The sequence below is a fragment of the Sceloporus occidentalis genome, unplaced genomic scaffold (assembly GCF_023333645.1).
Source record: "Sceloporus occidentalis isolate IW3139 unplaced genomic scaffold, rSceOcc1.0.p SCAF_44, whole genome shotgun sequence".
NCBI classification, from domain to species: Eukaryota; Metazoa; Chordata; class Lepidosauria; order Squamata; family Phrynosomatidae; genus Sceloporus; species Sceloporus occidentalis.
In genome coordinates this window covers 477,147-621,325 of record NW_028317024.1, presented here as the reverse complement: position 1 = coordinate 621,325, position 144,179 = coordinate 477,147, and the positions used below count along the sequence as shown (strand labels likewise).

Here is a 144,179-nt window from a genome sequence, read left to right as displayed (position 1 = left end):
AGTGTGCCCCCCCAATTGACCCGGCTCACCGCCGGGAAACCGGGACATTTCCCGGTGTGCCGGCACATTCTGTTGAAATTGCAGCCGATGCGGCTGACAGTTTCAAAGCGGCTGTAAAACCGAAGCCGTTTTACAGCCGCTTTGAAACTGTCAGCCGCCGGCCGCTTAATGGCTTGCCGGCATGCCGATCATTGAGGCTCTTCGTCCCGCCCCTTTGAAGATGCTCAAGGGGGCGGGCACTTACGGAACAGATGCTGTGACAGGGAGCACGCGGTAGAAGAGCAAGAGAGCAGCGGTGTTGAGGCGGAAAAACGAAGACCTTCAAAAAAGTAATTACCGTATTTGCTCGATTATAAGACGACCCTGATTATAAGACGACCCCCCCAAAATCTGAATATTAACTTAGGAAAAAAGAAAAAGCCTGAATATAAGACGACCCTAAAGGAAAAAAGTTTTACCAGTAAATGTTAATTCATGTAAACTATTTTTTTTAATAAAAGCTATGATTGAGAAAAATATTTTTTTTGTTTTTATTTCTTGTATTTTCCAGCCTGTCCCCCAGTTACGCACATCTGCCCCCAGGCTTGCCACTCCAATATGGCACTGTGGCCCATGATATGCCTTTTAACCCTCTATATGCCACTGTGCCCCATGGTATGCCTTTTGACCCCCTATATGCCACTCTGCCTCCAGAAATGCCTTATACCCCTATATCCCATTCTGGCATTTAGGGGGTTAAAATGCATATTATGGGGCAGAGTGGCATATAGGGAGGTATAAGGCATTTCAGGAGGCAGAGTGCTCTATTAAATGCCCCCTTAATGCCACTCCAGAAATGCCCTATGCCCCCATTTAACTAACACACACACACACACTCTCTCCCCCCCCTCCTCTCTCCCCTCTCAGCCCTCTCTTACCGGTGCTTCCAGCCGGGGCAGCGGGTTGACGTCGCCTTCTGCTGCAGCCGGAAGGAGGTGTGGCTAGCAGCGGGGGTTTGTATGCGTCCGTCGCGTATACTTTCCCCGGCTGTCAGAGATCAGAGATCTCTGACAGTCGGGGAAGGTCTACGCGACGGACGCAGACAACCCCCGCTGCTAGCCACACCTCCTTCCGGCTGCAGCGGACGTTGTCTACGCGGATCGCGTAGACGTCAACCCGCTGCCCCGGCAATACAGCAGGAAGCACCGGTAAGTGTGTATGATATGGGGGGGGGGGTGTGAGACAGGAGGATCCAGGTCCCCTGCAGCGGTGCGGGGGATCTGGATCTTAGTCTCCTAATCAGACTCTATTTGAGGTCTGATTAGAAGACGACCCCGATTAGAAGACGAGGGGTATTTTTCAGAGCATTTGCTCTGAAAAAAACCTCGTCTTATAATCGAGCAAATACGGTATTTAATTAAAAAAAATATTTGATAAGCAGAAGGGTCTTCAAATGTAATGTGTTATTAGAAGTAAGTACACCAGATCTCACTGGAGGAGGCACATTAATAAGGCGGGGGCTGCCTTGGGAAAATTAAATACAAAAAGATGGGGGCTGGCAGGCTGGGGACATAATTACACATCGGGGGGGGGTTAATACACATTTGTATGGGGGCCATTATAATAACCATTACAAGGGGTTGGTGCATCAATACACAAGGGAGGGGGGCAGGCTGGGGGCATCAAATAAATCAATACACAAGGGAGGGGGGCTGGCTGGTGGCATCAAATAAATCAATACACAAGGGAGGGGGGCTGGCAGGGGGCATCACATAAATCAATACACAACGGAGGGGGGCTGGCTGGTGGCATCAAATAAATCAATACACAAGGGAGGGGGGCTGGCTTGGGGCATCAAATAAATCAATACACAAGGGAGGGAGGCTGGCTGGGGGCATCAAATAAATCAATACACAAGGGAGGGGGGCTGGCTGGGGGCATCAAATAAATCAATACACAAGGGAGGGGGGCTGGCTGGTGGCATCAAATAAATCAATACACAAGGGAGGGGGGATGGCTGGGGGCATCAAATAAATCAATACACAAGGGAGGGAGGCTGGCTGGGGGCATCAAATAAATCAATACACAAGGGAGGGGGGCTGGCTGGGGGCATCAAATAAATCAATACACAAGGGAGGGGGGCTGGCTGGGGGCACCAAATAAATCAATACACAAGGGAGGGAGGCTGGCTGGGGGCATCACATAAATCAATACACAAGGGAGGGGGGCTGGCTGGGGGTATCAAATAAATCAATACACAAGGGAGGGGGGCTGGCTGGGGGCATCAAATAAATCAATACACAAGGGAGGGGGCTGGCTGGGGGCATCAGATAAATCAATACACAAGGGTGTATAGCAAAACTGCACAAAGGAGGGGCTGGGGGGGCACAAATACACAAGGGGCAATACACACAAACAATAGAGCAATGTGGAAAGCATTTTTATACTAGTAGTAGTAGTTTATAATTAATAATATTAGTAGGTTATCCCATCCTGAAGTGGGGGTCCATGTGGCAGCAGAGCCTGTCCTGGTGTATGTGTTTGGGTGTCAGTGTGGCAGAGCCTGTCCTGATATGAGTTTGGTCATCTGTTTCCTGGCACTTTACTTGCTGTAGAGGGTTAAATAGAACTTTGTAATTTTTATTTATCCAGATTTTGTGGTCACTTCAGAGGACAAAACTTTCTAGGCCTAGAAATCAGAGGAAAAGTAAAGGTTTTGTGTTATTTCAATCTGAATATATTATTAAAAGTTAGATGTTGGTTCAGAGTTTGTGAAACTCAATTCTTGATTACAGTATACAGGACGCTATTCCCCTTTGGTTTCACAGGCCTTCACAGACCAAGTGGTACTCAGCTTAGTTATATGCAGCTGTATGCATTGTGTTATCTGTGATGAGGTGTTCATTTGGTGACGCAGCGCTAAGATGGTTGTGATGCATTAATGGCTAAAAGTTTTGTTGAAGTTTCCATTATGTATAATCTCCTTAATTTATTTGGGCCTTTTAACTTTTTTTGCTTTCTGGGATTTTCATAATGTGATAAAAAATAATGATTTATAGTTGTTTGGATGTCAAATAGTGTGTCAAATTCTGTTGATCTGTATCTGCTATGTTTCCATACATTATTTATGTATACCTGCAAATACAGGTTTGTTTTTTTTATCTCATTCAGTTGCGTGTGCTGTTTCCATGTGTTGTTTATTTGATCTATACCTGAACTACAGGGTGTAAGTAAAAGAGCGGTATGGTTTAGTGAATGAGGGGACAAAGGGACTCTGGGGATGATTACAGGGGAGAGGACCTCTCAATGTCACGGTGCAGTCAGAAGGAGGGAACACTGCACTGACTCTCACTGTCTTCCCCTGATCTGCAGTCAGTGTGGCATATATATTGGCTGCAGGGGCTAATATTAATATATATCGGAAGCTGGGACTAATATTTATATATATCGGCAGCAGGGGCTAATATTAATATATATTGGCTGCAGGGGCTAATATTTATATATATTGGCTGCAGGGACTAATAATATATATCGGCAGTAGGGGCTAATATTAATATATGTTGGCAGCAGGGTATAATTTCTATGTATATCGGCAGCAGGGTATAATATAAGTATGTATCCGCAGCAGGGGCTAATATTAATATATATCCGCAGCAGGGGTTAATATTAATATATATCGGAAGCAGGGTGTAATATTTCTATATATCGGAAGCAGGGTGTAATATTTATATTTATTGTCAGCAGGGGCTAATATTAAAGAATGAAAAATAACTCACTTTAGCTGTTATTTTGAAATCATATTTTAATCACAGTCTTTACTTCAAAGAGATAAGTGCATATTATGTAGTTAAAAATGCACGTCTAACGTGTGTGTGTGTGTATATATATATATATATATATATATATATATATATATAGTGTATATGTACCGTTTTATAATTGGCCCCCCATGTGCCCCCCCTAAATATGAAAGCTGGAGACGCCACTGGTTCTCATACAAATATTTATTTTCTGTTGTATTAGTATACCATTATATATGTATATGTACATGTATGTGTATGTATGTGTATGCCATTGTCATGAAGGGTTCAAAAATTAACAAACCCTTCAGCCACAAAGGGTTAAAGCTTACATAATATAATATTTTCAGACAGCTGTATATATGTCACAAGTCGGCAGATGACATGCATGGATCAGCAATTGTTATATGACAGGTTTCCCCTCCAAAAGGCACGTGAGACAACATATATTTCTTATGGAGATCTCCAGACAGCCACATTTTAAACCTTTTTTTCTGAGTGCATTGTTTGGTGGAATAATGCCTGAATACTTTTTTCTTCCATTTTCAGCACTATTAACCTATTAAATCCTTCATGGCGTTCCATGTCCTCATGAAAAAAACATGCCTAAAACTATACATGGATAGCGCGGCTCATCATAAATAAAGTAGCGGCGTGCGCCCATGCACACCACTTCCCGACTGTTTCCGGTGCAGGCGGCTGTGTGCTGCTGATCGGTCGGATTCACTAATGACTGATCATCAGCCTCAAAAAGAGAACAAAAAACATTACAGCCTAATGGCAGTAGCCCCACCCCCCACACACCTGCAAAAAATAAATTACAAATAAAAATAAGGAAAAGTAAAAACGTACATTCACATTTTATAAAGCATTTTCATTTTTTTTTTAATTTTAAAAAGGGGGTGATGACTCTCTGGGTTACACTCCCATTACCTTTAGCTAGGCTGATGATAAGGTTGATGGGAGCTGGCATAGAGAAAAGGCATTTTGAGAAAAACAAAAGGCTGGCATACTTGTAAGAATGTATCTTTTTAGGTAAGCTTTTTATATAGTGTATTATGTAATTTAACCTTTTATTTTCTGTGTGTCTGCACTGCCCTATTCTGTATGGTGTTGTGCAGTGAAATGAGTGTGTCATTTAGTCTGCCCTGTAGATTTAAACAATTTTACTTTTGTGGGGGTATTTTGAACTGGTGGGCTGCTAAACAGTCACAAATGAGATATAGGCTACAGAAAATAAAATTGAAAAACTTCAGGTTCAGAAAAGGGAAACAGCATGTTCCTGGTAACTTCCAAAAACCATTAAAAAACCTACATGTGTTGGGTATTTTCAAAATCAGCAGCCTTACATTAATCAATTTATGGTCAACTGAACTGATTTTGGGACAATTACTGTAATGGGTTGCTTAGTTAGGGTTATAGATACCCTATGAATCCTTCGTCTGTCCCTCCAGGATAGTCTGCAGCCTCAAAAGGCTAATAGATGGATCTTTGTCTTAGATCACAAAAGTAGTCACGACCACGATTGTGAAGAACAAATGGAACATTTTATTGTTGTAAAACATAGCCTTATATATCCACATAATTGAATTAACATTAATAAACAGGTACATGTAGACGACCCAACTTTTAATCCCCTTTGGCTACTGAATATCCTCCTGGCAGTAATCCTGTTAATGGGATTTGTTAACACAATGGAGTTCCTGCTTGAGCCATGTTTGTTTGGCAGCCAGGCTGGAGCCATCTCTGTCTACCTTGGGGCCCTGTATGACAGGTCATTCTGTCACAATTACTATGGGCAAATTGTTGACATCTGAGATCCACTGATGATTTGTGAAAACACAAAAATATGTTGGTGAATTTAAATATACTCAGTGAGTTATTGTGACATACCTCATGTTATTTGCATGGTTTTTTTTATTAGTAAACTGGTCACCTCTATGTTTCTTTTAGGTTTATCGTGCAGTTTCAAAATTCTGAAGACGGCTGATACCCTTACTGACAGGCATAGAAAATTGGGAATGGATTTTTTTGAGACAAAACTATATCACATAACCCCAAAAGCGGATTCCTAAGCACTGAACAAAATCCAAATAAAATATACGATTTGATGAAAATACATGATTTTGATCTAAGACTTCTTCAAAATGTCTACATATCCCTGTCAAAATGCCAGGTTCTTATGATTTTAAAGAATGAGACAAAGATAAATAAAATGTCAGAACCTTTTCCACCGTTAATGTGACCTATAACATGAACAATTCAATTGCAGAATAAACCGAAATCTTTGAGGACGGGGGGAAACCTCACAATAACCTGGTTGCATAAGTGTGCACACCCTTAAACCAGGCATGTCCAAACTTTTTTCGAAGAATGCCAGATTTCATGAAGTGAACATGTGCGAGGGCCGACATTCTTTGCCTGACATTCTTTGAACCATTAAAATTAAATGCAAATTAACTATTTTATGCAAAGTTTATTGAAAATGGCATACTTTTCATTTTGTGACTTGGATGACAAATCTAAACCGGTGTTAAATCACTCTGCCTTTAATATAAAAAAAACCAGATCTATATTTGGGCAACTTACCTGTGGACTTATTAGTCCGGAACGCGGGCCGCAATTGGCCCTCGGGCCGGACTGCTGGACATGCTTGCCCTTAAACTAATACTTTGTTGAAGCACCTTTTGGTCTTATTACAGCAATCCGTCTTTTTGGGTAGGAGGCTATTAGCATGGCACATCTTGACGTGGCAATATATGCCCACTCTTCTTTGAAAAAGTGCTCCAAATCTGTCAGATAGCGAGGACATCTCCTGTGCACAGATCTGGGCTCTGGCTGGGCCATTCCAAAACATTAATCTTCTTCTGGTGAAGCCATGCTTTTGTGGACTTGGATATGTGCGTTGTCGTGCTGAAAGCTGAACTTCCTCTTCTTCTTCCTTGAAGATTTTGTGTCAAAATTGTCTGGTATGAGGAACTGTTCAGAATCCCCTCCACCCTGTCTAAGGCCCGGTTCCAGCTGAAGAAAAAACAGCCCCAAAGCAGGATGCTGCCGCCACCATGCTTCACTGTGGGTATGGTGTTCTTTGGATGATGTGCAGTGTTGTTTTTGCGCCAAACATACCTTAAATGTGATTGGTTAATTCTGAACATAGCCCCAGTTATAAGAGGGTGTGTACACTTATGCAACCAGGTTATTGTGAGTTTTTATATCCACTATATATGTATATATAATTTATTCTGTTACAGTGTTGATCTATATGTAAAGTACCCAAAGGATAATACCAGTAATAGTTAAACACTGTGTCCATTTTAGTTGATACTTTCTTATCAATATTTGGATCCTATCCTTCAATTGGCCTTCTGCCACTTACTACATATAATTCATATGGTTTGCACTAGATATAAGTCATATTTGTTGAGTTCAAATATACTCTCTAATTTTACAAAGCATGTGTACCAAATCCCCTGGCATTAAGCATTAATCAGTACCCTTTGTCTACTACAAAACACAAATATCTAATTTAAAGAATAGGCGCAATGGCTTATTAAAAGAGAAGTTGGAATTATTAAAGGGATACATGTTTTAGTTTACAACAGTCAAACTTTTCATAAGGTAGCCATAACTGAATGCACCCTTTACATTAGAATGTGCCTTCAGCACAACCTAGATTTGGTACACTTCCAGTTAGACATTTTTATACAAGCCTAAAATTATTACTGGTCAACCACTAAAATTAGTCCTTAGGCAAGAGGGCTTGGGTGGTAAATAATGGGAAAATGTATAGAAATGTGATGATTAAGCTAATTACAATAAATAAATTATTATCCATATTAGAGAGTTTTAATATATGGGAGTGAATTGTAGTGATAAGGGGACTACACTCATTATTTGATTGGTTTCCTATTATACATTTTTTGATCGCGGTCATAATTATTTGATCAATTTTCTATTGATAAATTGTGTCCCCAGCTAGCTAGGAGTGGGACCAAGCACTGGCAGCGATTTAGAGGATCCCTAAAGTACCATAAGGTCTGGGCAGACACGGTGAAATCATGGTTCCCTCATAACTCCCTCTGGAAAGTTAGGAAGTATTTGCAAATGACCCCCATCAAAATATGGCAGGTGGCACCAGAGCTTCACTGCCTTAGCCATTTTACCAGTTAAAAAAACCTTGTTATTAAGGGTCTACTAAAAAAGAGTTTTAAATACAGTTTTGTATACACTGAAAAGAAACTACAATGGGATCTTATCTTACAAGTCTCATTTCCCATCTCCAACAAAAATAAATGAATGCCCCAATCTGCATGAGGTCAGATCACTGGACTTCACTACCCGCTCAAAATTTACATACCCCCCCCACATTCAACTATGCATCATGCAGGGCCAGTTGGAGTAACTTGACTGGGATGGCGATATATTGTTATATAGTTAATTCATTGATATTAAATGTTTCATCTCCATTTATATTTTGGTTTAATGAACCACAAACCCGGGTCTTTTGTCACTAGCTGTTAAAGAATGTTACATATTTTAGAACACAGAGTCCTTCTAATACCGTTCATACGTGTTGTTAACATGGCCCTAATTACACCGTGTACTGAATGCTAGTGGAAGCCGCAGGTACTCAAACAGTTAAGCCGGGACCTGTTGGCTGAGCTGTCCCGTCTAACGTTCCTACACAACAGCAGCCACAAACACAACAGCAGCCACAAACACAACAACCTCCGCGCCTCCCTTCTAACTCCTTTCAATGACCGACCACTAACGAAAACAACCTCAAGCAGAGGACGAGCACTGCGCGTGCGCAAACACCGAGTTGTTTTTATAATTCCCTGGGCGGCCATTTTTGTTTAGGGCAAATCTGTTATCGAACCTGGCGTCGTGCCTCCTTGTTACTCCTGCAAGCTTTATAATTCTCAGTCCTGACAACCACGTGGTAAGTTACACTTGTCTATTGATTTAATTAAAAAATGCAGACTTTTTTTTTTCTTTCAAAACACCAAATCAGTCAAATCCAGTGCATTGCTGTGCATATATTGCTATATTATTTACTTAGCGCTGTAAAATGCGACTGCTACAAATGTCATTTCAGAATTGTTTATTTTTGGTGTAAGCTCCATTAACCCGTCCAGGGTGTGAAACGGTTTAAACATTATGGAAATTAGCATTTCTAATAACGAGCGTAGTCAGGGGACGGGCATGACGGTTCATTCACAGACTGTTGTGGAAGGAGCAGTCGGACTCAGGACAAATACTTATTGTATGTAGAACATAGAACAGCACCAGTGGGGTTTATTCACTAAAGCCTGGGGTGACAGGGCAGTTGTGGTTGGAAGTCACTGAATTCGCTTTGCATTCTAAATGGACACCTCTGGCAAATATAGGGTTATTACTGTCATAATGACATTGAATTTAAATGTTTAACTCCCACATTAGTGAATAAAGCAATCAGGTTGGTATTTATGCCATCAAATGGATGCCTCAGCCTCTGTGTGGCCTCTTTAGGGTTTTGTGATATCCTCCTTGTAAATGCATGGGGGTATTTTGTATAGAATCCTCCCATATGCATTTGCCCCCTTTCCTTACTTCCAGTCATTGATGGTTGAGTAAACGCTGTGATCTGTGTAGATACAGGAAAGTTTCTTTCCTGTCACTGATTGGCAGCTTAAACTAGCCAATCTGTTTCAAGAATTATTGGTCTATCAAGGTGGAGCTTGCATCTTAGCAAAATGGGAACAGTTATGTCAGGTACATCATCAGCCTTGAAGGGACCTCTGAAAGTGTGTTGTGGTGCATGATGTCATTGTTGGGCATCACATCTAAAACAGTTGACATCACATGTTGAGAAGAGGAATTCCTCTGCTGTGGTATTAACTTCACATTATGTTGTTAGGAACTCCATTTACTACAACATAGAGTCTCAAACGGATTATGTTGCTTTAAATTCATAGCTACTTTTACTTGTAATTCTCCCGGATTACTCAATAGACCGTTATTTAATTATTCAGTAGGTTTAATGAATGCATATTAAAGTACTTACAAAAACTTAAATCATTTAATGGACGTAAAATAGTCCTGTCAGCATCTCTATGTGAACTCACTCTTACAATACAAAACAAACAGTATATCTGAGCCCAAAGCTGGCCAATTAGCTGAAATACACCAAAGAGTAATAATCACTTTTTTTTGTTTCACTGTTCCTTAAAAAAGTGAGCATTCCTGTCCTTTAAGGCTAGGTTTCCACTTGGGTTTTTGTCCTGCGTTATTTTCTTGATGAAAAACGCCAGAGCCAGCTCTGGAGACTGTGAGTATCCGCCTGCTGCAAGGCGAATATGTGGGGGCAGAGAAAATGAATACAGAGGATCTTGAAAACGAAGATATAAAGTGACACTTAGCTGCCATATGCATTAACCCCTTCGCGACCTTTGCCGGTTCAGGACCGTCATAACAAGAAGGTCACTAAATGACCTTTGACGGTCCTGAACCGTCAAAAAATTAAATAAGCTTAGAAAGTGATCAAGGATCACTTTCTTCGCTTAAACGGCCTTGCTGCAATGCCTCGATGTCGAGGCATTCAGCAAGGCCGAGATCGGCATCGGGGGCCATGTCTGGCCCCTCCCCGGGGCGTCAACAGCTGCCATACATTGTATGGCGGCGGACGCCCGTTTTAAAAGCGTTTAGGAGGCGATCAACGATCGCCTCCTAAACTTAAATGGTGTCGCTGGAATGCCTCGATCAGGAGGCATCCAGCGACACCAAACACTTACCTCTGGGTGGGCTGTGACCGCTCCGGAGAGCGGTCACAGCCGCCGCTGCCGGTGATCTTCGCCATCAAGCAAGATGGTGGCGGCCCGGGAAATAAAACAATAAAGACGAAAAAGTTCGCTAGAGGGTCTCCAGACCCTCTAGAGAACTGGCTCCACTTGCAGGTTGAATACAGGTACTGCATTCAACCATGCAAGTCAATGGAGCCCAGCTTTCTAATCACTATGTGATTAGTAAAATATTCAAAAAAAATAAAAATAAATAAAAAATGGAAAAAAAAATTAAAAAAAAATGTGCTAACATTTAAAAATAATTATGCAGTGATGTCACTAGATGAACCATCCAGTACCAGCAAAATGTGTAAAAAAAAATATAAAAAAGTATTAAAAAAATAAAATAAAATTAAAAAATAAAGTTTATTATTTTGAGCAAGTGCTAAAAATTCTCAAAAATCTCAACAAAGAGTTAAAATAAAAGCACTTCAAATACCCAAGGGGTGTCTAATATATAAAAAAAATGGCTGATGGGGTAAATTGGAGTGGCCTAGCTCAAATATAGGGCATAGGTACAGACTGACCAAAATGGAGAAAATAAGCGCACTTCCCAAATGTGGCATTTTAAATCTGAAACAACCCGACAAACCCATGCATGTCGGGTATCACTGCACTCAGGAGATGTTCCTGAACACACATTGGCGTGTTGTTTGACAGTGGCATATACCAGGACCTGTATATCTATAACTAAAGTACAATTTGTGTGGAAAAAAAAATTAAAAAATTACTATTACAAAGTTTGACAAAGTGTAGTTCTATAATTGGTGCATGGAAAGGGTTAAAATAACAGCATTTGGAATACCCTGGGGTGTCTAGTTTTCAAAAATATATGGTTTGAATGGGTTAAATTGAGTTAACCGGCTTCAAAGATATTCCAAAGAGGAGAGGGAGGCACAATGACCAAATGACCACCTGAATTACGCATGCCCCAAAAGTAGCCTTTTACCAGCCAAACAATCTGACAAACCCATGCATGTGGGGTATCGCTGTACTCAGGAGATGTTGCTGAACACACATTGGGGTGTTGTTTGACAGTGACATATACCAGCACCTGTATATCTATAACTAAAGTACAATTTGTGTGGAAAAAAAAATAAAAAAAATTACTATTACAAAGTTTGACAAAGTGTAGTTGTATAGTTGGTGCATGGAAAGGGTTAAAATAACAGCATTTGGAATACCCTGGGGTGTCTAGTTTTCAAAAATATATGGTTTGAATGGGTTAAATTGAGTTAACCTGCTTCAAAGATGTTCCAAAGAGGAGATGGAGGCAGACTGACCAGATTTGTTAAAAAAGATTTGGAAATCATAAAACGCTGCTTGTACTTATTGCCCTATAACTTACAAAAAACAGCAAAAAAACATAAAAACATTGGGTATTTCTAAACTCAGGACAAGTAGTAGAATCTATTTAGCAGGTTTTTTTACTTGCTTTTTTAGGTGAGTAAAAGATTTTTCAAATAAAAGTCATAAAATGTGTTTTTTTTTCAATTTTTCACCATGTTTTTTTTATTTTTTTTATAGTAAATAAGATAATACGATCAAAATAATGGTATCTGAAGAAAGCCCATCTTGTCCTGAAAAAAACAATATATAACTTATGTGGGTACACTAAATGGGTGAGGAGAAAATTACAGCTGAACACAAGCACCACAAAAGTGTCAAAACAGCCTCGGTCCCACAGGGTACAAAACGAAAAATGAGCCCGGTCCTTAAGGGGTTAAAGCAGCATTAATGTTCTGTAATATTATTATTATTATTAAACTTTATTTATAAAGCGCAGACGGATTCATACTTTGTGTCATACCTATAGCTATGGCTATCTGTAACACGGGGCAAAGGGGCAGCTAGGCCCAGGATTACTTTAGTGCCCCATGGCACTACTGATCTCTGTATTTATGGGATTATTCAGACACTGCATACTATTTGATAGCACTTTGGAAAGGAGCGTTCCATGTACTGCATATATGATCAGTGGTTTACAAGCGACAGTGAAAATTCCTTTACAGGGAGGAGTTACACAGGGACGGTGATAGAAAAAGCTTGTTTCTCCAGTAAATCCACATTAACTGACACATCTGGACCGAGGACACCTGTCACAGATCAAGGACCCCGTCACAATTAACAGGTAACAGTTCGTGTGAACACGACGAGGCTGATTCTCACTGCATTTTGAACGGTCCTTGGCAGGGGAGAAGATCCTGAAGTGCATTGTAGTTATAAATTGTTGTCTCTTCCAGTCTCCAGAAGTTTGGATCTATGTATTGAAGGCTGGATAGCCTTATCGTATCATAATACATGGCTAGAAATGAACTTGTGTGCTATTTTTTGGGATTATGGAAATCTGGTTTGCTATTTGTATGCATTAAAAGTAATTCAAATGTCAAATTGCATAAAACATAAAATGAAGCCCAACAGAAATGCCTTTCCCCCCAGGTTGAGTGCAGTAGGTATCCAAGTTGTAAATCTTTGAAAGTGTGTTTTATTGCTTGAGTTCATTTTAGTGCATTTTCCATTTGAAAATACGTATATGAACATTTTTTATTGTAAGTAGGTGTATAATGTATCAATTTGTTCTGCACTCGGATTAATTTAGTACATTAGTCTAACATGCGTAAAACAGAGTAAATGTCCTATTACTAATATTGCATTAGAATGCGTTTCAGATGCATATACTAGAACAGTTGTAGTATTTGCATAATATCATGTTAGCCGCACGTTCGCCCTTTGTATGCGTTCTAGTTTTTTTTCCGTAGGGCTTTCCCTTGAAGACGTGCCCCAGAGCAGTTTTGTAATTTTGTGATTCCTTGTATGCCATCTGAACACTTGCCATTTTATGAATATTTATGAGTTCTCTAAAGATCATTTACTTAAGGCTGGAAAAAAAAATTACTTACTGTGCAATTTCAACTATTAAAAACTTTGTTGAGTGGAATGGCAGTGGAAATGTTTTACATTGTAAACCCCAACAAGCAGGGCCTTGATGGCATCGTATTATTGTTTTCTCCTCACTATTCTTGACCGAAGTTCTCTCCTCTCTTTCCCTGTCAGTGCTTTGATTGCGGTCCCTGCACGCTGTACGTATAGAATGTTGCCATTTTGCCTGTTACGGTAACGACAAAAAAAATATATAGTGATTCAAACTGTGGAGATTTTTTTATATGTTTATCTTTTGCAGGACATGGACGGCTCATCTGAGTCCCAACTAAACACCAGTTCTGGAACAAAGCAAACCAAAATTATGTCTGACAAGGACTGGATACGGAAATGGGAAAAAAAAGAGATTGGATTTCATGAAGAGAAAGTACATAAGTGAGTTCAGATTTTATTTGTTTTTTCTTAGTTTGCCTCACACTAAAGGCAAGTCTGTTCTATACAGTTCCATATCGGTTACATGAAACAGTTTATCTACTAAACACATATTTAGTATAATAACTAATATGCATTTTAAAATGTAAAAAAAACCCAGACTTTTATTCTGCAACTACTTTTCCACCTTCTGCATTTCAACCGCAGTTTCAGCTATAGCTAGGAGGGATTCTGCACAGATTGTTACCTTGAAGAACCTGTTTAATAAATGACCTGTTTCATTCTAATTCAGCAATTACTATGTATAATTAATTGTATGACTCTAAATATATATGAGCTTAATAGACTATAAATCCATCTAGTAACATTTTTTTTAAGTTTCAAGCATTCACTTTGTGTGAAAATACTGCATCTGTTCCGATTATTTTTAAAAGCTATGAGAAAAATGGCTTCTAAAAGGTTCTTACTGTATATGTAGCATTACATTCACTTTATAGATTCACCAAATGCATTTTAAAACCTGTGTCATCTGCCACTTGTCCACCCAACCTCACGTGTCTTCCCATCGTTATCTGAACTAATATTGAGCGTTTGTTTTCTAGATTACTTGCGGAGTTTTTGGAGACCATGCTGCATAACAGAAAACAAATTACCATCTTTTTCCCTCTTTGTGGGAAAGCAGTCGATATGAAATGGTAAACAAATATTTATTAACCTTCCCTTACAGACTATAGATTCACAAAGCTTTGTGTCTCCACTAATTATATTGTGCACATATTGAATACATCCATAAATATTTAACCCTTGCCGATGATTGATTATATAGTAAACATTTCATTGTTGCGAAACAAAACGGCAGCCCTAGAATATAGTATGGGTAGGTATATTTAATGGTGCTTTCTGCTGTCTCATCATGCTGTTGTTAAGGCTTACCTTTAGCTCACTTCTGCTTGTTGAGTAAATCCACGTGCATTGAACCTGCTGGACAGCTGGGAAAGAAAACTGCTGATCTAATGCGACAAAGCAGAATTGAACAGGTCCTGTTGATACAAGTGGAAACTCCTGGCTTTTGCAATAACAATCAGCTAGAATTGTTACATTTAAAACGGGGACGTGATGAATTCTATATAAAATCTATATGTTACCAAGGACTGTCCTATAGCATTCATATGTGCTGCCTTTTAAATACCGTATTTGCTCGATTATAAGACGACCCTGATTATAAGACGACCCCCCAAATCTGAATATTAACTTAGGAAAAAAGAAAAAGCCTGAATATAAGACGACCCTAAAGGAAAAAAGTTTTACCAGTAAATGTTAATTCATGTAAACTATTTTTTTTAATAAAAGCTATGATTGAGAAAAATATTTTTTTTGTTTTTATTTCTTGTATTTTCCAGCCTGTCCCCCAGTTACGCACATCTGCCCCCAGGCTTGCCACACCAATATGGCACTGTGGCCCATGATATGCCTTTTAACCCTCTATATGCCACTGTGCCCCATGGTATGCCTTTTGACCCCCTATATGCCACTCTGCCTCCAGAAATGCCTTATACCCCTATATCCCATTCTGGCATTTAGGGGGTTAAAATGCATATTATGGGGCAGAGTGGCATATAGGGAGGTATAAGGCATTTCAGGAGGCAGAGTGGCATTAAGGGAGTTAAAAGGCATTGTATAGAGCACTCTGCCTCCAGAAATGCCTTATACCCCTATATGCCACTCTGGCATTTAGGGGGTTAAAAGGCATATTATGGGGCAGAGTGGCATATAGGGAGGTATAAGGCATTTCAGGAGGCAGAGTGCTCTATTAAATGCCCCCTTAACGCCACTCCAGAAATGCCCTATGCCCCCATTTAACTAACACACACACACTCTCTCCCCCCCCTCCCCTCCCCTCTCCTCTCCTCTCTCCTCTCTCCCCTCTCTCCCCTCTCAGCCCTCTCTTACCGGTGCTTCCAGCCGGGGCAGCGGGTTGACGTCGCCTTCTGCTGCAGCCGGAAGGAGGTGGAGTTGGCAGCGGGGGTTTGTATGCGTCCGTCGCGTATACTTTCCCCGGCTGTCAGAGATCAGAGATCTCTGACAGTCGGGGAAGGTCTACGCGACGGACGCAGACAACCCCCGCTGCTAGCCACACCTCCTTCCGGCTGCAGCGGACGTTGTCTACGCGGATCGCGTAGACGTCAACCCGCTGCCCCGGCAATACAGCAGGAAGCACCGGTAAGTGTGTATGATGGGGGGGGGGGGGGTGAGACAGGAGGATCCAGGTCCCCTGCAGCGGTGCGGGGGATCTGGATCTTAGTCTCCTAATCAGACTCTATTTGAGGTCTGATTAGAAGACGACCCCGATTAGAAGACGAGGGGTATTTTTCAGAGCATTTGCTCTGAAAAAAACCTCGTCTTATAATCGAGCAAATACGGTAAATAGCCTTAAGTTACCTGTATGAGCTAAATTGATGAATTAATTGAAAAAAAATATTGTGCTGTATTTTTGTACACTGGTAGTGTTTTATGTACTGATTGTTTAAATGTTAAACCACGTTATACTTATAATATTATTTGTTTTACATATTTACCTTTTCAGATTTGTGAATAATAAAAAAAAAATTCCTTTTTTAACTGTGACAGCTGGCAAGTAATCTCTCATGTGCTTTGCAGGTTAGCTGATATGGGACATAACATTGTTGGAGTTGATGTCTGTGAAATGGGTTTAAAGGATTTCTTTAAAGAAAATAATGTTACTTATCTCGAAGAAGCTGTGCCTGCAATTCCCGGAGCTAAAGTGTTTAAGGTTTGTTCAATGTTGCCATATGAATACGTACTCTAAGCTCCATGAGGACACAAGAATCACATATATGGCAAATGGTTCACAGATGTTTCCAAATTGTTTTTAAGCGCATGCATGTCACGCTTAAAAGTCTATAAATGTTTAGAAGCGCTCCATGTTCTTTCAGTGTGATAGGGCAGAGCTGGAGGGCAATGTAATGACATAGGCCCAAAACCATAGCATCCAGTAATACAAGCTATGACCTGTACAATATTTAAAAAACCCTCTCTATATAATATGCTTTTGCCATGGCCTGCAGAAATTAACCTATACCACTTCTGCTGGGATGTTATATATGTTATCTTAACCCCTTAATGACAAAGCCCCTACATGTACGGGCTCAACATGCATTGTTTTCAATGGGTTTAAGGACCGCCCATGGTCCTTAAGGGGTTAAACACTCTAAATCAAGTACAACTTGTTTTCATTACTCAAGAACTTTGACCCTCTACTTCTAGTTTATGACCACAATTCTTACATATCTCCTCCTTATAAATTAATTTTCCTCTTGTACTTTGTGTTTCTATATCTCCCTTCTCTCCTCCAGGTTATACATATTGAGATCTCTTAGCCATTCTTAATGATAGTTATCCTGCAAACATTTCACACTTTTAGTAGCCCTCCTCTCCAGAATCCTTTTGGAGATGAGTTCTCCAGAGCTGTGAGGCTACTCTTGGTGAGGTCTGACCAGAGATCTATCTGTGCTGGCATAACCACCTCCCTCTTTCTGCTGCTTAATGACTCTCTAGAAAACCCAGCACCTTGGGTTTTTTTCTAATGCTTTAAACTGTGTTTGCTCTGCAGAGTACCTCTGGTAACATCTCACTGTACTGCTGCAGTATCTTTGAAATAAATGAGTAAGTATGAATGCTGTCTGGCACACTCATGGCTGTAATGTCAAGCTCTGTTCTACTCTCATCAGTTTGAGAAGCCTTGTTTTGCTTAAATGATAATCTTGCACTTTAACCGCCTTCGTGACAATTGATGATGGCTTCCTTCGCTCAGCCCGTATTGCTGCAATGTCTCAATATTAAGGGGTTTAGCAACATCAAAAAATATGTAGGGGTGCCGTGTGATCGTTCTCTGGGATAATCACATTTACAGCTGCTTGGAACATGCCAACATTCCCATAATCATATTTACAATTATTATTTCAAAAGAAGACCCTACTTGTCCTGCAACAACCAATATATTTTTGTGGGAATGTGGAAAAATGAGATAGTGGGGAATCACAGTTTAATAAAAACTTAGTAAACATTGCTTAAGTTGTTTTTGGAAACATTGCTAAATAAGCCTGGTCCTTAAAGAGTTTATACACTGTTATGGTCCTACCACTACCTTATTTCTTCAAAAAGAAGCTCTATAACTTACACAACTGATTTTGTTGTGTCCAAAATCTGCGACAGAGAGAGGAAGGCAGGGAGAGGCGGGGAGTCTCCTTTCTTCATGGAGAAGCCACAGTCATATGAGAAAAGAAAGCATGTGGGATTAGCACCCTATCCAGGGGTTTCAAGACCCCAAAAACAACACCGCACCTCTTAGCGTAATAAGACTATGTTGCCTGTGGTGAAGTTTTATAACACCTGTGAAAGAGAAGTTTTTCATTTAAGAAGTCAAAACAAAATGTAAATAATGTTCTACATTATATGGTTAAATTTACAGGTGTGGATTTATTGTGTTTACAGCTCAATTATTGGCAGGTTTGATGGAATATGGGATCGAGGAGCTATGGTAGCTGTGAATCCTACTGACAGAGAACGGCAAGTACACTTTGTAAAATGTTGTCAAATAGAAATAGTAAATTCATTGTGCTTGGTGCATGATTTGCAATGATTAACAGAGTGGGTGATCTCCTTTTATTCATTGACTGCCATTGCTTGATTTGAGTGTTGCAATTTCTTACGTGTTTTATGTTAACACTATTCATTGCACCACATTATTCATACACACACATGATTAAGGTACTACAACTGAATTATAAAAAAAAAACATGTACTATCTACAGTTAGCGTTAAAGTGCACAAACAAATTATATTCCATGGAGGAGCATAAGACATAACGGAGGAAAGACATGGCAGGCATGGAGGGATAAAAGACATAAATGGGGAAGAGATGGGAGGCATGGATGAAAATAAGACATATAAGACGGGAAGAGATGGAGGGCCTGGAGGGATAGCAGACAAAAAAGGAGGAAAGAGGTGGCAATCATGGAGGAATATATGACATGAAAGAGATGGCAGGCATCGAGGAATGTAAGACATATAGGGGGAAGAGATGGAAGGCTTGGGGAATATAAGACACAAAAGTGTGAAGGGATGGCAGGCATGGGGAAAAAGATGGCAGGCATGGAGGAATATAAGACTAAAAGGAGGAAAATAAATGGCAGGCTTGGAGAAATATAAGACAAAAAAGGGGAAAAGAGATGACAGGCATGGAGGAATATAACACACAAGGAGAAAAGAGATGACAGGCATGGAGGAATATAACACACAAGGAGAAAAGAGATGACAGGCATGGATGAATATAACACACAAGGAGAAAAGAGATGACAGGCATGGATGAATATAACACACAAGGAGAAAAGAGATGACAGGCATTGAGGAATATAACACACAAGGAGAAAAGAGATGACAGGCATGGAGGAATATAACACACAAGGAGGAAAGAGGTGGCAGGCATAGAGGAATATAATACTGTATTTTATTTATCCATGTCTGTCATCTCTTTTGCTGTTTTTTGTCTTATATTCCTCCATGCCTTCTACCTCTTTAGCCCTTTATGTCTTATGTTGACCTCCACCCCTGTCATCACTTTTGCCAGGTTTTTTTTTCTCCTCCATCAGTTTCTGTTATATTATCTGCAGCATTTTTTACCTTTCCTAGCTGTCTAATTAATATGTGCCACCTTTGCCCCAAGCAGCCTCTCAGTGTCATCCTAACCCCTCAAGCAGCCATCTTTGCTCCAGCTTGTCAGTGTCCCCAAACATCTTATCTGTGCCATCCTTGCCACCAAACAGCTGGTCTGTGCCATCATTGCCTGAAAAACAACTTGTCTATGCCTTTTTGCCTCTTGCTAACATACACTCTGACACACACTTTATGTAAACACGCCAAGACAAATTTACATATGCTAACACTCATACTCTGTAACACACACATACACACTCATTCTAATACAAATGCTCCCTCTCACACCACTTATATACTCATGCACAAACACAACACATACACATCCATGCTGTTGCACAAACACTCATGCTAACACAGACTCCATCTCACATTACTTACACATACACTATCACACACACAAACACATACACATATATGCTCACACACATTCACATCTATGCTAGCACACAACATGCTCACATACACTTATACATAGACATTCATGAACACATACATACAAACATCCATACCCCTTACAACTTTAAAGACAGACCTTAAATATTCTAGATTGTAAAACAGATAAAAAATAAAGGAAACAATTCACAGGGCTTAGGCAACAAACATGTTAATGTTCAATCTTTGGGTAGAATCATAAACTAATGATGACCAAAGTGAACATTAGTACATTTAATTTGGGTCGAGTCATAAACTATGCTCATGGATAGTGCTAATGATATCCATAGTGAACATTAGTACATTTAAATGTTGTGTATTTGTTCATAATTTTCATTTTTCTGTTACAGCTATGCTAGTGTGATACTATCATTAATGGATAAAGATTGTCGTTACCTCCTGGATACATTTGAATATGACCCCAAGTTGCATCCAGGTGAGCAATAATGGCAGTAAATGTGATCTATTTCACTTAGTTTTGTTTGACTTGAATGTTTATTTACAACAGTTTGGTTAGACTAGTCACAAAACTAGTGCCTAGCAAGTAGAACATGTGTTGGTTTGAACTGTATCAGAATAATCACTGCATGTGTGCAGTTGTGTGCTGCATTTTTTATATAATGTTTTTAAGCAGCTATTAACCATTTTTATGTCCTAGCTCTGTTAACTCAGCCCAGTGTACTAGATAAACACCTCTACTGCCTGTGTAGTAAACACAAATAACACATCGAACACCATGACAGAAGGGATATCCCAAGGGCTTGGGCCTTAACACTTAGATTTACTTGCATTGGACCCCCAAAAGCATTTGTACACATGTTAATCTGTCAGGTGTTATCACACAATTGAGACATGCGCATTAGAGTCCACTTTTTAAACTGAGATCTACCCAGCTTGGCTTAACGACGGAAAAGTTTGTTATTGTTTCAAGTTTAAATTTGTTCCTTTTTAGGGCCACCATTTTACATACCAGATGCAGAATTAGAAAAATTGCTTGGTAAGTGAAGTCATTTTGGTGTTTGTTTAATTTGATATACTGTGTATATATATATATATATATATATATATATATATATATATATATATATATATATAATTATAAATCAAAACAATATTTGATGTGACCACCCTTTGCCTTCAACACAGCAAGAGTTCTTCTAGGTACAGTTACACAAAGTCAGGGATTTTGTAGGCATATAGCTAAGTGTATGATTAAACAATTATACCAAACAGGTGCTAATGATCATCAATGTAATATGTAGGCTAAGAAACAGACACAGCTGTGCAGGAGGGATAAGGTTGCTGATCACAGTTTAACGTCAAAAGTCATACACCATGGCAAAAACTGTACTATCCACTTATGTAGAGCTGGTAGAGATTTACCACAAAAGAACCACAGCTCTTTTGCTGTACTGTAAGTATTTACTCATGGAGGTGTGTTGTGAAAAGCTTTAAAAAGAAAACAATTACATATATATATAATTTAGACTGTAAACATAATGTAGATAGGTCAAATGATGCGAATGTGTATATTATAACTGGCATATGTAACCAATTGATCTAATAACAGAATCCGTCTGCTGACATTAATCTTTATTTTCTTGTAATTTACTGGGCTGTTGCTTGTAGAACAATTTTCTGATGGTCCATACACTATGTAGCTATCATTTGGGAGAAACACAGACCTTACACTTTTAGAAAATAAACAAATATATTGTGGTTGATATGTAAAACAAAGAAAAAGAATAGACAAGCAATTGGAATACCATTGTCATTTTATTATGGTTTATTATGCTTTGAGCTACATTACTCACCATTGTCGCTTCCTTTCAGGTTCGCAGTGCAATGTTAAGTGTTTGAAGATAACGGATTCCCTTACTGACAAGCAAAGAGCTTGGGGACTCGATTCTTTTGATGAGAAAATATTTTTAGTCACTTCAAAACTTTCCTAAAAGCTCTGCTGAGTGAAGCAAATCTCTAGGAAAATATACCGTTTTAAAATAAAACTTTTCCCTTGGACCATCTACTTTCTCCTCTTCTTACAATCACAAAGCTCCCTATATCTTTTTATTTCCTCAGCACCTGTGTTTTCCAGTTTTGTACAATGATATTTCAGTATTTAGTACTTGTATTACTTTATTTTTCCCAAAAATGTATTTATTCTTAAAATAAAAAGCAAAAACATTAGGCTATAGCAGCTTCTTGGTTGTATTAAAATGTCTTATGCTTAGTGTCATTTGGGAGTTTGAACTTTTGCACTGCTGCTTTTTTTATACGGTGACTTGGTTACCTCCTCAGCAAAGGTCTAACAAACCTAAATATAAGATTCAAGATAGATTTACTCACACTGCACTAAAATCAAAATGAACTATTTGATAATTAAGAGATCAAAATATATTCATGTGTTTGAGTGACTATTCAATCAAGACCTAGGAAAACAAAATTATATAGGTTATTGAGAAAAAAATAAAAGGGTATAGTTATGAGGAAGGAGGGTCACCATCATACCACCTTGCAACACATCCTAACACCCGTTAGGTACAATACTTTGGCATCTCTTCAAGCTAGAAGGTATCAAGTATTTTGATATTAGTGTCAGCCCACCAGGATGATGGGCATCATTTTTTTCCCTTACTCTTCAAAGACTTAAAAGTTGTTACTGTGGATGGCATTTCCTCCCTTTCTAATAATGATTATAGTTCCAAATGTCCACATAGAATTTGATTCTCTGAACTTTTGAACCTCTCAGAAGTTTTTTTCTTTAAGACTTTCAAGAGCTACCCTCTCCATCAAGGCCTGGATGAGGATGTACTTTACACACTGCAGTTTCTTAAACTGAGAGACCAAAACCTGCGATGCACCTGCTATCAGTCTATCTGTCCTTGCTGCTTCCATTTTCTGCACATACCTTTCTGGCAGCACAAAAGTAGCTCAGTTGCAGCTCAGGAACTTGCAAGTCTATATTTAACTTTTTTTCTGTTGACAGCAACGCTCTTCTGTCCTAATGGTTCAGTTTATTTCAAACTCAACTATCTCGAGCTCTTCCTTTTGAAGCCCGGTCTAAACATTCCACAAGTTAGCCTAACTTCAAACTTGGATGCTCGGCACAGTTAATTTTTGGCATTATTACTAACTTATAAATACCAACTAGCTTCAAAGATAGTGGCCCATTCAATGAATCATGCATGGGAAGCACTCAAAATGATGAAGGCATTAAACATTTAACAGCATATAAATATCAAGGTTTAGATAATAATGACAGCCTAAACCATTGCTGGACTTTTACTCACCCTGCTATTGATCTATTTTCTCCTGTTAACCCTCTTTCCCTCTCTCTTTTTGACTTTTAACCTACTTTTCTTTCTTATTTATTTAAACCTTCTTAACTTTTTGACCTTACTAACCTCTTTTTATGAACCACCATCTTCCCCTAATTCATATTTTCATTTACTAGCCCCTACTAGCTGACTACCTAGAAATAAAGCTATCATGGAGTAAATGAAAGATGCATACACATTTCTCTGATCTATTGGAGGGAGTTTAAGCTCTGTGCCTCCATAGTGAAGCTCTCCTGATGTCCACTGATTACCGTTCCAGGGGACCAAAATATGTTGTCACATCCCAATGCGCTCCTAGTAGGAGGGGGCTACCCTATAGAGGTCTGTGCTGGAAAACACATGGACCTTGCACCATATTTTGATTGTGGCTGGTTGGAAGGGGCATTTCTATCTCCCCAACTGGCCCCACTGCCTGGCCCATTGCATAGTCTAGATGCAGTGCAAATAGGTACAGATAAACAATGACATTAAGACTATAGTAAGTCAAATATAAAAAAACAAACAAACAAGATTTTCCCTTAACAAAGTTTGATATATGAACCTGCATTTCTGTGTAAATCCAATAGGTGGCATTACTTAACAACACATGAGAAAAGGGCCAGTCATGTTAATCCATTTTATAATAGTACTGCTTACAGATTCACGCTGCCTGGTCATGTGACACGTTGCAGCGTGATGAGCTTTCTGCGTTGTTGTTAAGGATTACAGCTATAAGCAATGTCATCCGCAGCATCCAAGGAAATAAGGAACATGAGAGAATTTTTAAATGAAACCGAAATTAACCTACTTGAGTGCAAGGTCTGCTTTGAGAAGTACAGCTGTGAGCAGAGGCACAGGCCCAAAAATCTTCCCTGTGGCCATGTTATATGTCAACAATGTGTTTCGTCTCTCTGTCCTGCTGGAAGTCCAAGACTGGAGTGTCCCTTTTGTCGCAAAACTTGTAGAACATTGGAGACCAGTGTGTGCTTACCTATCCTTCACTTAATGGAGCTCGTAAGTTGTGTGGTTCCTGAACAATCGGAATGTGGGTCTGGAACTAGTCATGAAGTAACCAAGCTAAAATCTGCAAGTTTTAACCTTGGATATTCATTTGGGGGTTGGGGCGTACTATTCAATCCAACTGGGATAGCCGTTTGCAAGACAACAGGTTATTTGGTAGTGGCACATGATGGGAAGAAAAGGATTGGAATATTTTCCATGAATGGAAAGTGTATTCGTCAAATGGGTTCAAAAGTTGATTCATCTAATTCAATTGTTTATCCGAATGATGTGGCGATAACATTGGATGGATTCATTGTTGTGACGGATGCAGGAGACAGATCCTTTAAAGTGTTCACTCAATCAGGGGAAAGTAGGTTGGTCATTAAACAACCATTTTGCTTTCCATGGGGGCTGGGTACTACCCCTCAAAATGAAATAATAGTTTCTGATACAGATACAGGTAACCTAATTGTTGTTGCTGCAGACTTCAAACGAGGTAAAGTCAAGAAGATCGTAAATGTCTATTCTAATTTAGATCACCCAAGAGAAGTCGCTGTGTGTCCATCCAGTGGAGCAGTTGTTGTGGTTGAACACTTGACAATGAGTAGCACGAATTCCAGCAATACACAAATAAAATTGTTCAGCTGTGAGATGAAGCTCATAAGACAAATTAATAACTTTGCCTTAAGCTTGCTTCTCCCTTTACCAGCTCACACAACTGGAGTGACATTTGACAAAGAAGGGAACATCTTAATAGCTGATGCCAATAACAGATGTGTCATATGTATAGACAAAATGGAAGAACGAAATTTCTTAAAGTATGTTGTGGCCAGCGGCCTGTCTTATCCTATAGCATTAACACTTTTAGAGGATAATTCTATTGCTGTATTAGACAGTGGGAATAATTCCGTAATAGTTTATACTCCATAATGAACTTTTGCTGAAGTGTGCAACTTTTTCTGAACATGGCTTAATCTATTAGAAAAGGTTAAATGCAGTGCACAGTTCAGAAAACATAGAATTTGCTGTATTTATTTATTTTGTCCTTCAAAATTTATTGGTCTAGTGCCATTGTGCATGCGCTTTCAGTGAGCATTATACGGGACTCATGCTACAGTAGGACCAACCAGAAAATAACTTTGCGATGATTGCACAAGAAGTTGTTGAGGAGAGAGAGAACACCCCCCCCCTACATTCTTTACAAAGGAGGTAGCGATATGTGCCTTCAACCGCACTCATTTTCTTTGAACTGCGCATGATGTGAGAATGCAAACTACCAGGCAGTGACATCATAGGTCGTTGGATGCTTTAGCTTATGGAAACAGCACTCATTTCACAAGTCCTAATTTTATCTGTGTTTAAGCAATTTAGAAAGCTGATATCATTGCAACATTATTTCAATTATCTGCAACATTTATGTGTAAACATTAACTGTTTGCTTATAGCGCATCAAAAAGTAAACTTTCTCATTTGCCCTTGTATGCCACAAAAAATATTAAGCACTTAAAGGGACACTCCAGTTTTCAAAGCAGCCCTTTAAACAATGCATATTACCATACTTTATTAGTTCTTTAAAAATTCCTTTCACCAGATAAAAATTTGAATAAATTACTCCAGAGCTCCTCGGTGGTTTGACGATTCATGCCACTGATTGGCTGCTTAAAAGGGGCATTGAAGTCACAATACTCGCGAGCCAACACTGACTGGCGGTAAGTATATGACATGTCAGGTGATGTGTTTGGATGACCACCGCTCCTGCACGGCAAATAGTTGGGGTGCGGGGGAAAGGAGCATATGCATATGAGGGAACACAACATAAATTCAAAAGTGCATATGATGGCTGGATTGTCCCGTTAAAGTCACTGCTAGGACAGATATGGTTGTAAAACAGACTTGACTGGATATGTTTTAAAATCTACTAATTGCATTCTCGTATCTAATAAAATTGCTGTTTACCAAAAAACTAAAAAATCAGTTAAGAAGACCACATTTTTTTATTGGACCTGTCACCCTAAAGAGTTGATAAGCTGAACATAGAAAGCTATCTATATGTTAATAAACACACCATATAGTACTTTTACAGATATTTGTAACTGGCACATTCCTTATCTACCTTTTAGCATTTAACAAAATTACTGAATTACAACTTCCTTTAGTTTTGTTGAACAAAGCATTGTTTCGGGTACAAGCAATTTAGAAGTCAACCTCATGGAAGCTGGCGGTGCTGTCCCCTGCGTCTTGCCATAACCCCAACACAGGTATCCCAATTCGAACACAAGAAACACTTGGAGGGTATGTTGATTTAGTTCACAAGTTGTGGCAAAGCTGTGATTTTTTTTATGTAATTTGATTTAGAACAAACCATTAACTTATATGTAAAACTTCAAAGGGGAAGGAAAACAATAATTTCGTAGATGCAAAGACAGAATCACCTGGTACTCTGGCTAGGGATGGTTGAAGTCTGAGGTGTAATCGTTGATCGCAGGAAGGTCCATGCAGTGCTGTCGTGTACACAAGGATATTGGTAAAATTAGGATAGAGAAAACTAGAGCAAAATATTTTTACGCGGAAATGATTAAATGCACTTGTTATGCCATTAAATAAAAGTTCTGTAATATGTATCTTTCATAAGCATGTGATTAAAAATAGCACTTGCCTCCAAAATGAGGTATACTGTCTTGAAAGTAAATATTCACTGTAGTTATCTTTTCTATTTGAACTTTGTAACTCATTCAGAGGAAGCAAGACCAGCCAGACTTGGGTTCCACTCAAGGTGAGGATGGTACAGCATAACTCCCATCAATATATACTGAGCCTGACAGTGGTATACCACAACTCTTATCAACCACAACAATATAACTCCTATCAGACACTAAAATGAACACTGCATAGCTCCCATCAATATATATTAAGCCTGTCACACATGGGACTTGACCCATCACCAGGATTGCATCCTCAGCACTTGCCCAGCACCCAGATTGCACATATAGGACTTGACCACCTATCGCTCCCCTTTATTTCTCCTTCTCAGTATCTCTCCCCTAAATGTTTCTCTTTAGCTCTTATTTGCGTCCAAGAGTTTTCCAGTGGCGTCTCAGTGAACCTGCACCTCTCCTGGAGTCTATGGGCGAAACCCGGAGTGTTTCCATACATGCTGCTGATGTAATATTGTTGTGATCTGCATCAAGCATAGTCACCGTGCAGAAGCAGCGAGAGAGAGGCCTTGCGCTCCAACCACTGCAGTCAGGGGAGAGGGGCACCAAGAAGTCCCCTAAAACTTTTTAACGAATGAACCTTGGACGGCCAAGATGTCCAGCACTTGCACCACCTCCAGCAGCACCCTTCCCACTTATGACCCTACGTACCCCAATTCTGACTGTGCCCCATCCCTCCTCCAATCACACCCCCTTAACAAAAGCAACAAAGTCCTGGAAGATGCTTTCTCCAAACCTCTTGCAAACCTCTTAAGCAAGCGATCCCAAGGTAGAAATTGATCTTCACGGGGGATTTTTAGACAATGTAGTGCCTACATCACAAATATCAGGATACTGCAGCCTTAGAAATAGGTTGCGTACCTGTTAATGACTAAAGCGGATCACACTCATTCCGTTCTAGAGTCTCTATAAGCAGAGCTTGATCCCAACAGCATTCATTACAGGAAACTTAATATGTGTGGTCATGGACGTGGTGGTCCCTTCCTCTTATTCCATTGCTTTAAATCAGTGGTTTAGAACATTATTGCAAAATGTATTTTGAAATATTTTACTTTAGAATTATGTCAAACAAACTCAAATTGGTTTGAGTCTAAGGCAACAGCTGTAAGCAAAAAGGCTGTGGAAATACTCTACCACTTTAGTGTTTTGTCATTTGCTAATATAAGCACTAAGATATTTTTTATCCAGGTACTTTGCTTTATTGTGGCAATTTTACGCAAAATAAATGAGAAAAGAACCCAGAATATATATATATATACCTGGTTATAATTAATTACAGAAGAGTGCTTCTCTAGAAAAAGTTTGTTATCAGTGGAAAAATAGCGGTAATTGAGAAATACTGGTGTAGAGAATATATATAGGGGATCTCTTGACCAACACTAAAATTGCATCAATTTAGTTGGTAAAGAACTACACCTCGCTAGATGCTCAGCTAACCAAGTTGTTACCCAAGTACCCACAACACTGACAACCAGGAGGCCACCTGTTTCCCAACCCTGCATTGGACTGACATTAAAGATACTGTTCTGCTTCCATAAAACATTGATTTCTCTCTCTAGTATGCTGAGCAAATAAACCGAGGCAGATATGGTGCTGTATTCTTTCTTTTGTAGTCATGAACAAACACAGAAACGTTTAAGAAGCTTTTTTTTGGCGTCAATAGCAAGAACTTATCAGTGTGTGCGTTTGTGTCACGCAACAAGTGTTTAGGCAAAAAAAGTCCAAATTCAACACGATTAATGAATTATTTTTGGGCAGTATAATGAGTGATGTTTCTAATATTGCAATTACCGTAGTATAGTTAAATCCAGCAGATTAGGTGGTTTTTAATGAATGTTCAGATAATACTGTGATTTCTTCTATTTATATCACATTTACATATATTTAAAGCTTTATCTCAAGAATAATAGGCACATTTCCCAATGTTGGAAAACTTGAAACATTTGTTTTCCTGTACGTTCTCAACATTTCTAGTAAATAGGAAAATATGTGGGACTTCTGAACTGCTGGGTGCATTGAGTAGCATGTGAATGCATGTTGTTCGCTTGGATACAGATTTATAAATTACTAAACACTTGCTAATTACAGGGCATTATTCATAGCATGAAAGGAACTTGTGGTAGGTTATTTAGAAAAAGGTTGGTGTTTTACACCCACTTTAATATGCAAGCTTTAAAAAGCTGTAACACTTGGTTTAATAGCAGGTGGAGTTAATTACACCTTTCTGGTACGAGATGACAAGAATTCCAATTATTCTAGGAAAACGTAGTTATTGTAGAAAATACATGGCTTCATTAAAACTGGATTATAGGAAAGAAGGTTCAACAAATTCCCAGTATCTTGAAGGACACAAGTTAAATGGGTTTTATTTACTAAATGGAGAGCTCGACAGGAGTGTTGTGCCAACTTCTTAGCTTCACATTATAACGTTTCTTGACCTATTGAACTATGCATTATACAGGGCCAGCTCAGCCATTCTTGCTTGATATGATAGTGTGACACATGTGACATCTGTACTCACTCACAATATACAGTATATGGTGCAAATAAATGCAAAATAAACAAATGAAAAAAACCCATCTTATATATGCCTGTAAATAATTACAGAAGACATTTGAAGTACACCAAGACGTCTTGACGGCCCCTAAGAGCTTGAGGCCCCTGCACTATGTCTCTCCATGCTAGGTTTGAAATAAATCTGGGTTGTATTCCTATTTTTGGAAGAAAAACATTCTACTCTAAACACATGTTCACCTAACAAGCTATTAGGACAGAGGATATCTACGTAACATCTGGAATATCTTACCACCTGAGTCACATCTAAAAGCATCATTTGTAAAATGTAACAAAGACTCCCAGTTACAACTGCTAGTAAGACAATGTTCTGATGTTTAAATATCTCTCTGCTAACACAATCACAGAAGAAAAGGCTGTAAAATGCGGTACACATGGAACTTTTTAATTAGACATATTGTGAATATTATTCAGTGGTGATACAGTTTGTTGGACTACTAGACCATATCTGTAATATATATATATATATATATATACACAGTGTATATATATATATATATATATATATCAGCCATAACATTATGACCTCCTGCCTAATATTGTGTAGGTCCCCCTTTTGCCACCAAAAAAGCCCTGACCCATCGAGGCATGGACTCCACTAGACCTCTGAAGGTGTGCTGTGGTATCTACCACCAAGGCTTTAGCAGCAGATCTTTTAGGTGGGGCCTCCATGGATGCATCCTGGTTCCATGTGTTCTCCAAGTAAGCGACGCACACACCTGACCATTCACGTGATGTAAACGAAAACGTGCTTCATCAGACCAGGCCACTGCTCTGTGGTCCAGTTCTTATGCTCATGTGCCCATTGTAGATGCTTCTGGTAGTGGACAGGGGTCAGCATGGGCAGGGTGCATCGCAGTTTGTTGTGTATGACAAAGACAACAAACTGTGATGCACAGTGTGTTGTGACACCTTTCTATCAGAACAAGCATTAACTTTTTTCAGCAATTTGAGCTACAGTAGCTCGTCTGTTCCATTTGACCACACAGGCCAGCCTTCACCTCCCCTCGTGCATTAACGAGCCTTGGCCACCCATGACCCTGTCACCTGTTTACTTCTTTTCCTTCCTTGGACCACTTTTCATAGGTACCGACCACTGCCGACCGGGACGGGAACACCCCACAAGAACTGCAGTTTTGGAGATGCTCTGACCCAGTAGTCTACCCATCACAATTTGGCCCTTGTCCATTTTTCCTGCTTTTAACACATCAGTTTTGAGGATGAAGTGTTCACTTTATGCCTAATATATCCCACCCACTGACAGGTGCCATGATAACAAGATTATCAGTGTTATTCACTTCACTCGTCAGTGGTCATAATGTTATGGCTGATCAGTTTATATATACATATGTATAATACATGTTTTAATTATAAAATAAGTAGACATTTTGCCTGGACGTGGACCTTTCTGTACAAGTATTTCAAAGGATGATCAAGGTTAGAACAAGAGCCCATAATCTAAAACTAGGGGGTCAGAGGCTTGGATGTAATATGGGATCGGCATAAAGTCTGAGTCTTTACATCAGGAAAATGGACAGACTAGGGCTGGTTCTCATCTGCCATGAAATATTAAGCTTCAATGCATATATTTATGGTTAATAGCTTTCTCCATGTTACAAAGTATCAAGGATGCCTCTTGACATGCTGTGACCAGAAAAGTAACAATTTATTTGCCTTTCACAATAGAAAGTTGCCCCTATGGTAGAATCGCGCTGGAATGCGTATTGTTGGCACGGTACAAAGCCCTCTCGCTGCACATTGTGTCCTGTAGGTGGCATGGGTAATCTAGCTAGGGTCTGAACCACCCTGCATGAGAAAGCGAAGAAGAAGGAGGAGGAGGAGGGGCTGCTGGCCTGGCAGCCCTAGCAATAGGATCAGCTCCTGCCTGTACAGCGCCGATAATGGCGACAGACGCAGGGCTGGGGTTTGTCCTCTGCACATAAGGAGACCCAGCAGAGGGAAGCTGATGTCCAGCAGCGGGCACTGGTTCCTCTTCTAGATCGGGATGGGCATTCTTACCCCCGGGGTGTTCCTTCTTTTGCTCCAGGAACCCAACAAGAGGCATCTGAAACTCCACTTTGGGGATTTAAATAAACACTTGATCTGAAACGGATACTCTGGCCCCGGGGCGGCGGTGGTGGTCGGTGGGGGGCTGGGAATACAGTCGGATTGTCCTCCTGGGAAGCTCATCGGATGTAAAAAAAAAATGTCGGACAGCAAGGTAAAAGTGGCCGTGAGGGTCCGGCCCGTGAACCGGAGAGGTAAGATGCCAGCGCTTTAATCACTTGTGGGAAGAAGAAAGAAACTTCAGTATTATCCTCGTGGGGGCATTAACTCGCCCAGAGGCACATGTCTCCGTGTAGGATGCCCCAGCGGCAGCTGAAGGGTTACAGATATTACCCTTTGCCCCCATGGCACTGTTGGCATGGTAATCTCGTGTCACTGCCTGTTGGTGCAGAGTTCCAATAGTTTGCATTGTCTGCTGCCAAGGCTTGATGGCTCACACAGCCTCATCATAATGCCATTTAAATGTCACCTTAACCCTGGATTAGCCGGGACAATCTTAGGAAAAGGAATGCTGCGTCAGGTTTTCCCTCCAAGCGGGTTGACAGTCGTGGAAATGGTTAACTTGAAATGCATCTCCCTCCTCGCCTCCCAAAAGGATGGCTCTGGTAACCCTTTGACTGCCACATTCTTGAAAGTGCCATGTGTTTAGCTATTGGCAGCTATGCTTTTAACCATTGCATTGCCATGCATTTAGCATGTACTTCATCAAACTGTATGCCATGGGTGACAGCAGTGGAGCAAAAGAAGTGCCAAGGAAGAATCTTATCATGGCAGAAAAATAGCATTTGGGCCCCTTTGTCGCCCAACACAAACCTGATATAGATGTAGTTATGAATTATAAGTAATATCCAATTATACATCTATAGAATATAAGCAAATGTATTCTGCATATCTTACACACATTGTGGGGGCTTCCATTGCATCCCTTGGGGCATTTTCAGGCAGCTACCTGGTATTAAGACTTGCCCTGTGTACTTGCCCCAGGTGGGTGGCATAATAAATCTGGTATGGAACTTGCCCCATGGGAATGAGGTGGCATTGTGAATGCATTGAGGACTTGGGAATGTAACAATATGCCTAATGCCTGTTTGCTTTAGAAATTGATCTGAATACCAAGTGTATTGTGGAGATGGATGGGAATCAGACAATCCTGCAGCCGCCTCCTGCCAATGCCAAGCAAGGAGAGAACAGGTAATTAGTTCATTCATTAATACATTATTTGGCGCTTAATGAGTTACTGGTAGAGGAGTAAAGTACATTGTGAAATTTCTGTATATTTTGATAAAAGAGTTTTGTTTAGCATTTTGCTCAGCAGTGGAAAATAATTTCTTTCATTTTTTTCCGCTTTTAAATGAATGCACTGCAGGCTTTTGGGATTTTCATTAAAAGGGAAGCCAGTCTGCCTCCTGCAGCCATCACAGTAACAGAAAATGATGGTTACCAACATTTGAACAAAGATTTCCAGGGACACTTTGCAGCATAGCTATCGATTACTCACTTGAAAATGCCCCACCCACCTAATTTGCATAATCTACCAAATTCCCACCAACACTACCATACACTTGGCTAATACTTGCCCTTGCAGCCACATGCTTACTGGCCCTAACATATGCACATTTTTCAAAATACAAAAACACTCTCCACTTTCTCATTATCCCTCCCGTTTTTCTTTATCTCCCCCATTCTCCTCATCTCTCTTTTTTCTCATTACTCTTTTTTCTCATTATCCCCTCCCTTTCTCACTGTCTCTATCCCTACTCTTTATCTTCTCCCCATCTCATCCATGCCTGGATGCAGCGCACCCCTCATAAACACCTTAGTGCGGCCCTGCCAATACCTGACATGTCCCGGGACACTGCAGGGACCGGGACAAGCTCCCAAATCCTGGGACTATCCCACGAAAACCTGACATTCGGCAACTATGGTATATTGTATAGTACACATACATCTAATTGAAAGTAACAGTTCCTTGAAGGAATCTTGAAGGAAAAACGGGAATTATAACAAAATGCAGACTAAGAAAATATTGCTTTAATCTCTGTGACGCCATGTAATTTAAAAGCGTATTATTCATGCACATTGAATGAATGAGTGAGAATCCATATTCTACTTGGATAATCGTGCATTGGGTGGACTGCGCTCTTCTTGATCAAAAACAAAACTAAAACAAACTCTACTGTAGCACACAGAAACCAATCCAGGCCCTTACCATGGAATGCCTGAAATACATCAGCCCGGGGTTACATACACATTTTGTCATTAACAGGCTAGTTAATACGTTAATATTCACGAGCAAAAGACTTTGAGATCTCATGGGACCGCATGCACCATGTGTTTGTTTGAACTTAACAGCTGGATGTCTTATTGGTTTTCTTACCCATTTGTAAAGTGGCTAAAAAGCAAGTTACAGGCACCTGGGAAATCTAATGGATAACTGTAGAGAGTCACTTAAAAATTTCGCTGGAAAGCAGCCAAAATACCAGTGCACCAGACTGTAAAAATAGATCACTAGTAGAGGCCATGGAGCCGGGGAAAAGATGCAACTAAAGATGTTTCTTTAGTAACTGCACCAGTATGGATGTTGGTTGTGCGAATCTGTCCACGCAGTATGACAATTTATACTAACACTGAAAGTACCAAAAAAAACGTATTTATTGATACTGCTATATTAGGCCAGACCGTCATCCATAGTTTTAACCTTCTAGTATATTGATGTGATTACAATAAAACCAGTATGTCATTCTTGTGTATATATTTACATCAGCGTATTTACAATGCCAAGATTTACTATTAAGGTAAACAATTCATTATTTGTCTAGTATGAGCAACATAATGTACTGAATGCTCCATATTGCACGGACCCGTTTGTTTAATTTAACCCATTCATTTGTGTTTGCAATAAGCTTTATTACATTTTTATTGGTTTGGATTGAAGGGGATGTTCTGAGATAGATTTGCAGACTGTGATTGTGATACAGCATGTTACCGAAAAGACAGAGACTGATATTATCATGCCCAGTCTGACTGGCACAGTATATCAAAACAACTAGCCATACCTATAGTATCACATACTGTGACGCAGTTACTTATGTATAGATTGCAAACTAGAAAGAGCAGAACCCTCTTCTCCTTCTGTAGGTCATATGATCTGTTTTGTGTATTGCCAGTTTTAATGTTATTGTCAATTTTCACTCTACTGCTGTTGTAATAGTTCTACAGAATCTGCTGATGCTCTAAAAGTATATATATATATATATATATATATAATCTATTACTTTCTTATATATATATATAGATATAGATATTGTATTTACTATTACATCTTCTGTGGAATGTTCAGCAATTTGTAATGCACAGACATGAACTGGTATACATGATTTATATTACAAGTAATTAAAAGGAAGTAGGCACAGAAGAGAGTTGCAAGTAAGGTGTTTGTAATGAGTGTACCAGACTGCGAATAATTAACCACCATAATGATAAAGCTTAATTGGCCATAATGGCATTAGATGCCTCTGTTTCCACGAAGGTCTGCTCTGTTTGCTGCGAGAGAGCTGTATTAAGCAAGACGATTTCATTAAATAGGTTTTGACATAAGGTCAGTTTTAAAAGGAATTTTCAAAACAACATATGGATGGCCAAATATGGTTCATACAAGGTTTCTTATCCTTTGTTTTAAAACATTGCCCATATTTTATTCACGTGCTAGAAATCTAAGATGCATCTAAACGTGACACCTTCTAATGTGGAGAAACGGTATGTGTTACTGTGGAACAAAGCTTATAGACACCATATGTCCTTCATTCTTGCTTGACAGAGCTCAGCCGTCTTAGGTTAGATCTTCCTACATATCCTATATATACCCAAAACATTGTGTTCTTTGGCAAAGTGATGAAAATGTGCAGCTGACAAGCTATTGTTTCCTTAAAATGTGAGTTTCCCTTATGTGAAAGAACAATTTGCAGTTTCCAAGAATATATGTCAGAATTGAATATATTGGAAATCACATAGGATGTTTATAAGCAGATTTTAGGAAGGCGATGGCTTCTTTTCCTGGTTTTATAAAAAGAGTTGTAATTTCAAGTCAGTGATGTAGTCGAATAAATTACCATAGCTGTGATGAAGACACTGTTTGGAAAGAAAACAAATATTCACTAGTTGAACATTTTAAGAAAACTGACATTCATGCCTTTCTAGAAACCCATTTTAAGTTAAATGTGATCACTAGATTTCACTAGATTTCATCATTTTATTGTCCCTTTAATATAAATATAACCCATTCTTCCTTCATTAAATAGACCATGACAAATGATAATTCATTGGCTACTACTTTTCTTTACAAATTACTTCTGCTCCCTGGATCTGGCCAGAAACTGCCGAAGGAGAGAGAGTAGATTTAAAAGCTGGGAACTGAAAAATCCAGGATTGCTTCTTGTTGATGACTACATTGCAAATAACAGGAATGCTGTTTTAACTACAAAGTATTTCACATCTTAGTAAATATAAGTCATTTCATATCTCAGCAGCCACCAGACGGTTGACCTCTGTTCTGAATACTCTTTGTAAACGGAGGCCTTGTTACTTGTTATCAAGAAGGAAGCAGACACACTAGGCATGCAGAACAGAAGGGATTTACTAAAAACCAAATGGGTAAATTATAACATTCTTCATGATAAATTAAACAAAGAAACCAAAAGTTGGTTTAATTGTGTGTAGCTGCAAACCGTATGATTTATGGGGATATGTTACATCTAAAAAGAAAATGCATGAAAGATGTCGCTTAGGCTTTAAAGTTTAAACAGGGAAGGTGGTCCCAAATAAGTAATCTAATACTAAGAGTTCAAAGGTCCAGTTTTGGAATTCTTGTCCTTGTGCTAAACAGCAGGGAGTGTGGAAATTGCCCATTCCTGCTTTAAAATGAAAATTACCATCGTTGATCCACCTGTCTTCCCCTTCGAATGGTAAAATAAAACCTATTGTGTAATGCAAGGGGTAGACGGTCATGTTTCCTACATGACGGATGTTTACATGTGTATACATTTCTAGGAACTAGGAAAATAGCAGGAGGATTTTTAGCAGTTTTAGGAAGCCCCATGGAAGTTTTGTTATTGGATCACATAGTCTGGGAGTGGATGGCGGGCCTTCCAGTAATAACATATGACCATGTACAGCTTGTCTGTAATGCAGCTGCTCAGGCTTTAACGACAAGCAAAACTTACTTTGTCTAAATGTTTTTTTCTTTTAATGGATGTTGTACTTTTGCGGAGTGTTACTGCTCTACTGATTTGTTACTGCAGGTTCAAAGAATGTAGTAATCTTTACAATGTGGCCATTAATGCTGTTTACAAACCCCTTTTTCCCTAAATTCCTGTTTAATAAATCTCTCTGCAGCAGAGATGGAAATGGTACAGAAGATTTGCATTTGTTTTGGGTCTGCAGCTCTATCATCTCAGTAAAAACTGTAGTCTTGAGGCTTGAGGACTCTATTTTTCCCTTTAAGTTAATAAAGTAATAATAATAGTATTACAAATTATAATTTAACTCTGAATCAGCGCATGAGTCAAAGCTTCACTGCACCAAAAGTAGTAATAATTACAGACTGTCATAAAAAAAAGCTTTAATGGAGTCAGCTCTGCCCTTACCTCTTTTTGCATGTAATGCTTCATTGTATGTCCGTTTGTCATTAAATTGTACAGTGGTGCGGAATATATTGACATTTTATAAATAGTAAATAATAGTGATGTTAATGACTGAAGGACTCTGTGAGGAATGGGCATTATAGTAAAGCAACAGAAATGTACGTTTTTAAAAGTGAATCTGATAATACACTTTATGGACAAAAGTATTGGGACACCTGATCATTACCCCAACAGGGACTTTGATGGCATCACTTTCTAAATGCATAGACATTAATATGTATTTGGCCCCCTCTTTACAGCTATAACAGCTTCCACTCTTCTGGGAAGGCTTTCCACAAGATTTTGGAGTGTTTCTTTGAGAATATTTTCCCATTCATCCAGTAGAGCATTTGTGAGGTCAGGCATGGATGCTGAACGAAAGGCCTGGCTTGAAATCTCTGTTTCAGTTCATCCAAAAGGTGTTCAATGGGATTGAGGTCAAGGCTCTGTGCAGGCCAGTCAAGTTGAACACCAAACTTATCCAGGGGGGACCAACTACATATTAATATCTATGTATTTAGAATGCGATGTCATCAAAGTCCTTGTTGGTGTAATGGTCAGGTATCGAAATACTTTTATCCATATAGTGTATGTGTGCCAACGTCATAAGTAGGATGCCATTGGTGTAACTGCCACCAATATTAGTAGCATGCAAGTGCTTATACAAATTATTGTAAGCATATAATTAAACATCTAGTTGTGGTCACACTTTTGGACTGTGCAAAAAGTGTGAAAACCAGTCCCTTCCGTTGCAAGGAGGCAAGCATGACCTGATGGACGTACCTGGCAACTATCCGGGTTTTGCCTGGTGACTCCAGGTGAAGCGCTGCTTCTCCAGTCCTGTGGCTGATGGCATTCAATCTCTGGGTTGTGGGAGTGGGATTTAGGCACGCCTACTCTCACCCCCATACAGATTTAAAGTGTTATCCCTGCCTATGTATGTGTATTCCCCCTCTCACACATGGTCAACCTCGCCCCTTGCAAAGCCAAGGAGGTCTTCAGGTAGCCAGAGCCTGGAAGTTCCAAGGTATGCCAATGGACCATTGATACATTGTCCCTAAAGGCCAGTAGGTGCATACAGACAATCTCAAAAGATGGTTATATTATACAAGATAATAATCCCATGTGATGAACACATTAGCTGTTAGCTTAATATTTTAAAATTAGGGCAGCAAAAGCCCCTTGCCAGTCCTCTCCTGATTATAAAGTAAATTTGCTTTCCTCTTCTGATTTTAATTTTGCTATTTAAAATCAAGTTTAAAGGCCACACCAAAAATCCTATGATGTCAGCTCAGGACTGATCTGCTTCTGCAGCATTAGACGCCTATTGTGTTCTTGGTAATCACATAACAATGAGGGAAGTATTTTAACATGTGTTAACAAGAGGGTACTTAAAGAACAAACAAACACACATTATTTTAAGAGTAGCCTTCATTTCCATGTCAAGGACATGACACATTTAGTTTTCATAGTCTATAATTAATAAGATGAAACTATTTTAGCCCTTGGCTGGTGGCTCAATTCAATCTATTCTGGGTTGCCCCTCTGGTGTCATGCTTCATAGGCAAAATACATTTTGTGTTATTTGTGTTCTATTTACATAAAATATTGTTTGCACTCTCTAGTATGTAAACCTTAGAGGATGAGTCATTTTTTTATTTGCCCCGACAGTTTAATCACATGAAAAAAGCACAGAGTATTTTACAAATTTCGAAGTTTAAAATGCCGCCCCCCCCCATCATTATCTACCCTTCCTCTCCCTGACGCCCCCCCCATTATCTACCCTTCCTCTCCCCCCCCCCCACCGTACTTACCTTTCAGCGGTCCTGCGGTGAGTCTCCCTGCTCGGTCTCGGTGCCGGCTTGTAATGCTGAGCGCCGGAAATGACGTCATCTTCCGGCGCTCAACATTACAAGCCGGCACCGAGACCGAGGTAGAGGGCTCGCAGAAAAGAGAGAGAGGGGAGCCGAGCGGGTACTGACAACTTGGTAAGATAAAACCACTCGGCGCCCTCTCTCTCTCTTCTCGGCTTAAAAAAAAAAGGGCTTGGGGCGCCCCTTCAAAAGTGCCACCTGGAGCGGTTGCCCCACTCGACTCCATTGTCGGGCCGGCCCTGATCCTAATCCAAAAGCATGGCCATTAATATGGAGTTGCCCCCCCCCCCCCCTTTGCAGCTATAACCGCTCTTGGGATGGTTTTCCACAAGATTTTGAACTGTTTTTGTGGGAATTTGTACCCATTTAATGAAAGGAGAATGTGTGAGATCAGGAGGCCTGGCCCGCAGTATGTGTTCCAGTTGTGTTCAATGCGGTTAAGGTTATCGCTCTGTGCGGGCCAGTCAAGTTCCTCAACATCAAACTTGTTAAACCGTGACTTAAAGCATCTTCCTTTGTGCACCGGGGCACAGTCATGCTGAAACAGGAAAGTCCCTTCCTTCAAACGAGTGCCACAGATCTGGAAACATATAATTGTCTAAAATATCTTTGTATGGTGTAGCTGTACAAAGTAATATAACATTACCCCTCACTGGAACTAAGGGGCCTAGCCCAAACCCTGACAAACAGCCCCAGACCATTATCCATCCTCCATCAGACTTTATAATAGGTATCATGCATTGAAGTAGTTATTGTTCTCCTCAGACCTCCAGATAGTGAAGCGTGATTCATCGCTCCAGAGAACATGTTTCCACTGCTCCAGAGTCCAGAGGTGGTGTGCTTTACACTCCAGCTGACGCTTGACATCGCACATAGTGATCTTCGGCTTGTGTGCAGCTGCTCAGCCATGGAAAACCATTTCATGAGGCTCCCAAAAAACAGTGCTTGTGCTGATGCTTCCGAAGGCAGTTTAGAAGTCTAGAGAGTGATGCTACAGAGCAATTTTTAGTCCCTTCTGCATTCAGCAACCCCAGTCTGTGAGTGTACACAGTGTACCGGTGTAAGCAGAAATACGCTTGAATAAGTGGATTTGGTGTAGACCTTTTACTTCCTTGTTTTTTATATATAAAAAGGTCTAATGTTATCAGTCTATTATAAAAAAAAACACTTTTGTTTCCTTTGCTATTTTTTTATTTTGATATATTTGTTATTTACCAAAAATGATTACATTTATGAAAATACTGCAAATATAGGGGTAAAAATAATTATATAAATAATGTAGGTGAAAACATAACTTTAAATCAGGCATCAAGACAAAATTAAAGAATAACACATAATATTTGAACACTATAGAATATTACAAACATGTGAAATTATCAAAGAAATAATGGTCAGCTTTGACCCATTGTAATATTGCGATGCTTATGTAACCAAGCAAGCATTTATTAATATAGGTACCTGGATTTTGTTACAGGAGATACCCTGCTCCATGTAAGGTTTTAGGGGAAAGCCTGATACATTAAGTGGGAGATGATTTTAATGGGATATACCGTATTTGCTCGATTATAAGACGACCCCCCAAAATCTAAATATTAATTTAGGAAAAAAACAAAAAGCTTGAATATAATACCCTATAGGAAAAAAGTTTTACTAGTAAATATTAATTCATGTAAACAATTTTTTCCTATTTAATAAAAGCTATGATTGAGAAAAATATATATTTTTTTATTTCCTTTTATTTGCCAACCTGCCCCCCCAGTTATGCACATCTGCCCCCAGGGTTGCCACTCTGTCCCCAGAAATGCCTTATACCCCCTATTTGCCACTCTGCCCCATGATGTGCCTTTTAACCCTCTATATGCCACTCTGCCTCCAGAAATGTCTTATACCCTCTTATATGCCACTCTGCCCCATGATATGCCTTTTAACCCCCTATATGCCAGAGTGGCATATAGGGAGTTAAAAGGCATATCATGGAGCAGAGTGGCATATAGGGGGTTAAAAGGCATTTCTGTAGGTATATATATATATATATATATACATATATATATATATAAAACTGCTAACAGCAATCACATTCCTATCAAGCCAAGGCAGCCAGTACATGCTGGAACCTGGGGATGATAGGAGTGTGAGTACAGCCTCCCTATGCCATGCTACCACCACCACCCCCCCTACACATCCAAGCTATCACACACACACACACACACACACTCATTCACAAACATTTAAATACTCATTCATTCCATTAATCACACATACTTGCTCAAAAACCCTCCCCCACCCCCTTACCTGAACTGCAGATCTCTCACTCGAAGACTTCTGCAGGGGCCCGGCTGTGCGAGCAACTTCTCTGGCCCCGCCCCCATAGGAAGGAGGGGGGAGGCAGAGTTATGTGACACTCTGCTAGCTTCCTGTTCTCCTGCTGCTAGTAGACGCTAGCTGCTCGCGACCAAAGCACCGGTAAGCTTCCTGGCCCCAGCGGACATTTTTTTTAACGTCTGATTAGAAGACGACCTCGATTATAAGACGAGGGGTATTTTTCAGAGCATTTGCTCTGAAAAAAACCTCATCTTATAATCGAGCAAATACGGTATTAGATGGTGTACTGTTAATGGTTTCAACAAAATCTGTGTGAGGCCATTCCTAGACAGTTTTGGCAGCCTGTAATCAGATACAAGCTGTGATCATGAAACATAAACTTTCATTCTGTCTTTTTATGATGGTCTGTCCCTTTCTTCAAAGCATGAGGCTGTAGAAGGTTAGACCATATGTGGCGTGTGTCTACAGCAGCTAACAGGGGTCATCAGAAGGCAACATGCTAAAAGAAAAGAAACTGCTGTTCAGGCTGCAGGTAGTGTTATTTACCACAGAGCTGGGTCACACTACTAAGCCCCCCAGAGATTCAAGGCAATTTCCCCCTGTAATACATTCATCCCAGTTCATCCAGAGATATAAACAACCCACATTTGAAATAACTATAATGTTTAAAGTTAAACTACTTTAAATGCCAAATGTATTTTCCTATAGACAGTACATTTTTTAAACATCTTCATATTTATAAAAATATTTTGATTCCTGGGTAGAACTAAAAGAGATGCTCTACTGCTCAAACAGCCTCATTGAAGATGAATCCATAAGGCCCCCACTTTTCTCCATGATTCCCACCACTGACAGGCAGGAAAGGAGTGGCAAAGTTTGGCCCAGGGGCAGGAAAAGCTAATTAGCCCCATTGGTCCCTATTCCCACCACCCTTGGTAACATACACACTGGTGCACATTTTACACACTCTCACAGTAGCACATCCACAAATGCTACAAACATATGTACACATAACACACACTTGAACAAATGCTAACATACATTTACACATACACACCCATGCTAACACACACTTACACAAACTTACTGTAACATACATGCATACATACTCACTCCCTTTCTAACTCCCTTATCACCTCTCTCACGCTTCCTCACTCCCTGCCTGCCTGCACTTACTTTCTTACGCTTTCTCTCAGTCCCTCATCCTCTCTCTCTCTCTCCCTTCCTGATACTGTATTGTAACACTGTAGAAATGTTACAATAAATATCTGTTTTACTGATAATATCGGCAGCTAGAAAGTCTGAGTTTTCGTTAAAGTGACATATTTCCTGTGGGAAACAAACTGTTAATTGTCTTCTAGTGACCTTTCTTGACAGTGGTTATTTTCCTGTTTTAGTTAACTTTTCATTTTTTCTGGGATATTAAGGTATGATTATAGTCTGACATTGAGTTTGGTATCGGCATTCTGCTGAAGCTGTCTATGAGTAATTGTGCATATGATGGATATTCATGAAGTTTAGACAAATCATATTAAAATTTGGCCCTACTGCAAGATCTTTACATAAAATGCTGTGAGAAACAGCTTGAGTTGGTATTGTCAGGATAGCAAAAAAGCAGTCATAAGGAATTTGCTGAGAGGGTTTATGTGGTTGTATACTTGAACTCAGGTTACAATAATTTATTTTATTTCTCAAATTAAGTAATTTTCGTATCATTATTATAGCTGAGGAGGCACAGCATTGTATGCAAGATTTCTTGGATGGGTCCTGAACAATGCTGCAAAGTAGACTTGGGCACCAGGGGGCTCTTCGTGTTCGTCTTCGTGCTCGTCTTCGGGGAAAAAAAAATCTTCGTATTCCGCGAATATTCGCCCCGTTCCTGTCTTCTCTTCGGGCGAATATTCGCGGACATTCTTCGTGCTCGTTTAATCTTCGTTTTCCTCCTGGTTGCCTAGCAGGGGTTAATACGGGGTTAATAACACATCACAGCAGCAGCAGCTGCCGTGAAGGTACGTGTGTGCAGCTCTATTGGTCGTTTCGGCAGGGGGCTGGTCTGGCATCAACGAGTGAATTGCAGAACTGCAGAATGCACTTCATTCGTTGATGGCAGGCGAGCCCCCTGCCGAAACGACCAATAGAGTTGCACACACATACCGAGGTGTACTGTCCATAGATGTTTAATAAAAGAATAGGGAATATTTTACATTTTTAAATTGATTTTGGACCACTTTACATGCCTAACATTTGCTACCTATTTACAATGGCATACTTTGCAACAACCCAACTTACTTATTGGACAGGACTGGAAAATAGCAGGACTGTCCACCAAAATCTTGGGTGTGTTGGCAGGTATGCTGATGGAAAAATGTTGGACAAGAACTAAAAAATAGCTTAGGGTTAATGTACGGTTATGTTTAAGATTAGTAGCAGTGCACTGGTTTGGTTAAAGATGGATTATGTCTAAATAATAATAATTTAATTTTAATGTTTTTTTTTAAAAAAAAATAGGGGTTTATTTAAATGTATTTTAAAGTTAGATTTATTATTTAGTACTTGATTATATTTATTAAATGTTTATAGTAGCGTTACCTACCGAGCTATAACTACCTATGTGTATTTGCATTTTGCATACCTAGTTTAGCTAAATTAGATGGGACAGGACTGGAAAAAAGCAGGACTGTCCCTGAAAAAGTTGGGTCTGTTGGCAGGTATGTGGATGGAAAAATGTTATAGGGTGAAGTGTGAGTTATAGTGTTAATGTAATGCTATTAGTGAGTGAAGGCCAGGGCAAATAACAAGGAAAAGGTCCTTGTGTTTTGTGCATTGTAAGTGTGTGTGTATGTGTGTTATGTGTGATGTCACTGTGTGTTATATGTGTTATATGTGTTATTGTGTGTGTTATGTTTGGTTGGTTGTGTATCAGAAGGAAAATAATGAAATGGAAAAGGAAATGGGAAAGGCAAATGAGTGGGCAATTGGCGACCCGCTCACCTGTTTCACCCCAGGGCAAAGCACCCAAACACTGTCAGTCTTAGACGTTTGGCAGCAGACTTCCAGAGCTCAGACACAAGGCCCTAGCGTAAGCTGGCCACTCCGGCGGAGGTAGCAGGCGTTGCCACACCGCAAACAGAGGCAGCCAGGGGGGAGAAACTGCCCTTACCATTAGGGACATTTTGGGCATGACTCTAGCCAGGAAGCGAACTGGCAGAGAAGAGATGCTGGCACCACCACCAGCAGCAGCATTGAAAAGGCGAATGAGTGGGCAATTGGCGACCCACTCACCTGTTTCACCCCAGGGCAAAGCACCCAAACACTGTCAGTCTTAGACGTTTGGCAGCAGACTTCCAGAGCTCAGACACAAGGCCCTAGCGTAAGCTGGCCACTCCGGCGGAGGTAGCAGGCGTTGCCACACCGCAGACAGAGGCAGCCAGGGGGGAGAAACTGCCCTTACAATTAGGGACATTTTGGGCATGACTCTAGCCAGGAAGCGAACTGGCAGAGAAGAGATGCTGGCACCACCACCACCACCACCACCACCAGCAGCATTGAAAAATTGGAAAGGCGAATGAGAGGGCAATTGGCGACCCGCTCACCTGTTTCACCCCAGGGCAAAGCACCCAAACACTGTCAGTCTTAGACGTTTGGCAGCAGACTTCCAGAGCTCAGACACAAGGCCCTAGCGTAAGCTGGCCACTCCGGCGGAGGTAGCAGGCGTTGCCACACCGCAGACAGAGGCAGCCAGGGGGGAGAAACTGCCCTTACAATTAGGGACATTTGAGGCATGACACTAGCCAGGAAGCGAACTGGCAGAGAAGAGATGCTGGCACCACCACCAGCAGCAGCATTGAAAAGGCGAATGAGTGGGCAATTGGCGACCCACTCACCTGTTTCACCCCAGGGCAAAGCACCCAAACACTGTCAGTCTTAGACGTTTGGCAGCAGACTTCCAGAGCTCAGACACAAGGCCCTAGCGTAAGCTGGCCACTCCGGCGGAGGTAGCAGGCGTTGCCACACCGCAGACAGAGGCAGCCAGGGGGGAGAAACTGCCCTTACCATTAGGGACATTTGATTCATGACACTAGCCAGGAAGCGAACTGGCATCGAAGAGACACTGGCACCACCACCAGCAGCAGCAGCAGCAGAATTGGGAAAGGCGAATGAGTGGGCAATTGGCGACCCACTCACCTGTTTCACCCCAGAGCAAAGCATCCAAACACTGTCAGTCCTTGGCGTTTGGGAGCGGACTTCCAGAGCTCAGACACAAGGCCCTAGCGTAAGCTGGCTACATTGGCGGAGGTAGCAGGCGTTGCCACACCGCAGCAAGTGCAACCAGGGGGGAGAAACTGCCCTTACCATAAGGGACATTTGAGGCATGACACTAGCCAGGAAGCGAACTGGCAGAGAAGAGACACTGGCACCACCACCAGCAGCAGCAGCATTGGAAAAGGCGAATGAGTGGGCAATTGACGACCCACTCACCTGTTTCACCCCAGGGCAAAGCATCCAAGCACTGTCAGTCCTTGGCGTTTGGGAGCAGACCTACAGAACTCAGACACAAGGCCCTAGCGTAAGCTGGCTACACCGGCGGAGGTAGCAGGCGTTGCCACACCGCAGCAAGTGCAACCAGGGGGGAGAAACTACCCTTACCATCAGGGACATTCGAGGCATGACACTAGCCAGGAAGCGAACTGGCATTGAAGAGAGACACTGGCACCACCACCAGCAGCAGCAGAATTGGGAAAGGCGAATGAGTGGGCAATTGACGACCCGCTCACCTGTTTCACCCCAGGGCAAAGCATCCAAGCACTGTCAGTCCTTGGCGTTTGGGAGCAGACCTACAGAACTCAGACACAAGGCCCTAGCATAAGCTAGCTACACCGGCGGAGGTAGCAGGCGTTGCCACACCGCAGCAAGTGCAACCAGGGGGGAGAAACTACCCTTTCCATTAGGGACATCTGAGGCATGATTTCAGCCAGGAAGCGAACTGGCAAAAGATACTGGCACCACCACCAGCAGCAGCGTTGGAAACGGAAAAAGGTGAATGAGTGGGCAATTGACGACCCACTCACCTGTTTCACCCCAGGGCAAAGCATCCAAAGACTGTCAGTCCTAGGCGTTTGGGAGCGGACTTACAGAGCTCAGACACTAGGCCCTAGCGTAAATTGGCTACACCAGCGGAGGTAGCAGGCATTGCCACACCGCAGCAAGTGCAACCAGGGGGAGAAACTACCTTAAACATTAGAGAGAAAAAATTTAACTTTCCAAGCTAAGAGCTGGGTAACCCAATTTGGGCAGATTGAATTTAAGAAAGGCAATCTGCTCCATCAGATGAGGTGCCATGCGTGAGCGCTGTGGACTCAGTATGTTTCCAGTCATAGAAAACACGCGCTCACTTTGAACAGTGGTTGGCGGACATGATAGAAGCTGCTGCGCAACCCATGAGAGTGCAGGCCACACACTCTTCTTTTCATCCCAGTAGCTAAGAGGATCAACATTAGGAGCAGAAGGAACTTCACAGAGGTAAAGTTTGACCATTTCAGCAGCACTACTCTCCTTTCTGCTGCTAGCTCTGTCAGATGGTCCAACTATACTGCCAAGTGCCTCTTCCCAAAACGCAGCTGCTCCACTCAGCTGTGTTGTGCTGCTTGTGGCACTGCTGCTGATGCTGCTGCTAGGGGTAGCAGACCACATCATCTCTTCCTCCTCCTGCACCTCACCCTCCTCGGACAGCATTCCCATTTTACGCTGCCAGTCACGCACCTTGTTGACCAATTGCTCCCGGTAGCTACTGAGAACATTGAATTTCAAAGCTAGCTTTCCCTTAATTCTTGGATCACAAAGGCACGCTAGCATCATTTCGGGACTCTCTTCCATTCGCTTGCGAAGGTGTACTTTTAGCAGATCCTTCAGCTTCCTGACTATGGCTGCTACGTCAGGATGTAGAGTGCCACCTTGAACAGCCTCACGGTTTCCAAGGAACACATCCATCTTGCTGCCTAGATGGGAGAACACTGGGATTACCTGGGCCAGACTGGCAGTGTTTGAGCTTAAATTTTCTGTGGCATCCCTGAATGGTTTAAGGACTGCCACTAGCTGGGCGATCACTGTCCAATCCTCCCTATTCAATGGAGAGGTAATCCCAATATTGTGCTCTGAGGCAAGATTATGGATTGCCCTCTGCTGCTCCAAAATCCTCTCTAGCATGTCTAACGTGGAGTTCCACCGTGTACTGACATCCTGACGTAGGCAGTGTACGGGAAGACCTGACCTCTCTTGCTCTTCCCTCAAAAGTTGGCTAGCCTTAACACTATGGTGAAAGTGCCCAGCGATCTTTCTGCAGCGGGACAGAACTACTGCTGCCACATTAGTTCCTTCTGACATTGCTGCCTTCACTACAAGATGGATGATGTGGGCTGCACAGCGCACACCAACAATATGACCATCTCGCAGCGCTTTCACCATATTGGCACCTCCGTCAGTTACCACAAAACCAACTTCAACATTGGTGCCCGCCTCTGCTCCCACCCAAAGGCTAAACATTTTCCTAATCGCATGCAGAATATTTTGGGAAGTGTGCTTTTCATCCATCACTTCTGCATGGAGAAGGAATGATCGGTAGCCTGCTGCAGCAACTTCCTTAGACACACCGGGCTGCCACCAGTGTGCTGTCAAAGAAAGAAAGGCATGCTGGGCGCTAGGTGCACTCCACAAATCTGTAGTGAAATGAACACACTGACCAGCAGCCTTGGAAAGCTCCTCTTTCACTGCTGCAACACAGGACCGATACAGCGAGGGGACAATGTTCCTGCTGAAAGTGGAACGTGACGGAACTGTGTATTGTGGAGCCACAGCCGCCATCAATTGTTTGAAAGGCTCCCCTTCAATCATGGAGAAGGATGCCCCTCCAACAGCAATGAACTGACCAATAAGTCGCGTTACTTTATTGGCCTGCTGTTTGGGCATCGTTCTCTTGGAGTGGAATGCCCCAAATTCTTCCAGGGTGGGCTGGGCATGCAGTGCTCCAACCTGCCTTGGTCTCTGGCTGCCAGCACTAGTTGCTGCTGCTGCTGCTGCTGCTGCTATTGGCTCAGAAGAAGAAGCTGTTGGGGTTTTTCCACGGCCACCAGCTATGCTGCCTGCACTAAGTTTTACCTCTGCATCTTTCCCCAATAGCACAGCGTTGTGTTGAGTGCTGAGGTGATGCTTCATGCTAGCACTGGTAAAATGGCCAGACACTTTCCCTCTGCTTATTAGCTTCCCACAATGTTTGCACTTTCCATAGCGCCCTTCTTCAACATTTTCAAAGTGCTCCCAAATTGGGGCGCGCATAGCCTTGGAGTGTGCCTTGGGTGCTGCTCTTACTGCTCGGGGTGGATGAACAGAGGCAGAACTAGTGGTGGTGGGACTGGTGGTAACAGTACTGGCCATAGTGGGACTGCTAATTGCTTTAGATTTGCTAGGTTTTGCTGCTGCTGCTGGTGGTGGTGATGGTGATGATCGTAGCGGAGAAGGTGGAGGCTCAGGGGAAAATTGTGCACTAGTCATTTGGACACTGCTCCCTGAGGAATCTGATTCCTGACCACTCATCTCCTCTACTTCCTCTGGCTCATAGTCTAGCTCTTCATTAGCCAGATCGAATGGAATTCCTGCTAGGCTGGAGCTAAGACTGATATCGTCGTGAGACTCGTGACTAGTAGTAGTGCGAGCAGGAAGAATAGACTCTGCACTTGGCCTCTCAGTCTCAGGCTCCTCTGCTACCTCGCTAGGTGGAGTTCCACTATGTGTAGCCCTCTCTCTAACTGTCTTTACAAAAATTTTGTAAGGACTTGGTGGCTTGCTAGAGGTACTAGGAGGACATGGCGTGGCGGTACCAGTGGGAACAGTAGGCGCAGCACTAGTGGTGGTAGAGGCGGGGGTGGTGGTGGTGGTGGTTTTCCCTACAAAGGAATGAGATCGCTTTGGTTTGGGACCCCTCTGAGTCTTGCTGCTAATTTGGCTCTGCTTGGTACCTTGCGTGCTGCTGGTGGATGGGGAAGATGCTGCTTGGGGCAAAAGGCACTTCTTTTTAGTCACTGGGCTGGTACTACTTGTGCTACCCTTTAACTTTGAACGTGCTTCTGGTGCTTTAGGCTTTCCGTAAAAAACCATAGAGCTTGTGGGCCTAGCCGCACTACTACTGCCTGCTTTTGGTGCCTTTCCTTTACTTGATGATCCTTCAAGCAATGCTTCCCCAAATGATAAGCGAGAGCTTGGCCTACTTGGCCGACTAGACTGACGCAAAGGCTGCATCTTAGAGCTGGTGGTGGTGCTGGTGGTGGTGGTGGTGGTGGTAGATGGAGCTTGTCCCTCCTTAGTCCCAAAAGGAGGATCCATTTCAAATTTTGTGTTGTGTGTGTAGTGTAGTGTAGTGTAGTGTAGTGTAGTGTTTAAAAAACTATAAAAAAAAAAATAAAAAAAAAAAAATAAAAAAAAGGAAAAACGAATTAAAGACAAAAAAATTAGAGGAAGTTCTCTTCAGTGCTACTGCTTAAAAAGTAAAACTATGCACTACTGCACTGTGCTGTGTGCAATCTGCCAAAATCCTAAAGTTATTGAAATTATTAACTCAAGATTAACTATTTAATAACTAGCAGTATTTTATTTTTAATTTGAATTTACACGGGCCTAAGAGCTTAGCCTACCACTATGCTAGCCTAAAGCTATATTTCCTTACTATAAGTCTACCTCTAGGCAGACGCTCTCAAACCCACTAAGCTAAAGTGAGGTTAAATCAGATTCAGTATATGATTTATTAATTAATATTAAGTTATATAATATTAATAGATTAGAACTAATTTACTTATATATTATGTATTATAGATAGAAGAATATAGATTATGAATTAGAATTTAGAATTAGAATTACTTATATTATAGATTATGAATTAGAATATTATTATTTATAATATATTATAGATTAAGATTAAAGAAGATTAGAATTATTTTAGTACTACAGCTAGTAGCTTGAAGCTTTGCTTAGTACAGGTCGTCACAGTCAATTTTTCTTGAAAAGAATTAGAAATAAAATAAAATGTCACAGCAAAACGGTTATCTTCACTGCTTGCTGCACTCACTAGCCCAACAAGTTCACTTCACTGATGGACTGAGGTGAGCAAAACACTAAGGGTACTTTTAATAAAATTGAAATAAAATGTAAAATAAATGAGAAAATCTTTGCAAAACAGTTAACGTCACTGCTTGCTGATCAAAAAAAACCACAGCACTTATGCGGCTGCACTCACTAGCCCAACAAGTTCACTTCACTGATGGACTGAGGTGAGCAAAACAAATGAAATAAAATGAAAGATTAATTAAGAAAAATTGACTTGGTCTCTTACTGTTGCTAAAACAAAGCACAAACTATAGAGCTGCAGCACCAGTACTAATAAGATTAGCTGAACTATACGCTAGTAGTAATTAATTAATATTATTACTTTTATTTATAGCTAATTTAATTAACTATTAAGATAAGAAAGAATTAGAGAATTATTGATATTACTGATTTTAGATTAGACACTAGTAGATGTTCTGAATGTCTACAGTACACTCTACACTAGTATACTATTACTAACTATAACTGACAAATATATATATAATTTTATAATGAATTCAATTATTAATTATATTAATTAATATTACTGATTTTAAATTAGACACTAGTAGATGAATGTCTACAGTACACTCTACACTAGTATACTATAGTATATATATATATATGACTGACAAATATATATATATATATATAATATTATAATGAACTATTAAATTATAGATTCTATTAAATTGTAATTTATAAATTCTATTTAATTTATTTAAGCAGGACAGGCAATAGGCACTAGTGCCAGCCCAGGGCAAGGGCACCCCAGTGCCACTGAGGCACTGGGTGCACTGTCAACTCAACAGCACTTACACTAAAGTTGATGACAAATTAATTTTAAAAAAATTAAATTAATCAAATTATTATTATTAAATATATTAATTAAGTAGCACTGAAGTGAGGATGAAGTACACAGTGAGAAATGGCAGGCTAAGGCTTACCAGTCTCACACAGAACAGAACAATCTCTCTCTGTAACGCTCGGATGCAGCACAGCAGTGTTGCCAAAGCAGTCACAGCGAAAAATGAATGGATCTCTCAGGCAAGCTCTGGTCTTATAAAGGCGCCTTCAGAATTCAAAAAACAGCAGCACAGGCATTGGACGAGACCCTTAGCGTTACGTCACAAGAGTGAGCTGATTGGACAGACGAGGATCAGCTCACTCCTGTTTGAAATTTTGGCGGTTGCGCGGCAAAAACGAAGACGATCACGAAGAATCTTCGATTCTTCGTGATTGTGAGTCTTCGTCTTCGCCTACGGTTTGCCGGCACTGTATTCTGTTCTACGTTCCTTCGGAACGAACAAAAAAACGGCCTCTTCGTGCTCGTTTTCATGTTCGCCCGAAGACGAATGCACAAGTCTACTGCAAAGCTCACTTTGTCTTGTTTTAAAGTACCCCTCAGTTCCCACACCAGCTTTTGCTACTTGCCTCAATAAATCCTTCTAGGACACATAAGTCGGTTCACATGACCGGTCAAACATTGAAAATATTCACAGCCATGGGTCTTATTAAACTTTTGTTCTATGAATGCTGCTTTCCCAAGCATATGAACGCATTCTGGGTAGTTAAATCTATCTAAAAAATGTTTAGGAAAGAACTTAACCCCTTCGTGACAAAGGCTGATTTTACTTTTTGTACCCTTCGTGACAATGGCCGTTTTAACATTTCTGCGCTGCTCGTGTTTAGCTGTAATTTTCTTCTTTCCCGTTTACTGAACCCACACACATTAGATATTGTTTTTTTCAGGACAAGAAGGGCTTTCTTTAGATGACATTGTTTTGATTGTATCGTATTATTTACTATTAAAAAAAGTATAAAATATGGTGAAAAATTTAGAAAAAAATGACTGTTTCTAACTTTTAGTTGAAAAATCTTTTACTCATCTATAAAAGGTAATAAAAAAACCTGCTAAATAGATTCTACTATTTGTCCTGAGTTTAGAAATACCCAATGTTTTTATGTTTTTTTGCTTTTTTCTGCACGTTATGGAGCAATAAGTACAGGTAGCGTTTTGCTATTTCAAAGCCATTTTTTCCAAATCTGGTAATTCTTCCCCCCATGTGCCATTTCGGGTATCTTTGAAGCCGGCCAATGCAATTTACCCCATCAAGTCATATATTTTTGAAAACTAGACAGCCCAGGGTATTCCAAATGCTGGTATTTTAACCCTTTCCAAGCACTTATTCTACCATCAGCCTTTGTCAAACTTTATGGTAGTAATTTTTTTGCATTTGTTTTTTCACACACATTTTACTTTAGGTATAAATAAACAGGTTCTGGTATATGTCACTATCAAAAAACACCCCAATATGTGTTTAGCAACATCTCCTGAGTACAGCGATACCTCACATGAATGATTTTGCCTGGCTGTTTGGGGGCAAAAGGGCCACATTTGGGGCATGCACATTTTTCAATGTTGCACTTTGGCATTTGGGGATCCACTGCCCATGCCCTATTTGGTACATCTTTGAGCCGGGCCATTTCAGTGTGCCCAATAAAGCTATATATTTTTGAAAACTAGACACCCCAGGGTATTTCAAATGCTAGTATTTTAACTCTTTCCATGCACCATATCTACCACCAGTCTTTGTCAAACTTTGTGATAGTCATTTTTTTCCATTTGTTTTGTCACACACATTTTACTTCAGGTATGAATTAAAAAGTTCTCGTATATGTCACTATCACAAAACACCCCAATATGTGTTCAGCAACATCTCCTGAGCGCAGTGATACCCCACATGAATGATTTTGCCTGGCTGTTCGGGGGCAAAAAAGCCACATTTGGGGCATGCACATTTTTCAATGTTGAACTTTGGCATTTGGGGATCCACTGCCCGTGCCCTATTTGGTACATCTTTGAGCCGGGCCATTTCAGTATGCCCAACAAAACCATATATTTTGAAAACTAGACACCCCAGGGTATTTTAAATGCTGGTATTTTAACTCTTTGCATGCACACATTTTACCACCAGCATTTTTTAAAGTTTGCAGTAGTATTTTTGTGTGTGTATTTTTCCCACACACACCTACTTTATGTATGAATTTACAGCTCCTGGTATATGCCGCTGTCACACGACACCCCAATATGTGTTCAGCAACATCTCCTGAGTACAGTGATACCCCACATGCATGGGTTTGTCATTTTTGGGGGGAACTAAAAGGCCACATTTGGTACGTGTGCATTTTTCTAATTGGAAATTAGATGTGTGGCCATCCTTCCCCCCGTGTTAATTGGGACCTTGTTGAACCCGGCCAATTCAATTTACCCCATCAAATCATACATTTTTTAAAAGTAGACACCCCATGGGCATTTAATATGCCAGTATTTTAACTCTTTCCATGCGAGAATTGTTTTAAGCTAATATGCTAATTTTAGGACTTGCTCACAAAAATATATTTTTTATATATATTTTTTTTTTTTGCCTTTTTTTTTAATTTTTTTAACATTTTTTTTCAACTTGAAGGTTCCCCTGATAGTGACATCAGTGGGAAATTATTTTTACATTTTACTGTTTTTTTACTATTTTTTTTTCTAATTATTATTAATTTTATTTTATTTTTAATTTATTTTTTCTAATCACACTGTGATTAGAAAGCTGAGCTCCATTGACTTGCATGGTTGAATGCAGTACCTATATTCAACCTGCAAGTGGAGCCAGAGTTCTCTAGAGGGTCTGGAGACCGTCTAGCGAACTTTTTAGACTTTATTGTTTCTTTATTGAATTTTCCCGGACCGCCGCCATCTTGCAGATGGCGAAGATCACCGGCAGCTGCGGCTGTGACCGCTCTCCGGAGCGGTCACAGCCCATCCAAAGGTAAGTGTTTGGTGTCGCTGGATGCCTCCTGATCGAGGCATTCCAGCGACACCATTTAAGTTTAGGAGGCGATCGTTGATCGCCTCCTAAACGCTTTTAAAACGGGCGTCCGCCGCCATACAAAGTATGGCGGATGTTGACGCCCCGGGGAGGGGCCAGAGATGGCCCCTTTGTGCCGATAATGGCGTTGCTGAATGCCTTGAGGTCGAGGCATTACAGCAACGCCGTTTCGGTGCAGAAAGCGAAAATAGATCGCTTCCTGCACCCGTTTAATGACGTGCCGGTCCTGGCACGTCATTTGTCGTTATCGACATGAATTTCCGTGACGTGCCCGGACCGGCAATTGTCATCAAGGGGTTAAAGTTATTATTCAGAGTTAAAATAATAATAATAATAATAAAATTACTTATTGGCCTTAGACTGGGCCATTGGTTGAGAAATCAACACTCCACAGCTCCTGAGATAAGGTGCCAATCTAGGCAGCCATGCTGTGCACCTCTAGACTTCTATCTGGCAACTGCTGCCCCAGCGTAGAGTTTAACCTTTAGGAACAGTAGAGTGCCTAACACATGATCCAACCTGGATGACGCTGTTCTTCTCTTTAGCTTCTTTTTCAGGGCAGCAACACAAATGGGCCTCATAAAATAAAAAAAACCCCAACAAACTATTAACAAGATCCCATTTTGCTCCAATAAGATTATACTAGATGAAGGATCTCCTTGTTCTTTTATTACTGATATGAAAGGGTAACTCTAGAACAACATTTGTCTTCAAAGAGCATGGTAAACATGAGAAATCCTCACGGTGCTCTCTGACAAATATATATAGACATTGCTTTGAAGATGCTGCCACGTATGAATCTATAGCCTAGGTTTCTCAATTTGCCCAATGATTGCGAAGTCTAAAGGATACATTTTAAAAAATACCATAATATTTTAGATGACATGCAAATAAATATGTACCTAGAATTATCACAAAATATAGACGGAGTTGAAACGAAGAAAAAAAGACCGGCCAGGAACAAGTCGACACTGTGCCGGGTAGAGAGGCAGGAGAGAATACTAAGATTTTGAATCTCATCCACCTGGCAAAACTCACAAGCACACTGGCTATTCTAATCTGAACTGTTGGAAAGAACCACCACACACCAGAATGGACCTTTCTCGCCAACCTATTGCAATATAATGTCAAAGTTATTTTTCTTGGGTGCAGAGTGTGCTGCATGTGCATTGGAATGCACCCACAATGCCATCTGTTCTGCTACAGAATGAGATGCTTGTGTTCACGGGTATTGATTTCTGTGACACTTCTAGAAGAAGAATAACTTTTAATTTATACATTTGTTAGTTCAGACCTAAGGAAGCTCAGTGTTTAAAAAAACCCTCCACAACAAAGCTCGTAGATGTACGCACCCACAATGCCATGTTGTTAATGGGTTTAAGGACAACCCTTTGTCCTTAAAGGGTTAAATACGTTACTGGTTTTTCCCTGCTTTGTTTTATACCCCCTCAGTAGATGCTGTGGACCATCCTCTTATACTCATAGACCTTGAAATGTTAAAATAGCAGCGATAGATTTAATGCTTGCACAATATAATATAAGTGAAATGAGGAATGGCATCAAGATTATAAAATTCTAATTATTTTGCTTACAGCATTTATCAAATAAGGGTAAATTACTAACTCCAAATAATCTTTTCTAATTTATTAGACAATGAAATCATATTCATTTGTGACTTAATGCTAATTCATGAGATATGGCCAGATTTACACTTGTATGCTTCTTAGATATTCCATCCCTAGAACTGTCAAGGCGCAGTAATGATGATAGTATATGGCACTGTATATTTATTGGCTGGTATTATCATCTGGTCACCCAATATTTTATTATAAGCCTTTTGTAACCAAACGCCATGTGTGAAGGGAAATCCGAATCGTGCTTGGTTTGCAGAATTGGTTATAATATATCCAATACACTCATTACATTAGGAACAATCAATAGCAATCTAGTGTATAACCGTGACATGTTTTCGTATAGTTCTTAACTCTGAAACGTAAAATACGCTGACTAAGAGAATTAGAGGCCATTCCCCATGAGATGAACTATCGGTCGCCTTTAATGTTACTTTAATGTCCTTTAACTTCCAGGGCATTTTCAACGTCTTTGCTATATCTTTTGTATTCACCTAATTAAATTGTATTTTTCAAAGCAGTGCAACATGAATAGAGATTATTGAGGGGTCGTTTTAGACCCTTTTGATCTGTCTTGTAACTATTTGTTTATTTAAGCTTGGTTTTTGTAATTTTCTTGTATTTCGGATATGGAGTATCTTTTCTCCCTCTGTGTTGATCACAAAGTGATCAAGAAGCCTTTTCTTCAACAGACACCCCAGTGGGTCTGTGCAGACCTTGTGGGGTCTCATTCACAGGTCCAATATTTCCTACGATGTCAGCTGTGGAATCATTGGAAAGCCCAAGCTTCCATTAGGACATTGAAACTCTGCCAGTGGAGTGCTATCACTATCGTGTCCCTTAAAGCTGCCAGAAAACAATGCACAGTTACCAGCGCTGCTGCCTGAAGGAGCCACCGTTTGGTCTTTTTTTTAATTTGCCAGGTAACGTTATGGCCCCTGGTCCCAGTATGTTTGCCCTTGTTAGCCCTTTACCAGGAAAATCCCTGAACAACATGTGTGTGTATTTACTGTAGCCCACGATAGTAAGATTGCCATAGGCTTCCTATAACTGCTATAGACTTCAAAGGGATAGGTCTTATTTAGGAAACTATTGTACATCAGTAACTTATTACAGACTAGAGGCCCGTGAGGTTATGTTCCAGTATAGAAGGATTATTGGTAATTAATAGCAGTCTATCCTGCATTACACTATTAAGTGTAGTACTTTTTGGCAGGCTCTGTCCCATACATGGAATCTAGGCCCATTCACATGTGGGAGTTTATCTGTCAGCACCTGCTTGGCGTCTACAGTTTGTCGCATGCAGCTGTCTCCGAGCGCCTCCAGCATTCATCACGATCTCTTGTAAAGTAACTTTCTTATTTATCATAACATTGGACTCACATCTTACAATCTGTTTTTAAATACCACACTTACACGATGGTCTTGGTGTAAATGGGGAAGGGTATTACAACACTTGCACGTATACATGAAAATCATATGGTGTTCACGTTATGTGAATAAATTATTTCCGTCATTAGCATTAAGTACCTGAGATCGTATGCTAACTTTTTCTAGAGGTAGAATATGTATAAATTAATGGAACACTAAAAAATGCTCCACGAACAAGTACAGTATACAATTCTCTCTAAAAACTTGATTTCATTGGAACTGGACTTCAAAGAGAAATAATTGGAGAATAGCTGATGCTTCAGTATCAACTAAATACGGTATATTCACTGGATTAGTAGGCTACTAATAAAACATCTCTATACAATAGACATCCATATTGTTCATTTACTGTAAACTCTAACCACAATGTGATATTTTATCCTCATCTCCGTCTTCTGTTTAGTAATCTGTTACAATTACCTCTGTGTCTGTTCTCTAGAGTGTTCATAAATATCCCAGCCCGTTAAAGCGTAATCCTTTTACTCTGTAGACGCTTAGATCTTCCCTAGCCATAACGCAGGCCTCATAACTCTTGCCTTTATCAAATGTCCGCAGCATAAATTCCAAGCATACAAAAGGTTTTGGCGTTTGGTTAAGATACTTGTCAAATTTCTGAGCTATGTTCCAAAGCAAATGAACAATTTCGTATCAAGAAAGATTTGGAGGACATTTATCTTGCAAATTAAATTTGTGACAGTATGCATTGAACTCCAAGTCCACCTCTGCTACATACATACTGTACATAAAACAATATCATGTATTTTTTGTGTGTATGTACAAATACACAAGTACTACGAGAACGTTCTCACTTAAAGACTTTGTGGATGGGGCATAGTTTTGGTGTATAGAACCATTAGCCTTGCCCATATGGCACCCAAAGTGTCCTTAAACCCATTTCAGCCAAGGAACTAGTGATGGAAATATTATGAAAATGACCAAAATAAATCGATAAAAATACATAAAATGGAAAACACTCTATATTTCACAAAATAAATAAAGTATGCCAAGCTTAAATTGTAAGCTTGGGAGCACGGCCCTTTTTACCTAATGTATCGGTTTGCCAACGAATGTACAATGCATACAATGTTGGCGCTATATGAATTACAGATAATACATATTTTATAACATTTAACCCAGTGCTAGTACAGGACTAGTACTGTGTATAGGGTTTGACAAAGACCAGCAGACAAACCTGAAGCTCAGATCCTGTTAACGTTAATAGGAACACTATAAGCATATGTACCGGAAAGTAGTCTTATGTACAGTTGCTGCTGACAGTAGATACCGGCAGAGGGGAAGACACAAATGAGACCGCAATATGCACTGAAACATAAGAAATCTGGGGGCTAGATCACGGATCTTAATATGTACATAAAGCATTTTTAGATGATGTGCATTTTAGCATTTTGAGGCCATATTCTTAGCTGTAGGTAACAATTACTACAACAGTGGTATTTTATTTCTCTCTAGTATTGATTATTTCCTGTCTGCATCAGCTGCTTTTACTTTGAATTTATCGATGAAATGGATACCTTGCCTTATCTGGTGCTAAAATTAGCAGAATAATGATTCGAGCAGTAGGACTGCAAGTATGGAAAATACTTTAATCCCCTTGATACTGAAATGTAATCTGTAAGGTCTCAAAAGCGATGAAGCAGTGCGTTGCAATGTTATTGTTAACTACAATGATGCCATGGCTCCATTCCGCTTCTCTTGATTTAACTCATGCTTCGAAGGCCTCTTCTTGTCCTTCATCCCTTGATCAGGGCTCACCCATCTTGAGATCACATATACTAAAAGGCAAGCGAACAACTGCTTCATGCTTGCTTTTGAGCTACTGCACTTGCCAAACCTAACACAAGGACACCTGGCTATTGGCTTCCTCTCCCCAATCAACCAGAGAACATCTGTTTGTAGAATGTACATGCAGAAGCTCATGCAGTCCTCTTGGTTAGCATCAAAACGAAAAAACAGTTTATATATATATATAATGCATAACTGTCTTAAAGGGACACTCCAGCCATCATATGAACTTTGAGGGTCCCTTTAACTTTGCATGATGTTCCTTTTGCAAATGCACTTGGGGGGGTTCTAATCACCACTATGCATCAGCCCCTTTTCCCCGTTACCAGCTATTTTACATGCATGAGTTGTGTTTTCTCCACGTATAATAATTATATGGGGATAATTGATAAAAAATACTATTCGGGTGAATTGTTAGGAATTCATATTTAATCGAAAAGTGAGAAGGTGATAAGGCGCTAAATAATATTAATTAAAGATACATTATGTGAAAAGGTTAAATGCTACTCACTTGTTAAGTTATGCATCCTATCAACTTTTAAAAAGAATAATCATATAAGAATGCACAGAGTGCAAATAAATAGTGGTATTTATAAATAAATACATAAAAAAAGTTCAAAATACTTGAACTTGTATAAATGTATATGACTTGACTGGTGATTTTGTCATGTGAATTTATAAGTCTTTTGAACTTTCTTACGCATTTTTTTTTATACATACCACTAATTATTTGTGTTCCTTGCATTCCTATTGGTTTATTCTTAATAATTAATCAACAAAATATTCAGCTTCCATTCATAAAAATAGCATGCATGATATGGAAAACCTTGTGTACAATGCATTACTGTCTGAATTAAGGTGTGATACTCAATTAAATGTTTATTGGATGTATCAAGTAATGATATGGGTGGTACAGGATTTATATAATCGTCTGACATGTATCGCCTGACATGTGTGTGCCTGTTTCTTGGTTTGAATTCCAATAAAGACACTAGTTTAGCTCTCATTGATTCATTTTATATTTTAATTGGTAGTCTGATGGAATTTTTTCTCAAAACTTTATATAGCCATGTTAATGTTAAAACACATCCCTCAATGAGAGCTTATCACCTTTTTAAAACTCATTTTAAATAAATGATTCAAGAAGAATTACTGTGACATGTCCCCCGAAGGAAATTACTTTGAATGTAGTTTATATAACCTTATTTGTGTTCAAGAACGATTTTAAACGGGCAATATAACAGTTTTACAAGACACATTAGCTAAATGTGCCATGTAAGAAAGTAAACTGTCATGAGAGGGACAGAAGTTTACTTTATCAGATCCCTGTGTAAGTCCAATGAATCAATGAGGTCTGGGATTTCATTATTGGGTGTTGGGTGGGATTGGCTTAAATTTGGTGTTCACCACATATCCAGAACTCACTATTAACCAAGAAGCAGCTCAGCTTGGTTGTGTCTATGATTCTTTTCCAACCAGATTGTCATTTCCTGTAAGGTGCAGTGTGTGTGTCGTCGGTCGCATTGTCTCATTGTCTGTGCCATTACCATACTTATGAAGGTTCAGCCAGCAAATAAAAATGACCACATTGACCATGTTTTATGGGACACATGCATTTCTAAGTTTAGACCAGCACAATTAGTTATACATCCCATATGCATTAACCAGTACCGTCAGCAATATGTGAAATTAGAAGTTTTCTCCCTATGTGAGAAAGAGTGGGTTCCTCTGTAGCATCACTCACTACAGATTGGTGGAGTGGTGTAAAGCACGTCGCTGCTGGACTCTAGAGCAGTGGAAACAAGTTCTCTGGAGTAACAAATATCTGGTTTGGCGGATGCCAGAAGAATGCTATGTACGGGGATGCATGGTGCCTACTCTGATGATTGGTGGAGCAAGAATAATAGTCTGCTTTTCAAAGATTGGGATAGACACCTTAGTTCCAGCAAAGGGTAATGTTAGAGAGCATAGAGAGACAATATACAATTGTATGCTTCCAACTTTGTGGGAACAGTTTGGGAAAGGCTCTTTCCTCTTCCAGTATGGCTGTATCACAAAGCGAGGTCTAAATACAACATGGTTGCAATAGTTGATGTGGAGGAAGTCGGGTGGCCCACATAGAGCACTTACCTTGAAATCATTATAAACAATCCCTCATTTTACTGAAATTGTCCTAATTCCTAAGCAGCAACCATCTTTCCAGTACAAGAAAATGTTTTTATAATTCTAGTATTTTAAGTACACCATATTCATCCAGCCAATAAGGCTAGGATGTTTTAAGGATGTCAGAGCTGCACATGCATTTCATCACATTGCAAACTGCATAGCAACTGGAATATACACCATATAAAGCATACGTAAGATCTTTGCAATAGGCGTGTATGGTGAGATCATAGCAGAGATTTGTAACTTCCCCCACCCTGTACAGAAATAATAGGTAAAATGAAATTCTGGTTTCATATATATGTATATATATATATATAAAAAACAGAAAAAAACATGAAGTTTTAATCTAGATGTAGTTTCAATATGAATATCCAATAACGACTTGAGCTCCTTTTGTTGCCACTAAAATTAACACCTCTTACTGTCTGCCCTAGAGATGGTAAGGGCTTGTCCAATAATATATTTGGTTTGCTGCTTGCCTAGCCAAGCGCTACAGGGAACTTTTCACACAAAACAACCTATGGTCCATCGATATAATTAGTCCTGAATGCAGGGCAGGTTAATCCTGAGTCATTAAACTGTAACCTGCTGACTCAGATTGACGAGGGAAGACCTGGCTCCACCGATCTGAATCCCTTAAAGGTACATGACTCATTACTCTGTGCTAACATTGTACAACAAAAAGCACACAGATCTTAATAAACAAGTTGGATCAAGGCAGCCACAGGATTGCAGAGTATGAGAAAGTAGTTCTAAGGGTACCAAAAAAGGAAAAACAAAAAGACATTTTAAGTGTTTAGGTTTTAGTAACAAGCAGTTTAGTACAGTAATATAGTATGTTTTCATAATAGTTCCTGCAATGGCTATTTCAGTATAATATGCATGTATTTTGAAGCCAGTTTAAAAAATACCTAAATAACCCTTTTCATCAGCCATCTCTTGACTGCATTCAACTGAAAGGAAATCAATTACTCAGTTATACATCTCACACACTTCAGGACAACACTTTACCAGTAAAAGTGTGTCCTGGAAAATATGGCAATGTGGTCACCAGGGGAGGGCTGGCACCTTCTGGCCCAGGGGACAGCTAAAGCTACGCAGCCATATCAGGCCCTTGTGTACACCCCCTAAACACATATTTACACCCATTCATACTAACACACACACATACATGCTAACACATAAACACATTCGTGCTCACACACAAACACACATACATATTCATGCTAACATACCTCTCTGACTCACTTTTACTAGTTACCTTGCTGCATTCCCGCTTCTACAGGCCGGTCCAAAATTATTTACAAAGGGCCAGTCAAGCCTGGTCATTTATGAAGAATTTTGGACACATGGAAACAATGTTTACTCAGATTGTCATGTATTATGTTATATGAAACCATTAACATTTGTATTTATTAAGATCATAATTATAATGTATTTACAATATTTTTTACCACTTCCATAGCTAAATGTTAATATTTTCAAAATAATAAGATTTATATATAAAGACAGAATTTTTTTTCAGTATTAAAAACAAAAGTAATGATATTTTATTGCATTCTTACAATAAGGTCATTTATTATTCAGTATCACTAAAACATTTTTTTTCTAGTCACTATATTACTTTACAGACTGTCTTTTTTTTCTCGTGGCCTAACTGTGCCAAAATAACGAAGGTTATTTGTATACTATGTATGGTTGCGGTATTCCAAACATTTTATGGTGGTATGTGCTTGTAATTTCCAGTTTCCTGTAATATCGCTAGAATTCATTGTTGCATTTTAGAATGTTTTTTGTGTCTCTGCGGCAAGTTACCCTTTAACTAGGAAATTGGAATTCCTAGCTAAACTAGTCCAGTGCGTAAGATGATCATTTTATTAGTGATAATATTATTTTACCAGGGAAACTAAAGAGAGGACAAGGAAGAGGGAATATGATAGAAACATTAAAATACCATATTGGCCCAATTATAGGCTGCACTTTCTCTCCCTAATTTAAGTCTTTAAAGGGAGGGGAGCCTATAATCGGGGTTTAGCTATTAAAGCAATGCAGTTCTACCTTTTCTAGTGGATCTGGTGCTCAATCAAAAGATTACAGTAATGCGTTAAAAAGACCTTAAAAAGCCTATTATATTGTAGTCCTACACTTTGTAGCCTTTTTGAGGTACCCCTTAATTAATAGGCAGATATACCGGTATTGGTGGAGAGACAGGGCAGTGAAAGAGATTAAAATTTGTCAAAGGGATGACTTCAGAACATTTGCGAATGTTGTTGATTGTTACAGAGGGGAGAGGATGAGGTTTGTTCCCACCAGCCTCTTTTTAATTTATACTTTCCTAATCTGTTTTAAAAGGAAGGGTTGCCTTTCTAAGATATATGTTCCCTTCTTTTCTTTTCCTGGTCTTATCCCCATCTTTACCTGTCCACTCATTTCCTCTTCTTTACTAAATGGTTTTTCCAAATTCCTGTTTGTATATAACATTTGCTGTCAAAAGCAGGACTAACTGCATAATAGATACCAAAACAGTTTAAATACATGTATTCCTATATTAAATATAAAATACTGTTTTACCATTCCACTAATAAAAGCAAATTTTTCTTAAAAAATATATATTTTTCTTTAAAATAGCACCAAACTATAAGGGTGTGGCCTATAATCGGGTGCGGCCCATAACTGTGCCAATACGGTATATATATATATGAAGCGACAAAGTTCAGAAGAGAAGTGTGTTTCAGAATAGGAGAAATGTTAAGACTAGAGGTGATTATCGAAAACTCGGTCACATTCATGTAATATGAAAAAGACATTGCTTCACCGAGGGTGTGGTAGATATCTGACTTCCCCTTCAGACATAGTTAACAGGTGTCAATACAGAAATTGTACATGTCTAGTATTACAAATGAGTCTATCTAAGTGTAGAAGTAGTTGGCCCCAGAACCAGAAACCATAGCTATGCAATCTCTGGGTTTGACCTAGAGTCTCCGGGTGAGGTGCTACTTTCCCCAAAAAAGAGAGGTCTCCTGGTAGCCTACCTTGGGAAGTTCTCAAGTATGCCAACAGCCCAAAAAAAAGTTTTGGGATTGGCATCAGCTAGAAAAATAGCGGTAATAGATGAGGTAAGCAGGCAGTTAGCGTGTCTAACTTCTTCCTGTCACCAGACACAAGCAAGTTTCACGAATATAAAAAGAAATAATCTCTGGATGATAGAGCTTGAAAGTTTTGAGATTCTATGGGAACAAGACATTTTCCACATGCATGCACGCTTTGTTCTCAGGTCGCAGTAGGATGCATCATGCTGAAGCCATTCATGCCATTAAGGAAACAATTGCCTTTTACTGATAATGGCCCATCCGTTGTGTTTGTTTTGAAGGTGGAACTCCATGGAAATGACAAAGATATTTTTTACTAGACTAAGCACACACATTTCTGAATAGATACAATTCATCTATTCAACCAGCTATGAACAGAAACATTTTGAAAGCAGATTAACAGTTCACTCATCTACTGTAACCATTGTTTGTCCAAGTAGCCTCTGCTGTTCTATGAATCCACCACTTCTGTAATGATTATTTCCTTTTTTATTCCTAATTTCCATACTAATATTAGCTTATGACACCTGTTAAATTGACACCTTTCCTAAAAAAAAAACAAAAAAACATTTGTAATTTGTTATATCCCTTGGCATATTTACCCAGTTCTTTATGTAATACCACTTTTACCTCTTCGTAACACATAAACGTTTAACTTTAACAAAGTTCAAGTTTCAAAAGAGGAAACAGGTTTAAACAAACAATCGTTATCTCAAACTAGGAAGCCAGATGCTTAGATGTAATGTTAGGCTGTTTTACTTTACTGAGAAGGTAGTAGACAAGTGGAACAGTTTTCCAGCAGATGCCCAGTAGAGGATAATATAATGCGGGACCCCTGGAGGTCAAAACACTTCAGAATGATGTCACACTGTAATCATCAATAGTGGATTTCCAGGATGCTATTCACAGGAGGAAAATCAGGAACTAACGCACATCCATGAAAAACTATGTGCCTACCATACCTTGCTAGGTACCCCACTTACAAAACAAATATGTGAAAAAAGAAGTGCAAGTTTCCCTTTAAAGTTTGCATTCGTCTCAATATCTTTACGGCAGCCACGGGGCAGGTGAGACCTAGTTATTGGACACCAAGGTGTAACAGTTCCAGTTCTGTGTAGGCCTCAATGGCAGTTTGTTCAGCTGTAATGGTGATAGGGAGAAAGAGAACTGTAATCTTACATATATATATGAATCTGTATAGTCTTTGCAAATATCTTTTCTCTGTTTACTTCTGGCATATGAGCCTCAGCAGGTAGTGATATTCTACTGCATACTTGTGAGGCACACATTCTTGCTTCTGACATCTCTGGCTTTTTCCCACTGCCTGTTGCTTTTGGGTGTGAATCTCCTTTCAGTGCCACTTTTTCCATTCTGATAATTAGTGTTCTTTCCAGGCACCGCACCCATCTTTGTATTCATTCTAAGTTTCAACCTATTGTTCTTGCTTTACATTTCTTTGGAATTATCTTTTCAACGGATTTATATTCTTGGAAAGAGATCAATATGTACTCAAACCAGAATCCTAAAATTCGTATTTTCCCATGTAGCTTATAAATGTGTATGTTTATATTAATTTACTTATTTTTAATGTTTTTCTAACACCAAGTTTCTGAGTTTCATGTATGCCACTTTTGGACAAATATACTTTTTGTGTTTAAAGTTTAATATGTTGCTGGCAAAAAGCAGTGTTTGGTGCTTTGTGTTGAACAATACAATTCTTTGTAATCTACAGTTATTAGGCTCATCCCACACAGAGACATACCTTGGAACCAAACAACCTGGCCCTGAGTTCCTCCAATAGCCCATGACAAACATTCATTGTAGTGGCTTCATAATTGTGGTCATCCAAGTCATTTTGATGGAAACCATAATTTCTCTACACTTAAAGGGACAGCCATGCCCATGTTTATAAATGATCAGTGATGTAGACTATGTTTCACTTAGCCTGTGCAAAAAGTAGCTCACTAAGAATTACCTTGCCACAGATTGGTACTGAGTATCTGAGCATGAACAGCCACTTGGAGTGCACATTCATGCTCCTTCATTACATTTTACCCTTAATATTAGGTTAGATAACTTTTTTTTTTCAAACTTGTGAAAATAATCAGTATTGTATTTCATGACATATGCATGATATCCATTTCATCATTTGTGTTTGAGAATGGGCCTTTGAAAAGGGTACCAAAAGTGGCTTGGCCAAAACGTTCTGCCAGGTATTCTATTCTTCTTCCTTATTGCCAATATCCCTATTAACAGTTGAAAGAAAATGGACAGGGTTCCTACTTAAAATGCTCTTAATGCAAGTCAGTATCTAGTGGACTAGTAAAAATGAACCTGAATAGATGCACCTCTATCATAGACTACTTTCTATTAACGATCTTATAGATCTGGGAAATTAAAGCTGTTTAAAAGAAAAGTGTTCTTGTACTAGGTACATAAATTCATTTTTTATGCCTAGTACAAGAATATTTTTCTTTTGGCATTCTTCAATAATTTAATGTGATGCATAAATAGATTAATGTGCATTTTGATAATATTTAATGCTGGATTTTTGCCAGCTCTATGCCTTTTCTCCTCGCACAAAGCTCCCTTATCCTCCACTGCAGGATTTTTTCTATTTTCTTTTCTGTGTTTGGGATTAAATCACAAAGTCAGGAACTATGCAACAGTGTCTGAACTATTCGAAGCAGTCTATTTTTTTCTTGATTTGCCAAGAATAAAAATGTACCCCTATGAATACTGCATTTGAAGGAAGTAAAGCCTAATTATGGTGTATTCTTCCTCTGTTCACATATACAACATGGGGTGATACAATGAAGTTGTTGAAATGACATGAAAGACGATCACTGAAGCTATGAGGGAAGCACTGAAGGAAGCACTGTTTGAACTCACAAATTTAGTTAAGACATTCCAACTTTTAAAGATGTACACTATATTGCTAAAATTATATGGACACCCTTCCTAATCATCGAGTTTAGGTGTTCTATCCACACAGATTGGCAGTAGAATGGGTCGTACTGAAGAGCTCAGTGACTTTACACGTGGCATTGTCATTGGATGCCATCTTTGTCACAAGTCAGTTTGTGAAATGTCTGACCTGCTATGGTCCACTGTATGTACCATTATTGTGAATCAACAGAAATTGGTTTTGGTGGAAGCCAAGGAAAACGACCTACTGGAATGCATATTGCCTACTGTTAGGGGGGTAACTCCATATTAATGCCTGTGGTTAGGGAATGGGATGTCCAGCAAGTTCATATTGGTATGATGGTCAGGTGACCAGGAATATACAGCTTATAGCACACCTGTGTTTTATGCCACAGCATGCTTGCTTAGTAATGGGAGTTGTAGCCAGTAGTAACAAGACTAATAGTGGTTACCCACTGCAGGCTACCTGAGCATGTTAGGAGCTATAGTCTGTGGGTCACTATTTTGTCCGGGAGAGGTAGTTCTCTGATCATGACTGTAAGTATAAGACTCCACATGTCAGTAAACGGTTAAAGACACATAGAGCCTGGCAATTAATTCTGACATTTTACATAAGAACTTAGTCCATTTGTTTCCTGATATTTATCTCCTGACTGCATTGCTTGAAGGTCTGAAAATGTCAGTGCAAAGCTGTATATTGTTCCAAATTAATTGAACTCCACAAAGCATTGTTTTCTTCTACTGGCTTTTGACATACTATAAACTTTGGCTTTTACATACTTGGTGTATTTTGGATATCAATGTTTGTAAGTTTATCCTTTCAATGGATGCCGATCTGTTCTTAAAAGTGAATGAAGTAAAAAAAAAGTCATGCAGTGGTGTTTTACAGGAAAGCTGGCATGGTGATTATATTTATATGGAACATTTGCTAAACATGATCTATTCAAGAAAGAATGAATTTTTTCTTCTGGATGTCTACTCAGCTGCATGTCTTGAACGAGAGTTTTTTTTTCCTTTCATGCTGTAACCTCAGAGCTAGAGGTGAGATTTACCAAATGGGGTCAGGGAATGCATGTGACTTGCCTGAGGTGGATTATATTAATTCTGTTGCTTTGCCTAATGTAATCCAGCAAATAGGGTATTTATTTATTTAATTTGTCTGCACTGTTTGACGTGCAGATGATGTGAACCCTTTGTTTTCTGTTGTATCTGCATGAAGAACGGTTCGACTCATTGGCGTATTATGGCCTAGGCAGGACCAGAGGGTGACAGCAAGAGACATATTGGGCAGTCAGGCTCCCTGTTGAATCCCAGGGCCGGTGACTTGAAGATGAAGACCTTTTGGCCACCAACACTCACCAACATTTCTTCGTCCTGTTTCTCCCTGGAGGAAGACCAGTAAAGCCCTGGGGTTGCAGGAGGTATTCAGGAAAGATTCAAGCCTCCTTCCGGACGGGCATGGGCGGAAATGTTTTGTGCTTCTCAGACACTGCTAGCTTGGGGAGCTAAAGGCCCTGCCGTTGTCACAGGCCTTTTGGCCAGAGTTTAGGGGAAAGAAGACCAAGGCTCAGTTCAATATGGCTCGTCAATGCACTTGGTATGAGTCACAGTACTGACACAACTTTTAGTTTACCTCGGAAATGGGAGCACAGAACATCAGTGATGTCAAATCATTTTCTAGTACACATCATATACTATGGAGGACCTGCTCACGGACTGAAATATGAGATATATTATTTTGTTTAAAGCTTATTAGTGTTCATCTTGCAAGGGTTGAGTAAAAGATATTAAAAAATATGTTTCTATTTTTGTATAAGCTACTATCATTATGTAGTCATGAAGGAATTTCCTTACAAAGTTGTCCAGTATAAACATGTAGCTATTGTTCTTGGTAGCCAGGGAAAGGTGAGATAATAGCTACTGTGTTTTTTAGACACTGAAACATATGTTACTTTATTAAACTTACTTTTCGTTTGTTTGGTTTTTTTCATTGGAGGTCGCATAGAGCACCTGTCCCAGTTTTGAAATCAATTGTAGCTATCAGAATCATTTTACATTTGTCTTAGAAATATAATTTATTGAGTATTGAATAATATTTTCTTACTTGATAAATAATATTCCATAAACCTTTCCATGTCATAGTGTTGTCCAGGTAATTTCAGTGGATTACTATGCAATTTGGCACCAGAGGGGTACATTTCCACAACTGAGCTCCTGACATCATTAAACCAGATCTGTCACGAATGTCAAGTCATACATTTGTTGGTAAAAATGAGTCAGACATCCCATTCCATAACAATGGGCATTAATATAGAGTAAATCTCCCGCTTTGTCTCCCCAACTCAACTGGGAAAGCTTTCGACAAGATTTCGGAGTGTGTCTGTGGGAATTTGTACTCGTTCAGCCAAAAGAGAATTTGTGAGGTCAGGCACTGATTTTGGACACCAAGGCCTGGCTTGCAATCCGTGTTTCGATTAATCCCAAAGTGTTTAATAGGGTTAAGGTCAGAGCTCTGTGCAGGCCACTCGAGTTCTTCCACACCAAACTCGTCAAAACCATGTCTTTATTGACCTTGCTTTGTACGTTCAGCAATTGGCAGCTCTGCTCTGAGTGTGCATGGTCTACTGCTTTGTGGCTGAGCTGTTATAAACGCATTCACTTCACAATAACAGCACTCACAGTGGACCAGGGCAGATCTAGCAGGGCAGAAATTTTCACAAACTGACTTATGGCAAAGGTGGCCTCCAGTGACAGTGCCACATTTAAAGTCACTGAGCTCTTCAGTATGATCCATTCTACCATCGATGTTTGTGTATGGAGATGGCTTCCTGTGTGTGCTTCATTTTCTTCACAGCTAGCAATGAGTGTGTCAAAAACACCTAAACTCAATAATTAGGAGATGTGTCCACAAACGTTTTATCATATAGTGTATACTAGTTTGTTTTTCCACCAAGCCATCCATCCAGCAATAAAACATAGCTTGGTGGCCTGGCATGGCTGCCTAAACAACTTACTACTTGTCTTGTGCACCACTGGGTGTTCGAAAATCTGGGGTAATATCTGGATATCAGAGCAGGTGCCAGATCGACACTCATGGAAGCACAGATGTGAGGGGAGATCATAAATTCTGGCAATATGACAGGGGGAAAGATACCAGCATGCTAGTTCAGCCCATTTTCTTTTAGTGGAACCAAAGGGGATCATTTAATAGCATTCTTTGCCATTGTTAAGACGTCGGCTCACTACCCAGGTCCTGCACCCAAGCACTGATGTAAGGAAGTTTCTTATCATTTAGTAGCTATATATAAAATAATGTGTTATAGGGTTTTTGTAACCAGATTTAAGTTTTGTTTCTTGCAGATGTAGTATAGCTCCCTAATTTCAAAGTAGGTAAGCAAATTATGGGAAAATATATTTTAACCTTACCAGTTGTTGTTGATTGGTTCAGGGAACCTTTTTAAAGGAAAGCGAAGAAGAAAGGACAGGAAATTAATCAGACAATACTGGCCCTGCTACTTATTAGACTTGTATCTCCTTTACAGTGAGGTTAATGTTCAAACCAAATGTCTCAACAGCAATTACACTTACAATTACAGTTATATGCTCTTGATAGTTTTAACTAAACCATTTGTGACATTAGCATGTATTATCAAAAGCAAGTGGCCCAAACGACCCTTAGCGTGTAATAGTACATGCCATACAAACGACAGCATAGGGTCTCCTCTGTCAGCTGATGCTAGTATCGCTACACTGAAAGATGAAGCCCTTGGGGGGAGCACTGGTTACTTGGTAAATGCCTGCATTTGGGCATCTTTTGCTGGCGGAAACAGTTTACTTAGAAAGTCTATGCCTTAACTGTTCATTGATCGGGGGATTAATGGAAAGATCTGTCAGGGGCTCAGGAACGAAAGACATTTGCCTCCGTCTCCATGCGTCCTAATTGCTCTGATAGCTGCAGCAGAATTTTAAATCATTCTGATAAAAAGAGACTTGTGAATGTAGAACGATGTATTCACCTCTGTAATGAAGCCATTCTCACAGTGGGATTTAATGGCATGGGTTGGTAGACAAATATAGCATGATGCTTAAAGAGATGAACTCTTTGGCATGAATTGGGTTTGTGGAGCAGTACTGGTCCGTAAATCTATGATGTCCTGCAAGTATTAAAATCTAGGACCATAATAAATAAGCTCTATATGAAAGCAATATGTCCCATCAGTTATGTGCCATCTAAGGTGAAGAGATTGGTTGTGGGAGCTTTTTTTTTGGGGGGGGGTACTATTGTTATACAGAATAACCCCCCACACATACAATTCTCTTCAATGCTCTACTGTTCAAAGAAAATGTTTTCCCCTATGGGATTTCCTCTTGCTTGGATTGTTGTGTTACTCCTGCATTTTTTTCCTGCAGGTTTTGGCATTGTGTGTAAAACAGGATGAGTCGGCTGCCTCTGAATTTGAACCAGAACCGTTATTATACAGACAGTTGTAAACCTGCTCATAAAAATAGGACCTTACATTGTCGTTGGTTGTTGTAATGTGGAATTGCGTTTCTTTATGAAAGGATGCCATGCCATATCCAATTAACATCTTTCTCAAAATCTCATTAGTAACAAAAATTGGATGCGTTTGAATAGTGGTTTTCCTTCTCTTGATGGTTAGATCTGACAAGTGTGGTGCATTCTAGCAGAAAGCAGAAGTCTATTGCCAGTTGTGATCTTTGTAAAAAAAAAAAAAATAATGCTGTCATTCGGGGATGAAAAGGATATAGCGATATAGCTGAGACAGCAATAAGCCATTAGACAATTCTGTCCATTCCTTTCAAATTCAGAGTTGCTTTTATACACCTGGTATACACCTGGTATCAGATTTCCGGGTTGCTGCTACAATAATAATGACCAATTAATAGACAAAACAAAGCAAGAATTCAGCGCATACCCATGAATACTATTCAAAAACCAGCTGTAAATATTGGGGGACTCCTTCACACTATATAGCCATATGTTGCCACCAATGTGTTAGAGTATGCCAAGTTTTGGGAGTCCTATATACATTTTTGTGGCTATATTGCTTACCATGGAGCTGAATCAGTGGGACTGCTTTGCATTTTAACCCAAAAGAGACTCTCAAACAACTTAAAGATTTCTCTTGACCATTAATGAGGCACCTCTTTTGTCTGACTGCTTTGAGGATGAGAGAAAATAACTTTAAAGCACTTTCTGCCTTTTTTTTCCCCCGTCAGCTCTCCTGGGAATGTCACAGTACACTTCCCAATGCCTCTTGTAGACACACCTCTACACCTTCTTTATTCTTCTAACGCCAGTTTATTTGAAAGGCAAAGTAGAAACATTGCACACCTGTGTGATTTCCAAATCTCTTGTGTGTTATTACCACACCCTAAATATTTTACTGACTTTGAAAAACAATTACAAAGGATAAGAGTCTGATTTGGGGCAGACAGTTGTGGGCTTGTGATGATGATGATGACGATGACTTCACCGAGTAATGTTTTGGGACATTAATGATAATTATAGCTTGCCTATAGCGTGTTGACATATTCTACAGTGTTAATCTTGTAACAATGTTGATGAATATAACTGAGGGACAAACAGAAGTATATGCTAATATATATTTCATTATAGACATATTTTCACTTGCATGCTATAGCACTTTAGCGGGGAGTTGTACATAAATGTGTGTTATTTAGAGCAACCACGGCTGTATCGATGAATACAAAGACAAGGCATAACAAGGCATTTGCTCTTCAATGCCACCATAATAGCAATGGGCTAATAAGATTTGTTTTAGGTTTCAGGTCCAGATTAATAAGTATGCATTTTTATAGTGTACGTTTGAAGGTCTAATCCTGAATCATCTCTTTCCCACTTATTCTGAAAGAGTATGTATATCATTTCTAAAACGCAAATCAAGCTCAAAAAGTAATTACAAAAGGCCAGCTGAAAAAGGAACGGTAACAGGAAAGATTGTTTAGTATTTCCAGCGTTGTGAACATTAGTGTATTTAGTTTTTAGAATGCTTGTTTATGTGATACTGATGTTCGCTTTTATATGGCATTTCATCTTCACAGCACTCCCCCTTATTTTCTGACATAAACGCAATAAAATAAAATACAAAAAATAAAAATAAAATAATTATTCTCTATAGTTATTAACCCTCAGCTTAAAATCTAAATGTATAGTTCATAATAATTTTTTCTCAAGTGACATCATCATATACAATCCAGGCAGTGGGGAAATATTAATACACAGCAGATTGGAAAGGATGAAATATTATCTGTAACTTTATGTCTTTTTGGTTTCCATTATTCCATAGCAAGATGTTGGAAAGCCAAGTGAACACATTGAATGTAACACTTGGTAGCCCGATCTGAATTGTTTGCGCGCACTCAGCTACTCTATAAATATGATGTATTGGTTTGGCTGTATTTCCACAAAGACAAGTAATTGTATCATTAGTACTTTTATAATACAAGTCAGATTATAAAAAAAATCATGTACATGACATTCACTATTTTTTTTCTTCTTTTCTCTTTTTCTTCCTATTGTACTTCTAATGGAAACACATGACGGTTTTGATCTTGTATCGTGATCTAGAAAACCACCAAAAGTAAGTTTTTTTTAATACTCTTAAATGTCACAAGTGTATGTATGTTTTTTCATAATAGCTCATCTAGGCTGAGGACATGTATATTTCAATATTCCTGTTAATGTAACAAACATTTTCAGGGGGTAAACATATTGGATGACCAAGTAGTAATTGTATCTATTAATAAATCAAAATTATCATATAGAAGCAGGTAAACCCTATTTTAAGTCATATATTGATGGGAATTAGACATTAGCACCTCCTCAGTTCTGCAGTTAGAACAAGTTCTCACTAGCCCCTTCTGCCTCTAAACCTGTTAGCCGTGCTAAACAAGGGCACTGTATAATCAGATTACACATAATAGGAGCTTGTCAAAGAATCACTGAGTAACCTATTTTACAAGAAGTGGTTTTTGAAGTAATAAACTGGGTTTGTAGCTCAGTAAACATGAGCATGCCATGCAAACACACACACCATACATACACACACACACCAATGCTGCTTTATGCAAAACATCACATATGCCTGTTAGGCTCATGTATTTTAACCCTCAGCAACTAAACTCAGAGCTCTTTCGATCTGACAGTGTTAGGTTTAATTGTTAAATTTAAAATTATAATCATTTATAAAACGCATGTATAAATTTAGCATGATTTCTGCAAGCCCAGAATACAGAATGATCTAAGAATTATTCCATGGTTGATTGCGTGACAAGTTTACCTTAAACCTTTAACAGAAGCAATTAAAATTTCCTTGCCAAAATAAATCATAAATGCTAAAGAAATATGTGGCTTATAGTGCTTCCTATTGAAAGCCAGCATTACATCTTACTTAATCCCCTGTGGAATGGATAATTATGAATCATATTCCTTATCAAATTATACAGTGGGAGTGGAGTGCAAAGCTTCACAGAAATATATTCTGCTCTGCTGATAAATATTTCTCTCCGCAATCATGTGCATGTGTCTATTCTGGCTTTATTTCAAGTATAGCTAGATTCCGTACAATTCATGGATTCAGGATGAAATTGCCTTTATCCCTGGCCCCCGGGGTCAAGCTTTTTAACAGACATGGAGGAAGTGCCACAGAATTGGAAGAAATAGTATTTGTTATAAACATGCCATTCATTCAGTCCCTTTGAGAAAAAGGGGGGTCTGCAGTTCGATGCGGTATAAGGCATTGCAGGATGCCAGCCAATGAATAACTCAACAAAATGTCAGAGGATGACAAGACGAATTTGGTGTACACTGAATAAAATGTTCATTGCTTGACATCTGTTCCCCAAATGCCTGTAAAATGTGTGTGATTTTAAGCATTTATCCACTAGCTGACGTTCACTGCTGAAAAACAGAATGCTAGTGACAACAACATCATTTGTATTAATGAAGTCAATTGTTCTTGATGTCATCAAATCAGGTTTTGAAATCGTCAGTTTCTTTATCATACTTTTTGTCAGATTAACCAACCCTATAGAATAGTGTGACCGGACTTTTGGCAGCTGTTTGAGGTGATGTACAGCCTAAAAAAGAAGACAGAAGCTTAAAAAATGGATTTAAAAAAATCAGAGCCACTTAGCCTACTCCTTTACTATGGTGCTTGCAAGCTGTGCTATGAACTTTTAGCATCATTTATGTCCCAATCATTTTGGGCAACGCCAATCAAGTTGTGGGGTAGATCCTTTCTCCGTTCTTGTCCTCTTTTTGCATTTAATGCTTAGCAGAATATTACTCCTGACTTTTAATACAATAGCATAAATTTCATCCACCATTTGGAACATTTTTGTTTGTAGAAAATGATATCTTAATATTGTTAATGCTGCTGTTTATAAATTATCTGGCATTGTATGGATAAGGAAAGTGGATTTAGTTGTATCGATCCATTAAAAGTGATAGCTTTTATTGTGCCAACATAATGTTTTCTGGATCTTTTCCATCTGGATATTCAGGGATATCATTTTTAAATTATAGGAAAATAGCTTCTTGATCCAAGGAGAGATCTGACTGCCATTCTGGGGTGAAAAAGGATTTTTCCCCCTAGTTTGTTGCAAAATTGGAAAGAGTTATAAACTGGATTTTTTTGCCTTCTTTTGGATCAACAGCAATAGCAATTAACAGATATAGGAAAGGCTGAACTTGAAGGACGCATGTCTTTTTTCAGCCGATGTAACTATGTAACCCATGTTATATGTATATATAAATATAAGATGAAGTGGCTTATAAAGTACCCCTATATATTTTTTGCAGCAATACCAAGGAAGTCCAAGAATAATGACAGGCTTGGAGAAAATTAACCAAATAGTGTAAAATTTGTCTGTTGATCTTTGGGTATGGCTGTTTGGTAAACTCTATGGTATTGTCATGGATTTCACGGCATGTGGTTCACCATCAGCACATTAGAGCTGCAAGTCCAGTGGATAGCAAATGTAAAGCAACGCAATTTCTGTGTGGCTTTGTTCCATGATGTGTTATTCTTTAGAGTTGCTTGATCAATTTAATTAATTATTTTTTTACCCAAGGAGTTTTGGCAACTCTTCAAATATTATGTTGCACTTTTTGGTGCACAAGCAGCATAGTCACTGCAAGCCGTGGTCAGGGAGCCGAGGTTTAGGTTATTTGTTATATCAGAGCCGAGTTCAGGGTAATCAAGATATCAGAGCTAAGGTCTGGAAGCCACAAGCCAGAATAGCCAAGGCTGGTGGTGAGCCAGTGGGTAGGTGACACATTTTTTTCTTTCATGTGGTTATTTTTATTTCTAGACTCAGATACTGAGTGTGTGTAGTTTTGTATTGTTGAGTTTGGATGGCAGATATATTTGTGCCTATGTAAATGTTAATTCTTCCCTGATTCAGTGATTAGAGAATGTACAGTTGTGTTCATATTGGACTCCGCTAGGTACCTGTATCCCCTTGGACAGTGAACTTGGCTGTCAGTTAGACAACTTATTTTCCCCTTTCCCCTATTAAATGTGATTAATGATTGCCAATTTTTACATACTGAATTCTATCTAACTAATGGGTCTAGGTCAAGAGCATGCATTATAGTTTGGAATAACGTTTTTATTTTAAACACAATTAGTGCTTGGCTGTAGACTTAGCAGTTTTTGGCACATCCACAAAAATCCAAATATTAATTAGAAAGGTCCATCAAGATTGAGCTGGATACCTCTGCCTTTTCTTCTATAACCTGTGACTTCTTATCACCATACTATTTTTTAATATAGCTAGTTATTTACAGAGGTAGTTTAAATTATATGAACAGGGTTTTCGCGAGTTTTTGCCAGATGACTGTAGTCAATAGTCAAAGTTTTTTTGTTTTGTTTTTTTAAATTAAAAATGATTTGATGGTAGATACTGAAACGTATTTAGATTAATTAAAAAATGTTATATGTGTGATGCTTAAAATGGTTGTAGGTATTATGGGCTTGACCAGGATTGGAGTAATTTAGATCTCCGGTATGCAAGTATGCATTCCGTATTTGTTTCATGTTGCCCAAAATCAAGTCCAAAAACTTATCTTACCTTGATTTCAGACCCATAGCATTTTTGTTTCTTACCATGGTGAGCAATGCAGCAAAACTTTTTAATATTAGTGCTGAACAAAGGTGTATGTGCTTGATGTAGCTCATCAAGAGGAGAGGACCATGAGCCAGAGCAAAGCCAACTAAATATCCTCCATACATTAATTTATAGGTTTGAAAGGACACTTGGAAGGATCTATGTAACTGGAGTCCAGTTTGGCTAGTGCACAGACTCAGGAAGCTATTTCAGGGTATGGCTCGGTCCTAGGTTGGCTGGAGCTCTCTATAGCCAGCGTGCCCACATTTAATTCCTATTTTCAAATAAAAAACATTGTGCAGAGCTGAATTAATCATCTCTGGTTTTTCCATTCTCACTCAACAGTCTTGGTGTTTGATTGCTCACCTTTAGGGAACATTGCACAGCATACTGTTTCTTCATAATGTTAGATAATGGTTATCACTGTATGTATATAAACACCCATATCTGTTATTTGTCCATAGGCTAGCTCCAGTACTAAAATAGATTAAAGGTTTAAGAATTTTTGCAGCAGGAAACTTTGGGCCAAATGGTTCTCATCTACCGTCAAATGTTTCTATGCTTTCTGTTTCTATGCAGTTTGTGCATTTCAGATGACATCTAGGCCCAACAGCAAACATATGTTTAAGACAAATAAGCTTACATGTTATTTTAAATTGTGATTATATTTTTAAAGCATGTTCACCATTTCAGGAGACTCATGTCAGTGATCTCTACCTTGCTCTCCACCCTGTATAGCACCTCTGACGTCTATGGCAGCATTTTTGCGGTCGATATACATACAACATTTGTATTTTGTACATATAGACTTACTGAAATACGATGAATAGAAGACTTTTTTGGTACAAATAAACACCATCTTTGTAAATAAGTGTTTGATATTTTATGAGATTCACAATCGCCACTAGTGACATAATACGCTGGCCTTTATAGATGTATAGGGTGTGCGCCATGCAAAGAGGTTAAATGTGCAGGAAGCAGTTGATTGACAACCATTCACTGTCTGGAGTATCTTCTGAAAAGAAAACCAGACTAGACAATACTGTGAAGAATTCTAATGTATGTTTGAAGTGCTAGCTCTATTTCTTAAAAGAAAAAGGAAAGTACTCAGGGAGACATAAAGCTTTTCTGAATTTAACATAAACTATATTGTTTTGTTTATTCGGAGGGGTGAAGCCAAGATGGTGGGTAAAATATTCTGGCTTCTCATAAAGCAAATATGTTTTTACTGAATCCTATTGTAATAACTGATTGCCAGGATTTGTTCTTTTTTTCATTTCATCACAAACCCAAGTATATATATATATACACATACAAGTGTAGGAAACTGAATTCTATATACAGGATAGCAGACTGGGTTTTGACGCTTGTGCCACAACAGAAAGAGAAGTATGTTGAATTATCTAACATGAACGTTAGGGTTCAGAGTATGGTGTTAGTATATTATAGCCGTGCCAAACATCAAGGTGTTTTTCTTTCTAACACCTGTTAGAAACCACAAACACCAGAAAAAAAATGAACGAGGGCTGTGGGCTAAAAGGAGAAAGGAAACTAATATGTTGATAATCTCCATTTAGCGGCATGATTCCTCTTTGTCTAAAAGCAATTGTTTAAACCCGTGCTTGTAAAGCGATCTCCTGTGTTCTTCCAGCAGATGTTATATGCTTCTAAAGCTATTTATCTTCAGGTGTGCCTAATGCTATTAAACCCTTTTTACAGGTGTTTGCATTTGATTACTGCTTCTGGTCCATGGATGAATCAAACACATCTAAATATGCAGGTGAGCCAAAGAAACATGCCCCTGTCTGTATTACTTTCTATTATCCATCCACGGTATAATTCCTCTTAATTGCCGGATGATTGGATAGTGTCCAGTGTGCATACGATAAGCATTGTAAAGTAGCATAGCACTGTGGCTAGCTTTCACTCTCAGATTCAGTTGCATGGGCCAGATCTTGTCCTGCGCTGATGCCAAGTGATGAAGTCCAGGTAATCATGCATGGCTACATGTATTTGTTGGAAATATCAGCTCTTGTCACTCACATATGAGGTACTAAATTCTTTGAAACTTTGTGAAAGAGTAACTGTTTATATTTTTCAAATACAATAAAATCTAACATATTTTATGTGAGACAGTCCTACAGTGTGCACTTAGCACATGCATGCTTCCTTAAAAATTGGCTCTGAAACTGTATCCTTGATGGATGGAGCCATCTGAAAATAAAGGTCTCCAAGACTGAGCTTCTGGTTACTCCCTGTCTCCTCAATTCCTGATATCTCCCATTACTGTTAAGGTGAAAGGCCTTCTTAAAGCCATTACAACTGGGTCTGCACTGAGAGTTCCATTATCATGGCTGCCAGCTGTCCACTACGTCTCTTGATTAAGCTGTCGCGATACCCAGCTGTCTTGCCATTTTGCCCTCATAGCCCAGGATTTGAAATCATACAGAGTGCACTTGGCAAATAACTACATTATTGCCAGAAGTATTGTAATATTCTTTGTTACATCTAGTTATGCCAAGATTGTATCTGTTCTGCTTCAGAAGAGCAGCTGTGACTTTTTATTCATCTAGTGACAGTGACAGATTGGGTCAGGAGTGTCCTACTGCTTAGTGTCAGGAAAATTTTTTAAAGGAATGGTAAAGGACCAACTAATCAGTAATTGTAATGCACAGCTAAACAAAGCCCTTAGTTTATCATCCTCAGGCTGAATGGTAAACGTGCTGTTCTAGAGAAGAAGGAAATCATTTTCAAAAGTGAAAACCCAGAAGCCTGGCTCATATTGGATTCTACTTTGCTTGTTCTCATAGACATTACCAGGGCCAGGCTGGGGATAAAAATCAGCCTTGGCACTTTAAGACGGCAGCCGATAAATTACATACATGTGACCACCTGCTGGATTAACGCAGCTGCACACTGCACTCATTTACAGAGTGTGTCTGTGTCCATGCAGTATAAAGACAGAATATACCGCATGTGCGTCAATAAAGGTACATGGGAGCTGTCATCAGACACTGGGCCACTGGCAATTGCCCAGTTTGCTCAATTGTGAGACCAGCCTTGGATATTACTTACATCATTTGTTCAGCACTACTGCAAAAAAAAACAAACAAAAACATTTTTATTTCTCAATATCACAATACACTACACATAGCATGCTGTTTCTGACTATATTTTGTTAGAGTGAACCTATCATCTGCGCAGTTTCTTCCGCGATCATTAAACATGGTCAACATACTGTTGGTTTTCCATCAGATTAGTCAGTGTGTGTTTATTGATACCATGTTATTTTAACCGAGCTAAGTCTAAATTCTGCGCAGTCAGGTATGTGCCTGGGTTTTCTGAAACTGAAATTCATGACATACCTTATCAGCATAACAAACCCCAAAATACCTTGTATTATTATGAAAGCAATCTGTACAAGTGTGTCCCATATATGTCTCATATGTATTCCTAATATACATGCTCCAGATTTATTTATGTTCTCCCAACTTAAATACATTTGAGGTTTTAAGGAGGCTGTTCCACATAGATATTCTTTCCCCAACTTCTAGATTCTTATATTATTGTGTACTACTATTGAATACACCGTAAATAAATGTATTCCTTTTTGTTAGAAGATCATACTGTTTTGTTGTATTTTCTTGTTAAAAACATTTATGTGATGCCTCTCAATGTTGGCTGTCTCCTCTAACTGCCAATAGGCAGCCATTCTCTAATATAACTAACAGAATGCTACTTTTAAAGTCTTAACAGTTTGAAGGAACCTCACTCCCTCTCATACCACACTCCCATCAAAGCTATTACACAATACACCTCATTCATTCACTCCTATCACATATCACTCTCATCACACCTACCTTACATCATAACTCCCCATCGCTGGGCATCACTGTGTGTCAGGGTCTGTAGAGCTTTGGTGTTTTGTGTACATGAGCATAAAAAGGCAGGTAGGAGTGTCTGTAGGTGGTCAGACTGCAGTGATGTAATACATAGAGGAGGGGCTTTGAATGAATGACAGGACTGTTTCTAGACAACTGTAGTATTTCAATAAACCTTTAAAAACACAATGGCAGATAGGTTTCTTTTATTTCTCTCTACATGGTTCAGGTATATCAATATCTGAGGATATTTTATAAGGCCTAGGTGGAACAGCACCTTTGAAAAGACAATTTAAATAGTTTAGTTGCCATTTAAACTATTAACCAAAATGTAACAACCTACAGTAAAATCAAAGTTGCTATTTGTATTATGTGTGCTTAGGGGCTTACACAGCATTATTAGTTAATGACAGTTATAAAGATTAAAAAAATATATGAGGTGAGGATAAAATGTAAAATTGGAACGCTGCATAGTATAATGATTAGATCGACTACAGCAGGCAACCAAGGTTCTCTCTTGGTTTGAACGCATACCATAATTTGTAACCCTTTCTGGCACTTACATTACTGCCTAACTTGGCTAACCTCTGTAAAAGTTTTAGTGAAAGTCTAGATTTTAGGTCATTATACAGCCAACTGCTGTTAGTAGATGTTGCTTAGAGTATATCTTACAACTCACGTGAAAGGAAAGAACTGAGCAAATGTGACATCATTTTGTGGTCTGAGTGGACACTATAATATATTATAACACACAGCCCTAGAAGTCATAATAAAATGTATGCAAACAACAAAAAATGTGTTTAGAATTTACTTTGTGTGCATAAAAAACATAATTATACCCCGCAAAAATGGTTATTTGTGCGGACAAAAGGAGTCACATTTATAGTTAGTGAAAACGGCGTTGTAACATTCATTAAGTGAATATATTGTATCTTATAATACTAATTTTATGTGCTAAAGGCTCTGTGTCACTGAAGATTTACACTATGCAGTTTCATGACTTTAGTAAGCCAACAGTAGATTAGCATATGTGGTATTTTTGGTCAGCAAACATCTGTACTTTTCTTGTACGGTGGTCAGACCTTTTTTTTCTTGATTTTAGATCTTGATTTTTTGAGGATATGGGACAGGTGAAACATATTCATTATTGTAATTTAAGGGTTTGGCACATTTGGGTAGAAAATGTAGGAAGCAGTTTAACATATTTATAAACCAACCTGATTTTTCTACAGGCTGTGCTGACAGCTCCGTAGACTTCTATACAAAATGCTTAATACAAATAGGGGTAAATGGGTATAGAAAGTTTAATGAAGGTTTGGTGGTGTCTTAAAAAGAAAAGTGGGTATAAATGTATTATGCCAAGTCAAAGCTGATACCTACAATTCTGTTAGATTCCATCAGATGGATAGAAATCCACCCGAAGAAAAGACTTCCTATATCCCAAAGCTTATATAGCTTTACATCTTTTTATGTTGGCCAAATAAAAGTTTTCAGGTTCAACTGAAGTTTGACTCATGATGTCCTAAACATACAGATGACATAATATGACTTTGAGGTCAGAATTACTAAATGCTAAAGATAGAGCTGAAGGAACTGAGCATACTAAGCATGGCATTCCGAAAAATACGGTAAATAAGCAGATTAATGGTATGGGAGATGTTAATGTAACTATTGCTGTATTGTAGAAAACCAAACCAACTTTGTGTATTGGTCCCACAGCAGACACCAGTGGAATTATGATGTACTGTATAATGTTAATGATATTGCATGGCTGCAAAGGATTCTGACTTGATGAAACCCAGAAGCCAGGTAAACATAGTGACTATAAATTGTTTCCTGGTGACTAGGGTTTCACCTGTAGTGTTTTTTCCTTCCTATGTGTGCATGACCTCTGTGGGGTCATTTAATGCAACATTTAGAAGAAGCCTTGCAGCTCCTGGCTCTGGTTCGTGGCTGATTTCTGCGTTTCAGGTTAGTTGTGGAATCCTGGATTTATTAGAAATTAATAAGAGCCTATTCTTGATTTTTTTTCATTATTAATAATGTGATTATAACTAAAGAGACCATGATGATGATCCGTAAAGTCAAGTAGTACCTCTATGTATTTGTACACATGTGAGCACACGCATTCTTCCATTGCAACTGGGTTCATCATAAACTGGGAAGAGTTTTAGGAACAAAGTGTGCTGTTTCTTGTTGAACTTTGTTAATCTAAAATAAATAATAAAATAGATTTGATTGGTTTTTTCAAGATAAGACAAAATATTGTCTTAGGGCTCTAAAGGTCAATAGCTATCTTTGGCAAGACGATGAATCCAATTCTCAAATTAAATAAATCCACTGTACATAAATTCTGTACAGAGGAGGGAGGACATAAAGAGAAACATAGTATTTGTCTGATAAACTGTACAGACACTGAGAAGTGAGGAAATCTAAGGAAATATCTACAAAATGATGGTGTAAGCATTCACGCCATTCAGAAATTAACACAGAGGTTAGTGTTTCCCATATCACAGATGTTATATGATACCATAGATATATATTCACATGACAAACACAGCACATACTGTAAATATAGACACAAGCCAATTTCCGGCCGTAATTACAGTAGAAGGGCTCTCTTTGGCAGAATTATACATAGCATACAAAGGACCATTGCCCATCTGTCTTTTATTTAGATCTCATAGAATGTAAATGAACTAAATACTATTATAGGGATAATTCTGATATGTTTCACAAGTTGGAAAATTTACTTGAAGGCCACATTGATCAACAGTATATGTCAGCCTTTTTTTTCTTGGCTAGACTTGCAGTGTGTAAATAATAGTTTTAAATATGAAGAAGCAGTTATCTTCTTATGGCTCCTCTTATTTGTGTGTGTGTTTTTAAACTCAAATAGGAGTCAATAAGAATTGTACATTAATCAGAAGGGCATTACGCCAAGTATCTCAGGTTAATTCAAGTGATTGAGACCAGTGTTAAATTTATGATCACAAAGAATGTTTTTTTTCCAATAAAATAAACGTCTTCAGCTGCTTAGTATGGGAATTCTGTAGAAACACGTAACACCGGGAAGTGAAAGGCATAAGGCTCATTAATATGGATACGCTAAACTCTAGGGGAACGTGTGTAGGTTGTCATCTTCTGCAAGTTAGCCTATGTTGAGAACCACATTGGAAAAATCTAAGTGCATACTGGGTTCCAATAGTAGGTTTGAACGGAATTTGTGAAAACGTTTTATTGTGAAATAGGAAAATCAGAGTCATGCATTTCTTATGTTTTTTTCGTTCCTTATGTTTGTGTGACCTGGCCTAACTTTATCAAGGAATGTTATTGCATGTACATCTCCGACAAAGGGATTATTGATACGCCACAGGAAGCACTCTTTTTTATGATTACTTTCAAGCGATGTCCCCAATAACTTCATGGAAGCTGCTGCTTTGGAGCAAAGCTTTTTGCTTTTCCATCGCTTGCAATGTTTTGGGATGTGCGATGCAATTATTTGTGTATGGCTTAGCTTAACATGACATTAATTTGTGACCCAAGCAACGACAGCCCATACGCATGTGTTAAATGTTTGGAAACGCATCTACGTTCTGTATCCTTTGTGCGTGTTCCCTCTTACAGTTTAATTAGCAAGATGTGAGTAGGATGTGTGCAACAGATTTAGGAAAATTTGAAACAAGGACAAAGATCAAATACAAAAACATCTAAAGCATATTAAAAAAAATCAGCAATCCGAGTTTTTTGGAATCGGATTTACAGCTGTATCAAATTAAAACACTGACCCGGTGGTTTTGGCATGTTTTATTGTTGTTCAGGCTGCACAGGCCAGAGATGAATTTTACAAGAACTACATTCTTTCATTTTAAGTGATTTCTTTTATTGTTTATCTTTGTTAAATTAGGCCTAAAATGCTCTGGTTAATTGTAATGTAATAATGAGAATGCAAGTGCATTTACTTATTAATAATGCGGTTTGGAGAAGTCATTACATTATGATAATACTCTGGCAGGTACCCAACAACCTATGAAACTCTGTCTACCAAGATCTAATGGAAGGTTTTGTACTCTTTATTTAAATATATCTGTCTTGGGGCATAGGAAGCGCATGCCTACAACCTATCACGGTTTTTGAAAGACGGCCCTCAGGTTTGGCTAGAAGCCACCGCATATTTTAAAGGCTTACTAAAAATCTTAAAGCAAAAGGATTATGGCCGTAATAGAATACTGAGAGAAATACGGTGAAATAAGTCTGTAAAAGGTAAGCGTTTAGAATTTTCGGTTTTATTCATGTAAGAGACCATGTAGTTTAGAGGAAAAATGTAGTAAGGGGGTCAGCAAAACAAAGATGAAAACGTACCCGTTACACTTAAAATCAGAGAAGAATTTGTATTTAGCTTCTTCTCCACTTCAAAGGACAGTTAGATTATCAAATCATAGTCAGTCACTGGAAAACACTTATTCGGTTCCGCAGTAGTTGGAACACTTAGTCTAAGGTGTTATCTGTTACTGGGCCAAGGATTTTCAGTGACTTTACCAGTTAAGCTTATTTTAATACACATTTTTCAGTAATGGGGCTACAGGTATATTTTCTATCATTGTTTTTATTAATAAAATATCAGTATTGTATTGTTGACATTGGTGTCTTAGCGTGTTTCACAAGCCATCTTCCTCATGTCACAAGTAGGGTACAACTTGATTCATTTAAAGAACCACGCACAAGGGGCAAATAAACAACAGTGTGTGTGCTCCCAGTGCCTATATACAAACAAGCAGCAGGTGCCATTTGGACTACCTTAGCAATGGCTCACATAAAGAGGCAGTGGTCAGGTAACTATCAGAGCCGCATATCTCAGTGAAACGTTGCTTAGACAGCAGGAAGGAGAAGTGAAACTAATACAATCATGTGGAGCATGACTACAGCACCTGAAACAAGCCCTATTTCCAGTCATCTGGAACAGCAAATTTGATCAAGAAAGAAGATAAATGGATATAGCTGTATGGATCCAGAACACAGATGAGGTCAATTAGTCCAAGGCATTATCTTTTATTGGGCCAAGATAGAAAAGATGTAGAGTCATCACGTAAGTTTTAAGGATTTTTAGTTGAGAGGCTACTCACACTTCCCCCCTGGTGTCCATCCAAACCTCTCAAGGGGGGGCATACCCCACAGGTTAAGAACCCCAGGAATAGAAGGTGGCTTCTTGTACAATTTTTAGTGTTTCTCCTCGTTGTTTTTTTTTGGGGGGGGGAGTTTTTCCATAGTTCTTTTGTATTTAAAAAATACAAAATTTCAATATCTTTGAGGCTTTTTGAGAATGTCCGTTTTTCTAACAATGCATTTTTTTCAGGTCAAGAAACTGTGTTTAAGTGCCTTGGTGAAGGAATTCTTGATAATGCCTTTCAGGGATACAACGCATGCATTTTTGCATATGGGCAAACAGGTAAGGGATTAAAAAAATAATTTATTGTGTATATTGCAAAATTAATAGCATTTAAGCAGTTTTGTATATACATATATCTATATTGATCGTTTCTTCTTCTCTGCAGGATCGGGAAAATCTTTCTCCATGATGGGGACCACAGATCAGCCAGGCCTTATCCCACGGCTCTGCTGTGCTTTATTTCAGAGAGCCTCCGGAGAAGAGAATGACTCTCAGACCTTCAAAGTTGAGGTATCTTATATGGAGATTTACAATGAGAAGGTCCGAGATCTTTTAGACCCTAAAGGGTAAGTGTATAATACTCTAAATTACCCCAAGCCACTACCTCTGAACCCTTTCATGGAGTATTGGCTACTTAAAAGGTTACATTTTGTTGACCTTCCAGACATCTTCTGTGATGTACATACCTATATCCTTAATGTTCTGTACAAAATATAATTTTCCTTTACAAAAATACGCATGCACACACACACACACACAGACACATAAAAATAACCTAACAAACCTTAGATGATGAGATGGCCTCCTAATTCTTTCCAAACTGCTTAGTGGAAAACTTGAGCACTGCTTCACATACAATACAGCCCCAACTACACTGCTATAATTAGTTCTGATGCCTGTTACTTGCCAGAAACACATAGTCATTTTTATTAAGCCATTCATTCCCAAGTTTTAAAGTGTGTACGCCAGCCTTGTACAAGGAAATCATAATAGTGGTTAAGATTGGATGCCCTTGGAAGCACCACTGCCCCCTCTTTCGTATTATATTTTACATTAGAGTCATTACTTCACAACCGCAACATAATGGCTGAGATTATTATGATTTTGTTGTATATCACAAACAATTATCCTTTACACCATAATGCCATATTACTTTCGAAGAGCAAATTTGTGTATGAAGTCATCTTCTGGGCAAATAAAACAGCTTTCATAAGTAATAAGTGTTTCAGCCATTGTGCAGCATTGTTTTTCTTCCTTATACATGAATATACAATATATTGTTACTCATTGTGTATTTCATGTAACTAGTTGCATGCTATTGTTGAGACATGTTTGTTTTTAATATGTTTTTTTGAACTTGAAGGGGCATCATTGGGTTGGGGGTTGGGTATGATGCAGTTTAGTAGATTCCTGGGTCAAATCACCATTCTATTTATAAACAGACACAACCTTTAACTGAAGTTCTGCTAATATCTAACCTTCAGATTCTGGAGGATTATTGGAAATCTATTCCAATAGACGGAGAGCTAGAGATGGAACACAATGTCACATATTGTTTCTAAATTAATGTTGTGATATGTCACGATGTAAGCAATGTTTCTCTGTGTTTAAGCTTTGCTGTTTTTCAGTTACTAGTTTATCCCAAGCCGCAGTGTTTCTTGTCATCTTGTCATTGCATGTTAATAAGTACTTAACTCATAAAGCACCTTTATAGAACAGTCTTTGTGGAGGACACATAAGCCCCCATAACCTTACTGTTATTTCTAGGAGTCGACAATCCCTTAAAGTTCGGGAGCACAAAGTGTTGGGACCATATGTTGATGGTTTATCACAGTTAGCTGTAACTAATTTTGAGGTAAGTGTTCTAATAACCTGCAGGATTGTTCCAGGACTGTTTGTTTACAACCAACCTCGTGTCAACTTTTGTTTACATTCTGTAATATTTTGCTCCTGAAGGACCACTCCAACCATATTTACATGGTAACTGCATGTTGGAATCTGTTTTGCCTGGACTCCAATGCATTTTACTGCATGTGCAGATATTCTTTAGTTGTTGCAGTTGGAAAATGAGTCCTCTGTCTCCCCAAGTTGCCCCAACTAAAAGCAGGGAGCATACCTCAGTATGCTTCTTGCATGTACACCTCCATGCATGTAGTATACTTACCTCCAGTCAACTCCAGCGCTGGCTCGACAAAATTCTATGGGCTGGTGTCAGACACCCCGTGCAATCAAGCAGCCAGTCAATCCCAATAATTTGCATTGAAGGAGGGCATAAAGTTGTAGCTTGATTAAGGTAGGTGATTAATGCCATTCTAATACTTGAATTATTTTCTAATGCTGAAGGAACATTCACACTTGATCTACTCATGTGCTGTAGTGCTTCCATTGAAATCAATGGGTGTAGTGGTAGCCAATCACATGGTTCAGCTAGCATACATGCAATTGGCTGCTGCTACTCCCATTGATTTTAATAATACAATTTTACAGCCCAGGTAAGCAGTAAAACATACTTAGGTAAACAAAATAAAGCAAGAATTCAGCGCATACACAGTGAATTCAGACAACACCTGTCTAAGGCATAAATATTGGGGATTCCGTCACACTATATGGCCATATATTGCTTAACCCCCCACTATGTCAAAGTACCCCAAGTTTGGCGAGTCCTATGTGATTTTTCACAGCTATAATCTTACCAAGGGGCTTACTTAGGTAAATGTACTGCTTTCAGTAGTGACTGGCAGGGGGAAGGACACAAAATTGAGACAGAAAACTGATTTTCTAACTAATAGAAAATGAACACATCACTGATTTTCATATTAATATTTAATATTCACCTTCAATGGTACCTTCATCATGTGATTTGGACCTTAACAGCAGACATTTCTTATCATACATCAACACCAAGACTTAAGTTTATTATTTATTATTATTGTGCTGGAATGCTGATTTTTCATTGTTACTTCTCAGTTATGTTGTGACACTTGAGCCGTACCATTTTTCTTGAGAACACTGTAGCACATTCTCTGTGGGAATCTGCAGGCCCTTCTGTGCAAAAATAAACAGCCCTGACGGTGCTTCTACCAGACAGTAGGGTTCCAAGACCGCACTTGCTGCAGCTCTACTGGCCAATTAAATAGAACTAGCATTAGCTCAGCTTAGCTGCAAAGCACCCTCTCTAATTGGATTAATGTTAAACTGATTAATTGCTATTCTTACTAACATAATAAACAAAGCTATGGGATTTAAGCAGCGCTCAAATAGTTTTTTTTCTTACATGTCTTGCTTTAGAGAAGAACACACAATATTTACTGTTATTTACTAAATAGTAATTTGTAATGTTTTGTGTTTACCATAGGACATTGAATCATTGATGTCAGAAGGAAATAAATCCCGTACTGTTGCTGCAACAAATATGAATGAGGAAAGCAGTCGATCGCATGCCGTATTTAACATCATTCTCACGCAGACACTCTATGATCACCAGTCTGGTGTAAGCACTTGCACAGTTTCCCTGATTTCCCTTGTGGTTATCTCATAAGAATGTTTTGAGTGCATTTTGTTAAAGAGTGCAGTTATACTTTGCAATCAAGTCTTTAAGTTGCAAGTAAAAGCAAAAGGATTTTGAGATTTTGATTTTGTGATGGGCTACATATGGCTTCTCCATTTTGGCTTTATTTTTGTTGGATAAATTATGACATCTTTAACACAGTTCATCTAAGGTGATCTTCTAATGGTAAAATCCCTTTTTACTAACATAATGTAGAGCTTTCTGCATAGCTCATAGTGTTACAACATACACAATGTGGACAGTAGGGCACAGGAAAAATGCAGTAGGCTCAGTTTGAATGTACAAAAAAGTATTTTTATACCTAATTAATAGAAAAGCAACATACTCCCTTAAAAAAACATTGAACTTGTTGCTTGTGTACTGGATCACATGAAAGATATTTTGTAAATAATAATGATAATGATGGTTGAATGTACATTTTAATGGACTATATTAAAAAGAAATTTTGGAGTTAAGTGGTACAAGAGGGCATTTTGCCTTTCAATTACACATAATAAATATGGTCCAATGTCAGTGATTTGCAATCTGACATCAACATATATGGTGTATGGTTGCAGAATTCTTGTATTCCTCCATACAGAATATATGTATGTATATCTGAATGTGCTGTTGAGCATTAATACATCTGAATGTTCTGTTCCAATAACTTTGTTATCTGAATATAGTAATATACAGTTGTGTGTACTTGTATGATCTGTGTCTAGGAGTTTTGGTTGGTTGTGTTAATTTGGTTACAATTCTTTTTTTTTCACTGCTCATGAACAGAATTCAGGAGAACGTGTCAGTAAAGTCAGTCTGGTGGATTTGGCCGGCAGTGAGAGAGTTTCCAAAACAGGCGCAGCAGGAGAGCGTTTAAAGGAAGGAAGTAACATAAACAAGTAAGAAACCTTCTAGTCAATTGCCATACTGTATGCAGGGGTTAACTAGTCCTGCCTTCTTTACTAATTAGCATAACTTTGAACAGATTTTGGTTAGGGTCTCCAGGTGAAGCACTTGTTATGCCTGCTCACGCCTATGCTCTGTCTACTCCAGCCTTTTTCTGATCTTCTTCCAATTTAAAGTCTAACTGGGTTAGCCACACACCCATGTGAGGGGGGGGGGGGTGTTTCAGAAGTTCCCAGGTATGCTGATTAGTATCAGTATATGTATCAGAAACATACTTTTCTGCCCAAGTCATCTCATGGTCAGAGCAATACTTCTGAATATGAGCAAGTGCAGGTTAATTGAGGGCAGTAGTATATTTAGGTTTAATGAAAAATAATGCAACAAAAAGCCTAAACTATCTATCGATCTATCGTCAGTCTGTGAGTTTAATCTATATGTTGTTGTTTATGTATATAATACGTCAGATATTGACTGCTTGCATTTTCTTGTCTCCAGATCTCTCACCACATTGGGGTTAGTCATATCTTCTCTGGCAGACCAAGCGGCTGGGAAAGGGAAGAGCAAGTTTGTGCCTTACAGAGATTCTGTCCTCACATGGCTTCTCAAGGTAATAAACCAACATATAAGATCTCCCACTGCGAACCACTAACAGAAAGTAGTACCACCTAGAGCAACTCCAAATGTTTTACACCTCCCAGTCTTCCATTCCTACATGATGAAAGTGTGTATATATATATATATATATATATATATATAATGTAAAAGGGTGAAGCCGTATTAGTCCAGTAGACACGATGTCAAAAAATAGAGTATTGCAGAGTATGCGGTGATACCTTTTTTATTGGACTAACATAATATTAAAAAGACAAGCTTTCGAGAGTTATCCTCCCTTCATCAGGTCTGAAGCAATACTAATCAACATGATAGAGGTTACAACTTAAAACAAGTGATGGTATAAGAGAAGGGGGGGGTTGAGTGGGGTGTCGTAAATAATAGGTCTGGAGGTGAGAAATGCAGAGAGGTGGAGAGATAACCCAGGGACAGGACAAATAAACTTAGGGAACCAATAACCACAGTAAAACATCAAAGATAACAGCAATTAGACATTGGATGACTAGATGAAGTTCATATGAAGTTCTGGTAGTGTGTAAGGAAGCCAGAATCCACATTAAGTCCCTCTTTTATGGTGTTAAAATGTGTAATCATTTTCATCTCAAATGTTTTTCTTTCCTGAGAGTCTCTGAAATATACATGATACAATGCTCTGCATGTGACAAAGGGTGCTACATTGGAGAAACTGGGCTTAAGCTGCACCTTAGAATGAACCTGCACCGAAGCTCCATCAAAAACCATGAGGAAGAAAAATATTGCACCCCGGTAGGACATCATTTCACACAGAACAATCACTCCATCCAAAACCTAAAAATTAAAGTACTCAAAGGAAATTTCAGAGACTCTCAGGAAAGAAAAACATTTGAGATGAAAATGATTACACATTTTAACACCATAAAAGAGGGACTTAATGTGGATTCTGGTTTCCTTACACACTACCAGAACTTCATATGAACTTCATCTAGTCATCCAATGTCTAATTGCTGTTATCTTTGATGTTTTACTGTGGTTATTGGTTCCCTAAGTTTATTTGTTCTGTCCCTGGGTTATCTCTCCACCTCTCTACATTTCTCACCTCCAGACCTATTATTTACGACACCCCACTCAACCCCCCCCCCCTTATACCATCACTTGTTTTAAGTTGTAACCTCTATCATGTTGATTAGTATTGCTTCAGACCTGATTAAGGGAGGATAACTCTCGAAAGCTTGTCTTTTTAATATTATGTTAGTCCAATAAAAAAGGTATCACCGCATACTCTGCAATACTCTATTTTTTGACATCGTATATATATATATATATATATATATACACACACAAAAGCATGACAGTATGGGGAGCAAGGTGGTTCATAAATTCTTGTACTTTGAAAGTTAAGTTGACAATGTTTTTTTCTTTAATTTAATATGAGGAAGCTAGTATGTTAAACGTATGTTTTTAATTAAGACAATCCTAAGTTTTACAATTCAGCCTGCTAAATTAACCAATGTAATTGTGTTTACACATTTAAATATACAATAAAATAGGTATTAGAAATTGATGTTATGTGTATACCATGAAAGCAGCCATCCTAATTGCCCATTCCTATGATCTGCATCATTATTCCTCCCTATTAAAATTTTCTTTCCATTTTGTTAAGTTACCGCTCCCCTTTGGTTAAAGATGATTTGTTCTGACAGACAAGAACAAAGAGAGGACTTGACAACAGGGAACTAAATAGTTTATCTCCTCTGACCTAAAGCTGTCCCTTACTTGAACTAAGTGCAACCCCCTACTAGCTTTCTCTTGGATGTCAAGCACAAATGCTTGAAAAAAACATTAACTTTTTTTTGTACCTGCCCCTTATTTTGTGTATATTGCACCAAATGTTCCTCAGCAAACTATTCTACAGACCAAAACAGGGTGCAGATTTGAAGCTTTCAACACCTAATTACCTTTCTCCACTTTGATGTTTTTATTCATCTGTAAAGGACAATTTGGGAGGCAATAGCAAGACCGCCATGATAGCAACCATTAGCCCAGCAGCCGACAATTATGAAGAGACACTCTCTACCTTAAGATATGCTGATCGAGCTAAAAGGATAGTCAATCATGCTGTAGTGAATGAAGATCCAAATGCAAGAGTAATCAGAGAACTGCGGGAGGAGGTGGAGAAACTCAGAGAGCAGCTGTCACAAGCAGAGGTGAGCCATGGTCATGTAACAGTAACCATGCCCTTGATGTAGGAAAGTGCATTTTATGGCATGTACTTAATGGTTAGAGAGGTAGTGATGGCAAGCCAGAGTTGTAGGTTTATAAACATATTTTATTTGTAAAAAAAACATCTTCCAATGTAAAAATTGGTTGAGAAAAATGGCATATAATTTTTTGATGTCTACCAAACATTAAGTTTGTTTCTCACAATTTCTTTAAAAAATCTTAATGGAGATGTCTGTGTCAGTCAAGTGTTCTCAACCTCTGAAGTCTATTTGATCTACAAACCAATAAAGCTTAGACTTGATATGTGGGTAAATACCTGTCCATCACGAAAGAATTAAACCGAAAGCTATAGCCAGAGGGAAGCTAACCTACACTACCGTTTGTCTATCAAACTAGATGACTAAGAGTCAAGTTGTCATCTTTAGATTTCTAAGGTACCTTTTAGGAAAAACTGAGGTTGCACTGAGAAAAACTGAGAGATGTTTGAAAGAATTTGGAAGCATTACCCACTTCTGCGTTCCCAATTCAGGGGACTCGTATTGCCAGTGACAAATGTACTCCAAGTTCCTATTGTATAATCCAGGATAACACAAGTCCAATCCTCAAGGGCCATGAACAGGCAGAAATTTCCTGTATCCTTGCCTGAAAACGGGTACTTTAATGAATTTATGTTTGAGATGCCTGTGCTCAAGCTTTAGAAACACTAAATAAATGAAGACACAATTTATTCCTGCTTCACTCTCTGATCAGCTGCAGTGAGGAACAACTTGAGAAGATACCTCTTCAAAAAAAGAAGTAGTGGCCCCTAACCTGTGGAAGAAATATATTTTTAAAATGTATCTATTAATTTGAAATACATTATTCATGCTAGAGAATGGACTATACATGTAAAAATTGTATAAGAAGAAAGCAGTATTTGTTAATATATAGGTAACATTTGTGGGTAAAGAAAAGGGCAATCATGTTTGAATATTCGTAACAAAACAAAAAGCTCTAGTCACTAAGGTGAGAAAATACCATGATCAGTAAGGGGTTAACTTGAACAATTATGGAGAAATATAAGTTCTCTTATCATATAAAAGTATGGCTGCGTTGGCCACCAATTGCTGTATCATTAAATGCTGAACAGCAGTTGGTGGTGGCTGGTAATTTATGTTTTTCCCAGTACTTTTGTGAATCCCTTTTTTTAATGTTCTTACTAAAACAGTGTTCCAATTACTGCTGTGTCCATACACCTTAGTTGATGCCAACAGATCACGGCTCTGTGAATAGGGCCATGAATGCCAAGAAATTTACAGAGTGGTAATTGACTGCTAATTCACTGCGCCAATTGCATAATACCAAATTATTATTTTATATGTTTTACTCTTTTTTTTTTTTAATATTGTATGTACTAGAATTTTGTCCCAGTGCAAGAGAATCTTAAAATGTGCTTAAGATGTACTGGTGTGATTCAATTATTTGCCAGTAAAATGGGTTATAGATGTGCTATTCTTGTTCGTTTGTTAGTCTATGAAGGCACCAGAGTTAAAAGAAAAACTGGAAGAATCTGAAAAACTAATTCAAGATTTAACAATCACTTGGGAAGAAAAGCTTAGGAAAACAGAAGCAATTGCCCAGGTATTTCATTTTATTGTCGCTTTCTTGCCAGTGTTTGCCAGGTGTCTCACTGTACAATTTTTGCTTAAAATGAACAGGCTGAAAATTACTTTAAGCGAATTTATCATGAAAACACAAAAAGACTGCTGTGTTATTAATCTTAGCCTTGTCTAGGTCTACTGGAGCTGTATGCAGAAGCTTTTTTATATTGACTCTTGTTATTTTGATCCTATGTGTACAGTAGGTGCTGAAACTTAATACCAATATCTGAACTGAAAGAGTAACATTTATCATTGGAGATATAAAAAAGAAGAATAAATTATTTTATAATAATGTAATAATAATTAATGTAAGGTGGGTTGGGGATGTAAAACAGTAGATCTGTGTGATATGAAGAATGGGATATGACATTATCAATTGGTATTTTATTTACACTTTCAGATTGGAATAATCCTAAGAATTATATTTTATACTCACAGGGACAGTTTTACTTTAGGTATAAAATACATGTGACAAGTTGCGTGAAAATGTTCACTAACATTAATGACTTAACATGTTCCTGCTTTGATTTCCACAGGAGAGGCAAAAACAGCTTGAAAGAATGGGTATATCTCTTGAATCCTCTGGTATCAAGGTTGGTGATGACAAATGTTACTTGGTGAACCTCAATGCCGACCCTGCACTTAATGAACTTCTAGTCTATTATTTAAAGGTGAGCACTTGTGTCAATAACTATGCTTTATTTTTCTGTGGGTGACCTTAAACTTTGAGTGAACATGAACATGGTTAAAAATTTGCTAGATTTTTAGTTAAGACTTGATCTGTTTACCAAAACCCAATGTATTAAAAATATAAAACTCATGAAACATTGACATTGAATCTGATGATATATATGCAAGAGAAAAATATAGTGTTTTGGAGAAATTAGTATGATGAAAAGAAAAGGCTCCCTGATGACTATGGTGTGATGGTATGTATCAATTAGTCAGGGGTTTAAAATGTAAATTCCAGTTTAATAAAAACTTTAGTGGTTGCATGAATACTACCTATGGTTGGCTCATATTGTAATTGCCATGTAGTAATCATTGGTCACGCATTCCTCAAACAAAAGACAAATTACGATTTATATGTAAAGCTAGTAAGTCCAATACATGGCAGTTTTGGTCATAGCTTGGAGATCTACTTGAAATCTCAGTCAAGATAAAATTCTGTATGTTTTAAATGTGACAGTGACAGACTCATATTTTAAAATAACTATGGAAATAAAGGTTTTTGAAGGGGCAGCTGGATGAACGAAATGTGTTTCTATAGTGAAATGAATTCATAAGGTCTTTTTCAGTTAAAACATATTCTAAAGGACATTTATAGCAGTAGGAATACTAAAATGTATGACCCCATATATTAGGCTTACAACCTATTGAATTTCATGTATATTCAGGATCACAACCAAGTTGGTGCTGACACTTCTCAGGATATACAGCTCTTTGGCATAGGCATTCAACCCGAGCACTGTGTGATTGATGTGGCCTCAGATGGGGAAATTTCTCTAACACCAAAGGAAAATGCAAGGTACGTTGGGTCAGAAAGATAAGCAGTTTGGCGTTTTTAGGAAAAAAAAAGCACTTATTTATTTGGCTTAACTTTTCGGGTCATTTTCTAAAAGATCATGGATCATATGGGTTTAATATTGCAGGCCACGTTCTTAAAGAACATCTTCATCTGGGTTTAACCTTGCAAGCCATCTTCTAAAAGACCATGGTCATCTGGGTTTAACCTGTCAGGTCACTTTATAAAATATTGTAGGTTACTGGAGTTAATTTATCAAAATCACTTTCTAAAAAAAAATATTGGTCACCTAGGACTTTATGGTTACTTTCTGCATAGGTCAGCTTGGTGTAGATCTAGTGACAGCTTAGAAAAAAATCACTAGTGCTGTATAAAGCCATTTACATTTATTTAAAATTAAAATGTTTTGGTTCTGCAGTGTGGTTAAAGCTGCTGTTTCAGTTAGAAAATAACATTATTTGCACTCTCTAGTATGTAACCAGATCTGTAGTTTTATTCTTTTCTTGGAAGCTTTAATTACATAAAACAACAGAGACACGACCTATCAGTGCCTATTTTTGTGTCACATGTCACAAGTATTACCAGCAAAACATTATAAATAAGGCAACATTTTACATGATTAAATCATTATTTCTGAGGAGGTTATGGTCATTCAACAGTACTAGGAATGATGATTCCAATTATGCATTTAGTTATTAAATTGGTCAATTTGGCAGAATTTGGTGGAACAGCACCTTAAACCTTTAATGATAATGTCTGCACATGGTTACTTATATCCCTTATATTTGTAGTGTTATGAAATATATAAGAAAAATACTAACTCTTTCATTCTAGCACTAAAACCATTAAAAAAAAAGATATATTTCTACGCATTCTCTTGGGATTAGTAACAGATAGAAAGGTGATATGATGATATGTTCTTTGGAATGTATCGTTTTTCACAAATCACTTTTATTTTTTTCCGAGAGATATTCTTGACACTACGCAGATCAAACAGTAGTTATGCCATACACACTAAGGTTATCTGCAATTTTACAGTATTAAGCTATATTAGTGAAAAATCTTTTATTAGCTGTAGGATATAATACCTAGTATTGACTAAATAAATATAATAAGTATAATACAATAATAAACATTAAATTGTGTTCTGGTTTCATAGTAAGCTAAAATTAGGTCTTTATTTTAAGGTTAATATTTTATAATAAACCTTTAATAGTTCATATAACTATGTAACACATTTAGAAGAAGAATAGGTATTCTCTGTTCGGAATTGAAAACGCAAACACCTTTTCAGCTGTTTAGGTATACATTATAGTGTCGCATAAGTTTAACCCAGTGCTGAGGCTTAAGATTCACAGAGTAAATGTGATCTGCAGCCTTTCATTCACGGTGCCACACCTGGATTTGTATTCATTTGAAAGGGAATTGTTTCTATTTGTGCTCGGTAATAGTGTGTTTTGTTACTGACCATGCTCTGTGTATAGCCTGCGTCAGCTCCATAATAGGCTTGTACCCCACCTGGGCTTTAAGCATTAAAGCTCGAGCTATTATCTCATGATCATTAAAAAGAGCACATTATCTTTTTCAGTGCAATGACATGCTGGTCAGCGCTCTTGGTAAAAAGCATTAGAGTCAATTTAGGTGCCCAAGTGGCGGCCCGAGGGCCTAATGTAAGCCAAAAGGCTTTTGTATATTCCCCATCTGCTTAGGAGCTGCGTATATTTTACTGTATGACATGTTTGTCATTAGGCTTTGACGCTCTCCATCAGTGTATTTTGAGAGCATTGTAGAGCACAGGAAAACCGTCTAAATGTTGTCTTAACTCATTGCAGGTTGTAAACGTATTTTTAATAAAAATATTTCACCATTAACTTTTTATATCAAGGCACTGAATAGGCAAACACCCTACACCCTCCACTCTCCCGATTCCTATAACAGTTAAAAAAAAATAAAAAAATTTAACGCCATAAAAAGTAAGAAGTAGTGTACACTGGGAACGCCCATTTTAATTAGATACAGCGATTCATAAATTGCAGTAAAGAGAAACAAGTTAAGCAAGTGACGGTTGACCTGTTTAAAAAGGATTAACGCCATATATTTTAGCTTTGTACCCTGTGTTCAATTCCGTCTAATCTAGTTCCAGTTCTAAAAGGGTTAACAACCCTTCCCACCCAAAGAGGCATTGAGCCGTCATTCCAAACTCAGCGTTTCACAGAGACTGTCCTGCAATAGCACGTCAGACATGTGAGCCGGCACAATGGCCGCGTACCGTGCCAAGCAGGGTGTGAGCCAGACAGCAGCGTTACAGACTTAGGAGAAGTCTAAAGGACGTTGGCGGAATGAAAGATTGACACACATGAGAGGAATGAATAGGAAACGTGAGAGGCGAAGGAAGTGCAAAGGGTTTGGATGTTGGTTTGGTTGATTAAGAAGAAGAAGAAGGCAGACACGTCCTTTATTCTTCTTGCTTACTCAGCTAAAGAATACACGTCTAAATTTATCCCTGTCTCCCCTTACACACATCACTTTCAGCTCCTAATACCTGGGAGGACAACTCAATTACGTGATGGATAAACAAGTCAAAAAGCCAGGCAAATACAAAAATATATGTTCTGGTGGGTTGACATCTCAAGCAAATGCGTTTGGAAGGGTTTTGTTAAAATAGTTTACCCTAAAGTGATTGTTTGCGATACTGAAAATGTAAACAAAGGACTTCATGTTAAAACCTGTTCAGCAGGTACTAATGCTTTAAGCGCTAACATTCGTATTTTTTAGTCCACAGGTGGGCAGACTGAAAAGTTGAACAATAGTTGTTATGACTGTTGGATACGCATTACCATTAAAAAGTTTGGGTCACTTAAAAATGTTCTTGGTTTTGAAATAAAAGCACATTTTTGTGGCATTTAAAACAACATCAAATGGATGAGAAATACAGTGTAGACGTTGTTAATGTAACTGACTATTGAAGCTGGAAATGGCTGATTTTAATGGAATATCTTCATAGGCATACAGAGGCCATTTATCAGCAGCTCTCTCCTGTGTTCCAATGGCACATTGTGTTTGCTAATCCAAGTTTAAGTTTAAAAGGCTGGACATCTCCAAACAGTTAAGTGACCCCAAACCTTTTAATGGTACTGAATATGGATCCTGTCTGGTGGCTGTAAGCAAAGTGCAAATAAAATACAGGCATTCTTCATCCCACACTTTCTGACACAGAAGAGAAGCTTCTGCCTCTTCTGTGTGAGGACTGGCAAACATTTTCTGTGCCCTCCTGAGCTTTTCTCCTTCGGATATGGTTAAGCCCCACGTCTCTGGTGAATCACTTGACCTTTATTCTCTTGAAATACTGTAATGTGTTGAGCGGAACTAAGGAAAGGAACCACTGGCTCCCTCTTGTGCCTGTACGCTGTATGCACACTATTTGTTATTGATTAGGTTGGCTGCTTTAGGGTGCCTTGTTCCATCTCTGACTTAAAATGCCCTCCCCTGGTGCTTCTGAAAAAATATTACCATCTTTGGGTTTTTGTTGGCATATTCCTCGTTGCACTGATAAACATGAGATATGTTTGCAAACGGTTGAAATACTATGTCTGTATTCTATCAAACAGATATATAACACTATATCAAACAATGCATATTTAACTGTAATTTAAAACCCCAAACAGAAAATGTTCAGAAAAAAATTGTCCTTCTTGATTCATCTATCCGGTTTCATAGATGGGTAACAAATGTTTCTTGAAGATTGTGATGTAAGGTTTACAAACCCTGGTGGCATTACGTGGAGTTGCAGGTAGAACTCATAGGGCTGTTGCCCCTTATGTCTCTGGCCAGCCCTCTCATTATTGTAATTTTGCACATAAAAAGTAAGTGAAATAAAATTAAGTCAAAAGGAACTGCACCCAGGACCATAGGGAAGATTTTGCATGATGGGCTACAGTGCCCTAGGGTTGGCTTGTAAACGTCTTCTGTTAGCGGTAAGGCTAGACCCAGGTACAGACTCAGGGCATTATTTTATCATATTTACATACATTGTTCTTCATAATATGTAATGGAACCCCAGTATGTATGTTCTAGAAAATTCCATAGGCCACAAAGTACCCAAAACAATTCCCAGACATGCAGTGCTTTAAGCAGACTCTACTGTATTTAGATTCTTGTCATGACATTAAACAACCAAAGTTATATGCCATATGGTGCGAATTGCCATGCTCAGCACAGCCACGTTAACCAGTGCACATGGAAAATATTATTGCAGTTGCTGTGTGGGTGTTTATGGATTTACTCCTATTCCTCATCTTTTTTTCTAAATTTCAGACAAAATAATACTTTAGAAAGAGAGCAAGCGGTTCATTATCCAAGGCCTGTAAAAAAAAAAACCTCTGGTCATGTCATGTGGCATCTATGCAATTCATGATCTTAAGCATTTATGAAAACCGTACCCAGTTAGACATATTTTTATGGATCTACTGTAAAACTTAGGGGTTTTCAATCTCCCTGACCATAAGAAAATGATAAGATGGGGAGCTTGTGCATTTTGAAGGGAGCTCCAAACTGTAAGATCTAAAGAATCGAACTTTGCTCACATGTCTTGGCATAAAACCCTATGAACGATAAATCATATAAGGTTTCCACAGTATGAGATGAGTATGACTACGTGACTATGGTGCATAACTTTTTCTCGTGGTTATATTTTCCTCTGCAGAACTTGTGTAAACGGTGGGTTAGTGTGCTCGAGAACTCCACTGTGGCATGGGGACCGAATCCTGTGGGGAAACAACCACTTCTTTAGGTAATGATCAATATCCTATATCTTAACCGTTGCATATGGTAAATGTTTATATGATATTCGCTTGCTCTTAAAACTTTGCTGTATGTCCAGGCTCAATGTTCCAAAGAGGAAGAGAAAAGATTGGCCAAAGGAGTTTGAAAAAGAAGCCAGCTGTACAGAACATGACGTGGATGCAACCAGCGAGGCATCATCAGAACCTGACTACAACTATGAGTTTGCACAAATGGAAGTTATAATGAAAGCCCTGAATAGCAATGGTAAGTGATCAGGCTTATGAGAAATATCATTTACAAAGTTTTATCCTACTTGTTAAACACAGCCTTATGTGTTTTAGTATTTCATACTTGCATCCGAATTTACAAATATTTGTGTTTATGGCCTGCTTTTGTCTTATTTCTAATGTCTACATGGTTGTACAGTTTACATGGTATGGGAATTTAATTACATAGTCCCTTTTCTGATAATTAATTTGATAATTCCTAGTATTTGTAAGACCATTCGAGTGCACCATGACCATTAAAATGCCTTAATGTTAATATAAAATAAAAAATAAGTTGTCTGGTCTGGTTTTGGTTCACGGACCACTAGGAGTGGTGCGGAATACACACCGTATAACGGAACACTTCTGGACAACATCCATGTGGATGTCTTTCTTCAGAATATTTCCTCCTGTCTGGTGGCAAGAAGTCTTCAAATATTTACATCATGTCTGGAATAAAGGTCTAGTATCGAGTCTTGCATGGGACTTTGTCATCAAGGAATTAGCTGTGCCTGGGGTTGATTTACTTATCACCTACCACAACCTGTGATATCTGAATTCCAATATATTCTTTCAGTCCCTGAAAAAAGTTATATAAAAGTAATATTAACAAAAATTTAAAAATGAGTAAGAAAATGTGAGTTATTAACAGATTAACAGACACAATTTACTATGAAGTCGGGGAAATGATTTACTGTATATTTATATAGACAAGGCATTATAAATATACATTTTGTAGTTCCTTCATCTAGATCCAGAATACTAATAGGTAGAGCACCCCATAGTGATGGGAAATATAAGTTACACATAATGAGTAGATGCACTCAAGCCTTATAGCAATAGAATGCAGAAGGGTTATATATTTAAATTGGTTTATATAAAAGTATAATAAACACAAGTGACGAATCATTGGTATAATCAATCTGGGCATTTTTAATTTAATTTAAGAACTGGAATCAGGGCATTTGAGTTCCTAGTGTCACTGGATTTTACATCTGTAATTCAGTAGCGTTTAGGAGCTAGTTGTTTCACTCGGAAATGAATGTGCATGCAGAGGACATGCATGGAGTTTACATTTCTGGAATCTTGGATTTCTCTTGGATCATGGCTTAATATGTTCCCTGTGATTTGCATATTTTCACATAAGATGCTTACTGTATGTCAATTGGTGCTGTTTGCAATTACATGTTTTATAAGGTTTCCCAATATGGCAGTGTTTTGCCTATACACTTGGTTAAACGGAACAAATTCAGATACCTCTTAAATTAATACAGCAATAGGCAACCGTCATATAAGGTGTATTTGATATCAGTTTCAATTCATTTTGTCGGGACAGTCTCTCCTCTTGGACCTTTATTGCGCTGCCGCTGTTCAGACAATGTCCCAAGTTAGGAAATGTGCCATCATTGAAGCTGAGTGCAGCAGGATATTACAACACAACAAATATGTGACATCAACAGTACGATCGGTCTTGATAGATTGGAACATGATGCTGGGAACTGCGGTGTGATTGTGGTCTACATAAAATCCATTGCATAGCAATAAATCCAGAAATGTTGAGTACCAAACGCAGATAACTGGTTCTACTGTAAAAAGACATTTTCGCTATCCTTATGTACCATTAAAAAAAACCCATAAAATACCCAACAAAGAACTCATTAGAAAAAACTATTTTAAACTATATGTTAAGTTTAGAAACATGACTGAATACTGTAGATAAAGTAAGACTTACAAGTTATTGGAAACATGCTTTGATGTAAAACTGCAGGCTGAATTCTTCTGTCACATTTATCTACAGGATCTTTACACATGTTATTCATTTGCTGGGTTTGTTATACATTATTATTTAGATTGAACCTGCTTGCTGCCATGTGTATACATTATTATTCGTTATTACCCTGGGGCAGTTACATATAAGTCAGAGTAAATTGATAAGTGTGTTTAACCAAAGTAAGTGGAGCTTGCAAACGTGCAGTTTTCCAGATGTTGCTGATCTACAAACCCTGCATGATGATGAAAATCATATAGTGTGACCATAGCTTGTTGGCACCATGTACCATGTCTTGCAGTAGGATGTGGTGGGTATATTTACCTCAAACGACTGATGTGTCGTCCCCCCTTTAGATCCTGTCCATAATGTGGTCCAGGTTCTTGAGAAGCAGTATTTGGAGGAGAAGAAACATGCCCTGGAGGAACAGAGGCTGATGTTTGAACGTGAGCTGGAACACTTACGGGAGCAGCTCTCTCCAGACAGACGGCACCAGCACAGTAATGAGCGACTGTCTTACACATCGCAAACCACTCAGCAGAAAATGAGCATGTGGGTAGAGGAGAGGTGAGAGTTGGCAGCTATAAGCCAGTGAAGTGATGCCGCCATTCAGACCCAACACTAACTTGAGCAGATAATGATAATGTTATTTGACATGCTTGCTTCTAAGACCGACAATGCTGTATTTACCAATTTTTAATATTGGTAGGGTCATCAACCAACATTTCTCACAATGTTCCTGCATTGTTCTCTTTATCATATATCCCCATTCATATATGACAATCAGTGTTGTCCAGTTGGGCTTCCAAAGTGACCAGGGTTAAGGGGAGTATACAGATGCAGCCAGATTTAGTCGTCTGAATTGTATAATGTTCTCTCTCTCTCTCTCCCTATTAGAACTGTACATATCTTAGGTTCTTGTGGCAAACTGGTGTCATAGAAAAACACTTGTGAATTATGTCATGTTTGGTGGATTATCTTGAATCACCAAACAGATGACTTAGTTTCTACAGATTGGGACACATATGTTTACAGATACTAGATAGTGTGTAATGATGCAATGAAGAACAAATAACCAACTCTCAAATGCAAGCCTAACAATTCACACATGCAGTAAAAATTAGGCTTTAGTACTGTTTCTCCTTCAACTAAAGTGTCGGTGCTCCGTTTTGAAAAACATTTTGTACGCTTATAATCATTTTGGTGGTTGCTAGGTAAATAGGCTTACAAACATGGATATTTACTGGGCGTCAGCAAAACAGGAAAATCATATCTGTCTGTTACAGTCAAAATACAAACATCCTGTTTATGTGTTTAGAAATAGTTTCATAAAAAGGCAAAGACTGGCTCTTGGGATTAAATCCTCAGAGGTTGACTTGAGCCACAGACACATGTGATTATCCACAGTTTGTTTTCAAGTCAGAGGAGTTCCTTTATGGCATATGGTTAAAGTAGGACACAAAATGCATTATTGTCCCGTGGCAAGCAACAGTCTTAAAAAAATATTTCAACACTAATTTGTAAGAAGCATTTCCCCAGTTATTTGGATGCCAGTTTTAGGCTGCCACGAATAAGCCTTTATCAAATGCCTCCTAATTAAGGCAAGAAAAACTAATGAAACTAGTTAAAGGTGTGGAATTTCTTTATAATAAGTTTTGTATTATACCATCAAAAAATGAAGCATTATAATGGAATATACCGGTGTTTAGAAAATACCAGGAATACCTAATCTATCTTGTTTGGCATTGCAGGGATGAGTTGTTCCGACATAGCCTCTCTAAACTCAGGGAGCAGATTGTCAAAGCCAACACGCTTGTGAGAGAAGCCAACTTTCTGGCTGAAGAAATGGACAAGTGCACAGATTACCAAGTCACTCTACAAATTCCGGCAGTTAACCTGAGTGCCAACCGCAAGGTAAGTCCCAAGCCTGGTTTAAGGAAATCTGCACCCTATTGCAAAACCTAAAGGAAAACTAAAAATTTCATTTTCCTTTTGCAATAACTCCATGCCCTCTAACAAGGGCAGCACTGCTTGATATTTACTCACGATACTTGACAGATGTAGCTGAGACCCACGGGCCAGGCTCAGCTCAGTTACCCAATTAAACACCAACACACAATATGGGTATCCAGGTACCATACACACCCATTTTGGCAGGATGCCCCAACCCAGACCTGAGGCTCCACGCACCACTCCCACCAGTTATGACCACCAACAATCATACCACCACATTAACCCCTTGGATACATGGCAAGCTACCACCCACGGCTGTGACTAATGCAGCAACACCACCCCAAAAACTTAACCACATAAGGGGAGGGAGGGTGAGACAAACAACACCAGGTAAGGTTAAACTAAATGGCTCCTTACCCCTGTGACCACCAAACTTAAATATCCTCAAACCAAAACTCCTCCTCTAAATTCCACAATTCCTGCCTTAGCCTAGCCAAATTCTGTAGTTGTGCTGGCCAGCAAGTGTTGTGCTATTAAAATAAATATGATTGTTTTATCAGAGGGGGGCAATAGTAAGTGAGCCAGCCATTCAGGTGCGGCGGAAATGCAGAGGAACCCAAGTGTGGACCATCGAGAAGCTGGAAAACAAGCTCATAGACATGAGAGATGCTTATCGAGAATGGAAGGAGAAACCCGACGAGGTGGGTGAATGTTTCCTGCAGTCTGATATAGTTGGTTAAATCTTTTAAAATGGTGGGTTAATATTTTAAATTGTATAAAATACATCTAATACATCCTAATTATCATACATCTAATACATCCTTATTAAAAAAGATACTTAATATAATGACTATAATGAGTTTATTTATTTGGGTAAAAGTTACTTTGGAGGTTGTTTTCACCCCTACAACTGTGAATAGTAAGCTGCCAGTATTAACCCCTTCCACCCTTTGTGCCGTGTTATGCCACCATAGGTGGGCTTTAAATGGGTGGACTTTAAAACCTATAGCGACAGCATAAAATGCCATGTTTTCAGTAGTGCGACGCCTGCTCAATGGTATCTGCTGCAGGGTAACCAATCGCCTACATAATGTGATTACTGTGATTGGCTAATCACAACGATCACACCCTGCTGTCATTCTATCTCCATCTTTTCACCTCAAATGAAGATATCCACCTTATTAGTTTGGCATCTGGGTGCCTGCAAACATGATGTTGCCAGATTTACCCCATTCATGGCAACTCCTGACATCAATAGCCGCAATTGTTTGTGAGCCAATAAATTATTTAAAACTTTTTAACTGGCAGCTCGTCTGAGCTTTTAGCACATCAATACCTGGCAGCACATCCAGACCCATTTTATTGTAGGCGCCAGACCTGGCACCCTACTGACACAGTGAAAATGAAACCTTTTTTTATCCTTGACAATGCTGATGGACAATATAAAGACAGTAATCAATAGTTTCCCATTGGAGCAAAAGCCTTACTCTTACTACCCCTATTTATCTAGCAGGAAATATCATTTTAAACCTCTCTGATATTTTAGCAATGATATTTTATGTGACAGGCTTTACAAAATAAGGCCACTTATAAAGCACCTGCCTAATGATTTCAATAAAGGAAATTCAAATTCTTATTCCCAGGTCCCCATTCTTATAGGAATTCCCCTTCCTTTGTCTCTAGGAGACGCCCATTTGGGGTCACATGGCAGGGTGGGGTGTGCCCAGACGCTTTACGGCACTCCTAATGAGTTGGGTTGTGAAACCTGGCAGCGAACTCGTGTGTGATATTTGAATGTTGTATTCTGATGTTATGGTACATTATTAATTCACGTCTCCCGTTTGTCAGCTCACCAATTGGTATTTCTTAGGCCACGTTTAACCCCCTCCTGCCATGTTTCCCATGATTCTGGATGTCACACTGTCAGCACACAGAACATCTTCATGTTATGATGAAACTTAACCAGATTTCTCAAATCATAACTCTAGGAAGATGTTAGGTGCTGCGTCCCGTAAGATTTCACAGCACCCAAGACAGGACATCTGGTGTCATTTCAAGATGCTCTCCTTGGATACTCATCCTGCCCCACTGATTTTATGATGTGGTCTGGACAAGTTTCTAGATAACGTGTTTTTCCAAATGTTCTCCCTTTTTTATACATGTTGAGCTATACACTTGAAGTGGCATCAAAGGAAAGCCTGATATGCCATTGAAAAAAAACCAGGATTTAAAATACCCATAGTGAAAGTGGTTACCTTGCAAACTTTAGATGTATAAACAACATAACATTTGCAACAGGAATACATTACTATAGCATTTTAAAGAAAATATGAATTTGTTCAGATAGCAGCTATAAAAAGTAGCATTCTGCCTGATTGTATTAATGACGCTCCATGAGGTTCTCGTTTATAAAATACTTACAAGAATTGTATTTTTTTTCTTCTAGAGCAAACAGCTTACTTCTAAAAAGGGAGACCCATTTTATGAAGCTCAAGAAAACCACAACTTAATTGGTGTGGCAAATGTATTCCTGGAGTGTCTTTTTTACGATGTGAAACTCCAGTATGCAGTGCCTATCATCAGCCAGCAGGGGGAGGTAAGAACCCAAACAGCCATGTGTTTTTTTGCCAAATTTCAGCTGTACTAAGAATGAATCTAAGAAAAAAGATGTTATATATATTTTTTAATATTATGGACATCTGTAGGTTGCAGGACGACTTCACATTGAAGTGATGCGGGTTACTGGGGTTGTGCCTGAGTGCTTAGTCGGTGACGACTCTTCAGAGAACTCAAGTGAAAGTGGAAGCTTTGAAATAATTGATAACAGTGGCGAAATCATCCACCGGACAAAAAAACTGACTTGCCGAGTGAGTATCATAGGTTATGATCATTTAATATATTCCAGTTTTGATGGTGCATAGATTAAATTGGTAAATGACAGCCAGCATGAACACATGCAACTCTTAAATATTTTACTGAATTTAAATCCTATAGCATTTTGTCAAAACCAATTTTATGTTCAATGGATTCCACCCTTAACACACTTAAGAAAAAGCATAGGCTTATCAGCAGGGTGTGTTTGTATGGAATGGGACATACTATTTGAAGAAGAGGTTAAACATCTCTTCCATGGAAGATAGTTTGCAAATCATGACAAATCAAGATAACAAACTGCTCTAATTTTTTCCCCTTTATAATGCAATAAAAATCCAACATATTGATGAAACATTTTGAATAAGACATAGTTAAAAGTGGAGATAAAATAACAATATTTTAATTGCATAAGTAGCTTACAAAACGTAGGAATAATATTTTTGTTTGAAAGAAAAGGAAACCGAAAATGGAGACTGAATATTGATTAACTTGTCCAAAGACCTTTTTCCTTTAATCTAAACAGATGGTTTGATTTCCTTCTCCAGGTTAAAATAAAAGAAGCAACCGGTCTTCCTCTGAACCTGTCCAACTTTGTCTTCTGCCAGTACACCTTTTGGGATCAATCTGAAGCTACTGTTGCGCCACCCATGGTCAACCCAGACATGCCTTCACTTCGAAGCAAAGATGCCCAGTTTACTGTTAAATTTGATCATTCTAAAGTAATTATGATACCAAGCACGCTACAATTACTATAAATGGAAAACTAATGTATAGTAATTTTTTCCCAATGACTTCCGTTGAGTAGTATGAAAAGATTTCCCTTGAAAAAGATTTGGCAGGCAGACATCCAAGCAATGGATTCTGATTAACCATGTCCAATGCTCAGTACACCCCATTAGTACACATAATATAAAACCAATATAAATTTAAGTTAACCAGTAATGGATAACACACTGTTCTAGGATTAATAACCCAAATATATTATATTGTAACGTCTTATCGTTACTAGTAAGTGAAAATGCATTACACTTTTTATACATGAAAACTATCCCAAGTATCATTATTTTTTAAACGTAAACTATACCATGATTTTGGGTACAACATGCAAGGCTAACAAAAAACATAATATAGACAAAGTAAAATAAAGAAAGACAAAACCCTCCTTCCCACTGCCCAAAATGTGTCCTAGCAGCTAAACAATGGGTTATACTGTATAAAGATAATTACACAGAGTATTCCATATTAACGCTCCTGGGCTGCTGGCAGCGGTGTTGACTTGGAGATTTCAGTTATTCTGCAAGTACATAATCTAAAAGTTGCACCTTTACCAGGTTTTGTCAAATTGTTCCAAACTGTTATACAGCAGAAATGATGTCTGTACATATCTCTTGTTTTTGATCAAGAACAGTATTATTTTATTAACTTGTTGTTGGGAGAGACAACAGTAGTAACTTATCTGCCGACACATTCTATATTATCTATGTTATGTGTGTATGTACGTAGGTTGCCACAGCAGGCCATAATGTTTTGTGACATTGACAATTTATATATATATATATATATATACATATATATATTCTTTTTCTAGGACTTTGTGGTACATATTACAGAAGAATTTTTGGAGTTTATTTCTGAAGGCGCACTTGCAATTGAGGTTTGGGGTCACAGATGTGCTGGGAACGGCAGGTCCTTGTGGGAGATAGATTCTCTTCATGCTAAATCCAGAACATTATGTGACAGGTTTGTGTAATCTTCATGGTTGAGTGCTTTGACATTGCTTTAGTTTTTTATTCCTCAAGCAGAGCTAACCTATTATTCTTCACTGCCCATTATTGATCTTGAACCCAGACTGTATGACATATTCACCGACTTGCATGATAGAATCAATGGCCGATGTGACCTCTGTCTTGTTTACCACTACAGCAGCTCAACACCTGTCCTAGTCAACCACTACTGGACAGAACTTAGCTGGAGTTCATTACTAATTGTACACATTTTTGGTTTTTACAATCCAGTTGTTTAAGGGGAACTTTAACTTACACACCCTTAACTGAATTGATTAATACATTGAATGGACAAGTGAAAGTGTCCAAGACACATCATGTACCTAATTCCATAATGACTTTGTACCAGGTGGAATGAAGTGACGCGGAGAATAGAAATGTGGATTTCCATACATGAGCTGAATGAGAATGGAGAATACATGCCTGTAGAGTTGCATCAGGCCAAGGACGTGAACACTGGAGGCGTCTTCCAGCTTAGACAGGTAGCAGTTTTGGTTTTCATTTGGCAAGCCATCTAAGCCATGAAAAAATCCATTCAATACTTTATTAAAACCATTCTTTTTCATGTATTTAGGGACATTCTCGAAGGATTCAGGTGACTGTGAAGCCTGTACAGAATTCTGGTACATTGCCACTCATGGTGGAAGCCATACTTTCTGTCTCTGTGGGATGTATCACAGCCAGGTCGACTAAGCTGCAGAGGGGGCTGGACAGTTATCAGGTAATCACTGAAATGTGAAAGCCTCTTAGCCCCGCAGTTAATTCCTTTTGACCAGTCACAAATGAGTCTCAGATTGTTTATGTTCATGGACCACTTTCCTTTTGTACTCTCCTGGAGGAAGTAACCTAATGTCTTATAGCAGGGCAGTATGCTGGAAATGTCTGTACTTTTTACATAGAACCTTAAATCTTCAGCCTTACTGGGTATTACACACCCTTGCTTTATTACCTTGTGAAATTTGAGTAATGCATGTCCAGTTTACAAAGTTTATTTTCTCCTACCAGAAAGATGATGATGTTGATGGTGATGATATGGATAGTTACCAGGTATTACTGCTGCTGCTGCTGCAACTTCTTACAACCCTGTGGCATGGGACAGGGTTTGCTTTATCCCTGGACATGGATAAAGGGGACAGGATTTTGGGAACATGGGAAAGGGAGGGAGAAAGGGCTTAAGGAGCCTGGAAAGGGGAGCTTGGATTCACAAATTGCCTTAACGTAAACCACCACTGGAAATGCTTACACACTCATCACACACTATAACACTGTTCAACACACAAGCATAGTAGGAGCTGCAGATTATCTCAACCAAAGTGCCCGAGATGATTTATCCCTTTCACTGAAGCTTAGTAAAATATAGACCTAAAACTAAATTACATTATTTATAAATGTTACATAAATAATGGCCTTCTAGCAGACACCGATTTGGTCACAAATAATTTAACTATGGAAGTGTACAATGTTTTTTCCCCTCAAAGTTCTATATAAACATTAAACGTATTTAATGGAGATTATCCCTTCCAATTAAGTAATTTCTCCTCTTATCTTGAGTTGCTGCCCCTGTTGGGTGGAAGCTGATTATTTAATGCAGCCTTGGAAGGAGGCGAAGGGGAGAGAACATCAGGACAGGCAAATAATTGCCATGCTATTGAAGTAGCTTTTCCCACAGATCTCAGCTTCCATAAGGTAAAACAGTCCTTTAAATTTAAATGTCTAAGATGGTCACACTGATTGGAAGTAGAATATATTAGGTTAAAGGCTTTGAATGGTTCCCCCCAAAATGCCCACAATTATATACCAGAAGGTGAAAACAAAATAAATATTTAATTCCAAACTCATCACTTCTAAACACACTCACTAACATATGGCTGGTCATATATTCTTGCTTTCTACTATTTCCACCAGAAACGGGTAAACTAAACACTCCCTCGCCGCCTGGCACACGGCATGTTGCATGAACGGGTTTAATGTGCATGGAAAAGTTTATAAATGCATTACATTTGCCAGTGACTTTGCTGATAATCTCACAAGAGTTGTGCGCAGCACTAATGGTGTAAGAACATTAACCTATTTATTGTTGGAATTTTTTATCATTTTATGAAACCTGTAGGAAATCTGCAGGCTTGGAAGGTTTACAGCTTTTGCCATTAAACAGTTTTCTCTTGTGCACTACTGACCTGGCCTTTAGTTAAATAGTTAAAGAGTTTACCAGACTTATTTGATTAGTAAACTTTTTATATGGACGGTATCATCTTAAATGTAGGCATATTTAGATGACAATGTCATCTCCACGTGTGACCAAAACTAGTGCAGGGCACTAGTACAGGGCACAGGTGTAGACCAATTCAAATGGCATGCGCACGATATAGGTAACACAGGAGTATAGGTGGTAGATATAAGGGACAGGATGATGGGCTACAGATAAATGTATATGAGCTCTTTTTGTTTTCATATCTGCCATGATAAGACACCAATTGAAACCATTAATATTGTCTGTAGGAGATAAGCAACATGCAGATAAGAATTAGGCATCCTGCTTATTCATTCTCTTTTACTGGAAGGTAGAGAATGATAATTATTAGTCTACTTTATTAAAGCACACACAGAAAACTGTTTAATGACATCATTTTTCAGTCTCATAGCAAAAGGTAAATTCATTGTGTACTATTTTTTTTCTTAGGAAGAAGATTTAAACTGTGTGCGTGAAAGGTGGTCAGATGCACTAATTAAACGCAAGGAATACTTGGATGAACAGATTCAGAAAATCATCAACAAGCAAGGTCAATATACTAAAACCTAGAATACAGCTGTGCACAGCTTAATATATATATATATATATATATATATATATAATTATGCAAGGATAGATACATATATATTTTATTTTATCCCCAAAATAATATAAAAAGGTACAGCGTCTCAATGTGTTATATGCAGACAGATGAGTGGGTATGTGTGGCAAGGTTTTAGCTAGTTGTGCGGATGGGCCATTGGTACTCAAAGAGTCTGCAGAGGAAAAGGATGAAGGGAAGAGGCAATTGAATGAGAAGGGAGGGAGAAAGGATTTAGGAGAAAACAAAAACAGTGAAGGAAAAGAGAGGGCGGTTTAAGAACAATGAAGGATTAAGGGCAGGGAGAAAAAGAAAAGGTGCTAAAGGGTTCATGAGAAGAGAGGGTGAAATTGTTAAAGGGAATTGAATAAAGGGAAAAGGAGAAAGAAAATGAAAGTGTTACAGGTTAGAAAAGGCCAAGAGGGTAGAAAGGGTTAGAGAAAAGGGTAAAATTTCCCCATTAAGGTTTAATTGTTCTTCCTCTCGCAGAGAAAACCGAGGATGATATTGAGCGTGAGGCGAGGCTTGTTGAGCAGTGGGTAGGCCTGACAGAAGAGAGGAATGCCGTCTTAGTTCCAGCACCTGGAAGTGGCATTCCGGGGGCACCTGCAAACTGGTACGTGACTACTGTACAGGGCCATCAGGTCGGCGTATTGTACAGGATTGGCAATAATGTCATGAGATACTAAGGCATTCAGACTTGGAAATTAGCTACTGCAAATATCAATACCATCTGAAGAAGGAAGACTGATATCACCAAGGGACAGTCCGAGAATCATACTGTTATATTCAGTGGTGAAACTTAGTTTGTTGATATTATAGCTTTTTTAAATAATGTTTAGTGTTCTGTACGGTGCCATTTAACGGATTCTGTTGCTTATCTCTAGGACACCACCATCTGGAATGGAAACACATATCCCAGTGCTTTTTCTGGATCTCAATGGTAAAATAGCCTTATGTGCCATTGGCTTTGTAGCATACAGGGAATTTCACTCCCATTTCCCACAGACGAAAAAAACCCCAATACATATTTTTCTGTACTGAGTAGATTTCTATAGGTTCTCCAGAAACCACCTTTTTTCCCGTGGGAAAACAAATATCAATTTGAACATAAAATACAGCGCTGCATATAATAATGTAGGTTAGCATTGACATGGTTTTATCGTCATTTGGTATGAAATCCATTCTTACATCAGTCATTAGCAGTGAGCCATGGTATCGTTAAGATAACACAACTAGAACACTGCCTGAACACATTATATTATGCGAAACTAGAACTGCTAAACAAAGGAAAAACAGCACAATGTTTTTAACAATGTGTTACTGAGAAACACTACGTTTTCTCTATTGCATATATTTTATATGTTGATATCCACTTTTAAGCTAAACTATAAAAGTTTTAGATAACTATTGGTACAATCATCAGGCAAAATTCTAAACTTAGCATGTTGAACCCCAACTCTTCTGGTCTTGCTTTTATGAATATGGCAACAAAGAGCATTCCATTGATCATGAAAGAAACCAGGATGTACAGTGCTGATCAAGAAAATACATCACTAAAGAGGAAATTTATAGGATTGTATGTAATGTGTTGCCTTGGGGGGGTTGTCCACATGTCTATGTACTAAGAAAGTATGAAATGCATAAGGAAGCTTTGGACTTGTCTGTCTGCATGTTGTTTTATTGAAATCACTAAACATTGAATTTCCTGAAAAAGGTGCTTGGGAATTCTGGGCTTATGGGGAAAAGAATAAAAAATTATAAAAAATAATTAAAAATAATTATAATTACAAATAAATATAAAACAGAAGAAACACCGTTATTCTATCTTGTAAAAAGACCGCAGAAATTCATAACTCTTATTTTTATTCCTTGAATTAGCTGATGACCTCAGTGCCAGTGAACAACTCGTAGGTTCTCATGCGTCAGGAATGAATTCAATACTACCAAAGGAGCATGGGAGCCTCTTCTACTACCTGCCAATCATCAAGCACAGTGATGACGAGGTAAGTCACTGTGAAAGCAATGTATATATATATATATATATATATATATATATATATGGTGCAGAGACCTGTGTAATGTTGTATCATCAGCCAAAGTGGTGGAGCAGTTCAGTCTAAAATGTAACAGGCACGCAGATCGGTGTACTGTCGTCCATAGGTTTCAGCTATAGCATCCTGGGATTCTGCAATCCACGAGTCGGCTCACTTGAACAGGGTGACACCGCAGAATGAGCGCATCTATCTAATCGTAAAAGCCACAGTGCAGCTCAGTCACCCCGCTGCCATGGAACTGGTCTTACGAAAGAGGATTGCAGTCAACGTGTATAACAAACAGGTACACTGTGACTCCACTTTACAGCAATAATATTACAAGTTATGGATATTAGATTAATAGGGACAGAACGTTGATCCAGGGATTTATTCTGATTGCCATATTTGGAGTCGGGAAGGAATTTTCCCCCTGGTATGGGGCAACTGGCATCTGCTTCATAAGGGTTTTTTTGCCTTCCTCTGGATCAACACAGTAGGGACACAATATGTATATAGGTTGAACTTGATGGACTTTGGTCTTTTTTCAACCTTATGAACTATGTTACTATGTTACAGCATCCTAAAGCATGGACTCATCTGTCCTTTAGAGCATCCATTGTGTGCTTTCCTCTTATTTTACCTCCTCCTACAATTCGACTGAAATAGGATCTCATCTAAGTACCCACAGTAAGCATCATGCTAGCTGTCAGATGCTGTTCTTGGTTTTTCAAAGCCAACAGATTTGGTGAAAGTTTATATATCATTTGGTTTATTTGTGAACTGTTACCACTTATGAGGCAAGTTAAAACTGCAATCATTTTGGGGCCAGGAGCCAAATTTCAAGCAATGTTTCTGCCAGGTCCCTGTGAAAGGAAGCTATAGAAAAGGGACATACTTCTTAGAATAACAACTCTTGGTTTCAATACTGTCCAACATTTGAAATGACCAAAGAAGGACATTTTTTTTTTAGAGGCAGTGGAAAGAGGTGCCATGATGGAGGGGTATTGCTAAGACTTTGTATTTCGTTTGGTGAAATACGTTTGGTGATTTATCTGTAGTAACAAAATATTCGGAGGTTCTAGTAAAGAGGGACAAAGCGATTTGGGTCCCCTCGTAAACAGGAGATAAACAGAAGATATGCGTCACTGTGAAATGTCTTTGCCAGCACTAGTCTTTGTACAATAAATAGTATAGTTCCTGCTACAATATATATATATATATATATATTATTTTTTTTTATAATGTGCTATTGACTATTTTACTTCTGTTGTGTATTTGCAGAGTTTTACACAGAGTCTAAAAAGACGAATGTCTACCAAGAATATTTTGTATTCCTGTGGAGTGAGCTATGAAATAGTGTCCAATATACCAAAGGTAACGCATCCCACATTATTATTTTGTGGAAGAAAGAGAAACTTACAACAGGGCTAAATAATGTGCTGGGAAACGAATAAACTAAACTGAGAGCTCTGTGATTATCAGAAAGCAAAAAAACAAATACGAGCGAATTTGGGAAATGCGATACATTTGTTGGGTAATTGAATAGAGCTTTAAAAACTACTTTGGTCCTTCCTCAGGCAACCTATCTTAATTAGATTGCAAGCTTGCTTGAACAGGGCTCTTCGCATCTTTTATTTCTGAGGGTCTACAGTTGTTATGTGGTGTACTATTTGTTATATTGGGTTTTGCACCTGGGTCCTGCAGAATATGGTGGTGCTATATACAGTCTATATTACAATCTCCTGCAAAGCATGTGTAGTGAAACAGCTATGGTCTATATACACTTATACATTTGATACAGAACAGCACAGGATAAAAAACAATGAAAAAAAAAAATTGGAGGAAAAAGTCTAAAACATTGCCATGACTTGAGGAATTTAAATCAATTTGAAAAGAAGAACTAGAATGTCATTGCTGGGAAGTTTGACTCGCTTGTGATAAATTGTCAGTTCACACATAGTTGAATTTTCTAATTATTAATGGCTTTAATGCTTAGAACGGCTATTTTACTCCATTTGTTTTGTATTGGTAAAGATGTCTGCAGGCTCACAAATATAACTATACAGTACTTGCTTGACTCCTGTAATGTCGTAGGATTGGATCTTCTAGATCAAGAAACATTCTCTTTTTTTATTTTATTTTATTGTGCCTGTTCATGAAAGTGTGTAACGAAACGTGCACAGGATCACAGATGATCAAAAGCTTTCTTACTCCTTGGTGCATATTGTAAGGGAATATGGGTCAGAGGTCCAGAGATGCAGCAATACCATTGAATGTGACCAAAATCAACCAGAGCTGGGTCTTCAATGGCGGTGCTTCCTTTCTAATGCATGCAGGGGTTAATGGAATAGAGGCTAGCGTGAATATGTATATAGATATCCATACACTTAACATGCACTCGAAGTGGATATTCCCTAGATGTTCAGTACATGTTGATGTGATAGCTAATGTCTTTTTTTAATTGCACACAATTGATTATGTTCCCATCAGGCAACAGAGGAAGCCGAGGACCGTGAAACTTTAGCTTTGATGGCAGCAAGGAGTGAGTACGAGGGAACGGCTGATGGAGAGTCCTACATTGAAAAGTACACACGTGGAGTGCTGCAGGTGGAGAACATACTGGGTCTTGAGCGCCTGAGGCAGGTAAGGTAGCATGTATAGCTCAGACATATAGGTAAGGAACATTAGTTTATTCTCACTGATTGAACAATACATGAAACAGGGCCAATCAAGCTCTTTATGCTGAAATCAGTGAGTATAAACGCTCTTTCCGGCAAACTCTGCAGCTCTGCAACTCTTTTTACTGAACAATATAATAACTCACAGCTATTGATGAAGCTAATATTGGAAAATAAAAGTCTCATCTTACATATATAATAGGTACACAACAGGGACAGCCCATCGACTCTTACGTATGATTGTCGTGATCTGTATTGTTTTTCTCTCCTGTCTGTACTTAGGCTGTCACGGTAAAGGAAGCAATTTCAAGCAAAACTAGGCACATCCGGAGAAGCCTCAGCACACCAAACATGCACAATGTAAGAAGCTTATCTCTAACTTCTCAAAGAGCTCATCTCTAACTTCTCAAAGAGCTCGATATTTCATTAGTAACTCACCCACAATATTGCCTCTACGCTTGGTATTATGGGTGAAGATGTTTAAATGGGAATTATAGGGGTGAACAGATAAAAGGTAACAGAACCCCCAAGGATACATAGATATTTAATTCTAACTCAAAACAATCGACCTGACAAAAATTGTTTTTTTTGCAATAATTGCATCAACATTAAAAATGGGCTACATCCACCTTTTATGGCATTCGTCATTCATAACATTCGTTATTCTTTGTGGCTTTGAGTATTATGTATTCATGTGCTGTTCACCGTACACTTGTTTTATACGTTTAAATTTGTTAATAAAACAAAACAATATAAAATAAAAGGTGAGATGAAAAGGTTTAGTGTGCCTTTTCTTAGCCGCAGACAGTTTTACTGTTGCCCTCCAGTGGTGGATATTGTATATTGCAGCATATGCTATATTTAACTTTTAAGAAAAGCTAAAAATACAACCCGTGTTATGTCAGCCCAAGGGGTCATGAAAAATTCTTTGTGCCCTTGCCTTTTTTTTTCTTCATATGGTTGTGTTATCTTTGTAGACATGTTCTAGTCGCATGGACCTCTCTGGATGTGATGATGATGACAAGGTATGTGAGTTAGCTTTTTACGTGGCACATTTGAGAATATTTTCCCTCCTTACTGGCAGCTGATGACACTTAAAATGTCAATTGTTCAGTCAATTTCCAACAACGTATTCTAAGACTGCCCCCATAATGTAAGACTGAGAAAGACCTGTGTGTCGAAACGTTGCCTGTGTGAAATAAACTCACCTCACCGTTGAAGTGCCGAGCCTCTGCTTCTTTATTCTATATATTTGAGGGACTGGTGGTACCCTGGCTCGTGCACCACCTCATAACTGAGTGATGCATTCTCACCTTTCGTTTTGGTGTAAAGAATATTATGTGTCATTTTTATCACTTTCATTAAAAGTGCTGTTTCACACAGCATGATTGCACTCTCTAGCTTGCTGAGCAAATAAACCTTACGTAACCTGTCAATTTATTCTTTAACACCTTTAATTAACAATTTTTTCTGTATGTTAAAACAATATCATGCAGATCAGTGGCAATCAGTATCAATTTTTATTTTTTACTAGGGTTGGTCAGATAACCCATTAGATATATCAGATTACTCCGCTAGTTCTAAAGATGTATCGTGTTATGGAAGCCAAACAACCGATTCACCTAGAAGAAAAGACAACTGTGAGTGATGTCATCATTGAATACAAAACAAAAGATTTTTTTTTTCTCCTGAAGCCTATTAATGATAGAATTAATTATGAATTAGAATTAAGAAATGGTCCTTACAGAAATGCTTCTTTGTCTTTGAAGGTGGTCCACCAGAGAGCCCGAGCGCCTTGGTGACAAGCCCATTCAAAACATTTTCTCCCCAACCACCAAAATTCTTCAAGCCTTTAATGCCAGTGAGAGAAGAACACAAGAGAAAGGCTCCAGTGGAAGCCCAGCCTCTCCTCGGTCAGGAGGTACATGCTTCTATTTCTTATTCAGGTCAACTAATCCGTTCTCTCTACAGTCGGAATGCAGTGTTTTCATTACGTGCCTTGACAGCTCAGCCTTAAGGTATTGACAATTTTTCCATTGTAAAATACACAGGCTTGCCATAGAAATGCACAGTCAGTTTTTTTAATGTTTATAGCAAGAAATATTTATAATGGTAGGTATTAAGCCATCCTTGGTAAGTAGTCTGTCCCGGGGAAACCTACCACCTGATGCTTTCTGATTTGAGCCACCTTCCCTTCTTCTCCAAACGTCCCTGAACACTGCTTATGTTATGTTTGCTAAAGGTGTACACTATAAGAAATGACATAGAACATTTGTAATATAGGCAGCAATATAATGTAATCAATATACAAATGAGGTCCATGCAGTATATCTGGAAACACATAACTGAAAAGTTGTATTGCTTGTGATCAGATGTAGAGCTAGTTGCTATGTCACTGAGTCTTGTCAAGTTTTTCCCCCAAAAAATGCTACCGTCTCCCTTGTCCTGTTGCTGTAGCATGTATATTTAATACTTCATGTAAGAATGCTATTAGTTTGCATGTATCATTTTGTAAACTTTGTTTCTGTATTTTATGCATGGATATAACACCTGCCTGGCAATGTCTGTTTTCATCAATTGTTGTTTGTCATGTTGTGTGATGTGTTGTGTGTCTTAACTTCACAGAGCATGCCTTCACCCCAGACACATAACACCAGCTGCATGCCAGTAGAAAACAATAACACTCATGGAGAAACCATTGTAAGTGTGTGTTTTGGTTCTGGTAGTAGTGACGATTAAGCTACTTTTTTACTGCAACATTAAGTTATCATATAGAATATACAGAAAAATATAATGGGCGAACTACACGGCTGAATGGTCCTTTTCTGTCCCCAAATTACATGTTTCGATATAACTATTTGTTTTAAATATTTGGTCTCAACTTGTTTGGTTTGCAGTTTAGGAATCTAGGATGATCTTAGTGTAAATATTAGGTGACGGCTCACGAAATGTTTCAGATACAATGTACGGTATATGTACTATATCTGTAATGTATTATGATTCATTAATTATTTTGTTTCCTATCATTAAATCAAAACTGGATACCCGAATAGCCAAGATTAGCCTTACGATGGCCGCATAATCTAGTCTTCATTAAAATAATTACAAGCGTTATAGTCAAGACTAGGGTATTCCATCTGGTCCATCAATTCTGTTCCCCTTAGCATATCTAATAAGGATGTAGCAGTTGTTGTAATGGAGGCGTAGGACTGGCCTGGCCAAAGGCTGAACAGGGCAAATCCCATGTGGGCCATGTCCATGCTAAGGGAAAACTATTATATTACATTTAATGATCTGAGAACCAGCCTAGATTCCCTAATTTGACTTAGAGAATTAAGCAAGTAAGCAGATTAGTTTTAGGAAGTACATCAACTTCATCAAGTGCGACATCTCATTAAACTACAGCAAATTACTTATTTGACCGGTTGAATTTCTTTTGGCTTCATTTATTGTAAAGTCGTGGGGAATTTAGTACGGTGTCAGAGACGATACCTGGGTATAGTGAACTATAAATATTTTTCTAGCAGTCTCTATATGCTGATAAGTCATAGGTTCACTTGCTCTGCTTTATCTCTAGGTTTCTGTTTGAATGTTGCCAGATGCAGATACAAAAGGCTTTCATGAGGTGAACTCTTATTAGTACATGTAAAGTATGACATCACAAGGGTAATCATTTCCATTGGTACACAGGCCTTTCAGCCTAGTGGGAATCTGGTTCTGATCAACTATATTGACAATATTCAAAATATGATTATTTTCTCATTAACAAAATTTCTCTTAATTGTGAGGATAATTGGAATTGAATGATATGTGGATTGCTTACTATAACAAATGATTATGATAAACCAACGCATTTTGCCTTCGTAATTTGACAGTTTTCCACTATGTGAAAATATAACTGACGTATTCATTTACTTACAGGATTCTGAAGAAGAAGACAACGAATTTGAGGCAACCAACAAAAAAGTAATTGAGGCCTCCAGTTTCCATAATTTCAGGCCTTATGTACCAGTGGAGTTTGCAGACTTCAGTGTTTACAATGCTAGTCTAGACAGCAGGGACTGGTTAACTTCAAAGACAGACTTTGTTTGCTCCCGTTCCCTGGATAAGGAGGTGTCTCGGAGCCCTACCACCAGCAGTATTACTAGTGGATATTGTTCTCATAGTGCTTCTAATGCTACACTTTCTGACATGCTGGTTCCTTCCAGTGAAAGCACAGACCAGTTAGCCTGCCAAGCTAGAGATTTGGAAAGTCATGATCTTGCGGGAGACCATTCTTCACAAGATTACAAACCTTGCACATATAAAGAATTTAATGTTGGGATCTGCTCTGAGAACACTAGAAGTCTGACAAGTTTCACAGAAAAAAGTGCCTTTGATAAAGTGCCATATTGCACTACTGAACAAAATGCTGCTATCCTTTTTAGAACTGGGTCTTGTACTTCGGTGGGCTCTACAAACCACAATAACAAAGATAACTTTGTCAGCTTTTTACCATGTGAAGTTGCTGTGGAGCATACCTGTGATATTTTAGAGGACCACTCATTCACAGAATTCATGGGTGTGGAAGATGGCAAAGACTTTGAGGATCATGAAAGCTCACAAGTTTTCTCTTCAAATGGGGACAAACATAGGGTTGGATGTATGGGCTATGACTCCATTGCATCAGGCCTCCCTTGTGACATATCTGTCCAGAACATCATAGAAGACAGTGATCAGAACTTAAACTGCCTGAGAGACTCTGCCTTAAGCAACAAACCTCAATCCCAATCTTCTGAGGACCATTTGCTTGAAAAAAATCATATGGATCTTTCAGACTGTGAAGACAATCCTTCCCATAGTTCTCCATGCATCCTAGCAGTAGGAGATCAAGTATGCATAGGGGATAACAAGTTTGGAACTGTACGATATATTGGAAGAGTTGACTTTGCGCAAGGCGTGTGGGTTGGCGTTGAACTTCATGGTCAGCTAGGTATAATTACACAAGCATTACATTGCCAAATGCCGATTAATCTAGAAAGAAAAGGGTTGTCTTTCAAGAAAGTGATCATGCACCTAGAAAATGGTGTCTTATAAAGACAGGATAACATAACAAGATGCACATGGGCTGCTCTAGATTAACAACAAGCAATTCACAAGGAAGTAGAGTGAGTGGAAGCGTGACTTTTTGTAGATCGCTTCAAGCTACTATGACCACGGCAGTACTGCCACGGCATCTTCATACATAACAAACAGTATTAACCATGGTGTCTTCATAAATCCCTGTCTATTATGCACACACGCACAAAATACAAACACTAATAATGCTGAGAAAAATAACAATGATGTCCCTTTCCAGTGAGACATAGAATTTGATGACCTATTTTTCCTCGTGTAGAGGCTCAGACTAAATCAGTGCTTGATCTTGTCTTAGATTGGGGATAGCTTTATCACAACCACATGCATGTTTAAAGTCTTGATTTTCATAGTTTGAAAAGTTTTTCACTCCCCATATGTCAACTTGTTTTTATGAGAAACATATAGGTGTTGAAACTCTAACAAAGGGAGAAGGGAGTCTTCTTTCAGTTAAACAACCTGTCACTCTCCTTCTGGCTTTAACCCATAATCTAACCCATCAGGTGATAATTTTCTCTTTGTTTTTAAGGCAAACATGACGGAACAGTAAAAGGCAGAGAGTATTTTCGCTGCAAGCCCAAGTATGGAGTGTTTGTCAGGCCCAGTCGGCTAACCAAAGCACTTGGCTCAACAAAAAGAGGCAACGGCAGCACCATGCGATCCCTACCACCCTCCAGAGCAGAGAAGTGCAAGAGTGCTCTCCTCCGAGAAACTCCAGCTCCCAAGTCAGGGCAGGCGGCAACCTATCACTCCGGGGATCAAGCAGCCTCTGCTTTCTCTAGGAAACAAGAGAACAGAAAATCCTGGATTAACTAAGATTCAGTATTTGCACTTATCACACATTTTGTGTGTAAACCACATGCAGTTGAAAACAAATACTATTTTTGTACAGTTGTACAGTTTTACTCTTTCTAAATTGTTTACTTGGCATAGTCAAGAATGTTGTTCTAACATTTTTAACAAGGTCTATTAAATAGTCATCTGCCTCGTAGGCAGGTTTTTTTGCTGCACACTTACAACACGGTTATAAATAATTATTCAGATAGGCAGGTACTGGTATATTCTTACGTGACTTGGGAGTGATATTTTAAACAAAAGTAAACTATTTTATTCAGATCAAAAATAGAATATACAAGGCTGTACAAATAAAAAGATGCAGTATATTGTGTTTTTTTAACCAAAGAACCCGTGTGAAGTGGAAATATCTGTAAATAGCATTGCTTTTGTTGTGGAGATCATTGTTTTTTTTGATGTACACATTAGTTGCTATTAAGTGACCACCATGCTGCCTTTTTTGTTATCTTTTAGCCCTGTTTTCTGGTAAATGGGGCAGTATATGTCAGATAGTACTTCCATCTAAGTGCTGACAGCTCAACCTGTCCTGTGGAAGTCATACTTCTTGTAGTTTATCATTACGGATAACACATACCACTCATATACAATTTAACTATCAGGAACCACTCAAGAACTACTCAAGGTTTTTAATAACCTAGAGAGATACAGACGTGTAAAGGGAAATAAATCATATCTGCTGACCAATAAGCTATAATAAATCTGTTCTTGTGAATGTACAGACAGCTGTGAGCTTCTGCCTATTTATATGATTATGTAGTGAGCACATGGTGAAGTTACAACATTTTATATGTCTATTAAAAAGAACGATGTAGGGATATAGGTTCACTTTGATCACGGTGTCACTGGTTTTGGTGTCATAGGACACTTCATATAATGGCAGTGAACATACAATTAAGAACCACAGGGATTATTTTGTAACGTGGGCGTTAACAAGAAAGTTGTAGTTTAACTCACCACGTTCACTATATATTATTACGGTCCAAATGTAATGAGATTCTGATACATGAACAGCTTGGCCTACCCTGTATAATCCATAGTTAACTATTTTCTTTCGTTGACCCTTGTATCTATTTTGCAGGGTCAGATCAGCCCTTCCTGCAGAAGAAACCTGCCAGGGGTGGCCCTCCATCATGCATAATAAATTCATTTAATGCAGCTGTAAACATTTATTGCCAACTCTCACTTTAGTGAATAAACTCCATAGTGCTCCTTCTAAAAAAAATTTTAACCAGAGCTCACTATGTGCACTGAATATTATAATTTGCTATTATTATTGACTATTTTATGTAACCACTATGATCCTCTTAATGCATCACATTACCTGTCATCTTAAAGGGGAGCTCCCACCATTTCTTTCAGTAGGGTACCCAATGTGTGTCCAAAGTATGGTGGGAGATCCCTATTAAAATAACAGTACCTCATATCACAAGCAATTCCTAGTAGTCAGCAGAATGATCTAGTACATTGAAGAGATGAATGGATGTGTCTGGTGGCCTCAATTTACTGCACAGGTTTAAAATGAAATTGTGAGCATGTTAGTTTGACATTGCTGATACATCATATGAATAGTTTTCAGCCTTTTTGATTGTATGAATGGATGAGCCTGTGAACCATAACGTATAGAACACTGGAGTACAGAAAGGAAACTGTCGACAAAATGAAAGGAAGAACTATACAAATTCATGAATAACACAATTCACGGCAGTTTATAGCATTTGCTCATGGAATGTCCTTTTGATCCAACTCTATTCTATCACAAAGAACTTTTTCTTATTTTGTTCTGATTGGAGGCAAAGACTCTGGGTTTAAAAAAATCTTGTAATTCTAGGAATATTAGTTTTTATAACTTAGTGTAGAATGGTAGCAATACTTTGTAACACGGGCTTGTCAAAATTCTTACTTTCCCTTTCTACTGCAGTTTTAATAATAGAAAATGCATGTAATATGTAAAGCTATAAAAACTTTATTTTTATATTTGTGTTCATTATACAATGTTCTTTGAAACAAAAGCATATTTTAGCTTTCCAATTAATGGTTAAATATGCTATTTTGTTAATGCTTTTCCAGGTAGTCTTGCCTACAGCTGCATTATTCTAGTAGTCTTCCATGGCTGTTAGAGCAAATGTACAAACAGAAAACCGTATTCATATAACTTTCCAAATCACTCTGCAGACATACCATATACCTGCTTATTTCTGATTTAACTCCTATGGAGGTTTATAACTTACTTTAAATCACAAAATTACTTACTAAAAACAAGTGTAAAAAGCCTACCTTTCCTGTTCACACCTTACATATGTATATGATAAAACAGATAAAAATGCAGACATGCAATAATGCGGACTTAAAACATTTGTGCTTTTGTACAGTGTCTTTCATCTGCAATTGTAACTGATATTTCCACTGTTGCTATGCATATTAGACATATCCCAAAATGTTTATTTAGCAGTGCCTGAAAATCTTTGCAGGGGTCATTTGCTAAATAAAAAGTATAAGATTACTTAATGGTGGGTTTATATTTTCTGGTCCTTAAAGGGGCTAGGATGTGACCCTGCTAAAGATCAGCTGTCAAAAATTCTAACTTAGTGAGTCAATCAACAATAAAATTAGCAGTAGTAAGCATTAATTGGTTATTGACACCAATATAGAAACATAGATTTTGAGGGCAGAAAAGAATTATCTAGCCCATCTAGTCTGCTTATTTGTCCTTATTTAGAGACAGATTCTGTTTTATGCATATCCCTGACTGTAGTAACCTCTTTTACTTCTAGGAAAGCTGGTCCATTTATTTATCACATTCTCAGCAAAGTAAAATGTCCTTACATTACACCTAAGCTTCTGATCCTCTAATATTTCTCCTTCTTTGAAGTAAACCTCCCTCTTGTGCTTTGTTAATCTAGTTTATCTTATCTGTCACATGTGGACATTAGGTCTCCAGTACTCCAGCGAAGACTTAATTCCCTGGCTGATGGCAAACTACTTTTCTTTCTTAGGTTATCCTTTTCACTGTTTTGGTGAAATGTTGGCAAAATGAACCCTCCAAAAAAAAGTATCACGTATAATTCGAATGCTGATATCCTTTAAAACTATATAAACCGATTTAATTGACTACTATGCAGTATTACACCCAAACAAAATAGTATATACAATTCAAAAAACACTAATATGCTATGATCGGATATGACTTGGGGACACCTTGTTAGATGTTTCTTCTTTGGCACTGAAGTTGCACACTTTATACTTTTCTAATTTAAATTAGGTTTCCACTATGAAAAAGAAAATAATATTACTGCTAGAAAGAAAACAAAATGTTGCTTCTTCTAATATTAACTACTGAAATGTACAGATGCTTGCATACCCATGTGGCTTAGTTGGGGTATTCTAGTTAATTTCAATGTATATGAGAGGCTTACTGAAAGCTATGGATACAGCAGTGAAAAAGTCTGTTACACAAGGCCTTGATTAAGAGCTGCTGGTCATTCCTCATGGTTTGATTTAATAGGGTTAACTCCAATGTATAGTTTTGATGTATGTTGTACAAACTGTAATTTATGCCCAGTTATGCTATTAATGGTACATTTATTTTCTTTTGTGTTTAGAATACAAAACTGTCTGCTTCTGATGTTCATTCTCACCCTGTATTGTGTGCCTTATTTCATTACACAACATAAATATGAGCAGAAAAACAGTGTCGGTTTCTTTGTTAACAATAAATCGAAGACGTGGCCCCTTTAAGAGGACAATCTTTCTTAGGGACTGAAATCCCCCTGAGCCTTATTTCTAACAACACGCGAAGAACATGTAAAGAAGTGTTTCACGTGCAAAGAAGTGCGTGTAAAGAAGTGTTTCACAACACGATGAACGACCGCTTGGGAATGTTTAGAATGTTTATGTCTGGGTTCAGCTTGGGACAGCTAAGTTAACCATTAAATGTCTTAATGTCACAATAAAATCAATGTTCTTCTCTATAGCACTCTGTGTTCAAATGGACATGAATGGTAGTACAGAAGGTGTTTTTTCTATGTTAATTCTCACTAAATATATCTTTTAATAGGTGAACATTACCACATTTACCTTTCTTATTATACGCCTTGGTAATAAAACTTTTCCTTAAAATTGAGTGCTGTGCATCACACAAATATACTTTTGGAATAGATGTTTTTGAACTAGGGAGCACACCAGAACCTATGACATTTGTAGACTGTGGAGCTTCAGTACACTCAAGCTTGTAAAATATGCTTGTATTTGGGCTGTGTGCAACCAATCATTTTCGCATCACTGAGATGTGCAGAGAATCCAGAAGGATTTGCTATCTGAACATTACAGGATTTTTATTTTTAAAATGTGGTTTAGGTTCACGAGAATATTTCACATCTGTCCAAATGTTGTGTCTAGGCCAAGATTATGTTTGTATAACAACAACAAGTATTTATATATCTTTTCTCCTGGTGGGACTCAAAGCACTTTATCGGTATATGCATAAAAGAGAAAAAGAGTTAATTATCTGAAGGATTGGGAGAAAAGATGTGTTTTAAGTCTTTTTTAAAAGTCTCTAAAGATGATGAGTGGTAGAGAGCAGCATGACAATGCGTTGGAGCCTCATTTTGTGCACTCTTTGGGTATTGAGAGAAGAGAAGTATGTGTGGATCAAAGGGGGCGAGCTGGGATGTAGGGTGTTAATAGCTCTTTCGGGTAACAGGGTCCCTGATCCTTTAGGGCTTTAAATGACAACACGCCTGTCTTAAAGTGGATAGAGAGACCGTAAAGCCAATGGAGAGACCGTAAATAGGTGTAATATGGCATGAGCGGGGTTGATTTGTTAATAGTCTGGCTGCTGCGTTCTGAGCCAACTGCAAATTATGAAGTTCTTTTTCTGGGAGGCCTACATACAGTGCGTTGCAATAATCCAGACAAGATGTCACAAATGGGTGGATTAGGGTGGCAGTATCCTCTGGTGGGATTAGGTGCTTTATCCTGGCTATGTTCCTCAGGTGGAAGAAGGCAGATTTTGTTGCAGCAGAGATTTTACGTTTAAGTGACAAACCATTGTCAAGGAGTACTCCAAGATTTCGCACTTCACTTGACCTGAGTAGCTCTGAACCCCCGAATTCTATGCCAGTTGTGTTAGTATTTCCAAGGATCGGCGCAGTTATCCTTTGTCCTCTGATCAACAGGACTTCTGTTTTATCAGGATTTACCTTTAACCAGCTAGCTTGCATCCATTCTAAGAGATCTGCTAAGCATCTGTTGAAAAGAGATGTTGGATCCTTAGTTCCTGGTGTAAAGGAAAGGTAGAGCTGTGTGTCATCTGCATAGCAGTGGTATCTTAATCTATGTCTGATGATGTCCCCCAGTGGCTGTACTGAAGTGGAAGCAAATACCCTGCAAGGGACAATGTAATGACCCTGACACCCCTTCTATAGAAAAATGCATATTAAGGTACTCTGGAGGCACTTTAATGTAGATTCTTCCAAAGGCGAAAAAAAGCACTTATCTGATAACGTAGAGCCATTGCCCTCCTCGTTCATGGTCCGACTATTCTTGCTACTGGTTGGCTGCTTATAGTAGTCAATCCGAGGAAAGTGTTCCCACTGAAATCTGAAGAGACCCCCACCCTCAGTGTTCCCCGAGACACCGCACAAATTGGGGATAAATACATAAATATAGAGCTGCACTCAAATTCAAAAAACTGAAATAGAAAAAGCAAATATACCACAATAAGCAGAGTACCTAATACGCACAATAGTGCTGAAAGAATATACAGTGATATAGAAAAATCAATACATATTGTATGTGGCAGAAGGCGCGGAGAATGCGGAAGAGATCATCAACGTTTCGAAACACAAAGGTATTTGTCAAGGGTGATCTTTGTGTCGAAACGTTGGTGATCTCTTCCACATTGTTTTGTTTTTCTTAATTTGAGTGCAGCTCTATATTTATCTATTTTGATATATTTATACCTGGTGGGCGCAGGTTTTCACCAAATTCCTGTATACTTACTTAGTTATTCATTATTCATAACTTAGGTAATCAATGTGTCTTATAATGTATTTGTGTATTTAAATTTAGATGGGCGGGGTGAAAATGGAGAGATTCTACAGAATCCTCCCATGCATCTGCAAAACAGGCAACACTGAAATTTAAAAGGAGCATATATCCATCTACATTAAAGTGCATACAATGGCCGGACTGCCCCTATAAGAGAACAGAGGTTCACTGGATAAAAATAAATATGAAAGTGATGTATTGATCACACTTTCTACATTTTTGATAGGCTTATCCTGACATATAATGTAACCCAATGAAGTAGTAAATGCATATGCATATAGCAAAATTTACTTTATCTGCAAACTTTGAAGCTTCCATTGTTGTCAGTCACGTGATATTTTGGGTGACTTTCCCTGCTGAAACACAACATTGAGCTGATTGCTTATGGCAATGCTAATACAGTCCTGCTTAATTATTTCCTCTTAATTATTACATTCGTCAGGATGATTAACACTGATTCTTCAAGGTAGAATGATAAGGAGATGATGGTGTCTGAATATATTGTATTAACTAAAAATATAATTGTTTTAAAACATGAAACACTATTTCTGGAAAAATGTTTAAATGCAAAGTTTAATGCAGTGATATTCCCCTTTAAGCACCCTGAACGGATCATCTGATTGATGAAAGTCTATGCGGCAAAGGACTTCATTAGATAGAGGCCTTCCGTCTTCCAAAAAAACTCCCGCAAAACCCACTTTTTTAAAGGCCGCTTACTAACTTACGTGTTAACGCCTTCCTCCCATATTCTTTAGCTCACCTTTCCTGATCCATCTCCAGTAATACTTATACTAGTGTGGCCACTCCATCCCTAACAGGCACTTTTACCCTTTACCTATTGTGTAATACACCCTAAATCCCTCTAGCTTGTTTAAACAGGGCCCTCCTCACCGGTTGTTTCTGTAAATCAAATTGTTGTGTTATATCTGTATACTATGATAAAAAGGTTTTGTACTGTGTTAGCTGTTGAGAAAAGTATAGTAAAATGATACCATTTATTGGCTGAGAGTTTAATTGCGAGCTTTCCAGACCAAGTTGTTAGGTCCCTTCCTCACAACAAGGGACCTAACAACTTGGTCTCGAAAGCTCACAATTACTATACTATACTTTTCTCCTATCTGTATACTATGTCCGTTTACCCATTGTGCAGTGCCGTGGAATACGATGGCACTATATAAACATACCTGGGAACTTCGGAGCTCCGGCTACCCGGAGCCTTCCCTTGTGGGACGTTAGTGGGTGTTCCCGCTGACATCAGATCATTAAAGAGGAACTGGGTGGGGCAGACCAAAACTCCGCTCCCACGACCTGTTGGATTCGGGTGTTGACCCAGAAAACTGTTACTCCAAACCCCCCCCACGAGATCGTTGGGTCAAACCCGGAGAGTTCCCAGGTATATAAAACAATAAATAATAATTAAAAATAATAGATAAGCAGAGCTAATTAACATTACCATAATGAATCAGATCACAGCAAGCAGGGAAAATTACCAAAATATCACATGACTGCCTACAATGGCAACCTGCAGGTCTGCAGATACAGGGTCATTGAAATAAAACTAGGTAAAATCCCACATTACTTTAGTGCTAAACAATATTGGGGAAAAAATTAAGGAAACCCCACATTTTTATGTTAATGCACATCTCTGTATACAGTCTTTAATATCGTTTTTTATTTATTTTTGTGAAAGGTCCCCTTTAAGGGGTTTGCATTTGAATGCAGCATAGCGTGTTCTCTTCATTGTTGACATCACAGCCCTCTTCTGTCTTTTGAGCAAAGCTGCTCATTTTTCGTGTTTGTTTGAGATACTGGTGGCCTTTGGGATTTGCTCCACATCTTCCATATATCCTCAGCAAATTTCGGTAATTTTAATTAACCTGATTTATATTATTATTGATTTATGAGAGCATCGCTCCACCAACGCTATCAAAAAGGCAGGGATTGTCCCTCCAGACCCTTTCATTTGTGTGCAATATTACATAGGATTATTATAATAATGTGAAATAGCCCCAAATGTTCTTCAGTGCCACATTATGTATGTAAAATTCCAAAATAATTATTTTTTCATATCACTTTGTCTTTTAAGGGCGCCGTAGGCCCACAGGTGCTTCTTTGGTTGCTGCCCCGTCGTTATAATGTGAGGGCCAGTAGTAACTATATACCGGTATATATATTTATATATATGTATATCTGTCCGGATATGAGAAAAAGCGCCAACCTTAGTATCCTTTGTTTGTGACTAGTTTAAGGAAAACAATTAAAGTTGTGATTTTTGAATTCTGTATAAACAGTATTATCGGTAGTTTGCGTATATTCCATTACGTTAATTGGTTAAAGAGATGTTTAAGCGTGTAGCCATAATGCTCACCAAATAGGATCAAACATTGTTATGTTTTCATTATGAATAATATCTGCTTTACGGGTAAACATATTAACTTTGAGCATTTCTGCTTTCTGACAGAAGCCGACCCCATAGAGAAAAGGCGAGAAGCCAAGCTGTATTTACTTCCGTTTCATTGTGGTCTTCGAACTACAGTTACCGGCAGCCCTTGCGTCCTACAGCGTCTTACTTGTGCGCAACCCCTTGCCTTGCGCAAGGGGTTGCGCACAAGTGCTTACACCGGAGCAGGCTGGTATCGCGAGGAGTGGAGGCCGAAACCCGCTCGGACTGCTCGCCACATTCGTGTGATACGAATTGTATGCCCAGAGACCCTCGGTAGAGTTCGGGATCCGCTGTGCGTTCTTACACGGCTCCGGCTGTGTAAAGGGTTGTTACAGTAAGCAGCGGGGGGCTCCGGCCCTGAGTGACCCGAGGAGGAGCCGGGGTAGAATTGTGCGGATGGCGGCTGCAGCGGGTGGAGACGACGGCGCGGGAACTGGAGGCAAGATTCGTAGCAGGAGATATCATGTGAGCGCCGGGAAGACACCGTACAGCAAGAACCACCAACCAGGCCAGCAGGTTTGTGGAGCTTGTGTGTATGTGCAATGTGTAAGACAGACAGGCAGACATGCATGTGTGCAGCAACTGGAGGCCGGGACACGTGAGATATCAGTGTGCATAGCATGTGTGCGGTGAGGCCAGCCATGCCTGTGTTTGCTGATGTGTGCCGATCGCATTGAGGCAGAGCCCGGCGTTAGCTGCGGATCTCTCAGTGGTCTGTCCCCGTTCCTCTCTTGTACATCCGGCCTCCTCTTCTCCCGGGTGCTGGAGCAACCGGGAGCAAAAACTCCACATCCAACTGAAATCGCAAATTATATGTATTATTTGTTATATTCCGCATCACTTTACACAAATACACTTTATTTTCTTTACATGACTCTCATACTTATTATTCATGTTCCTAAATATGCCAGTGTAAAAATATTTGTATGTTGTTTGCTTATAACCGAAGACCATTTAGTACTAATCCAGGGCACTTCTCATTAAACTACAAAGAAAAGCAAAACATGATCTGATTCGTTTCGCCCCCTTCATACAAACTTTAAAGCCAAGTGCATTTTAGCCAGAAAAAGAATATTTTGATCAACAGTATTACTCATCTTAGAATATACCCATTTAGATTTCTCTAGCAAATTACTTGCTATTTATCTACATAAATACATGTTTGCCAGATGTAACCCAATTAGAGGTAATAATGCTAAAATACAAAACAACGTTGGCATGTTTGAAATGTTTTGTAACCATGGAGATAACATTTAGTTCCGCAGCTATTTGCAAGCATGTGTGTTTCGTATTGACATTTCTATCTAAACGTCATGTTCCTCTATTTGTAATCTGAAGCGTAGTCTGTAATCCCACCATCGTAACCGCCATAAGTATTTCATTTACACGACTCTTATACTGGTGGATGTCCAGCTGCGCTGCAGTTCATATAAACCTGTGAGCCGGGGTAAACATTAGGTCAGAGGGCAGGAGGGGAATCCTCAGGCATGTGGCCATTCTCAGTTGGCCTAATGGCTGCTGAAGACCAAAAGGACTCGTCGTTGACCCCACTACCTGAAGCAATTGTGGGAAAAAGTTTTAGATTGAGAAACTACTGAGTAACTGAGTCATATGAATCTGAGACATCAGACAAATCTCCTAGCGTAGGTCTGAGTATATGCTCTTTGGCAGATACCCCATACAAGGTGCCAGACCTGAGTCTCCCTCTATACACACCATTGAGTTGTTCTTTATTTAACTTTTATGAGGAAACGGTAATATAATAAAATGTTTTTTCTTAAAAAACAAACCGTTCTGGTAGTTGAGGTTTCAATGGGTCAATGAACAAGCTCAGCTTCTAAAAAAGCAATGGATTAAGAGTTCTGATAACCATCACCCTCTGGGCAGTGGCCACACTACAAATGATCTGACCTACTTAAGGTAGTTTCGTAAGTCTTAGAGCCACTGGTGTTTTGTGTCATCGTCACAGACCTACCAAAGCAGTAGAGTTTCTCCAAGTAATCTTACTTGTCAGGTTTGGAGACCTAGCATCATGGAACCCTTAGCCTAGCTTATAGATGTGGAGCGGATGTGCAGCTATTATTAAAGGAATTCACTTCTGCTTCATACGTTATACAGAGCGGGAGCTCATGCTGTCGCTTCTTGTCTGTGCTAATTCTTAACTGGAAAAATTACAGGTGTTGCAGTTGTATTGATGTCTTTCTGGTTTTCTGTTGATTTTCCCTCAACCGAAAAAAAAAACTGCAAAATGTCTAAAATAAACCATTTTCTTGTTCTCCCTACCTGCCTTGGGTTGTTCATCTAAATTTCACTTTTAAATGCAAAAAGTATATGTATCTATAGGCTTTTAAAATGTTGTGTTGGCAACCGTGCCCAAAACGCCTTCAACCATGGATTCCAATTTTATAGAAATGGTGTCTGAGGAATATCACTAGGTGCACCTTTTAGTGCCAGTATTGGCCAAGGTTATCGTGGTCTGCAGCTGGACTGCAGAGGAAGGGATGCTTGTACATATAACAGCTGGGTTTGTGGGCTCTATAGATTTAGCCTTGGGCCTTGAATTTGTGTCCCAGGTGGCAGGACCAGTTTTTTTTGTTTGTTTTTTTTAATGAAACTTCATGTGGTCATATAGTATTTAAACTGTATGGAAACCTTCAGTAGGAATTGTTTAACCTCAACTATGTGGTTCAGGGATAGTTGAACCACAACTTCCAAGAACATTTGCCAGGAAAAGCACAAGTGTCTGGCTGAGGTTTTTCATTCTCTTTCCGATTTCTGCAGGGGATTATCACCCGTGTGACTGACACCGTTAAAAGCATTGTCCCTGCATGGCTGCAGAAGTATTTTAACAAAGACGCCTCGGATTCTGTCAGAGTTCCAGTTTCAAATGAATTTGGAACAGAACATTCAGAGAATGATGTAGACCACCACGTGTTTGTCAATGATGAGAGACCAGCTCCAGCTGAAGGCAACGTAACCCCTGAACCAGTCAGGCTGGAAGAAGGTGAGGATATGTTTGCTTCAAGTTGTCAAACACTCCTGCTTTGTATATTGGAACTATTATTCTCCTGAACAAGATTTAAGCTATTTGGGTTGGTTTTTTTTTGTTTTTTTTTTTGCAATTTATAAACTTTGCCTGAGTATCCTACACGAAATAAAGTTGTTTCCATTATAATCGGAAGGATTTTCCCAACATGAGATTACTTGTTTCTGCTGCTTAGTGCAACCATTGAATTGAATCGGCTACCCAAAACATCAATCATTTGATTATTTTCATGCACATTTTTATTTTTCATGATCCCTCTGAATAACCCTACTGTCAACCTGTTCCAACTTTGCAGTTTCTATAGCTTTGATCGCGAATCTAAGTAGTGATTGATTTTATATTAACCACTAGAAGACCGATTGAAAAGTGTGTTTGCTTAGTGATAAAACTGTAGGACTGTAGTTGCAATCTGACCCTCCTGGTAAGGTGTTCTGAAATCACTGTTACTGAGCCACTTTCTATGGAAGTGGGGTTTTTTTTTGTTTTTTTTTTTAATCATCCCATCTACCCATTGATGGCGCTAGATAATAAATAATAAAAATAATGGTCCTCTGTGTTGCTTCTCTTGGTGGCTTGAGAATCTCTACAGTTTTTAAAGTTTCAGCGTCCAACTGTTGGCACGTGTTCCCTGAATTACAGCATACGTTTTGCCAAACGATTGCTCCTTGTAATTTGGTGCTAACTAATGTGTCCCTTTTTGTTGTTGCTAATTGGCATGCCAAGTGAGGTGGCTATCAATTTTATTTGACTTCTCTCCTAAGAGGTTGAGTAAATATAAGTTTAATATTACCAGATCCAGCGTCATATCTTGGCAGGATGATTTGCTATTACGTTTGTGTGTATAGTTTACTGTTGCTGGAGATGAGGGCTGCTTGCCAAGCAAACAGTAGTACACATGTTAAAACCATTAAGACTGTCCAAACCCCTATGTCACTGTTGGCTAGGTATTCCTTAGTGTAATAAGCAATTTTGCTGGAAGTAATTTTTTCTTTGAAAGATTACTGCTGCAACAAAGTGAACTCTGTCCATTTAGCACACTTAATCAGTGTTCTACACGCAGTGGCTAGCATGCCATAGTTGCCTTAAAGAGTAATGTCTTTTATTTCAATGTTTGGACATTTCGCGAAAACACTTTCTTTAGTCATTGGCGCTATGTGCAAACAGGAGTAATTCTGCGTTTAGTACGTGGATGAGTGCCTGAGCTGTCTCCATGCATAGTCATTGCTCACATTTTATTGGCTCAGTGTAAATCTAGTTTTCCTATCTGGTTTTGAGGGCCAGGTCTATTTGTTTAATGTTTTTCATTATATTTTACAGAGCCAACAACTAGTCGCTTCTCCCTAAACGTTCATGATGGACTAACACGCCCGTCTCTTCACCGGACCAATCTGAACTTTGATGTTTTGGATTCTCCGGCACTTCACTGCCAACCTTCAACCTCCTCTGCCTTTCCCATCGGCAGCTCTGGCTTCTCACTAGTCAAGGAAATCAAAGACTCTACCTCTCAGCATGATGACGATAACATCTCCACAACCAGTGGCTTTTCCTCCAGAGCATCTGATAAGGGTATTTGTTTTCACTCGGAGTATTTTAAGATTAATTTTTTTCCCCTTTAAGTTCACTTTCCTTCTAAATGTTTTTTTCATGTTTCTTCTTTCTCATCTTGGTAGATTTGGCAGTTTCAAAAGGTGCAAGTGCCCCCCCATTGTGGTCTCCGGAAGCAGATCGCTCGAATTCGCTTGTTCATAATTCCTCCTTGAGTGCAAAGAAACCTACGTTCAATCTTTCTGCCTTTGGAGTGCTCTCACCAGTAAGTCTATACCTACCTTTCACCGTCTGTCGTATTTATGCTGTCCTGCCAGACCTGAGCAGTGTTTTTTCTGAGAAGTTTTTGGACAATGATTATATATGTTTATACAATTCTTACTACCGCAAAGGAGATCTTGATTTTAAATTTAAATGTATTGCAAATGATCTTTTAAATGCTGTATGTTTCTTTGCAGTCTCTTTCCAACAACTCGGTCCTTAAATCTACTCGGCTTGGTGATTCTCCTTTTTATCACGGAAAAACAGTTTATGGAGGTGCAGCTGCCCGATCAGCCAGAGTGCGAGCAACACCATATGAGGTAGCCTCCGGGAAATACTGTACCAATTTAGCATTTTCATGTTTTACACCTACATTTCTATTATGTTTTTAAGTGGCATATCTAGGGTATTGTGGCTTTTAAGATATTGCTGCCAGGCAAAATCCTAGAGAATGTGGTGTCTGTGCAAGCCCTAATTTATATGTGCAGTAAGGCAACAGCACAGTGTTTTTTAGCAGATTGAAATAAAAGTATAAGGCCCCTGACTGCAAATAAAACTCGCACTAATCTTTCCTATTGAACTGTAGTGTTCTGATGTGGATAATTAATGCTTTGCTGTTTGTTACCTCTAGGCTCCGTTAAGACGACAAGTAAAAGCTAAACCTTCAAATGCTCAAAGCTATGGAGTCATTAGCTCGGCTGCTCGGCGCATTCTACAGTCCTTGGAGAAAATGTCAACTCCCTTGGCGGTATATATACATTTTATTTTTATTCCCCCCCCCCCCCCCCCCGTATACATGTATATGTACTTGCTATGTATCACTCATTTGTATATGTAACAATACAATTTTTGGAGCCATAAAATTACATTTACAATTGCTTATATGTTAGTATTTTCTCCTATTAACTTTTTTTTTTTTTTTCTTCCTGACCATTCAAGGACGCCAAGAAAATCCCAACATCCCCTCCACCTCAGGTTGGTAGTCTGGTTTCTATTACGTAGCTTAAGTTGGATGCAATTTCCTTTGATAGGTTTTTAATGTATGGCATATTATTTGTCCCCTGGCACCGAAGTGCACTTTTATTTTCCTCCTCGTTCTGCAATCTTTTCACTTTCGTATATTAGGTAACATGTAGGCAGGGCTAGCGTAACTCATGTAGACTCTAGACATTGGAGCAAAACGAATGCCTCCGAAAGGGGTTATGACTGGATACACAGAAGCTTTAACTACAAGCTTGTTTTTTTGTAAATTTGTTTTGCTTCATACTAGGCTTAATTTTTCATTTTAACTTTTTCAGAGTGAAATAGAAGTTCCTGATTTCACAGAGATCCCATCTAAAAGGAAAAAGGTAAGAATATAGTACAAGTTACAGTATATAGTACTTTGTACTTAAAACATTTAGTTTCTAAAACTGTTGCTACTTCCTGTAAGGTTCTAGGAGAATGCATTAGAGTTGTTCACACATCTTTCCTGATTACGTTGTCAGTAAATATTTAATGTGTAAAAAAATAATAATAATAATGTATTTAACCTTTTTAGTGAGTGTAACTTGTATTTTGTTTGCATGTTGTCTAAGTCCCTGGTTTTATTGCTTCAAGGTTGATGCTTCATATCCACCTGTTCGGCAGCTTGTAACACCAAAACCTGCTTTGGTATCTGCAAACACTTCATTGTATATTAAACCTTCACTGACTCCATCTGGCTTAACAAGCACTTGCCGCAAGATACAGCGCGACAAGCACCAAGTGAGTATTTGCAAATAATTATGCTGTTTGCTTTATATTAATGCCTGGCACAGCTTTAACCCCTTGAGGTTTTCATGACAAAGGACCAAAATATTTTACCCCATGTTTAACCCATGATTCTTCTTAATATTTAGTAAACCTGTATAAATTATACATAGTGGAAGGGCTAAGGGACTTTTTTTTTTTAAATGTTTTTTTTTTCTCTCGCTGGTGTCAACAGTGACACCTACCGGAAGGGAATGCCTGATCGGGTATTCCTTGAATGATTGTGTACCGGCGATCACATGAGCGCCGTTACATACAATGAGTTGGCAGGAAGCCCGAGTAGGAGGGGATGTCCCTACCATTGGAATGTCATAAGGGGACTGGAGGGGTTAATGTTTCAAATGTTCTTTCTTGTGAGAGTGTAATTAATATACTCCATACTATATGATGTTTGCCTTTGAGCTGTTTAAAACAAATATATATATCCAAGTATTTACATATAATTTTATTTCAAGGATATTTAAACACATATTGATGTCCTTAGCAATCCAAGTTGAATATGTCCCATTCTGCTTTATTTACAGGACTCCAAAAAGAATCATGTGCCAGATGGTTCTCGAGAACCACAGCCTGAGAGGTCAGTATTTATTTCTTATGTACAGAAGAGAACTGTATTTTGTTCTTTGCTCTGTCTGTCGTTTACACAAGTTGCCATCTTAAGAGCGCTAAATTAGATGCATTGGTTGAATAGGTGCCTGACTTGTTCTATTTAAGGCTGCACCTCATGCTGGTTATAGTTAAACTTTTTAATATAGTAAGTGTTATCTGTTGCGAGATAGAATGTTAGGGCTGTGATAGACAAGGAAGTTTTGGTGACTTGAAAAAATTCTAGTGGTGCTTTTATTAAAGTGTAGGCATGGAGTTCTGCTGAGCTCTTGCATCTTACTTCTCCGCATAGTGTTTGTAGTAGTGCTTACATGACCGTACCTCAATAACTAAAGGGATTGTCCCTGAAACCCATACAAGAGAAGAATACATTAAAGTGCTATGTTAAAATGCAGTTTTCCAAAGAAAAATTCCTTCTTGAACCAAAATTTCTCTGATTGGCTGCTTAAGCTGTCCTTCAGTGGCAGTAAAGCACTTCCAATTAAATTAATGGAAGTATGTCCTGTCACTTAGTACCAGTGATTGGCTGCTTTAGCTGTCAAAGTGAACCCATTAAAATAAATGGGGAGGCGTCATGCATGTGCACTGGGGTCTAAACAGATCTGCATGTGATGTTCAACTGGGCCAGCGCTTGAGGTGAGGACATTGCTTGCATGAAGATGCGTTCAACCGAATGCCTCTCCTGCACAGCGTTTAGCTGGGTGGTGGGGAAAGGGGCAATTACGTTTGGGAGGGCTCTGCAGGACCCCCCACCCATGCATGTGCAAAGGGATGGCCTGAGTCTCCTTTCATTTTTAGATTTAGCTGCCTTATAATCTTTACAAGTCTAAAAAAGATTCTGTCTTCAGCAGGTTTCCTTACCCAAAGTTCAGCACCCCTGCCTCAAATGGCTTATCCTCAGCTGGAGGCAAGATGATGAGGGAACGAGGATCTCACTACACAGCAAAGCCAGCGGATGAGGTAACATCACAATGTGGTTACTGCAAATATATGCACTTTAGTAATTTGCAAATTAAGATGTCTACCTCTGCTGTGTCACAGTTACTAATTCCATGCATGCTGGAATCCATTTATTTTGTTTCACATTTGCTTCCCCTGTGCTAAGGGTAGGCAATCTTCGGCTCTCCAGATGTTGTGAACTACATTTCCCTTGATGCTTTGCTGGCATTATGACTAAGATCATTATGGGAGATGTAGTCCACAACATCAGGAGAGCCGACGATTGCCTACCCCTGCCCTAAGCCATGATGGTTTAGGAATCTAGCAGATTTACTGATGTCTGGCACTGTTATATACTTTTTTTTTTTTTTTTTTTTTTTACTTAATGTGTATTGTTAGGGATGACTTTGGGTTTTAGATGTGAACAGTTTAGAAAAACAAAGGGAGAAAACTAAACATGCAATAGCAAGGATGTCGTTATTGGTCACCTTTAGATATATTACAGTTTTAAAATTGCAAAATGAGGCAAGGATAATCACTTATGCATATCTGGAGCAAGAATCTTTAAAGTTGCACTTTGTTGTTCTAAGGAACTTGTTGGAGCCGCCGTTTGTCATTGCAAAAGCTCTTTGACACCCCATTATTATACATTTCAGGTGCCGGATGTGCCTGATTTACCAGAAGTTCCTTTGCCATTAAGCACTGCTGCGCTTCCCAGCTTTAACTTTCCAACTATGTCTGGTAAAACATCTCCAGTAACTGTTCCTAAAACTGCAGATAACCAGGTAAGATGATTTCATTTGCTGATGACTATTCAATATGACATAAAATTCATAATGTTGGAATATTCTCCTTTTTATATATATATATCACCACCAGGAGTCAGTGCACTCCCAGCAAATACACACTGCAGTGTTGTGAGATCTTACTTGGTGTGTTTTGTGAGCGATCAGAGACAGATCTGGATATTTTCTTCTCTCGTTTTGGTTGTGTTGATGGATTTGTCTTGAGGCACTGGTCGTGTGTGCTGTGATAGGATACTATGGCATTTTAATGGGTTTCTTCCCTAACCATGGTACGTATTGTTATGTCCCGTTTATAATAGGCACAGAACACTTTCACATTTTCAACTCCTATTTTGAAATCAACTGAGTCCAATGCACAAATTCCCGGGTCATCTGTAAGTAGCTTTGATCTCTTTAATAGTACTTTTTTCTGAAATGGCTGGTGATTCATGATCTTGTACTATTTGAATTATTCCGTTGCCATTCCCCCGTTCCGGATATCGTGCGGGAGGTAAATGTGAGTTTTGGTCATAGTTATACACAACCTTCATAGCAATATCAGCTCGTGTGTTTTCTTGGTAGTTTTCAGAGGTTATACAATTTGACAGGCGTGTCATGGCAATGCATCCAAGGCGTACATGTTCATTAATGGGACATTTGGCTTAAACTAGTTTTTTTTTGCAGGATAGGGTTCCCATTGACGACAGCGTTACCCACAACATCTGCTTGTTATGAAAGTACCTTTCTAATGTAACAATTGCTTCTTCCTGGTTAGGAGACCAAAACTTTCACACACGACTATATATGTTGGGGACATGACACTCCCCAATCTTTTAACCAATGCTTCTACCCATATAGGGAACAGAACCAACATCATTTTTTCTATGTATGCTGCAGGATTTAATCATATGTCCTTGAATTCTTTAGATTGGATTCACCTTCAGTGCACCATCTGTGAAGGTCCATTCTGCATCAAATGCTGTGGCTTGTGAGATGCCTAAAAGGACTAATCCTGGTACGTACTAGAGTTGTCTTAGGTTATATATATATATATATATATATATATATATATATATATATATATATATATATATATATATATATATATATATATATATAATATAGTTTTTTTCCTCCCTCTTAGGATTGACTATAGCATAAAACATTCTTCATAATTTTGCATTAAACAACCCTGATCATATAGTCATTTAGACCATAGCAAGGGAAACATGCTTCCATGAAATCAAATTGCACCTTATTTATAAATCCTTTACATGGATATAGAATTAGCTAAGGATAGTTTAAAAAAAAAAAAAAAAAAGTAATGCTTTGAAACTTAACATTTATTTTTTTTTGGACTCTTTTAATAATAGAAGGGTTTTAAGCCCTGTCCCTGAAACAGTAGGAACTTTTTCTTCCTTTTTATTATTGCCTAGGAGGTGTGTTGTTTTTTTTTTTGGTTTTTTTTTTTCTCTCTCCTCTGAGTTTGTGTTAACAATATTTGGTGTATGTTCTAATGTAGCTAAATCTCCAGTCCATGCCAGAATGTCTGGCGCAAAGAAGAAAGATGATGAACCAGAAGGATTTTTTAAACCTGCAAAAACTTTAAAAGAAGGAAGCGTGTTGGATATTTTGAAAAGTCCTGGTATGTATGTTCTTTTATACGGTCAGAGAGTTATTCTCAACATGTTCAAGTACCAGTGTGGTTTTTTTGTTTTTTTTCTTTTTCTTTCTAAATGGGCATCAAACATTAACATATACAAATTTATTGTGTTATAAATTGGCAAATGTTCTAAATAGGCATAGTCGAAGTGTTTTTGTATTTTACTGATCTTGTGTGTTCAGAGGTTTCTCACCAGTGCATTTGTTACTTGCTGTGTAGGCTTTTCCTCTACCACAGCCAGCTCTCTCGGCAAAAGCACGTCGCCTCTCACAAAGAATGCCGGTAACAATGTGACATTTGCAGACGCCAACAAGCCGTTTGGACTTTGGGGGTGCAACTCTTGTCTTCTTGAGAACAACGCATCAGACGGTAAATGTGTAGCCTGTTCTGCAGGTAAAGAGAAATCAATAGAAATCCCAAACACATTGCCCTCGACAGCCAGCACTCCTCCATCTGCAAGCTTTCAGGGATTTGGAGAGCTCTTTAAAGTGCCAGAAGGTACCTGGGATTGCGACACCTGTTTAGTTCAGAACAAACGCGAGGCAACGAAATGTGTGGCCTGCAGCACCCTAAAACCGTGCAGCGAAGCAAAAGCTCCACTGATTGTGTCTCCCAAGAAAACCGAGATTTCATCTGCTGCAGTCCTTCAGGTTGGCACAATGCCAAGCTTCCAATTTGATGATAAATTCAAAAGGCCCGTTGGTTCCTGGGAGTGCGCAGTGTGCTGTGTGCAGAATAAAGCGGAGGATAAAAAGTGTGTTTCTTGTACAACTGATAAGCCAGGTAAGA

The 144,179-nt window shown here is 38.7% G+C and overlaps 4 protein-coding genes across 4 annotated transcripts in view; all 4 read left to right on the top strand.

Annotated features, from left to right (window-relative positions):
- The first annotated feature begins 13,835 nt into the window (after positions 1-13,835).
- On the top strand, positions 13,836-22,032 carry LOC149289562 (thiopurine S-methyltransferase-like). Its single transcript, XM_089490391.1, has 8 exons — positions 13,836-13,915; positions 14,515-14,607; positions 16,571-16,703; positions 17,544-17,596; positions 18,425-18,499; positions 20,431-20,516; positions 21,033-21,077; positions 21,914-22,032. Exons 1-8 carry the CDS (start codon positions 13,845-13,847, stop codon positions 22,030-22,032), a joined length of 675 nt encoding a protein of 224 aa, XP_089346517.1. The 5' UTR covers positions 13,836-13,844.
- A 2,103-nt stretch (positions 22,033-24,135) lies between these two features.
- Positions 24,136-25,329, top strand: LOC149289561 (E3 ubiquitin-protein ligase NHLRC1-like). The gene has a single exon (XM_089490390.1). It carries the CDS (start codon positions 24,136-24,138, stop codon positions 25,327-25,329), a length of 1,194 nt encoding a protein of 397 aa, XP_089346516.1.
- A 6,564-nt stretch (positions 25,330-31,893) lies between these two features.
- On the top strand, positions 31,894-124,224 carry LOC149289560 (kinesin-like protein KIF13A). The gene is made up of 39 exons (XM_089490389.1): positions 31,894-31,948; positions 32,852-32,945; positions 74,300-74,312; positions 79,564-79,624; positions 87,079-87,171; positions 87,278-87,458; positions 88,660-88,747; positions 90,248-90,382; positions 91,226-91,338; positions 91,841-91,952; positions 93,928-94,140; positions 95,666-95,776; positions 96,333-96,467; positions 97,194-97,324; positions 102,024-102,110; positions 102,201-102,367; positions 104,494-104,704; positions 105,889-106,051; positions 106,651-106,791; positions 108,537-108,686; positions 108,796-108,957; positions 109,510-109,683; positions 110,553-110,704; positions 111,098-111,230; positions 111,323-111,469; positions 111,754-111,795; positions 113,429-113,528; positions 114,069-114,195; positions 114,467-114,522; positions 115,461-115,585; positions 115,743-115,919; positions 116,897-116,989; positions 118,106-118,258; positions 118,576-118,653; positions 119,271-119,318; positions 119,828-119,933; positions 120,063-120,214; positions 122,215-123,265; positions 123,938-124,224. Exons 1-39 carry the CDS (start codon positions 31,894-31,896, stop codon positions 124,222-124,224), a joined length of 5,817 nt encoding a protein of 1,938 aa, XP_089346515.1.
- An 8,926-nt stretch (positions 124,225-133,150) lies between these two features.
- Positions 133,151-144,179, top strand: part of LOC149289559 (nuclear pore complex protein Nup153-like) — a 16,322-nt gene continuing 5,293 nt past the window's right edge. Inside the window, exons 1-15 of the mRNA XM_089490387.1 lie at positions 133,151-133,270; positions 135,536-135,758; positions 137,118-137,366; positions 137,471-137,610; positions 137,804-137,926; positions 138,238-138,354; positions 138,546-138,581; positions 138,905-138,955; positions 139,206-139,352; positions 139,922-139,974; positions 140,855-140,963; positions 141,599-141,727; positions 142,655-142,742; positions 143,250-143,372; positions 143,610-144,173. Coding sequence (XP_089346513.1) covers positions 133,151-133,270; positions 135,536-135,758; positions 137,118-137,366; positions 137,471-137,610; positions 137,804-137,926; positions 138,238-138,354; positions 138,546-138,581; positions 138,905-138,955; positions 139,206-139,352; positions 139,922-139,974; positions 140,855-140,963; positions 141,599-141,727; positions 142,655-142,742; positions 143,250-143,372; positions 143,610-144,173 — 2,272 coding nt within the window. The remainder of the gene's footprint in view (positions 133,271-135,535; positions 135,759-137,117; positions 137,367-137,470; positions 137,611-137,803; positions 137,927-138,237; positions 138,355-138,545; positions 138,582-138,904; positions 138,956-139,205; positions 139,353-139,921; positions 139,975-140,854; positions 140,964-141,598; positions 141,728-142,654; positions 142,743-143,249; positions 143,373-143,609; positions 144,174-144,179) is intronic.

Coding starts and splice junctions, on each gene's coding strand:
- LOC149289562 (XM_089490391.1), top strand. CDS start 13,845: ATGTCTGACAAGGACTGGATACGGAAATGGGAAAAAAAAGAGATTGGA. Junction 13,916..14,514: donor CATGAAGAGAAAGTACATAA/GTGAGTTCAGAT, acceptor TTTGTTTTCTAG/ATTACTTGCGGAGTTTTTGG. Junction 17,597..18,424: donor AGTATCTTTGAAATAAATGA/GTAAGTATGAAT, acceptor TTGTGTTTACAG/CTCAATTATTGGCAGGTTTG.
- LOC149289560 (XM_089490389.1), top strand. CDS start 31,894: ATGTCGGACAGCAAGGTAAAAGTGGCCGTGAGGGTCCGGCCCGTGAAC. Junction 31,949..32,851: donor CCGGCCCGTGAACCGGAGAG/GTAAGATGCCAG, acceptor TGTTTGCTTTAG/AAATTGATCTGAATACCAAG. Junction 91,953..93,927: donor TCCTCACATGGCTTCTCAAG/GTAATAAACCAA, acceptor TCATCTGTAAAG/GACAATTTGGGAGGCAATAG.
- LOC149289561 (XM_089490390.1), top strand. CDS start 24,136: ATGTCATCCGCAGCATCCAAGGAAATAAGGAACATGAGAGAATTTTTA.